The 144,179-nt window shown below is 42.1% G+C and overlaps 2 protein-coding genes, 1 long non-coding RNA gene and 1 pseudogene across 6 annotated transcripts; 3 read left to right on the top strand and 1 right to left on the bottom strand.

Annotated features, from left to right (window-relative positions):
• The first annotated feature begins 18,853 nt into the window (after positions 1 to 18,853).
• On the top strand, positions 18,854 to 36,497 carry smndc1 (survival motor neuron domain containing 1). Its single transcript, XM_072239844.1, has 6 exons — positions 18,854 to 19,007; positions 20,106 to 20,225; positions 32,891 to 33,033; positions 34,142 to 34,303; positions 34,422 to 34,575; positions 36,064 to 36,497. The coding sequence occupies exons 2-6, from the start codon at positions 20,106 to 20,108 to the stop codon at positions 36,199 to 36,201; spliced, it is 717 nt and encodes a 238-aa protein (XP_072095945.1). The 5' UTR covers positions 18,854 to 19,007; the 3' UTR covers positions 36,202 to 36,497.
• LOC140186023 (uncharacterized) lies at positions 22,753 to 30,106 on the top strand. The gene is made up of 3 exons (XR_011882763.1): positions 22,753 to 23,061; positions 26,041 to 26,095; positions 29,976 to 30,106. It is a non-coding gene; the product is annotated as an uncharacterized lncRNA (long non-coding RNA).
• A 1,056-nt stretch (positions 36,498 to 37,553) lies between the features above and the next one.
• Positions 37,554 to 88,106, bottom strand: mxi1 (max interactor 1, dimerization protein). Of its 4 annotated transcripts, none has more exons than XR_011882762.1 (7): positions 87,872 to 88,105; positions 87,514 to 87,601; positions 76,981 to 77,010; positions 45,458 to 45,572; positions 43,798 to 43,969; positions 42,887 to 43,123; positions 37,554 to 41,230 (listed from the first exon to the last, which is right to left on the bottom strand). XR_011882762.1 is itself a non-coding variant. In XM_072239846.1 (6 exons), the coding sequence occupies exons 1-6, from the start codon at positions 87,942 to 87,944 to the stop codon at positions 42,960 to 42,962; spliced, it is 639 nt and encodes a 212-aa protein (XP_072095947.1). In that variant the 5' UTR covers positions 87,945 to 88,106; the 3' UTR covers positions 41,239 to 42,959. The 4 variants fall into 4 exon arrangements, 2 of the variants coding, with proteins under 2 accessions (XP_072095947.1, XP_072095946.1); XR_011882761.1 differs by having other exon boundaries at positions 42,872 to 43,123; XM_072239846.1 differs by lacking the exon at positions 37,554 to 41,230 and having other exon boundaries at positions 41,239 to 43,120; positions 87,872 to 88,106.
• A 3,535-nt stretch (positions 88,107 to 91,641) lies between these two features.
• On the top strand, positions 91,642 to 92,673 carry LOC140185992 (craniofacial development protein 2-like; annotated as a pseudogene).
• Positions 92,674 to 144,179: the final 51,506 nt, after the last annotated feature.

A 144,179-nucleotide genomic window follows, 5' to 3' on the forward strand; every position in this document is an offset into this window, starting at 1 on the left:
CTTGCGGCACTCCACTAGTCACCGACCTCCAAGCAGAATACTTTCCTTCCACTACTACCCTCTGCTTTCTTCCTTTAAGCCAATCTTTTATCCAAACAGCCAAGGCTCCACTGATCCCATGTCTCATGACTTTCTGGATGAGTCTCTCGTGGGGGACCTTGTCAAATGCCTTGCTAAAATCCATGTAGACCACATCTACCACCTTACCCTCATCAATTTCTTTTGTTACCTCTTCAAAAAACCCAGTTAGGCTCATGAGGCACGACCTTCCCTTCACAAAGCCATGTTGATTATCTTTGAGTAGACTGTACTTCTCCAAATGCTAGTAGATCCTATTCTTAAGAATCCTTTCCAATAGTTTACAGTCCACCGATGTAAGACTTACTGGTCTATAGTCCCCAGGATTCTCCCTATTACCTTTTTTTAAACAAGAGAACTACATTTGCCATTCTCCAATCCTCTGGCCCTCTCCTGCAGCCAAAGAGGATTCAAAGATCATAGCTACTGCTCCAGCAATCTCTTCTCTCACTTCCCAGAGCAACCTGGGGTATATCATGTCCGGCCCTGGAGGCTTATCAATCTTGATGCTTTTAAGAAGATCCAACACTCCTTCTTCCTTAATCTCCACATTGTCCAGCACACAGGCCTGTTCTATTTTGACCTCACCCTGATTAAGGTCCTTTTCACTTGTGAATACTGAAGCAAAGTATTCATTTAGGACCTCCCCAACCTCCTCTGCCTCCAGGCACATGTTGCCCTCTTTATCCTTTAGCGGCTCCACCTTCACTCTTGGCATCCTTCTGTTCTTCACATACGCATAGAACGCCTTGGAGTTCTCCTTAATCCTACATGCCAATGCCTTCTCATGCCCCCCTCGAGCTTTCCTAGATCACTTCTTAAGCTCCTTACTGGCTACCCTATATTTCTCATGAGCCCCTCCTGCTTCTTATATCTAACATATGCTTCCTCCTTCCTCTTGACGAGTTGCCTCACATGTTTCGTCAGCCACTGTTCCCTTTTCCGACCATTTTTTCTTTGTCTCAGTGGGACAAACCTATCCTGAACCAGCACGTGATCCCTAAACTTCCTCCACATTACTTCTATGCTTTCACCCTTGAACATCTGTTTCCAATTTACTCTCGCTAGTTTCTGCCTCATCCCTTCATAGTTAGCCCTTCCCCAGTTAAGCACTTTCCCATTTTGTCTGTTTTTATCCTCTTCCATAGCTATGCTGAAGCTAAGGGAGTTGTGGTCACTCTCACCAAAATGCTCCCCCACCAAGAGTCCTGCCACCTGACCTCTTGGAAGAATAAAGAGGAAATTTACAAGGATGTTGCCGGGACTTGACCTGAGTTATTTATAGGTAAAGGTTCAATAGGTTTGGACTTTACTCCTTACAGCATAGAAGATTGAGAGGAGATTTGATAAAGGTATACAAAATTAAGAGTAGTATGATAGGGTAAGTGCAAGCAGGCTTTTTCCACTGAGGTTGGATGAGACTAGAACTAGAAGTCATGGGTTAGGACGATAAGAATTAGGCTATTCGGTCCATCAACTCTTGGAACATAGAACATAGAACAGTACAGCACAGTACAGGCCCTTCAGCCCACAATATTGTGCTGACCCTTAAACCCTGCCTCCCATATAACCCCCCCACCTTAAATTCTTCCATATACCTGTCCAGTAGTCTCTTAAATTTCACTAGTGTATCTGCCTCCACCACTGACTCAGGCAGTGCATTCCACGCACCAACCACTCTCTGAGTAAAAAACCTTCCTCTAATATCCCCCTTGAACTTCCCACCCCTTACCTTAAAGCCATGTCCTCTTGTATTGAGCAGCGGTGCCCTGGCTGTCCACTCTATCTATTCCTCTTAACATCTTGTATACCTCTATCATGTCTCCTCTCATCCTCCTTCTCTCCAGAGAGTAAAGCCCTAGCTCCCTTAATCTCTGATCATGATGCATACTCTCTAAACCAGGCAGCATCCTGGTAAATCTCCTCTGTACCCTTTCCGATGCTTCCACATCCTTCCTATAGTGTGGCAACCAGAACTGGACACAGAACTCCAAGCGTGGCCTAACCAGAGTTTTATAGAGCTGCATCATTACCCTGCTACTCTTAAACTCTACCCCTCAACTTATGAAAGCTAACACTCCATAAGCTTTCTTAACTACCCTATCTACCTGTGAGGCAACTTCCAGGGATCTGTGGACATGTACCCCCAGATCCCTCTGCTCCTCCACACTTCCAAGTATCCTGTCATTTACTTTGTACTCTGCCTTGGAGTTTGTCCTTCCAAAGTGTACCACCTCACACATCTCCAGGTTGAACTCCATCTGCCACTTCTCAGCCCACTTCTGCATCTTATCAATGTCTCTCTGCAATCTTCGACAATCCTCTACACTATCCACAACACCACCAACCTTTGCTTCGTTTGCAAACTTGCCAACCCACCCTTCTACCCCCCACATCCAGGTCGTTAATAAAAATCACGAAAAGTAGAGGTCCCAGAACCGATCCTTGTGGGACACCACTAGTCACAACCCTCTCTGCCTTCTGCATGCAAGCCAATTCTGAATCCACCTGGCCAAACTTCCCTGGATCCCATGCCTTCTGACTTTCTGAATAAGCCTACCGTGTGGAACCTTGTCAAATGCCTTACTAAAATTCATGTAGATCACATCCATTGCACTACCTTCATCTATATGCCTGGTCACCTCCTCAAAGAACTCTATCAGGCTTGTTAGACACGATCTGCCCTTCACAAAGCCATGCTGACTGTCACTGATCAGACCATGATTCTCTAAATGCCCACAGATCCTATTTCTAAGAATCTTTTCCAACAGCTTTCCCACCACAGACGTAAGGCTCATTGGTCTATAATTACCTGGACTATCCCTACTACCGTTTTTGAACAAAGGGACAACATTCACCTCCCTCCAATCCTCTGGTACCATCCCCGTGGACAACGAGGACATAAAGATCCTAGCCAGAGGCTCAGCAATCTCTTCCCTCGCCTCATGGAGCAGCCTGGGGAAGATTCCGTCAGGCCCCGGGGACTTATCCATCCTAATGTATTTTAACAACTCCAACACCTTCTCTCCCTTAATATCAACATGCTCCAGAACATCAACCTCACTCATATTGTCCTCACCATCATCAAGTTCCCGCTCATTGGTGAATACCGAACAGAAGTATTCATTGAGGACCTCGCTCACTTCCACAGCCTCCAAGCACATCTTCCCACCTTTATCTCTAATCGTCCTTCTTCACTCCTGTCATCCTTTTGTTCTTCACATAATTGAAGAATGCCTTGAGATTTTCCTTTACCCTACTCACCAGGGCCTTCTCATTCCCCCTTCTTGCTCTCCTCAGCCCCTTCTTAAGCTTCTTTCTTGCTACCCTATATTCCTCAATAGACCCATCTGATCCTTGCTTCCTAAACCTCATGTATGCTGCCTTCTTCCACCTGACTAGATTTTCCACCTCACTTGTCACCCATGGTTCCTTCACCCTACTATTCTTTACCTTCCTCACCAGGACAAATTTATCCCTAACATCCTGCAAGAGATCCCTAAACATCGACTACATGTCCATACACATGTCCGACTACTACACTTCCCTGCAAAAACATCATCCTAATTCATACTCGCAAGTTCTAGCCTTATAGCCTCATAATTTGCCCTTCCCCAATGAAAAATTTTCCTGTCCTCTCTGATTCTATCCTTTTCCATGATAATGCTGAAGGTCAGGGAGCGGTGGTCACTGTCCCCCAGATGCTCACCCACTGAGAGATCTGTGACCTGACCCGGTTCATTACCTAATACTAGGTCTAGTATGGCATTCCCCCTAGTCGGCCTGTCAACATACTGTGACAGGAATCTGTCCTGGACATACTTAACAAACTCTGCCCAGTCCAAACCCTCAGAACTAATCAAGTGCCAATCAATATTAGGGAAGTTAAAGTCACCCATGATAACAACCATGTTACTTTTGCATCTTTCCAAAATCTGCCTCCCAATCTGCTCCTCGGTGTCTCTGCTGCTACTAGGGGGCCTATAGAATACTCCCAATAGAGTAACTGCTCCCTTCCTGTTCCTGACTTCTACCCATACTGACTCAAAAGAGGATCCTGCTACATTACCCACCCTTTCCGTAGCTGTAATAGTATCCCTTCTTCGCCATTCCATCATGGCTGATTTATCGTAGAGGTCATGGGTTAAGGGTGAAAGGTGAAATCTTTAAGAGGGGCAAGAGGGGAAATTTCTTCATTCAGAGTGTGGAATGAGCCACCAGTGGAAAAGGAGTTTGTGGGTTTGAATTCACCATCTAAGAGAAAATTGGACAGGTTCATAGATGGGGTGGGGGTGGGTACAGAAGACTATGGTCTGGATGCAGGTTGATGGGACTAGGCAGATTAATGGTTCAGCAAGGACTAGATGGTCGAAGGGCCTGTTTTTTTCCTATAGTGTCCATGACCCTCTGACTCTGTAGGGTGAGGAGAGGGGAAAAGGAGAAGCTGACAGGTGATAGGTGACAAACACCAGAAAGTCTGCAGATGCTGGAAATCCAGAGCAACACACACAGAGTGCTGGAGGAACTCAGCAGCCAGGCGGCATCGAGAGAAAAGAGTACACAGTCAACATTTTGGACAGTGAACATCTCAATGGATGGGCAAGTGAGTGTAGTTAACCCTTTTGTTCAAGAGCCTAACGGTTGTAGGAGAGTAACTGTTCTTGAACCTGGTGGTGTGAGTCCTGAGGCTCCTGTAATAGGGGAGAGAATGGGGGAAGGAAATGAAGATTAGTATCCTCTGTACCTTCTTAATCAACTTATGATGAAGTTGGCGCTGGTGAAACACAGTAACCTCTTCTGCAAGCGTACAGTCACTGGAAAACAAGTTGAGGACCTCAGGGCAAGATTGCTGTGTCGTGTTTCCGTGTTCTGTGTTCCACGGTGATGTGGTGATATAAAGTCAGGATCAGACCTGAGAGTTTCTCAACACACCAAATGGACCACACCGGTCTGCTGATTTGGAGAAGGGGCAAAAGGTGGATGTCTGTGTTTCATGATAAATTCTTTGTGTGCTCAGACATAGTGATCTTCTTGCACTTTTGTTCCCCTGAACTGGAACATCTACCAATTAAATGCCGACCATTCTACTCACCAAGAAGAGTTCTTCTTTGTGATCCTGACCACACCGCCAAAGGCTGATGAAAAGCAGGCATGCACAGTACTGAGTGCCACCATCAGCAAACAAGAAACAGCGTAATCTGTTGTCTTTCAAATCATTGCCAGGGATTCAGTCAGGCTTGTTTGAAGAAATCTCTGGACAATTATCATCAACATATCACCTGTAGCACCAGGGGTCCCAACACACTCGACCACAGTAAGGATTTTCGACCATTCAATCCCTATACCACATTTTGGGAAACCTGACTATCTGACTGTCCTCCTTCTACCTGCATTTTTCCCCAGGGCTATAATTGCTCTGAACCAATCGATCAAATATCATCCATAAATTTGATATATTGCTACTTTAATACTGGTTTTATGGCTGTCATGCATCTGAGTTGTGCATTTGTACTGCTGGACATTGCTTGTACTGGCTGGTTACTTGATTTTATTTATTGTTTATTTATTTTATTTGTTATTGTATTTGAATACGAGAGTTGCAAACTCATTTTTGCTGTATCGGTGCATGACAAATTGTACTATGCAATGATAATAAAGAGATTTCATTTCACTTCATACAGTCAGAGGCTAAAGAGCAAGACTGCAGAAGAAAGGACAACAAAGAGGTGGGAACAGAGGACCTGAACAAATATACCATGGTTGTAAATGACTTTATAAAAACAGTCGTAGATGAGTGTGTCCCCACTAAATCATTTAGAGTTGTCCCCAACCAGAAGCCCCTGATGAACTATGAGATAGGCAATCTGCTGAGGACCAAATCAGGGGTATTCAGGTCTGGTGACCAAGTAAAATACAAGAGATCCAGTTACGATCATCAGAAAGCTTTCTCATGGGCGAGGTGGCAATTCCAAACCAAACTTGAAGCTCAACGGCTGTGGCAGGGCTTAAATGCCCCAAAGTAAAACCAAGCAGCAAGCGACAACAAGCTCCACTCCCAGATGAGCACAGTGGGTCTTATCCTCATTTTGACCATCAAATCATCGAGGCAGCTTGACAAACTCACAGCCCCCAAAGACCCTATGGTTTCAGTCTCCGAGGCCAACACGAGAGCATCCGTTAGGGAGAGCGAACCACAGAAATCATCCGATCTAGACAGGACACCTGGCTGAGGATTGAGTACCTGCAATGATCAGCTCTGCTACCCTCCTGCTTGAAGTAGGGTTCAATTACACCGATGCCTAAGAGGAACGTGGAAACCTCCCTCAAGGACTTTTGTTCAGTAGCACTGTGATGAAATGCTTTGAGAGGTTGGTGATGAAATATATCAACTCGTACCTGAGAAGTGACTTGGATCGGCTCCAATTTGCCCACTGTCACAACAGGTGAACAGTAGATGTCATTTCATCAGCTCTTCAACCCTGGAGCATCTGGACAGTAAAGATGCAAACATCTGGATGCTCCTCATTGACTGCAGCTCATCATTCAATACTGTCATCCCTTTAGAACTCATCAATAAGCTCCAAGACCTTGGCATCAATGCTTTCTTAATGGCTACGGCCTAGTCAAACACAGGTAAACACACACAATTGAGCACATCCACATGAAACACTGTTGCAGGAAAGCAGCATCCATCATCAGGGAAACCACCATCCAGGGCATGCTGTCTTCTCACTGCTGCCATCACGAAGGATGTACAGGAGCCTCAGGTGACACACCACCAAGTTCAGGAACAATTATTACACCTCAATTATCAGCTACTTGAACCAGAACTTTACTCAACTTCACTCACCCCATCACTGAACTGTTCCCACAACCTATGGACTTATTTTCAAGGACTCTTCATCTCATGTTCTCGATATTTATTATTATTAGTGGTAATATTTCACCTTTTCTTTTTTTGTATTTGCACAGATTGTTGTCTTTTGTACATTGTTTTCCGTCCTATTGGGTCTTTCATTGATTCAATTGTGTTTCTTATGAATGCCTGCAAGAAAATGAATCTCATGTGACATATATGTACTTCGATAATAAATTTACTTTGGAATTTGAACTTGCCAAGCTGTGTTTCCACTTTTAGTATCTTTGGATTTGTTCACTAAGGTTTCTCTTTTCATTGATATTCCTCAGAGTATTACCACCGTATCGTACATCCTGGCTTCAATAACCCACTCACCCTCTCAAAATGCATCACTGGTGAACTTACTCATAATTCTGCATCCATATTGTTAATGTAACAAACTGACACTAGAAATCCCAGCACCAGTCTTTGCACCAGTCACAGGCTACCAGTCTTACAAACTTCTATAGATGCACAGTGGAGGGTATCCCATCTGGTTGCATCGTGGCCTGGGATGGAAACTCCGATGTCCATAGAAAGTGATGGTTACAGGCCAGACCATCACAGACAAGGCTCTCCTCACCGTCGAGCACATTTATAATGAGTGGTGCAACAAAAATCAGCATCTATCATCAAGGAGCCCAGCGTTCAGCTCATGTTCTCACTGTGCCTTGGGTCCCACATCACCAGGTTCCTACATACGTCAGGCTCCTCAACCAGCTTAGGTAACTTCACTCAGCTCCGTTCCAAAATGATCTTACATCCAGGGCCCCTACACCTCCTCCCTCACTACCATTCAAGGCCCCAAACTGTCCTTCCAGGTGAGGTGACTCTTCACCTGTGAGTCTGTTGGGGTAGTGAGGGAGTTGGTGTTATTGTATCCGGTGCTCCCAGTATGGCCTCCTGTATATCAGTGAGACCCGACATAGATTGGGAGACCACTTTGCCGAGCACCTACACTCCGTCCGCCAGAACAAGCAGGATCTCCCAGTGGCCACCCATTTTAATTCCACTTCCCATTCCCATTCCAATATGTCCATCCATGGCCTCCCCTACTGTCATGATGAGAACACCTTCCTGAGTAGCACTGTCGTTCCAACGTGCTTCAAGGACACCACCATCGTCTCCGTGCCAAAGATGTCTTCAGTGTCCTGCCTCAATGACTACCGTCCCATTGCACTCATATCCATCATCATGAAGTGTTTCAAGAGGCTTGTCATGACGCACATCAAGACCCTGCTGCCCCCCTCACTGGACCCCCTGCAGTTCGCGTATCGTCCCAACTGCTCAACAGATGACGCCATCACCATCACCCTCCACCTGGCCCTAACCCACCTGGACAAAAAAGACACGTACACTCGAATGCTGTTCATAGACTTCAGTTCAGCATTCAACACAATCATTCCTCAGAATGGATTGGAAAGCTGAGCCTACTGGGCCTGATCAGCTCCCTCTTCAACTGGATCCTCTACTGTGCCTATTGTCTTGTTTATTATTTATTGTACTGCCCTGCACTGTTTTGTGCACTTTATGTAGTCCCGTGTAGGTCTGTAGTCTAGTGTAGTTTTAGTGTTGTCTTATGTAGTCTAGTGTCTCACTTAGTCTAATGTAGTTTTGTGTTGTTTCATGTAGCATCAGGGTCCTGGAGGAACATTGTTTTGTTTTTACTGTGTACTGTACCAACAGTTTATGGTCAAAATGACAATAAAAAGCGACATGACGACTTGATTTGACTTGATGAGGCCACACTCAGGTTGGAGGAACATCTTATATTCTGTTTGAGTAGCCTCCAACCTGATGTCATGAACATCAATTTCTCAAACAGTTATAGCACAGACCATAGAGCTAAGGCCAAAGACCATAGACCACAGACTGTAGAACACCATAGAGCATGGACCATAGAGCTCAGGCCAGAGACCATAGAGCACAGACCGTAGAGCTTGGGCCAGAGACCATAGAGCACAGACCGTAGAGCTTAGGCCAGAGACCATAGAGCACACACCGCAGAGCACCATGGAGCTTAGGCTAGAGACCACAGACCAGACATTGTACAGCATAGCCCATAGAGCTTTGGTCAGAGACTATAGACCACAGATCGTAGATCTTCAGCCAGAGACCTTAGACCACGGACCATAGCGTACAGACCGTAGAGCTTAGGCCAGAGAATATAGACCACAAACCGAAGAGCACAGTCCGTAGAGCTTAGGTCAGAGACCGTAGACCAGAGAACATAGAGCTTAGGCCAGATACCACAGACCACAGACTGCAGGGCACAGACCGTAGAGCTTGTGCCAGAGATCAGAGAGCACCGATTGTAGAGCTTAGGCCAGAAACTATAGACCACAGACCATACAGCACAGACCGGTAATGACCCCCAACCCCCACCCCACCTTCTCCATTTCCTGTCCCTTTTTCCCTCCCTCACCTTATCTCCTTGCCTGCTCATCGCATTTCTCTGGTGCTCCTCCCCCCTTTTCTTTTTCCCATGGCCTTCTGTCTCTTTCACCAATCAACTTCCCAGCTCTTTACTTCATCTCTCCCCCCTCCCGGTTTCACCTATCATCTGGTGCTTCTCTCTCCCCTCTCTCCACCTTGTAAATCTACCCCACAGCTTTTTTCTCCAGTCCTGCCGAAGGGTTTTAGCCCAAAATGTTGACTGTTTACTCTTTTCTCTGGAAGCTACCTGGCCTGCTGAGTTCCTCCAGCATTTTGTGTGTGTTACAACCTATAGACTTACTTTCAATTGCTCTATAACTCGTATATTTTTTATTATTTGCATGATTTGTCTTCATTTTCACATAGAGTAGGTTTTTTGTCAGACATTGTTTATGTGTAGTTTTTTGTAAATTCTATTGTATTTCTATATTTTTCTGTAACTACCCAGAAGAAAATGAATCTCAGTGTAGTAAAGGCACTTTAAAATAAATTCACTTTGAACTTTGACCATCACCTCCTGCCTTCTGTCACCAAGCCAACCTGGGATCCATTGTTCAGAAGCCAACAATATTAAGTGTTGAGTTTCTTTTCAGTTCCCTCTTATTCAGTGCTGTTATGACTGCACGTGTCAACATGTTGGACATAAACGACTCTTCATATTGGGCCACAAGAAAAGATGGCATAATTATGCTTCTGCATATCATTCTAACCTAAGTCTCTGTTCTTCATGCATTTCATGACTGGTTACTGCAGAGGAAGTAAAAATGTAAAACCACAATAAATTGTCTTGACACACATCAGCCAGCTGCGTTCTGAAATCATAATCTTCTTTACACAGAAGCAAGGACATGGCAAAGGAACAGAGATAAGTAGGAGCAATAATCTCACAAGATAGATTGTGAAAATTGCATACTCCTATTCTAAATAAAACTTCTCTTTTCAAGAGATTTTTGTAAACTCCTCCACCATTTAGAAAAATCTACTCCACCGTTAAAAAAACCACAACCACATCTAGTAATGGAAATTTGTCACTATGACAGATCTTTGTTACTTATTTTGTTAGTAATTCTTAAAATGATTACCTTTTTTTGATGAGGTGCTAAAAACTGTGGCAGTGAATTCCACAGCTTTGTCACCCTCTGACTAAAGAAATTCCTTCTCATCTCTGTTCTAAAAGGATGTCCTTCTATTCTGAGGCTGTGACCTTTGGGAATGATGATGGGTAATTGAGCAGCTAACAGTAAAGGAAGAAGATGCAAGAACATCTCTATCCTCAGAGATGCTCGGGCTCCACAGGAGTTCCAAAGAGGAGGCTGAAATATTTCAAAAATAAGAGTAAATGTCTAACTGCTTATAATACTCCAACTTTGGCCTCACCAGTGCCAAAGTTCACGACCATACACTTCCCAACACTGTGTTTCATTTGCCACTTTCTTGCCCTTTCTCCTAATCTGTCGTACTACAGACAACCTGCTTCCTCAACCCTACCTGCCCCTCCACCTATCTTTATATTGTCCACAAACTTAGCCACAAAGCCATCAATTCTGTCATCCAAATCATTGACATATAATGTAACAAGAATCGGTCCCAACACAGACCCCTGTGGAACACCTCTAGTCGCTGACAGCCAACCAGAGAAGGTCCCCTTTATTCCCACTCTTTGCCTGCTGATATCATCCAGATCATTGACATATAACATAAAAAGGAGTGGTCCCGACACAGACCCCTGTAGAACACCACTAGTCACTGGCAGCCTGTCAGGAAAGGCCCCCTTTATTCCCACTCTTTGCCTCCTACCAATTAGCCAATCCTCTATCCATGCTAGTACTGTTCCCATCATACCATGGGCTTGTTAAGCAGCCCCATGAGTGGCACTTTGTCAGAGGCCTTCTGAAAATCCAAGTAAACAACATCCACTGACTCTCCTTTGTCTATCCTGCCTGTTATTTCCTCAAAGAATTCCAACAGGTTTGTCAAGCAAGATTTTCCCTTAAAGAACCATGTCCTATTTTATCATGTAGTCCGAAACTTCAACATTAATAATGAACTTCAATATCTTCCCAGTCACTGAAGTCAGGTTAATTGGTCTATAATTTCCTTTCTCCTGCCTTCCTCTTAAAGTATGGAGTGACACTTGCAATTTTCCAGTCCTCTGGAACCATTCCAGAATCTAGTGATTCTTGAAAGGTCATTACTAATGCCTCTACAATCTCTTCAGCCAAAACTTTCAGAACTCTGGGGTGTAGTCCATCTGGTCCAGGTGACTCATCTGCCTTCACACCTTTCAGCTTCCCTAGTACCTTCTCTTTAATAATATCAACTTCTCTTTAAGATGATGCCACCGAAAGTGTGGTACAGCTAAATGGTAGTTAAAAAGCCAGGAAATTTGATTAAAACATCACTAAAAGCACCTTTTCTGTTAAATTATCGCTGGGTGATCGATGTAGAGGCAAGTCAGGGGATGAGCCAAGATGGAGTGTTGCCGAATCAATGCAGAAGGAGTGAGCCCTTCTGAGAGGAGATTCGATGCCTGCACAACTGGCCCGGGTGTGAGGCTGGATCACTCTGGGCACTGAGCTGGACCGCTCTGGGCGCTGAGCTGATCTGAGCCAAGAGAGTGGCTTCAGGCTGGGCGGCAAAATCTGGGCCTGGAGTGAGTTGCTCGGTTGTGTGGTCTAGGCCTCGAGCCCTTCGCAGAAGCCAGGACCCAGTGTGAGGTACGATCTGCTGCTTAGGCAATTTAAGAGGCAACCCTGATCAGAGGTGAGTGCCCACTTTGCTCCTCTCTCCTCGCTCCAGGGCACCGGAGCCTTTCGCTGTCCCATTGCTTGGGCAATTCAAATGTCGGCCCAGATAGAACGAAAAGACAGGATGTCAGGATGGAGGTGAGAGCTGATTTTACCTGCTCTCTGTGATAGTATCTCCATTCTCCATGGTGCTAAGGCTATGAAGACTGCTCCAGCTGCTGTGCTCCATGCCCGCCAATATGACGAACTGAGAAGCAAGGTTTCGGGCCTGCTCCGGGGTTCAGATCTCAGGATTCAATTTGGTTTGGATTTTGTTGTTCACTTCGATAGTTTGCATGATTTGTGTTTTTTGTCCTTTTTCTTGCGCATCGAGTATTGGTCTTATTATTTACTTCTTTCAATGGGGCTCTTTCAGGTTTCTTGCTTCGTGGCTGCCTGTAAGCGGACAAATCTCAAGGTTGTATAATTTATGCATCCCTTGTTAATAAAGGTACTCTGAATCTTGGCACTCACTTATGCCCCCAACACTCTCAAACTGCTGGCATAGTTCACTTCAGGATGAAAGGCGAAATATTGCTGGGGAATCTGAGGAACCATTTCATCACCCAAAGGATGGTGCAAATGTGAAATGAGTTTCCAGCCGAAGTGATGGATACAGGTTCAATTGCAAGATTTAAGAGAAGTTTGGATAAGTTCATGGATGGGAAGGATTTGCAGGCTATTGTCCATGTATTAGTCAGTGTGAATATGCAAAGTAGCATCAACTAGATGGGCTAAAGGTCCAGTTTTTGTACGGTCATGCTCCATGACTCTCAGACTCTACGATACAGTTTTTGTATGGTTGTGCTCCGTGTCCCTCAGACTCTATGATGCAGTTTTTGTACTGTCCTGCTCCGTGTCCCTCAGACTCTACGATGCAGTTTTTGTACTGTCCTGCTCCGTGACTCTCAGACCCCACGATACAGCTTTTGCAGTATCCTACTCCATGACTCTCAGACTCTACGATACAGTTTTTGTACTGTCCTGCTCCGTGACTCTCAGACTCTACGATACAGTTTTTGTACTGTCCTGCTCCGTGACTCTCAGACCCCACGATACAGCTTTTGCAGTATCCTACTCCATGACTCTATGATACAAGAAAGCCACTTGGCATTTTCTGCAATATCTCCAATGATGACCTGTAACTGTACTATTCAGGTATTGAGTAACCTTCAAATGCAAGAAAGTCTGCAAATGCTGGAAATCCAAAGCAGCACAAGCTTCTGGAGTAACTCTGCAGGTCAGGCAGCATCTATGGGAAAGAGTAAACAGTCTGTGTTTTTGGGCCAAGACCCTTCATCAGGACTGAGAGGAAAGGGGAAGATGCCAGAATAAAAATGTGGAGGAGGGGAAGAAGGCTGGTGTGTAGGTGATGGGTGAGGGGGGAATTTACTGGGAAGGAAAATCGATATTCATACTGTCAGGCTACCCAGACAGAATATACGGTGTTGCTCCTCCATCCTGAGGGTGGCCTGAACTTGGCACAACAGGAGGCCACGGACCAACATGTCAGAACAAGAATGGGAATGGGAATTAAGATGTTTGGCCACCGGGAATCTCCGCTTTTGGTGAATGGAGTGCAGTTTCTCAACAAAGTGGTCCCTCAATTTACGACAGGTCTCACCAATGTAGAGAAGGCCACACTGAGAGAACCAGACACAATAGACAACCCCAGCAGATTCGCAGGTGAAGTGTTGCCCAACATGGAAGGACAGTTCGGGACCGTGAATGAAGGTGAGGGAGGAGGTGAATGGGCAGGCTGTTGACAGGGATAAGTACTGGGACACAGATTAAAATCATGGAGGGAGCAATCCCTGTGAAAAGCTGTGGGGGAATGGTGGTAAAGATATTTTTAGTGGTGAAATCCTGTTAGATATGGCGGAAGTTGTGGTTGTTGAGTGCAGAGGCTGGGGTGGTAAGTGGGGCAAGAGGAATTCTATCACTGTTGAAGTTGTGGGAAGATGGGGACTGATGTTTGGGAACTGGAGGAGATGCAGGTGAGGACAGCATCACTAGTGGAGGGAGGGAAACCCTGTTCTTTGAAGGAGGATGTTCTGATGTTCTGGAAACATTGGCCACATCCTGGGAGCAGATGTGGCAGAGGCGAAGGAACGCAGAAAAGGAAATGGAATTTTTACAGGAGACAGGGTGGGAGGAGGTAGAGATATGATGAGTGTGAGAATCAGAAGATTTATAAAAGATGTCAGTTGACAGTTTGTCTCCAGAGATGGAGACAGAGAGATCGAGAAAGTGGAGGGAGACATCAGAAATGGACCAAGTGAATATAAGGTCAGGGTGGAAGTTAGAGACAGAGTTGATAAAATTGACGAGCACAGCATGGGTGCATGAAGCAACACCAATGTGGTTGTCAATGTAGTGGAGGAAAGCTTGAGGAGTATTACCAGGGAAGGCTTCGAACACGGACTGTTCTATGTAACCGACCAAGAAGCGGGTATAGCTGAGCTCCATATGGGTGCCCATGGCCACTCCGAGTCTGGAGAAAGTGAAAGGAGCTGAAGGAAAAATCTACCAGTTCTGCCAAATATAGGTGGGTGGTGGTGGAGAGGATTGGTTGATTCTTTTTTGAAGAAAGAAGCAGAGAGCTTTGAGGTTTTGTCGATTGGGATAGAAGTGTATAGGGTAAACATCCAAGTAAGTGCTATACCTTGCTGAAAGTGTGAAGAATTATTGTCAAAAGAAGCAATTGGATGTCATTTTCAGCATTTGAAAATTTTGGAATTTCCTATTAGGCCAGCCTGGACATTAACTTCACCACTGTAAGCAAGATGTGATGGTCAGGAGATAGCCAACTCAAAGAACAAGCAAATCACCATGGGAATGATAATCACAGCACATGAAATGGAAGAGCAATGCAGAAAGTAGCATCAACCACTGAATATAGTCCTTCTTAACCACAGAATCAGGTTTAATGTCATTGGTAGATGTCGTGAAATTTGTTTCTTTGCTGCAGCAAGTCATAATAAAGAAAACTATAAATTGCAATAAGAAGGGCTGAGGAGGATGAACTGTGATTGAATGGCAGACCAGACTCGACGGGCCAAATGGCCTAATTCTGCTCACATGTCTTATGGTCTTATATATTATTAATAAATAAGTAGTGCAAAGAGAGAGCAAAAGTATTGAGGTAGAGTATGTGTGTTTATTGTTAATTCAGAAGTCCGATGGAAGAGGGGAAGAAGCTGTTCTGAAAGCATTGAGGGTGTGTCTTCAGGATCCTGTACCTCCTCCTTGATGGTAGCAATGAGAAGGGGGCATATTCTCACTCCCTCACATAAACTTGGATGCATTGCCTCTGTAAAGCAGCCAACATAACCAAAGACCACAGCCACCCACACTGGTTATTCTCTTCTCCCCCACCTCCCTGTTCCATTGGACAGAAAATACAAAAGCCTGTAACTACGTTCCACCAGACTGAAGGACAGCTTCTATCCTGCCGGGTTAAGACTATAGAATGGCTTCCTAGTATGGTGAGATGGATTCAATCTACCCCGTCGTGTCCTTGCATCTTATTGTCTGCCTGAACTGAATTACTCTTTAAAGATTATTTTTATTTGTCAGATTTACATCAAAATATACAGGGAAATGCATCACTGGCCAACGTGATCTGAGTAAGTTCTGGGCCACTAGTGCCAACATAGCATACCCACAACTCACTAACCCTGACCTGCAGGTCTTTGGAATGTGCTGCACCAAGAGGAGAGCGACAGGGTCACAGTGAGAACATGCAAACTCCTTACAGTATTCTTTTATTTTGCTCAAAGGGCTGGAATTTCAATAATAAAAGATAAATAAGCTTTTCACTAACATTATCACATGTTAGTGCAGCCAATTCCAATCCCAAAATCATTCCCGATGGACTGTGGAACATCCTTGTTAAATCTGGCTAGCCACAGAAATCACAAACAAGAGAAAATCTGCAGATGCTGGAAATCCGAGCAACACACACAAAATGCTGGAGGAACTCAGCAGGCCAGGCAGCTTCTATGGAAAAGAGTGCAGTCAATGTTTCTGGTCAAAACTCCTCAGCAGGACTGGAGAATAAAAGCTGAGGAGTAGATTAAAAGGTGCAGGGGGGAGGGGATTGAGAAACACCAGGTGATAGGTGAAGGAACTCAGCAGGTCGGGCAGCATCAGTGGAAACAATGAGTCGACATTTCGGGCCGCAACCCTTCGTCAGGCCTGAAATGTCAACTCATCATTTCCACTGATGCTGTCTGACCTGCTGAGTTCCTCCAGCGTGCTGCGAGTGTTACTTTGATCCCAGCATCTGCAGATTACTTTGTGTTTCGGTGATAGGTGAAACCTGGAGGGGGAGGGATGAAGTCAAGAGCTGGGAGGTTGATTGGTAAAAGAGATGGAAGGCCATGGAGGTAAGAAAGAGACGAGAGGAGCACCAGAGGGAGGTGATGGGTGGGCAAGGAGATAAGGTGAGTGAGGGAAAAGGAGATGGGAAATGGTGAAGGGGGAGCATTACTGGAAGGTTGAGATCTCAATATTCATGCCATTACGTTGGAGGCTACCCAAATGGAATATAAGGTGTTCTTCCCCCAACTGAAATGTAGCCTCATCACGACAGTGGAGGAGGCCATGGATGGACATATCGGAATGGGAATGGGAAGTGGAGTTAAAACGGGTGGCCACTGGGAGATCCCGCTTGTTCTGGCGGACAGAGTGTAGGTGCTCGGCGAAGTGGTCTCCCAATCTACGTCATGTCTCACCAATATACAGGTGGCCACATCAGGAGCACTGAACACAGTATATCACTCCAACAGACTCACAGGTGAAGTGTCACCTCACCTGGAAGGACTGTTTGAGGCTCTGAATGGTAGTGAGAGGAGGGCAGGTGTAGCACTTGTTCAGCCCACAAGGATAAGTGCCAGGAGGGAGATCAGTGGGGAAGGACGAATGGACAAGGGAGTTGCATAGTGGAAAGCAGAAAGTTGGGGGGGGGGGAGGGAAAGATGTGTTTGGTGGTGGGATCCCGTTGGGGATGACGGAAGTTTCGACACCTCCCTCCCCTTTCTCAATCTCACTATCTCGATCTCCGGAGACAGCTCATCCACCAATGTCTATTGTAAACCAACAGACTCTCACAGCTACCTGGACTATACCTCGTCCCACGCTGCTACTTGTAAAAACACCATCCCTGCTCTCAATTCCTCCGTCTTCACCGCATCGGCTCTCAGGGTGAGACTTTTCATTCCAGAACGAAGGAGATGTCCTCCTTTTTCAAAGAAAGGGGCTTTCCTTCCTCCACCATCAACGCTGCCCTCAACTGCATCTCTTCCATTTCATGCACGTCTTCTCTTACCCCATCCTCCCACTACCCTACCAGGGAAAGGGTTCCTCTTGTCCTCACCTACCACCCCACTAGACTCCACGTCCAGCACATAATTCTCCAAAACTACCGCCATCTCCCACCACCAAACACATCTTTTCCACCCTCCACTTTCTGCTTTCTGCAGGGATTGCACCCTACGCGACACTCTTGTCCATTCGTCCCTCCCCACTGATCTCCCTCCTGGCACTTATCCTTGCGAGCAGAGCAAGTGCTACACCTGCCCCTACAACTCCTCCCTTACTGCTATCCAAGGCCAGAAACAGTCCTTCCAGGTGAGGTGACACTTCACCTCTGAGTCTGTTGGGGTCACATACTGTGATTGGTGCTCCCGGTGTGGCCTCCTGTATATGGGTGAGACCCGACGTAGAATGTGAGACCATTTTATCAAGCATCTACCCTCCGTCCACTAGAACAAGCAGGACCGTCCAGTGGCCACCCATTTTAATTCCACATCCCTTTCCAATATGTCCACCCATAGCCTCCTCCAATGCGGGGATAAGGCCACACTTAGGTTGGAGGAAAAACACCTTATATTCCGTTTGGGCAGCCTCCAACCTGATGGCATGAACATCGACTTCTCTAACTTCCAGTAATGACCATGACCACTCCTCTCTTTCACCATTTCCCATCCCCTTTTATCTCCTTCACCTTATCTCCTTGCCCACCCATCGCCTCCCTCTGGTGCTCCTCCCACCTTTTTCTTTTTTCCATTGGCCTTCTGTCTCTTTCATCAATCAACTTCCCAGCTCTTTACTTCATCCCTCCCCCTCCAGATTTCACCTATCACCTTGTGTTTCTGTTTCTCATCCCCCTACCTTTTAAATCTACTCCTCAGCTTATTTCCTGCTGAACGGTCTCAGCCTGAAGTGGCGACTGTACCTTTTTCCGCAGATGCTGCCTGGCCTGCTGAATTCCTTCAGCATTTTGTGTGAGTTAGCCACAGAAATCTGTTGCTTGTCACATGATGGCACGCAGCCCTTCAAGTTCAACTTTATTGGCATGATCGAATGGCATCACAGACTCGATGGGCCGAATGGCCTGAATCTGCTATAGATCCCAGGAAAATGCATTACAAACATGAGAAACATTAGTTAACAGAAACTTAAATTAACATGACATGTCATCATTCAACAAATGTTTGATCTTAACCAAACGCTCCTCAATCTCTATTTAAAGTGCTAATGCTCAAGTATTTTAAACATCAAGGTGATTGACAGGCTTGAGGCATCCCCTGACGTCACTGACTGGCTCCGGGATGCGGGAGGGTGTTGACGTCATTGAATTGTCGCGGGAGGTTGGAGCCCGAGACTTGGCGAAGCGGCCGCGGCGCGGTGTTGTGGTGAAAGTGAAACCGGGAAGGGGGCAGAAATCCGTCGGGGTCGGCTCGCCGTAACGAACAATCGCTCGTCGTTAAGAGTCTGAACTTCGGTCGCCTGGCGTCGGAAATGTGAGTGGAAGTGAGCCGGGGGAGAGAGGGAGGGAGGGGTGGGCAGGAGGCCGAGCACCCGCCGCCATCCCGGGCTGCCGGTGTGCTTGCGCAACAAGGCCTGTGTTCAGATCCACCTTCCCCGAGTGATTTACGCGGAGGAGGGCTGAGGCTGCGTGCACGCAGTGAGAGTGAGCCGGCCGGGCCTGTGTTGAGGCTCCGGAGCCAGACCGGTTTCCTTCCCAGCCTGTGAGGAGAGAAAACCGTCATCCAATGTCATTAATTGTGTAGTTACCCTAACTTATACTCGGTCTCTTCAGCACTGTTTTTATTTTTTCAAAGAGGATTCAATACTTTTACAAGGATACTCTGCTGTTGCCTGTATTCATTGTGTGAATTATTAATTAATCTCTATAAGCAGAATACTTTTTGTTTGCGGAGTGTAGAGATTTTGAAATAAAAAGGTACAGAAAGAATTAACGATTTCATTGTGTTACTGAAAAGCCTGGAACATAAAATGTATCATGCAGTATATGCAAAAATCCATTTTTCATTTAAGATCTATTGAAATTGAGCGAAAAGGCTGGTGAGTGTGTGGAGCATACTAATGGGACGACGCAGATTGCACTGACGTATTTGGGTATACAAGCACAAGGAGTAAAATGGTCTGCTAAGATGGGAATCGTTTGTCATTGACCTTAAAGGTCAAATGGTTGCCTTTTGCGCTTTTGAATTTCCCATGAACTGGCGGCACGGTAGCGTAGTGGTTAGTACAACGCTTTACAGTACCAGTTACCGGGGTTCAATTCCCACCACTGTCTATAAGCAGTTTGTACGTCTCGCCTTGACCTCGCGGGTTTTCTCCGACGGTCCAAACACCTAACGTTCCGTAGGGTAATAGGTCAGTGATTAGGCTACGGTTAAATTGAGGGATTGCTGGGCGAGTGGCTTGAAGGGCCTATTCTGCGCTGTGTCTCAATAATAAATAGAGTATTTTCAGTATTTAATATTGAATTGGTTTATCAGGTGAGTTTAAATTTCTGTATCAAGAATTGGTCACTCTTATTTGAGTCTTGGCAGGTTGATATTATTTTCCTAAATAACTAAATTATTTTCCAGATGTCAGATGAGCTGGCAAAGCAGCTGGCCAGTTACAAGGCTCAACTTCAGCAAGTAGAAGCTGCTTTATCTACTGATGCAGAAAATGAAGACCTCCTTAAATTACAAAAGGATCTGCAGGTTAGTGTTCTGCTTTATTTTGATATTCAAAATTTTCTGTGCACATCTCCATTTATGAAATAAACTATATGTTTTATTCATAGGGAAACACTGTAAAGGGATTGTAATAAAATTGTTAAAGTTCATCCATCAATCACAATTAATGAAAGCAAATTGGTGTAGCATATCTATTGGACTGGGTTGCTTTTGTGGGGTCAGTAACAAATTGTTTCCAGTTTATCACTGAGCAACTCTTGAACAAGTGGATAAAAAATAATTCAAATTACTTAACATAAGGAGAATGCTGACATTGCCAGTGTGTGTTTCTTCCATTGTTGGAGATAATAGGCAGAGTATGTAGCAGTTGCTAACATTGGTTTCAGTCATTGTTCTGTTTTGATTAAAGTAACCGCTTGAAATTAACAGTTCAGTAGCTGAGTCGAAACAAAGTAAAACTCTTAAGATCACTTCAATAAAACCACTTACATTTAATTTTTCAACAAAAAATAGGTTAAATCAAAGAAGAATCCTAAATCACCAAATATCTGACAATGTGATAGCTGTTTGGATGGATTAAAAGCAATAGGCTCAAGTATTTGCAGTTAATAGATACAGTTCTTGGTTTGAAAAATGTTAGTTAAAAATTAATGTATAAAAGTAAATAGGCTTGCGTAATTTGTGTGTTTCACTGCAAGTACTGCAAATACATTGCAAAAAAGCTTGTAAAATATTTCTAGGAAACACCGGAGTTAAATTGATTGTTGAATTGATAAACTGATTGACTTTGCGGGCCTTATTGGTCTGCTTTAGTATAAGGGGAATGGCTTTTTGTTGTAAGTGCCAAGACCTGAGAATTTGAGCAGATTTTTCAGTTTCAATTCCAGATTAGTTCTTCATTTATGAAGTACAACCATTAGTGCATAATGTTGTGCAGATGCATGGTGACAATTTGGCTGAAATAATCTGTTTGAAACCTGAGGGACCATAAATATGTTTAATCTTTGTGCTTTGATGCTGTCACCTAATGCCCTTTTTGCATGACACCTGCTCAAGTTTTTAAGGACCATTATCATCATCAAGTTTAATTGTGGGTCTGAGACTTGTGCCTTTCTGCAGTGTTTACTATTTGACAGATGTTGGTACAGGTTGGGTACCCCTTATCCAAAATCCAGAATTTTTTTGAGCACTGTCGTAATGTCACAAATGGAAAATTCCACAAGGTGCTGGAAAGGTTCCTAGGTGTTGCGCAGGTTTCTGTGCACCAGGCAGCTGTGAGAAGAGACCTCACATGTAATGAACAGAAGATAATGGAAGATCTCGATAGTGTATTGAGAGTGGATTTGTCAGTCGGAGTGAACGTATGCCGCTTAGTGGCATGCTGATCATAACAAACAAAGGTCTATCTTTAACATGACCAAACTGAAAATTGATGATTGTGAATGTTCAGCGGGCTGGTTGAAAGTGCTGATCATGATGCAGAGAAATTCATTGATGAGTTTCTGAGGAATAATGATCATCACCCTTAATGCAAGTCTGCAATGCTGATTGTTTTTATCCCTTACATAAAACCTAAAAAGTGAAATGCAAAGACAGTGTACTGTAACCTTTTAATGAAAACACGGCATTGTAGGGGAGACTGAAAGGCTCCATTGTTTGCTGTTCAGCAGCTGATTCAGGTACTTGCCATGCTGCTTTTGTTACCCTGCACACATTAGATTTTCAATATATTAATGGTGTGTGAAGGACTTTACTGTCAAGTACATATGTGTGATGCACAAGTGTAAGACAAAGGCTGCTTACCTCAAATACAGAGCTGGAGATGGTGGAGATGCCAATGTATATCATTACATCTTCCAAGATCCTAAACACTTCCATCTCCAAGCATTTTGGATAAGGGGTACTCAACCTGTATTATTAGAGAAAAGTTCTATCTTGTTCATTAGTAAGAAGTGGAGCTCAGGACTTAATAAAATTGAACAGTTTTAAATTCCTTTTATATTGCAATATGTGAAGACAGAATACCATTCAGAGTCAGAGCATGGACAATGAACCCTTCGACTCAACTGGTCTCTGCCCATCTGTCCTTTCCAAGAACCTGTCTCAACCACTTCCTCTGGCTGTTCATCCTGTATGTTGACCACCCTCTGGATGAAAAAAGTTGTCTCAAATTCCTACTAATTCTTAGCTTAAACCTATGTCCTCTAATTCTTGATTACCAACCCTGGCAAATAGACTGTTGAGCACATTGACCCTATTTATGCCTTTCGGGATTTTATATACCTCTAAGATCATCTCTCATTCTATACTCCAATGAAAAAAAGTGCCAAACTACTAAGCCCTTCTCTCTCCTAAACTTTGATTCCTTCATGTTTTAAAAAGAATTTTAAAGCACCTGTACAGATTTCTTCCATTTTTCACATATGGTTTGAACTTTGATAACATTGCCTTATGGTTTGAGAGAATGGTAAACTGCCTTTTTAAACTAATTGAAGTCATTCATTTCAGATTACTGGTAAGATAATAGTGTTGCTGTAGGATTGGACTTGTAGATAGGCAGTACAGTACATTACCATAAAAGCATGTTCAAAGTAAATTTATTATTCACAAACTACCCTGAGATTTGTTGTTTTTTTTGTGGGTATTCACAGTAAATACAGAGAAACTCAACAGAATTGATGAAAAGCTGCAGAAAACAAACAAGCAGTATGCAGTTGACAAGTGGTGCAAATACGAAAAAAAGGGAAAGAGCGATAAATATCGGGAGACAAATGAGAAAATCTGCAGATGCTGGAAATCTGAGCAACACACAAAATGCTGGAGGAACTCAGCAGGCCCGGCACCATCTATGGGGAAAAAAGTACAGTTGACGTCTTGAGCTAAAATCCTTTGATAGGATTGGAGGGAAAAAAAGCTGAGAAGTATATTTAAAAGGTGGGGGGAGGGGAGGGAGAAACACAAGGCAATAGGTGAAACTGGGAGGGTGGGGTGGGTTATGAAACAGAGCTGGGAAGTTGGTTGGTGTAGGAGACAGGAGGCCGTAGAAGAAAGAAAAAGGAGAGGGGGAGGAGCACCAAAGAGAGGCAATGGGTCGGCAGGGAGATAACAGAGGGAAATGGTGAAGGGCATTACTGGAAGTTTGAGAAATGGACGTTCGTGCCATCAGGTTGGAGGCTACCCAAACGGAATATAAGGTGTTGTGGCCTCATCATAATAGTGGAGGAGGCCATGAATGGACATATCGGAATGGGAAGCGGAATTAAAATGGGTGGCCACTTAGAGATCCCACTTTTTATGGCAGTGCTTGGCGAAGCGGTCTCCCAGTCTATGTCAAGTCTCGCCGATATACAGGAGACCACACTGGGAGCACCAGACACAGTTTATGACCCCAACAGACTCACGGGTGAAGTGTTGCCTCACTTGGAAAAACTGTTTGAGGCACTAAGTGATGGTGAGGGTGGAAGTATTGGGGCAGATGTAACACTTGTTCCATTTGCAAGGATAAGTACCAAGAGGGAGTTCAGTGGAGGGGGACAAATGGACAAGGGAGTCGCATAGGGAGCGATCCCTGCTGAAAGCAGAAAGTGGGAGGGGGGAGGGAAGATGTGCTTGCTGGTGGGATCCCATTGGAGTTGGCAGAAGTTTCGGAGAATTATGTGCTGGATGCGGAGGCTGGGTGGGTGGTAGGTGAGGACAAGGAACCCTATCCCTGGTAGGGTGACAGGAGGATGGGGTAAGAGCAGACGTGTGAAATGGAAGAGATGTGGTTGAGAGCAATGTTGATGGTGGAGGAAGGAAAGCCCTTTCTTTGAAAAAGGAGGGCTTCCTTTGTTCTGGAATGAAAAACCTCATCCTGAGAGCAGATGTATGGAGATGGAAGAATTGAGAGAAGGGAGGGGGATGGGATGAGGTACGGTGAGAGTCTGTTGGTTTGTAATAGACATCGGTGGATAAGCTGTATCCGGAGATAGAGACAGTAAGATAGAAAAGGAAGGGAGGTGTCATAAATGGAGTAGGTGAATTTGAGGGCAGGTTGGAAGTTGGAGGCAAAGAGGGTGAAGTTGATGAGTTCAGCACGGGTGCAGGAAGCAGAACTAATTCAGTTGTGGATGTAGTGTAGGGAAAATGAGGGGCGATCACCAGTGTGGGCTTGGAACATAGACTGTTCCATGTAGCTGACAAACAGGCACAGCTGGGACCCATGCAAGAGTCCGTGGCTACACCTTTTGTATGAAGGAAGTGGGAGTAGCCAAAGGAGAAATTATTTAGAGTGAGGACGTTCCACTAGGTGGAGGAGAGTGGTGGTGGAGGGGAACTGGTTGGGTCTGGTGTCCAGAAAAAATCACGGAGAACTTTGAGACATTCCTGGTGGAATATGGAGGTGTATAGGGACTGGACATCCATAGTAAAAATAAGATATGGCGGCCAAGGAACCTGAAATCCTTGAAAAGATCAAGAGAGTGTGAGGTGCCATGGATGTAGGTAGGAAGGGACTGAACTATGGGGGAATAAGACAACCAAGGTATGCAGATACGAATTCAGTGGGGCAGGAACAATCTGAAACAATGAGTCCACCTGGACAAGTGAGTTTGTGTATCTTGAGTAGGAGGTGGAAACGGGGGTGCAGGGTGTGGGAGTTAGGAGGTTGGTCGCAGTGGATGGGAGATCCCCAGAGTCAGTATGTCCACAGCATGAGTTGTAGAGTCCTTAAAGGTGGATTGTGGAATTAGTTCAGTGTTGGGGTGAATGGAGTTATCCCCTCTTTTTCAAGAGGTGGATGGTTGAATGGTAATAACTTTTTTTGAACCTGATGGTTTGGGACCTGAGACTCTTAACTCGTTTATAGCAGCAGTGAGAAGGGAACATGGCCTAGATACTCGATGAATGCTGCTTTCCTGCAACAGCTCCTTGCAATTGTGCTGTACTAGTCTAGGCTGTATCCACTACTTTCATGAAAAGGAAAGATGTTTTAACAACAATCCACCAGCTTTTTTATTTAATAATTTTTAAAAATAGCCAATAATTCTCAAACACTTTGTGAATTTGGAACTTGTATTTTTGGGATCTAGTCCATGCCTAAGGATTGATGAACTAATAATGTAACTACTGCTCAGGAATACTCTGTAGGAAGTAGATGACACTTATAAGTTTACGGCGAGGATTGTATGATGAGAGGAAAACAGGTAGCACATAAGTTGTAAGACACTAATTTATAGAGTTGGTTCAAGAAGTTAATTAATTTGCATGGAGCCACTCCATTTTTTGACTATCAGGTGTGTGGAATCAGAATTCCACAAAGTAACTATCAGCATGTTAAAAAGAGGTTCTCTCGTTAACTAGCTTGAATTACTCCTTTTCTATGTATCTTGCGCAGAATGTCTACAGATGCAGTCTAGAGGTTTATGTAACAGTTGCCCTGTGCCATAGGTCAGAATTTTTCATGCTGTGCGCCAATAAAAAGTGACTTCTCAGAATATCTTGACTGCAGATGTACATAGAATTGAGAATTCTATTCGCTGAGAATTCATTTCTCTGAGAATTGTTAAATTAGATCATGGATATGCCACACCCATTAATTGGATAACAATTGACGTTTTTAAGACTATTATTGGGCTCAGTTTCTAATATTGCTATAAGGATTTATCAGTTTCTTTCCCTTTTATCATGCACACCTCTTCCCCACTCCTTCCTCCACATGCTTAAAGTATTATTCATGAGGTATTAATCTATAAGCAAAATATCAGTTCTATTGCACTCTTGTCAAACCAAGCTACCATAATGACACTTCTAGGGGAAATCAGACTGTAGTACTTCTATATTTTACATCTTTTTTTCACAGTTGGTACACGCCATGTTTGATTTCAGGTGGAAATGGACTCTTCATCTTGTTCTGAGTAAGTATTAATCCTTGTCAACAGTTGCACATGGATTTACATAGTCTTGATTGCTTAAAATAGTTGAGATTTTATTTCCCACTAAAATAAATTGGTGCACATTTTTTCTAGTCTGCTCTCAAACTCTAAATGAATTATTCATTCTTGGGCATACCACAATGTACTTGAATCTGCATGCAATTGGATATATCTCAATTAACTCGCATACTTGTACTTTAAGCATCAATTAGCTATTTTGTTTCTGAGGTATGTGAGCAGGTAGCAGGAAGGTACAAAGTCCACGTGACAGTGTTTTGAAAATAAAGATGTATCTCAGCTATACCTCTTCCTACCCTATCCTGGTAAAATGCTTTTTCCTTTTCTCAGTCTCTGCCTCCTCCGCATCTGTTCCCACAATATGGCTTTCTATTCCAGGACATCTGAAATGTGCTCCTCCTTCAAAGGATGGGTTTTCCTTCCCTCTGCTGTTGATGCTGCCCTCACCCTCATCTCTTCCATTTCCTGTATATCCGTGCTGATCCCATCAGCCTTCACCTCTGACACTCTCCTTAACTTCTGCCATCTCCAAAGGGATCCTACCACTATACATATCTTTACCAGTCCCCTCTTCCAACCCCCTCCAGCTTTCTGCAGGATTGGGGATTGCTTCCTCAGCAATTCCATTGTCCATTCGTCACTCCCCAATAGTTTCCCTGCTACGCCTGCCCATACACCACTTCCTTCACCTTCAGTCAGGGCCCCGAACAGTCCTTCCAGAATAGGCAACACTTCACTTGCGAATCTGCTGGGATTGTCTATTGTGTCCAGTGTGGCTTCCTACTGTGATCTGTTGTAAAATACCGATTTCCGTTCAGACATGTTGATCCACGGCCGCCTCTTGTGCCAAGATGAGGCAACCTTCAGGGTGGAGGAGTAACACCTTGTATTCCATCTGGGTGACCTCCATCCCGATAGCATGAATATCGATTTGTCCTTCTGGTGAACAAACTTACCCATTCCCCACTTTGACCTTTCATTTCTCATCTGCATTACTTCCCTCTGGGTCCCCCCCCCCCCACCCCCCCTTCCTTTCTTCTGTTGTCCACTCTCCTCCAATCATATTCTTATTTACCAGCCTTTCCCACCGCCTGGCTTCACCTATTACCTCCCACCTAGTCCCCTTCCCCTCCCCCACCTTGTTATTCTGGCTTCTTGCCCCTTCCTTTCCAGTCCTGTGGTCTTGGCCCAAAACATCAACTATTTACCCTTTATCATAAATGCTGCCCTGCTGAGTTCCTCCAGCATTTTTTGTGTTGATTTACACGATTCTTCGGGTGAGAGCAAAGAGAAGTTGAGTAAAGAATATTTGGTACTTTACTAGTGAATAGACTTTGGATGCTACATGTTATGGGAATCGGGGATAATCCTGGAAACTAGACTGGTGAGTCTCATTTCTGTGGTGAAGTTACTGGAAACAATTCTTAGGGATAGAATTTATGAGCATCTGGAAAGCCATGGCCTAATTAGGGACAGCCAGCATGGCTTTGTGCGGGGCAAGTTGTGTCTTACTAACCTGTTTGAGTTTTTTTTTGGGGGGATGACATGGGTGAGCTGTGTTTGCTGGCAACTTGAATTTTAGTAAGGTATTTGACGAGGTCCGTCATGGAATGCTCATGCAGAAGGTTTCTATGCGTGGGATCCATAGTGAATTGGCCATTTGGATTCAGAACTGGCTTGCTCATAGAAGTCAGAAGGTAGTTCTCAAAGGACTTGTTCTAGCTGGAGTATGATTAGTGGTGGGACTTCTGTTTGTGATGTATATAAATGACCTGGATAAAAAAGTAGATGGGTGATTTAGTAAGTTTGCGGATGATATGATTGGTGGCATTGCAGACAGTGTAGAAGACTGGCAAAGAATCCAGTGGGATATAGACCAGTTGTAGATAAGTATGGAGAAATGGCAGATGACATTTAACCCAGTCGAAAGGGAAATGTTCAACATTGGTAGGTTAAATGGAAAGACCTTTAACAGTATTGATGAAGATGAGCGGAGGGATCTTGGGGTCCAAGTTCATTGCTCCCTTTTAGTGGCCACAGGTTGAGCGGCTTATGGCGTGTTTCACTTCAGTTGTGGCATTGAATTCAAAAGTCAGGAAGTTATGTTGCAGCAATATAGAAGTCTAGTTCGGCTTATCTGGAGCATTGAATACAGTTCTGGTTGCCTCATTATAAGTAGGATGCCATGGCTTTGGAGGGAATACAGAAGAGGTTTACCAGGATGCTGTCTGGAATATAGAAGGATGAACTGGGGTTGATCTTTTTGGGAGTAGCGAAGGCTAAGGGTTTATAAGATTGAGAGTCATAAGTAGTAGTCAGACAACACCTTTTCCCAAGGGTTGAGATATCTAATATTACAGGGGATAATTTCAAAGCAGATGTGAGAGGTAGGATTTTTAGACAATGATTGGTGATTTAGACAGATATATTAGGGAATTTTAAAGAAATGTTTAGATAGGCACATGAATATGAGGAAAATGGAAAGATTTGGTCGTTGTGTAGGCAGAAGGGATTAGTTGGCCATTTGATCACTAATTTAATTGGTCCAGCACAACATTGTGAACCAGGGGGCCTGTTCCTGTGCTGTATCAGCCATGAGAATAGCCATCAAGTGGCTCCAGCAGTGCTTGGAATACAGGACTGAAGAGATTGGCGATCGGATATCAGCAGTATTCATGTTCAGTACCACCTGGTCCCACGGAAAAACCCAAACCCGGAAATGGCTGGCTGCTAGGAGCTTGTGGAAGAGGAGCAAGATTTTATTTTTGACTCTATCTTTCTCTATGTTCTAAATTTGTAGATTTAAGCTTCATTAGACTTGATGCCATGAACAAAGGCATTGTTCTCATTTTTATGCATAGTGAGTGATGTGGGGAGTGTGGTTATGTTAAGGTGGCAAACAAGATGGTATCTAAACTAAGGTCCAGCATTAGAAAGATCTATGGAGAAAACAAATGTATTTATTGTAAAGATACCATTTTGGTTTATTCTCCACACAGATGGTAACTTACTGTCTTTAGCTTTTTCTAAATGCTGTATCGTAATATAGTCCTTTTTCCTGCCACAAGAAGGTGCTCTGGGGGAAAAGCTGATAAACATGTAGCTTTTTCTCAAGATGGGTTTGGCCCTAAGAAGTCCGGAGTGGAAGTTTGAGATGATAAGAACATTGGGCGGGAATTTGGAACTGACTAAAGAACAATAAAGCAGACTTGAGAGTCTGCTGTTGTGTTTTGTTTAATGGATTTGTTCTATATCATTCTATTGATTAATCTCGGGTGCATGGGTTAGATCTGGCTTCCAGTTTTGCAAAACGTCCAGCACTTTCCCCAAAGCTTCGAAGGGAAGCACATTCCTGTGGACCTTTGTGTTTTGATAGATAAAATACAGCCCTTCCATTTCATTGATCCTGGCACTGTTATAAAATATATCACTGATAAATACCCATATTTTATCCTTGGTTCTTAACCTTTCTCCATGCCTTCTGCCTTTGGTTATCCCCAACCTCTGGTTTTCCAGAAGAGATGGAAGATTAGAATAGCTGTGTCAGTAATAGAAAACGTACCTTGCCTTTGGTCTGTTTAGTAAATGATAGTGAATCTGAAGGGGAAATATTTCTGTCATTAGGGAAGGGGGTGCGATGAGTTAACTATCATAGCACTCCCTTTGCAAATTTATTCATGCCTGGACCCTGTAAAGCTTTGCATCATGCCCTGTTAGTGCCCTGGTCTTAGGTGGTTTTATGACAAACTTTACTGCACTTTCCCACCTTAAAGAGACTGTCTTTAAGAGTCCTGTGTCCTCCACAACTCCACCTCCATTTCGCTTTGGAAACTTGCTATTCCAGGTCTCCAACTCACCGGGGAGCTAATACCAGCATGAGAATAGCCATCAAGTGGCTCCAGCAGTGCTTGGAATACAGGACTGAAGAGATTGGCAATTGGATATCAGCAGTATTCATGTTCAGTACCACCTGGTTCCCTGGTAAGCTCGAACCCAGAAATGGCTGGCTGCTAGGAGCTTGTGGAAGAGGAGCAAGATTTTATTTTTGTTTCTTTATCTTTTTGTTTTAAGTGTGTTTCAAATGTGAATTCATCTTGTTTTCTTTAAGGTTACACTTTAAATTGTTTTCTTCCTTTAACTTGAGACACATGCAGCCTTTAATGGTATTTTGTAAATTGCCGTAAGTCAGGGGAATCATAATGCAGCAAACTACTTTCCTTTAAAGTTCAATTCAACAGATAAAGTAGGACAAGGAGCTACTGTCCTACTGTCATAACAAATATAAGCGATCTTCAGTTTCCAAAGTTGCCATAGTTGTTTCTTGAAACTGGAATATAGAATTTTATGCGTCTCAAAAGGAGACTTTCTGCCCCATAAAATCCACACTGGCCACAAAAGAAACATACAGTAGGCTTAGCTTTGTGGCTGTTGGTATCCTTGGAGGTTGTAGCATATAACTTATTGGCACATTTTAAATGTGAGTGTTTTGTGCAGCTTGCCTTAAATCACTGCTGTTCACAGCCAAAAGAAAGGGATTGTTCCATCTTGTTGCCCCCTCATTCTTTGATATATCTGAATTAAATTTCCCCTGACTTCCTGTATTTGAACAAAGTTACTCTAACCTAACAAATCCTTCTCATTCCCATGTAAACTCTTTGTAAATCATTGAACCCTCATGAATGCTGTCAGTTCCTAGAATTACAATTTTGAAGCTGTTAACATTTGCAAAATGAAAAAAGCCAAAGTACAACTGGTAGCGTTGAGTTTAGAGTAAGTGGGTAAACAAGGCAAATACGGATGATGGGGGGGGGGGGGGGGTGGAGTTCATGATATACCAAGGCTACTTTGTGAAGAGAATTTCAGAAAAAATATTAACTGACTTAGAGAGTTAAGGTGTGCTTGCCACTATGGCGTTTGGCTTCAAGCTGTTTACTAATTCACAGAATGTATATACAGGCAGTGAAGGGAGCAACATTTTTGATAGCAACACAAAAGTATGAGATTGAACAGTCAGTATATGTGGTTTGAGGGTGTGCTAGCTCTGCTAGCATCAGCTATTAGATGGGGTTCTAACTTGGGACTTGTTAATTTTCATGTGAACTTCATAATGCTGCTTCCCATGTGACACCCATTGTGTATTATTAACCATCAATCTCAAAGATCCCTCTTTTGCTTTGTTTTTTTTTAATGCTCTGTTGCTGACTAATGTAGGAATCCAGTTATTTTCTCCTGGTCTTCCATGTATTTGCCATTCTGCTTCTACATTTGATAGCTGTCCCAAAACTTTGTTTGCCACTTGGCTTGTTCAAAGTCCTATAAGCATGCCTTTCGATCTAGTTCAGCAATTATCAACCATAACTCATCACTCATCTGGTATCTGACACTTAAAGATCTGTATGATTTGTGAGGGATTATTTCATGGATGCAAGTTACTGGTTGTGAAGATTATCACCCAGATCTGTGACAGCTCATGTGTGCTGTTAATGTGACTAAACATTGTAATCTTAATGGCATGCTCATTATTTAGATTGTTTTCATATTTTTCATTTTTCAGTTGGTATTTCTTATGGAAGTGTAGCTGTACGTGGCAGTCTTCCTGCAAAGGGCTTTGAAATTAAAATGAATTGAGATATTTGCATTGAAGAACAAACAAGCCAGATATTGCTGCCGTCTTTGATCTAAATCTTATTAATACTCAATTTTTTAAATAGTTGGTGCTCTGTGTAAAGAAATATCATCTGGTGTGGCATTATGAGGGAAGGTGATTATGTTGCAAATCTAGATGCTTTGCTTTCATTCAACGGTAGATGATCTGACTTTGGGGTCTTGCTACAGCTTTACTGCCTATGCAAATCACATCAGAACTGCTTGGGGACTGGGGGGGAGTAGGGGTAGAACTATAGAGGAGGTCAGTGCTGAAAGTTGCAATGACTGAGCCTGTAGATGAGTATATTGGAAACGTTTTGGCAAGAGCTCATTGGTAGATATTTTGATGTATGCCTAGAAAGGATTCTAACAGTTGAGTTTGGTATGGGAGAGGACTTGATAAAATCAAAAGCTGGCAATAATTGCTTAAGAGTGAGAAATGTACAATTTTGTTATCACTTTGTGTGGCCATTGCTTTTAAGAGTTTGCTGACTTCCAACTGCGATAGCTTTCCATCTGGTGTTTCATCAATTAGGGGGTTGAAAGGAATTTAAGATTGAGTTGGGACTGCCCAGTTTAGATGTGACTGAAAATCAAAAGTTAAAACAGTAGATGCTGATTTAAAAACAACAGTCATTAATGTTTCAGGTCTGAGACTCTACATTAGAACTGGAAAAAGGGTAAATAGTTTTCATTAAAATTGGGTTGAAATGCAATCAAAGCAGTCTGACGCTGAATAAAGAGCAATTTTGAGATTTAAGTAACCAAAAAAAATGCTAACATACAATGTATTCATTTAGAAACTTTCACCTTTAACCTTTGAATTTCAGTGAGTGGTCATGTGAAAGCATAGGTTAACAATTACTGGTATACAAATGAAGATAACTTTAATCTTTGTTTCGTGAACAAGGCATAGCAAATGTAGCATAAAGAGCTTCAGTTATTTGGAAGCAATAAAATTGGTTTGTAACTTAACCATTTCTTTATGTTTCCTAATTTAACAAAGCATTGGCTAAACTAGCTTGGTGTTGACATTGTATCAAGCACGTGTGATGGCTTCCTAGTTTGCCAAAGGGAAGCACTAATTCCTATATTGGCTTAAATGTCTTACAGGAAGTCATAGAACTTACCAAGGACTTGCTATCAAATCAGCCTTCTGTTGCCACAGCCAATGCAGATAGCTCAGCAAACTCTGTGTCCAGCCATAAGTGGAAGACTGGTGACAAGTGTATGGCCATTTGGAATGAAGATGGACAGTAAGTGTAAAACTCTCTAACAGTACATCAATAGAACAGTAAAAAAAATGGTAAGAGATTCTTTTAAGATTTATTCTGTAGTTTGTCACTCAGGTCAATAATTTATCATACTGATAGCATTAAGGTTTTAATTCTGATTGTACCATAAGCTTGCCACAAGTGCTTACAAACATAATTTCTGGCAGCCATGTAAAATTAAAATACACTGTTTTATCCATGGTATCAAATTTAGCACTGAGGTGAGATTCAGCTATGTATCTGTGTAGTCACTGGGATTGCCTTTTCTATGTGGCATCACATGGTTCTGTAGCTACATCAGCCGAAATCTTGCTGGAGCCACCAACTATCCCTGATCTCTAGACTTCTCTGCCCCTCCTTTAAGGTATTTATGATCATACTTCTGATCAATTTCTGTAGTCTAGTGGCTTCTTTTGTGACTTGGTCTAATTGTGTCATTATTTCTTTAAAGTGCATTAAGCCCATTTGTCTTTAAAGGTGATGTAAAAATTTATTTCCTTGCCATGCCTGATGATTGGATGCCTCCATTACATTAGAGCTGACATTGATTCTTTCAGATTGCTGTAGATGCAGCTCATTGCAAGATTGGCTGATCCTTTTAGATTTTTACTTCAAATGCAGTCACCAATTAGAATGTCAAGTAGTTGCTTGCTCCTACATACAATTCTGACAAATTGTTCCCTTTAGAGTTACTGGATGACTTTTAAACCTGAAAAGGAGTTGTTTAGTAGACCTTTCAAATTCCCTCTGGAAACTTAAAACCATTCTGTCCATGTATCTTTATTGTTACATCAGATTGTGACACACTTTCCATACTCTGTATTCTCATTTAAAAGATGCACAGCAAAGTCACTGCTGATTTTCTCCTCATGATCCCTGAAGCATAATTATATTACTAAAACCACTTGATATTTAATTATTGACACCATACCTATATTAAATAAATTCACTTTATTGATGGGACTTTGAAAATGTCTTGGTCTTTAATAAATTACATTTGACTTGTAAAACATCAGTTAAAGTTGTAGACATTATAGGGTCTGTTTATCAAACCTCTACTCACATGCTTACAGCCCTAACTTCCTTGCAGATTGTATGAGGCGGAAATTGAAGAGATTGACCAGGAGAATGGTACGGCTGCCATCACCTTTACTGGATACGGTAATGCCGATGTGCTTCCTTTGGCCAACTTGAAACCTGTTGAAGAAGGAAATGATAGTGAAGAGCTGGGCGGCGACAAACCCAAATCAAAGTGAGTTCAGGCATTCAGATAAGTGTGTATTATTGTTGAAATTAAAACATACTTCTAGTTTTAAATGCATGGGAAATTCAGTACCATGTTAAGATATTTTGCTGTGGATTATTTGCAGGAAAGAAATGGTTGCCCAGCAGAGGGAGTACAAGAAGAAGAAAGCTTTGAAAAAGGCCCAGAGAATGAAGGAGCTTGAACAGGAACGAGAGGAACAAAAAGTAAAATGGCAGCAATTTAATAACAGAGCTTATTCTAAGAACAAAAAGGGACAGGTATGTATAAAGTATGCATACTTCTGAATGTCCTGCCTTTTTGTGCCATATTTTCTTTTCTCTTTGCCCCAGAAAGTTTAAAGGGAGCACAGGAAACAGCCAGTTGACAAACCATTGAGATTTACAAATAGAACAGTGGATTAAAGGATTTTTGTTACATGTTACTGCCAGTTTAGATTTGGTGCGTGTTTGTGTGTGGGCAGGGGATAGAGTTTATATTGGATGTGTGGTGATGGATGACATAAACTCGTCAAATTTTATCCATTTATCTATCTTACAAGCCTCTCTGAAACTTTGTACTTTGGGCTGTAGACTACCTAAAGAGTTTGGTTTTTAATATCAAACAGAAAATGCTGGAAACTGGGTGGGTCAGGCAGTAAATTTGGAAATAATTGATATTTCTGTTTTAGCTAAAAAGCAGGTGGTCACAATTCATCTCAACATTCTACACTATCCTTTAGAGTGCTAGATGAAAATTTGCTTCCAAATTCAGTGAATATTGTGATTTTCATAGTAAAGGTGCTGCATAAATGGCAATAGAAAACGGTTTCCCCTCTGTACTGTGAAATACAGGTTATAAAAAATGTTTTGACGCTGCCCCACCCAATCATGCTCAATGGCTTTGTGATATTATGGCCTGTTTAGACCTCAGATTAATTATTCACTTAATTGGGACATAAAGTTTCATAAGGTGTGGGGACCTTTGAATATTTTCATAACTCTTTAGGGTAAGTTTATCCTTTTTTTTTGTATGCTACAATCCCTTTCAGCTTTTTTGTAAGTTATATGGGTTTTTGTTCTGAATTACATTATACTTCTGGTAGTCGGCATTATACTTTTTTCCTATATATATTTATAGTTCTCTGGGGTTGAATGCTCTGATTAATTTTTTTTCCTTTATATGCATTAATGGTTGGCCTGGGTTTTTTTTTCTGTGGGAGGTTGGGGTGGATACTAATTTTACATAATTCTCCTGGGTGCTTTTTCTTATTGTTATGAATTACATATTGGATTTGTTTCGCACTGTATAAATCTGCATTTTGTTGGTTTTTTCCCTGTAGTTACACTGTAGAAATGCATAAAAATTAATTTAAAAAATGTTTCCTTCTAATACAATTTACCACTAAATGGTAATGCAATAACTTGCTGCTCAGTTGTGATATAGTACTGTAACAATACTACTTTTTTTGGTTATTATTTCAGACAATTCTCAACTGTTAAACTGTTAAAGATTTGCCTTGGGTGCCTACCAGGTGTCCAAGATCAATCTAAATGAAGTGCTAAAAGTTTAGTTTGAATTCATGTGTTATAGTGAAGATATGCCTATATTTATATTGCCATTTTAGCCTGATGTTCCCATTTTACCAGACCATGGTTAAATACAAAATAGAAATGATCAAAATTGAAACTATTGCCACCTAATTGCCAGTAAGTTTTTAAAACTGTTTGCAAGCAATTTGTATTAATTCACCCTTTATTGTTATAAAGGTAAAGAAAAGCATTTTTGCTTCACCGGAAAGCGTGACTGGAAAAGTTGGAGTTGGCACATGTGGTATAGCAGACAGACCGATGACTCAGTACCAAGACACATCCAAGTATAATGTGCGGCATCTTATGCCGCAGTAACTAGTATCTGTGTAAAATATTTGCAGAATAATTTTTTTTGTCAATGTTGTAATACATTAGTGCACTTTTAATAGCTTTTTTTGGCAACTTCATTTGGTGTATTGGCACAAAGTTATAGCTGTGTGATATTAGGTCTATATGAGAAAGTTAATGTGTATAGTTACCATCTATTACTGAGGCAGGTGGAGAATTTGATAATTCAATCTTCCTATTTGAGGAAGAATAATTTTTACAATTTTGCTTTTTTTGTAAGTATAATTGGGCAATTTTAACAAATAAAAATAATCTAAAATCTTTCTGGTGTTTTCTAATTTAAGATCTGTTTGAGTGGAACAAATTTTGAGTACCGTCATAATGTCTCCTATGCTGGTTTTTAAGTTTAACAATTGTACAACGTCTTCATTAAAGGAACAAATGGAAATTGCATCTTTGTACTCCCAGAACAATACTTACTATCAGAGTAGTGGTTTGTCTGAATGAAATTATTTCCCCATTGGTTATAGGTGCTATGATAGCAGAGGCTGCCTTTCATTAGAGGAATGATGTTTTATTATTGTAATTTTTGCCATTGAAAAATGGAAGGAATAAGTCTGTAATTCAAAAGTGGTAAGACATAAAGAGGTTTGATTTCAATTTTGGTATTGAGGCTGGGGTAGGCATGATTCTAATTCTAAGTTTATATGGCAACTGAATTTAACCTCATGACTGAGGTTTGAGTTCAGCTGCTGATTTTATGTGCAGAGAATAATCTGCATTTAACAATTAAGAGTGGTGGGGGAAAAGCTGGTATCTGCTTTGGAACTTCTCTTTTTGCTAGCAAGTTATTGGATAATTAATTGAGTGGTTTATATCATCACTGCCAAAATTTAAATACCCTTTAGATCACTTGAGTTTGCCATGATACAGAACAAACCTGTTGAAAGGTATTGTTGATTTCGTTGATTTGTTTAGCAAATTAAATCATGATGCTGTTTACAAGTAATGCCAATTTAAGTGAAAGTACCCAAGCAGTAGTTAAGTGTGGAGTGCATGTCTGTTCATCGAAACATTTTCCATTGATTCTGAAATGGTCAATGTTCTGTTTTTACAATTGCCATTTTACTTAATTCTCCATAATGGAATCGTGTCTGATCAGCTTTCCTACGCTGCAGAGAGGATTGTTGGATATCATTCAAATCTACACAAAAACTGACTGCAAATTTCCATATTCCTTGTTTCTTATGGCATTGAAAGGATACGGCCATTGAGACAATCAGGTCATAGCTATCCCATTTCCTCCATAATTTTCTGTTTCTCAACTCCACCCCCCCCCCCCCACAAGATTTCACCTCTCTCCAAAATTAAGTACAATTTCCAGTGAGGAAGTAACCTACAAAATTGGGAGTGACAATTGACCAATTCCAAGTTGAAAACATTGGTGAAACCACTGGATAATGTGCACAACTCAATTAATGAAATTCATTATTTCACAAAAAAGTTTTATTTTAAGCTTTATACAAGAGGTACACAAGAGCTTTCTCTACAAACAAGAGTAAGTTTAGGGAACAAGTGCGATGTTTGTTTCAACCAGCAGCAACTCTGTTTTTACAAGTTGTGTATTTGTGCTGTAAATGGACAACTTACCTTAAAACAATGTCCCCTTTTGTTTTCCCTTGCATCACCTTCTACTTCAGAATTGCTACAAGCCTTAATTTGTATACATTTGCAGCATGTGATTTAGGTGAGAAATTAATATCAGTAATTAACTGTTAAACCATACATAGCACCTATACTATAACAATAGTGCCATTTTGGTTTCTATCACAATGGATATTGCAGTATATTTAATACTGCTCATTTCATGTGATTTGAAAACACATCCTGTTACTATCCACTAACAGCTATTGCCATATGCTAAAATCTGGATTTGAGCACCCTTTCCTTCATTCATGGGAGAGTTTTGGATTAGGTTTTAAATATCCAGTTAGAATGCTGGGTTTTAGAATCAACCATGGCCAGATGCAAAGAGATGTAAATTAATGAATATATAGCAGAAGTGAATGGAGTGCAGGTGCTGTTGATTTCGGGTGAATTTCCTCCTGCTGGTATAAAAGCCAAAGTATTTTCTGGAGCTAATTTTAAAGATGAGCCTTAACAAATAATATCATATTAATGTAACTTAATGGGGTTAAAAGCCAGTGATGTGAGGTATATTTTATTTTACTTTTCATCTTTCTGAAGTAAGAGCCAAATTATATAAGTGCACAATAAATTCATGTTATAACCACTAAGATAAAAACTGTTCTAGATTATGGAAACCACAAAGCTCGAGTTGGTTCAGCGACAGATGCATGCCAAGATGTATGCAAGCATGTAAGCCAAGATGTGACCCAGTCAGTACAAATATGTAACAAAATTGAGGCAAAAAGATGTGTTTGACCTTGAGGGTGAGGTCAAAAATCATTGTAGTTATTCAAAGAGGAGGCAGTAGTTGATCTAGTTAACAAGAACAATTCTGCAGTAACTAAATATATGGTATTTTTTAAAAAATTGCAGTACATGGTATTTAAGTTCCCATGCTTCCACATACCTTGCTGTCCTATTTGACTTCATTGAAAATTCATTTAATCATTGAAAATTGAATTGATAAAATTGATTCAATTTCACACTAAGCCAGTCTTTGTCATGACAGACAAGATCAATTTGAGGATCTGAATTGTTTAACTAAGAATTCTTATATTTCAGTCAAATATGTACCATTTTGCTTTTAACTATCATAAAATGGCTCTGTGTTTAGATTTTTTTCCACCTCAACTGAGAATGCAAAATGGTTTATACTGACTGACTTGAATCCTATGCTTTTCCCTTGCAGCTTCTAGAGATTCTAAGTGCATTTCTGCTCAAGAATGTGTCAGAAAGACACCAATAAGTCAAATGATCATGTGTTACCAGTTGCTTTTAATAATCAACTAGATTTGTATATAGAAGGAAGAGTTAATAAAATCAGTATATTGAGCACTGGAGAAGCTCTGTATAACATTAGATACTTAAACAAAGCTACGTATCTTGATAAATAACTTGGACTGAATGAGCGAAGTTGTACCTGCATTAAGATGGGCATCTGCCATTGGGGTAATAAATTTGATCTCACCCCTAATACAGAATGAGACTAGTTTGGTTTACTACACCAGGCTAAATTCAGGACCAATTCTCAGTGTTAATGCTTTCAGACATTAAAGAACAAAAGTGTATGCCTTCATTGTTTCAGGCATTCTCTGCAAAAAAAATATAGCTCTACAGTAAAACCTGGAAGATATTTTGTAGAACAAAAAATGTTAAGGAAAATGCTATAATGTATTTTATGTACAGATTTCTTCAGTCATTGTAATTTGACAGCTGGCAGAAATTGAAAAAAGCTTACAGGTGAAATCCTCCTGGAAGGAGAGAAATATCTACTGAGATCCTTTACAATGATGTAATTGAGGGTCATACACATCAGCCCGGATAATACACCATTCATGTAATATTATAATATTAATTAGCACTACTACCAACCTACATGTGACATGAAGAGCATAATAAATTAAATATACTAAACTAAGACTGGCCTATTTTCAGTGAGTAGAAATGGTTTGTGTTTTTTTTTTATTTAATCATGCACAGGAAGCAGTTTGGTGGCAAATAGCATGGGATCTACATAGGCAAGCCTGCTGTAAAACTAGCAATACTATTTTATAGATAAATTTTGACATGTGAAAAGTTGTTCCAAAATAACCATCCAAAGTAAAATTGATCATGAATTATTGGCAATGAGTATGAAGACTGTGTTATCAATTGTGAATACTGAATTCCAATTGACACCAGTGGTTTCTTCTTCAGTTTAATTTTTTTTGACATAAACCGATGTTATTTTTTTCTGGCTATTGCTGCTTTAAGGTAAAGGCATCACACATCTTTGTACATTATATTCAAACTTCAACAGTGTCAGTGCTAAAAAAAATCCAGCAAATAAATACAAGGCTTTTTTTTGGAATTCTGCCTTTCATTAAGATTATGTGTTCTTAACTATAACTATGAACATTGATCTCTTTTCAGCAATATTAATTTGAGTGAATAACATTGCTGACAATCTTTTGTCTACTTACATATGATTCCTGTTCCTGCATCATTTCATGCACCAGCTGTTTGTGTGTACAGTTACTATCTAGTTGAGTGGTCTATTGAGGAACTGGACATATACATATTAAAATGTAACAGCTACACTGAGTGTTTTTTGACAAAGCACACTGCAGCATTATTGATTGCTCAACACCAAAACCAGAACTTTAGTGAGTCTACTAGGCATAACTAGATTATCTTCTAATAAGATTAAGCCACTACACAACTTGAATGCCAAGCAGGTAGTTCTAGACTTACTTAAAGATGATTATGACATAGGAAAGAATCACAATTTTAAAAGATTTGGTCATAAATGTCATCAGAATCAGGTGATATCTATAGGATATGTCTCATGGTGTAAACATGGAAGTTGCTGGTGAATATTAAGTGTTACTCTAGAATTGGTCATTCACATTCAATTAGTCACAGGATTTTGTAGCTGAGTGTCTTGGAAAAAGCTGCCTCTTGTTTTACATTCATGTTCTGCTCACTTCTCAGAAAAGAGGCAAAGCAGAAAAATAAGTGATTAGGCTATGAAATACATTGCAGAGCTGCCAAATTTGTGCATTATTCATATGAACTTGGTAACTAAGCTAAACAAGGCTGTTAAGTATATTAAATATATATTACCAAATAACAATTTCAAATTATGCAATTTTGAAATTCCCAAATAGCTAACACTGAATAGCACCAGAACCAAACTTTCCCTGTTTTAAATGTTAAGTTCAATGAAAACAGTAAATTTTCATTTTCTTCAAATGAAAGGCTTTTCATGGCCTTAGTCTAGAACTGAATGGAAAGCACATGCAATTAATACCTGCCTTTCGTACAATTTGATGCATTTCACCTTTGCTTTTGTAAATATTCTTATAAGCCCAGTCAAAACTGGAACCTATAAAAAAGGCAAACAAATGGTGACCAGAATTACTTAATGTACTAATTTTAAATTCCAAAAATTACCAGAAATAAGCACAGGAAAAATATAATTGATTTGTTACATAAATTTGGAATCATGTTGAAGCTCACAAACAAATGTTCATATTAACTCTTCCAATTACCTTAACTACTCCAAGGTCCTTGACCCAAAAAACTGAATAATGGCAGTTCAAAATTGATTATTGGAAGTGCCTTTTAATCAACTGAAAACATAATTCTACTTTTGAGGGTTAATTTTTTCCAAAACATTTACTGATTGATTTTAGAAAAGCATCTATCAAGCTCTGAACCTTTTCTCATCAACAACACATTTGTCAAATCATAGGTGTACTCCCCATGACATTTTGTCAAATTTTAATGGTTAAAACATTGTGCAACTTAACTGCAATATCCTGATATGCAATTTATCCAGCAGGCTATAGAGCAGTGATGGACTTTCAGGGGAAGGACATCTCGGAGATGAAATCAAGACTTGCACAAAATTTTCAAAACTAAGATTGAAATATCTCTGAATAAAAATTGTTAAGCTCAGCTACAGGCAAAAGTTAAATACAAATGCAGACAAGCCCTCTGCTTAATAGTCCCTAGTGGTTTTCAACTTGGTTGAACACTATGCAAGCCATAGTACTGAGTCTACTACTAATGTTTCTGTAGTTAACATCAACACTGGATTTAACCATAGTAACAATAAACTCTTTCTCTTCTCTATAAAAATACCATTAACTGTACTGTGGTGTGCACATACAGGAAAAGCTAAATCAAATACTAATGCTTATAGATTTCTATTCTTGCAAAGCTGATTATCAACTTCATTGGTAATGGGAGCTTCAAAATTGCTTCTGAAGGGGTTGAGGAGGTCAAGTAATCAGGCCATTCTAGAATGGAACTAAGGTTGAAGGAAGCAAAAGATTAAGATTGTACTTTTTTTAAGCTGCTCTGATACATGCAGGGACAAATAGATAACAGAGACACTAACTTCATGACAACACAATGCACACTTAGAAGGCACAACATCAGCACAAACAAAAACTGAAAAAAATGTCCCTATGATTTAACTTCATAAAACTTGGAGAATCCAAGAGGGCAAGATACACCTCTTGCATTTTTTAAACACACCAAATAAAATCAGCAATAAATTACCAACTTGGTAAAGTGTTTTTCCATTTCTATTTGGGGTAATTAATATTTTTTTTTACAGTAAATGGACTTTAAACAATTGGATTGGCGAGGTCTCCACAGAGGTAAAGTCTGTGGTTGTAAAGGAAACGAAGACCTCCAAGTGCAGGTTAGAAACAATCCATCAGAAAGCCAAGCTTACCAGCATTGTTCAAATTACATTGCAACTCTGGGCTACACATCAAGATGCCCTTCACCTTAAAAGTGCATTTTTTAAAAAAAAAAGGCTTGTATTTTCCAACTGAATTGACACTAATGAATTATCTGTGGATACATAAAGAAACCATCTAAATAGTGGTTGCTTTGTACCCACAATCCTATGCACTATGTGCTATTTCTTTCTTCAAAACAATGTAATTTATCTCAGTATTAGGTGAGTGCCTCGTGCATGAGTATTGTAGTACAAGCACATGTCCTTAACCTATTTTTTCCTCACAAAAGTCCAAAGCTGAAGTAGCTTGTCATATTGTGATCCCTCAGGCATATTTGCAGTAGCTTCAAGGTCTTCCTTAAATGGATGAGGACAGCTTTATACTGCTGCTGGAGTAACCTTCATCACTACCAACACTTTGGAGGCTGCTGTGGTCATCAAGGTCGCTGATGCTAGAAGTGCTAATATTGTCCACATCTCCATGGGAGAATTCTGTACTCTCAACATCCACTTCAATTTCTTCTAGAAATAAACAAAAGGCAGACCATTAGAAATGTGTCAGCTAATTATACCAAACAAAAAAATGCTTTACAATATTTTAAAATTACCTAATTTTATAGCTTATTAGTCTAAACTTTTCAATGCAGAATAACCCAAAATGTTATGGTCAAGGTGAAAAGTTTGTTGAACAAGAGTACTCTTTGTAATTCAAGCCCGATTTACCACTGCCTGCTATACATAAACTCATTTCTTGACAGCAGCACACTTGCAGTTAATGTTACTATATTATACCCCAAACCTACAAACATGCTTAAAATTAGTGACATGGACTTCACATGAAAAAAGATTAACACAAAGATTTAAGAACCTCTGCAGTTGTCCCCTTTTCAAACATGTATCAGATTAGATTCTGGAAGACCATGCCATCAGCAACAATGTTGGCACTAAATTAGTTGAACTGACAAATTCTCTGGTAGGAAACCAAGATGTTACAAGCCATTTCTAAGACACTGAATATCTTGTGAAGCACAAAATAAAGTCCAAAACACAAGTGACGGTACTGTAGGTTGATATACTAAAACATTGTTAATCATCTATTATATATTGAAATACTTATTTTAGGGAATTACAAACCACATGTATAGCATTATTCCAATCATCAATCAATAGCAAGTTGTGTGGACAACAGCATTTACCTCGTTCTGAATCTGAACGATCAGAGAAGACATTAGATCCTATGCTATCTATTCGTAGTCGTTCATTCTCTGGCAGACCCTGTAGCTGTTCCAATCTCCTCTTTAAAAAGCGATGCTCTCTTTCCAGGTGCTCAATCTGGTACATTGACTTCCTATCCAGCTCTTCAAGTTTCTGACACCGAAAAATACAAAATACAAAAAAAAATCAGTAATAAGCTTTTCAAAGTAAGCCAATCAAAGGAGTTAATTGCCAAGCTAAATACCACCTGTGGCATTTACTGAGCTGTCTTCAAGCAGATCTTAAAATTAGCACACGTACAATTACAAGAGAATTCCATTACTGTGATTAAGGGTACTTAATCAAACAAGTGTAAAAAATGAAAAGCAAGAAGTTTTTTTTCTAATAAATCTATTTATGATCTATCAAAATAACATTTCTAAATAATTCAATCAATTTATACTATAAATTATTAGTGTGGCCAAGACACAAAAAGCTTTAATTTCAATTTAAAATATTAATTACAGTATTAGGCAGAGGTCGAATATGCAAGCATAACAGTGCACCACCAAATAGAAAGAGCATGGAAATACAGCAAGTTAAAATTAAAGGTGCCTCATCTGAACATACATAGAATTCATAACAAGATAGATACATTGATGAAATAGAACTAAGTGGGTATGATCTGATAGCCATTAAAGAGTGACAAAGTCAACAGAATCAGGGTCTGGTTATTCAAGGATATTTCACATTTCCAATGGTAAGATGAAGTGAGATAGCTCTGTTAATAAAGAATAATGATGAGGAATGTGATTAGCTCAAAAGCTTAAAATGAATCAGTTCAGTAAGAAATAGTAAAGGTAGGAAGTCAGTGGTGGGAGTAGTATATAGTCCCCTAAGAGTAGTTGCACTATTGGGTAGAGGTTATGTAACATAACCTTTTTAAATAAAAATGGTACAATGATTACAGAGTATTATAATTATCATATAATTTGGACACATTAAACTGGCAGGTTGGCTTTGAGGATGAGATGATATAAGGATTTACTTGGCTATAGAGAACTGGAAAAATAGATTAACAAGTACAAAGATAGTTCAGTAGTAGCAGGCAATCAAACAATTGAAGTGGTTTTATGAAAAGGAAATGTTCTGCATAGGAGGCAGTTCCAATAATCACTAAATTGATTCCTGAGATGAAGGGGGCTGATGTGCGCAGATAGGCTGAGTAGGCTGGGTCTTTACCATTGAATTACAGAAGAAAGAAATAATCTTATCAAAACAAAAGATTTGTAAGAAAATTGAAAGTACTCAAAGATGTTTCTTCTATGTGAGATATCTAGCAGGGGCATATTTTCATAATAAAGGATTACCCATTACAGATGACAATGAGGTGGAATTTCTTTCCTCACAGAATTGTGAACATCTGGAATTCTCTATTCCAGAGAGCCTTTAAACATGGTTACTGAATACATCTATGCTAGGGACTGACAGACGTTCAAACTAGAAGAGGATTAATGGAAATGGGGCAGAAGCAAAAACTGGAACTGCCATGATCTTACTGGATGGCAGAGTGAGCTATTGTAACATTTCTAATGAAACTGAAGGTATTAACTATTTATTAACATATATGAAGAGCAATGTAGATGCAGTGTTTTGCTTTACCTTAATATGTGCTTTGGCTTTATTGAGTAAACCAAGAGTAGTGTGCCTGGTACACTCTGATCCCAGTGGTATAAGTTCCTTCAATCTTTCCAAGCAGAGACGAAGATGTGCTCGACTGTAATCAAAAATGTAGTATGTGTTCTTGCTTCAATACTCAATCCAATATACAACTAGTGGAAATTATTAACAATTAAATATTCAGCAATAATTTAAACAATTGACAAATACTCATTGGCATTAAGTGGTTAGCAAACTAGCCAAACTAATGATGTTTCTATATAATGTTAAGCGTCTACCTAATGATGATCGGAGGAAATTTTTAAATTTGGTTTTGGCTTTGCTACTAAGCTATTTGCCTTGATTTTCTATAGAATGGATAATACTATCTAATATTCTATAGGTTCTGAATGACCAGCGAGTCCAATACTGAAATTTGAGCAAAAATATTCTTCATTCCAATGTTGGAAACAAAATATTGCAATTAAACAATAAGACCTGGAATAGAGTAATACTGCGCCCAATTCTAGCACCATTAACCTGTAGCAGCATAAAACTTCCCTAAATGGCATTAGCAATAGTTGAACATTCAATATTCTCTCCAACTTTATTCTTTTCAGTGGATTTTTAAATGCCTTTTTCATTTATTCCAAACAAAGCAAGTTTTATTTTCCATGAAACCACATTATTTTACAGGACCAAACTTCACTCAGACTGTATTCTTTTCCAGGATGCTCCACAGCACTCTTCAAGTCACTGCTTACTCCATACATTATTTACATTTAAGTGAGCCATCTTTTCCATTTCTACTACTTTTGACTTGCAATGGCAGTCTGTTTACACCAAACACCTTTCTTGGTGGATGGGGCATACACATTGGATTAGCACAGAAAGTCATAAGGATCACGTCCAAGGAAGCATAAAATATATCATCATCCATGGCCTTATTCACCGTGAGTTTATAAACAGTCAGATTTTATCTACATTGCTTTGAGGGCCACATATTCTCAGGCTAAACTTTGCCTAACTATTCCTCACAAATGTGAAGATAAGAATCTTCAGATGCTGGATATCTGAAATGAAAACAAAGTGCCAAAAACAGTCAGTGATCAGGCAATTTCTGGTTTTATTTCAGGTAGATCAGCAGAGCTACTAGGACTTGATGTTTCAATCCCTATAGTAAGTCGGCACTCTCGATGTTGGCAGTGGGCTTGGAGTGGTGACAAGGAGGGTGGGTAGGTACGTCATCGGGCTCATCAGGTGGGTACCCTCCTTCTTTGATGTTTGGTTGATAAGCCCACGACGTCTCCAGAGGGCTCAACGGTGCTACCTGGCGTCCCAGATACACCCCCTTCAGTTCCATACCCTCCTGTCTTCATCTTGCTGCCCAATTGTTGTCTTTCCTTTTAATCCAAATCCAATTGCTGCTTTCTTCTGCTGTATTTGACAAGGACTTGATTGCTTGTTGGAGGGAGTGTCCCCTCACCCCCATCTTCTTCAATAGACTTAACTGCTAAAAGAAACACTTAGTTGTGTTTCTTTTTCCACAGATATTGCCTGGTCTTACTGAAATATGATTTTCCATGTCCTCAAATAAAGCCCACATTGGACTGAACTGCTTTGTATATGGGGATCAATATTTTTCTTGCTTATCATTTAAAAAACTGTTTTCGTATTCTTCATCTGAAAGTGAAGAATCTCTGATTGTTCCCTCTAAGACCAGGTTTCTTAATCTACATTCCTACTCAGGTATTTTATATCTACCTTAAAAGTTCACAATGCCCACCTAGTTTTGTATCACCGTGTCTTTTCTTCCAACTGAAGACCTGGCCTTGTATTGATCCTTGTGATATCCATGAACATCAATATAAAATGAGCTGTTTTTCCTGGTTTGATTGCTGTTATTTAACTAATCCTCCATTCACAATCTTCATTTTTCTCAGCTCTGTCAGGCCGTTTGTAGCAGACATGCATCTGTTCTCTATCTGTATTGTATTCTGTGTTTATGATGTAATTAGTCATTTGAGTGGTGGGGTAGTAAAAGCAAAGAGAATATGTTCTTATTTAGTTGCAGTTTGTAGCTTGGGGCTGATGGAGGTCATATTTTGCTGACCGCTCATTTACACTTAGCTTACACTTGCGTAAACTTAAGTTCAATCGCTTCAAGATTGTACTGCTAATAAAGGATCAGATAAGGGATTCGACTTTTGGAGCAATCATCAGAGCTGGGGGAGCATCATGCAAGTATAACAGATCTGCAGGGTTGCAGACAGCAGCAATTGCTTTGGTTTTGGCTTTAGTTTGGTTTGGCTGCACCTTTTATAGTTTTTTTGTAGTGCCTTAGCAAATGCATTTTGAAAATCAAAATATATTGAGGATATTACCCCAGTATGGTAGTAAGTGGATGTGATATATCTGACCCTTCTAAAATAAATGTTTCCCAATAACCAATAAAAGTGTCCTGTATGGACATCAAAAATTTTGCCTAAAGAAAGTGATCTTTTTCGTATAATAAAACATAGGGACCTCAGTTAGGAGCACTTGTTAAAGTTGTTGAAACGGAAGCCCTGCTAATTCTTTCTTACCTCTCCTAGCCCTTTGCCATTACCTATTCTCTCTCCTAGCCCTTTGCCATTACCTATTCTCTCTCCTAGCCCTTTGCCATTACCTATGCTCTCCCCTTCTCACCTCACTTCAGGGGTTAAAGCAGCCAATTCATAGAGGGCTTGATCGTCTTAATTTGTATATCTCAGCTAGTTACAGGATAAACTCAGAGCCATCAAGAAAAAGGTTCCATACTGAAGAGTTGCTGCAGATATAAGAACCAAAGAAGTTCTTTTTGGAATTTGCCAGTAATCTATTTTTTCACTATGATTCATCCAAGAGCTTTTAAGTCAATGAAAGAGAAAAGAGAACAAAATTAAAACTTCAACTCCTTGTTCCCTGTATTTGCAGAGTTTTTTTTTCAAAACAATGCAGTGCCTGTTCAGAATGTAGTTTTCCATTTTTACAGAATACATTAAACCAAAAGACATAGGAACAGAATTAGGCCATTCAGCCCATTGAGTCTGCTCTGCCATTTCATCATGGCTGATCCTGGATCCCATTCAACCCCATACAGCTCCCCTCTCACCATAACCCTCGATACCCTGACCAATCAGGAATCTATCAACTTCCACTTTGGATACACCCACGGACTTGGCCTCCACTGTAGCTTGTAGCAGAACATTCCACAGGTTCACTACTCTCTGGCTAAAGAAAATCCTCCTTACTTCTGTTCTAAAAGTGTCTTATAAAGCCTCAGTATTTTCTCCTTGTTTTTAATATTCTATTCTCCTTGAAATGAATGCCAACATTGCACTTGTCTTCTTTACCACAGACTCAACCTGTGAATTAACCTTCTGGGAGTCTTGCACGAGGACTCCTAAGTCCCTTTGCACCTCTGATGTTTGAATTTTGTCCCCATTTAGATAATAGTCTGAACTATTGTTCCTTTTACCCAAATGTATTATCATACAGTTTCCAACACTGTATTTCCTGCCACTTTTATGTCCAATTTGTCTGTCCTGCCACAATCGCGTTGCTTCCGCAACACTATCTACCCCCCAACCATTTTCATATCATTCACAAACTTTGCCACAAAGCCATCAATTCCATTATGTAAATTATTGACAAACAATGTGAAAAGTAACAGTCCCAATACTGACCCCTGAGAAACACCACTAGTCACTAGCATCCAACCAGAAAAAGCTCACTGTCTCCTGCCGGTCAGCCATTCCTCCATCCATGCCAGTATATTTCCTGTAACACCATAGGATGATAAAATCATGATAAAATGTTAAACAGCCTCAGATGAGGCACTTTATCAAATGCCTTCTGAAAATCTAAGTAAATGACACTCACTGCCTCTCCTTTGTCCACCATGCTTGTTACTTCCTCGAAGAATTCTAAGATTTGTGAGGCAAGATTTCCCTTTACAGAAACCATGATGACTGACTTGTTTTGTCATTAACCTCATGCTTAATAATAGACTCCAACACTTTCCCAACCACTGAGGTTAGGCCAACTGGCCTACAATTTTCTCTCTTCTTAAAAGGGTGGGAGTGACCATGCCAGAATCAAGTGATTTTTGAAAGATCATGACCAATGCATCCATTATCTCTTCAGCAACCTCTCTCAGGACTCTGGGATGTAGTCCATCTGGTCCAGGTGACTTAAGACCTTTGAGTTTGACTGGCATTTTTCCTTTGTAATAGCAATGGCATTCACTCCTGCTCCCTGATGCTCACGGACCTCTGGTATACAGCTATTCTAAAGACTGAAGCAAAGTACTCATTAAGTTCATCTGCCATTTCTTTGTCCCCCATTACTACTTAACCAGCGTCATTTTCCAGTGGTCCAATATCAATTTGCACCTCCCTTTTATTGTTTATATAACTGAAAAATATTTTAGCATCCTGTTTTGTATTATTGACTAGTTCGCCCTCATATTTCATCTTTTCCCTTGTAGCTTTTTTAGTTGCCCTTTGTAGGATTTTAAAAGCTTCCTAATCATCCAACTTCCCACTCACTTTTGCTACATTATATGCCCTTTCCTTGGCAATAATTTCCCTTGTCAACTACGGTTGCCCACCTCTACCATTTGAGAACAACAACTTCTGTGGGATACATCTATCCTGCACCATTTGAAATACTCACAGAACCTTCAGCCATCTCTGCACTGCTGTCATTTCCACCAGTACCCTCCTCCAATCCACCTGGGCAAGCTCCTCTTTTATGCCTCTATAATTCCCTTTAGTCCATTGCAATACTGATACATGTGACTTGTGCTTCTCCCTCCCATATTATGATCACTGCTTCCAGGGATTCCTTTACGTTCAGCTGACTAATAAAATCAGGGTATTACACAACACCCAATCTAAGATGGCCTTTCCCTTTGTAGATTTGAGCACAAGCTGCTCTAAAAAGCCATCTCGTAGGCATTCAACAAATGCCCTCTCTCGCGATTTTTCCAATCCCCTTGCATATTGAAGTCCCCCATTACAATTGTGCCATTACCCTTATTACATACCTGTTCCAGCTCACGCATCTCAATCCCACATCTTGGCTATTATTTAGAGGTGTGTGTGTATATGTGTGTGTGTTTTAAACCCTTGTAGTTTCTTAACTCCACCCACAAAAATTCTTTGACCCTATGTCACCTCTTTCTAAAGATATAATCCCATCTCTTACCAACAGAGCCACACCACTGCCTATGTCTTCCTGCCTTTCCTTTCGATACAAAGTATATCCTTTGAATTTAAACTCCCAACTCTGGCCTTCTTTCAGCCATGACTCAGTAATGCCCATTTTGCCATACTCTGTCTGTATGTATAAAACTACGAGAGAAAGTGTGGTCCTTGGTCAGAAGAGGCTTGAGTAGCTCCGACCAAGTCCATTGTAAGACATAACAATACAAAACTGTTCTGTTAAATGCTATTTTATGCTTTGATCAGATCTGCTCCTCTTTGATATGTGACACCATTTTAACTTGAGATGACTTTCAGAAAGTGCAGAATTAAATTCATTATGTAACTCCTGTATTTTACTCAGCTTGTTAACGCTTTCTAGCAGGTCAATTGCCAAACTGCATTAAGCTCCATACAAGATGGAATAGATTTAACAGTTTAAAACTTTAATTAAAAAGTACCATTAAGCAATGGTACATAATTATTTAAAAGTAATATCTGACTTCGGCAATACATTACATTAATCAAAAGAAATTTTTCCTTAAATTGTAATTGTGAAACAAAATATAACTTTGGATATGTGTGAACACCAGATATAATCTATAGTAAGAGATATTAAGGAATATTTAAAATATGGGATTATCTACTTGCTACTGAGCTCCATCAGGACCAGACTCCTGAAGAAATGCATCCTTGACCCTGGCTAATATTCCAGTACAGGTGTCCCCCGCTTTTCGAACGTTCGCTTTACGAAACCTCACTGTTAAAGACCTACATTAGTACCCTGTTTTTGCTTTCAGAAGGTGTTTTCACTGTTACGAAAAAAAATTCAGCGCGATAAAAATCAATGCACGCCCTGAGCAGCCGCTCTCCCCCGGATTCCAGACTGCTTTGCTTTACACGTGCCTGTAAGCAGCCATTTACAAGATGAGTTCTAAGGTATTGGAAAAGCCTGAAAGAGCTCGTAAGGGTGTTACACTTACAGTAAAACTAGACATAATTAAGCATTTCGATCGTGGTGAACGAAGTAAGGACAACGTGAGTTTGGCTTGTGGAAGCTGACGAACATGATGTTGAAGAGGTTTTGGCATCCCATCACCAAGAACTGACAGATGAAGAGCTGATGCAATTGGAAGAAAAAAAGGATAACAATCGAAACCGAATGAGTAATGATAAAGTACGATTTTAATTTTGAAAGGGTACGTCGGTTTAGGAGATATTTGCAGGATGGTTTGAGTCCTTATTAAAGAACTGTATGATAGAAAAATGCGCGAGGCTCAGCAATCAAGCAAGCCTTCCACATCAGGCACAGCAGATGACGAACCTTGACCTTCGACATCGAGGCGGGCAGAGATAGAAGAAGATGAGCTGCCTGCTCTAATGGAAACAGACGACGAGATGACACCCCAGTGTCCCACCACCCCAACCCCCAGGCCACAGACAGATACCAATTCGTGGAGAATGCAACAGTAGCCGGGAGGCACACAGCACATCTTTAAGAAAAAAGCCAAAATAAACATGCTAATTAATTAGGTGCCGCCGACACGTAATTGTCAGCCCAGATCAGAGACGACGCAATCGGAAATCGGCACTGATCTGGGCCGACAATTACATATCAGGCGGCACCTAATTAATTAGCTTGTTTATTTCAGCTTTTTACTTAAAGATGTGCTGTGTGCCTCCGGGCTACCGCTGCATTCCTGCATGCCTTGCGGCAATGTATCGCTCGGCGGCCTGGAGGGTGGGGGCCACTGCACCACCCAACCTGCGACAACTCAGTCTAACACACCATCATCAGTGTGCTCGGCAAGCTATCTTCCCGATTCCAGTAAGTGATACTACACTGTACGTACATTATTTCTACTTTACATAGGCTGTGTATTTTTACATGTTATTTGGTATGATTTGGCAGCTTCAGAGGTTAAAGGTTACTAGAGAGCTCTTGCGCTGTGTTTTTGCCAACAGCGCTTGCGTGAGATTTTCGCTATGGAGAACAGTTCAGTAATGATTGTGGAAAAGTATTTCTACTTTATATAGGCTGCGTATTTATCATATCATTCCTGCTTTTACTATATGTTACTGTTATTTTAGGTTTTATGTGTTATTTGGCATGATTTGGTAGGTTATTTTTGGGTCTGTGAACGCTCACAAAATTTTCCCATGTAAATAAATGGCAATTGCTTCTTCGCTTTACGACATTTCAGCTTACGAACCGTTTCATAGGAACACTCTACCTTCGGATGGCGGGGGAAACCTGTACTGGATCTGCTATTAAGGAGTGAGACAGAGCAGGTGACAGAAGTTTATGCAGGAGAACACCTTGCATCGAGTGATCACAATGCCATTAGTTTCAAAGTAAATATGCAAAAAGATTGCTCTGGTCCATGGTGTGAGATTTTAAATTGGAGAAAGGCCAATTTTGATAGTATCGGAAATGATTTGGCAAGTGTGGATTGGGACAGGCTGTTTTCTGGCAAGGTGTACTTGGTAAGCGGGAGGCCTACAAAAGCAAAATTTTGAGTGTACAAAACTTGTATGTGCCTGTCAGTATGAAAGGTAAAGATAACAAGTGTAGGAAACATTGGTTTTCAAGAGATGTTGAGGCCCTGGTTAAGAGAAAAAAGGAGGTGTCGGTAGTTAGGTAGGAACAAATTAGGTGCTTATGGAATATAAGAAATGCAAGAGGATACTTAAGAAAGAAATCAGGAGGGCTAAAAAAAAGACATGAAGTCGCTCTAACAGACAAGGTGATTCTACAAATAAGCCAAGAGCAAAAGGATTGCAAGGGACAAAATTAGTCCTCTGGAAGACCAGAATGGTGATTCATGTGTGAAGTCAAAATAGATGGGGAAATCATAAATAATTTTTTTTGCGTCTGTATTTACTCAGGAGACGGACACAGTCTATAGAAGTGAGGCTAAGCGGCATCAACTTTATAGGCCCTGCACAGATTACAGAGGATGAGGTTTTTGCGATCCTAAGGCAAATCAGAGTGGATAAATCCCCAGGGTTTGACAAGGTGCTCCCTCAGACTCTACAGGAGACAAGTGCAGAAATTGCCGGGGCCCTAGCAGAGATATTTAAATCATCCCCAGTGACAGAAGAGGTAGCAGAGGATTGGAAGATAGCCATGTTGTTCCGCTCTAAACATAAACCAGGAAATTATAGGCCGGTCAGTCTGTCATCAGTTGTGGGAAGGTTATTGGTAGGCATTCTAAGAGACTGAATATACAAGTATTTGGGTAGATGTGGGCTGATTAAAGATAGTCAGCATGGCTTTGTGCATGGTAGATCATGTCTAAGCAATCTTATAGAGTTTTTTGAGGCAGTTACCAGGAATGTTATGAAAGGAACACAACGGATGTTGTCTACATGGACTTTAGCAATGCATTTGACAAGGTTCAGTTGCTCAGCATTCAAGATGAGGTAGTAAATTTGATTGGACACTGGGTTTGTGGGAGAAGCCAGAAAGTGGCAGTAGATGGCTACCTCTCTGACTAGAGGCCTGTGACTAGGGGTGTGCTGCAGTGATTGGTGTTGTTCCTTTGTTGTGTCATCTATATCAATGATCCGGATGATAACGTTGTTAACTGAATCAGCAAATTCGTGGATTACACCAAGATTGGGGGTGTAGTGGACAGCAAGGAAGGCTATCATGGCTTGAAGAGGGATCTGCATCAGCTGGAAAAATGGGCTGAAAATGGCAGATGGAATTTAATGCAAACAGGTCGAGGTTTTGCACTTCGGTAAGACCAACCTGGGTAGGTCTTACACAGTGAACAGTAGGACACTGAGGAGTGTGGTAGAACAAAAGGTACAGGTACATATTTCATGGAAAGTGGCAACACATGCAGATAGGGTCATAAAGAAAGCTTTCGGAACACTGGCCTTCATAAATCAATGTATTGAGTACAGGAGATGGGATGTTACATTGAAGTTGTGAGACCTAATTTGGAGTATTGTGGGAAGTTTTGGTCACTTATCTATGGGGAAGATGTAAAGAAGGTTTAAAGAGTGCAGAGAAAATCTTTTAAGGATGTTGGCATGTCTGGAGTTATAAGGAATGACTGAATAGATTAGGACAGTATTGCTTAGAATGTAGAAGATTGAGGGGAGATTTGATAAAGATATACAAAATTATGAGGGGTATAGATGGGGTAAACACCAGAAGGCTTTTACCGAGATTGAATTCGACTACAAACAGAGGTCATGGGTTAATGATGAAAGGTGAAAAGTTTATAGGGAAGATTAGAGGAAACTTCTTCACTCAGAGGGTTGTGAGATTGTGGAATGAGATGCCAGAACAAGTGCTGAATGCGAGCCTGATGTCAGTGTTTAAGAGAAATTTCGACAGGTACAGGGATGTTAGGGGTATGGAGGGTTGTGGTCCCAGTGAGAGGTCGATGGGAGTAGGCAGTTTAAATGGTTTTGGCATGGACTAGATGGGCCAAAGGACCTGTTTCTGTACTGGACTTCCCTAGGACTCAGCAAGCATAGGGCCATTGGGCGAATGTAACCTGGTGTTCACGGGGCTTCAGCAACTCAGGTTTGATCCTCATTTCCTGTTCAGTCCGTACGGTCTCCCTGTGATCATAACGTTTCTGCCGGTTCTTAGTTTCCTCCCACATCGTAAAGATGTGCTAGTTGTTTGGCTAATTATTCCCAGTATAGTGAGCAATGAGAAAATTAGGGAGTTGTTAAAGAAAATGAGTAATAGGCAGGAGAAACAGCATTGATGGAATTGCTAAAAGAGCAGGCACTGACTTGGTAGGCTGAAAGACTTCAAATATTGCATTCAGAAATACAATACACAGATATTTCATTGTGGGAGCACAGTTTGTGGAGAGGGGAATTAAAATAAATACATTTTTCAGCTTATTATAGTCAAAGGTAGGACAAAAATTGTACAACAGAATATACATTTTTACAACACACAAGATGCAGTGAATTTCACCACTTTTAATTTTAACAAAAATTTGCAATGTTCTCATGCAAATTTTACCTTTAGGGATTTACTGCAAAAACACTTAAAAACGAAACAAAGAAAACTAAACATTGCTGAATTTAACTAAATTTAATTTAAAACATAGCATGAAGTAACTTATGCTATGGAGTGCCGAGATCTGCAATGAAGTGCTGGTTGATTCTTCACATTAGATGGATAAAACTGAAGGGAGTCACAACAGATACTTTAAAGCATCATGTGCAGAGGTTAGGAAGAGATGATTCTCTTTACAGGACAAGAGAGGAGTGAAACAAGGATAAAATATCATGCAATGTAGAACAGACTAGATACAAGAAATGAGAAGTACATTTAACTCACTTTGACATTAATAAATCAACAGCTTATTATTTCCTAGAGTCCTTAAATGTAGAAAAATATCTCAAATTGTCAAAGGGAAGATATTAGGAGTGATGATCAAAGAGCTTTTAAGAGTTTTGCTAAAGAAAGAGATAGGCATACAGAAGTTTAGAAAAAGAAATCTAAAGCAGCAGCTAAAGGCACAGCTGCCACTGATGGGAAACAACATGGGAGGAAGTTACTAAGACAGTTATTACCAAGAGCATGGAGGACACTAAATTCTTCTTTAAATACTAAAGCATAAAAATCAAATAGATCACCATACAAGAAACACACACAAAATACTGGTGGAACGCAGCAGGCCAGGCAGCATCTATAGGAAGAAGTACAGTCGACATTTCAGGCCCAGACCCTTCGTCAGGACTAACATACAAGAAGTTAGTCTGTATACCAAGACATTCTTGTCATACTTAAATTGCTATGAGCCATTTTATGCAGTTATTATATTGCACGAAAGGAATGGTAGTGTAATATTATCCTATTGAACTATTAATCCAGTAGCCTGAATGGATAGTTCTGAAGCATGAGTTTAAGTACCAAAAACACAATTATAAATTGTTAATTTAATACTGAAGCCTAATGTCAATAAAGGTATTCATAAAATTGTTGGACTTGTCTCCTTGCCACTAATTGTTTGCATCTGCCCCGTCATAGTAATGAAACAACCCTTATTAAAATCACAAACTGTAGTATTGAGTTGATCACTATGTACTTCTCCAAACGTGCAACCCCATTGTCCAGCTGGAGCTACTCCTCGTTTGATTTCATTTCTCCTTATTGAATTTTTCCAGGATCACCTGCAACATCTTCAGTTCCCATGCCAAAACTTTTTATTCCTCAAAAGATCTGTTCATGGCCCTCTTGGGAAAGGCCGAGGGCAACTGTTTTGGTTCCTGTCACAAACATGATTCCCTGGTTACCATTCCCATCCAAGGAAATGAGCTAGAGTCTTTACAGTGCTGCTGCTGTGTCCGACAGTTAAATTTTCATTTACTAATTTATGTCTGACTGAAATTGTCCATTTCCACTCCTGAAACAAATAACCCAGTTCTATTTCTGCTTAACCTTTTCTGCTGTCAAGATCCCATTTGTGAATCCTAGGTCCCTGGATTAAAATACTTTATCAATTTCTTACCTTTTACCTTACAAAACTGTTCACAATCAAACTGTTGCTGCCTATATCTAAACTCACTCCAAGTCTTATTTATATATCAGACTGTCTCATTACAACAATGCCTCAGCTTTAAAATCCATTTCGTCACTTTCAAGTATTTCCACCTCTGCAACTTCTTCCAGTTCCTAGATCTTTATGCGGCTCTTTCATTGTAACATTTCTCATATCCCTGATTTTAATTCCTCTGTCACTGGTAACTATCCTTTCAGCTCTAGAACTTTCTCACTAAAACTCCATATTTTTTCCTTAAGTTACTTCTTTAAACCTCTTTAATCGAGCATTTGTTCACCTGGTGTTCAGTGTCAAACCTAGTTAGTGCTGTTTCTAAGTCTTAGAATATTCTATTGTAGTAATCACAACCTTTCATTTTTAATGCTAATAGAATTAGTATGATAGATTAGTTTATGACATTCAACTGTAGCCGTAAATGCAGTGCTAGCATACGTCAGCTTTGACATATTGAACAGTTAATCGGACCTTTAACACCGCCTATTTAAAATATTGCTCTTATATAAAAAAAGGTTAATAATGATTGCACTATATATCGTGAAGTGGACTGCCCAAATTATTTTTTAAAAATCATTACATTCTATCATCTCCATCTCTTAAAAAAACCAGTGCCTTTTAATTTCTTGTGGAATGTCTTTAAGCTTTAGAAAGACCTTTTCCACCACATGCCAACTCCACTCCAGGTACTTCTGCTTTATTGTTTCACGTAGGTGAAAATATTCTAGTTCAGTTCCATGCATGGTTTTACAACAGCGGTCTTTTGTAACATCACATGTAAAACTTCTAAGTATCAAACTCAACATGCCAGACTCAAAAAGGTGAACTCAAACATGCTTCAGCTGGGAAAGATCAAACTTCACTTTTAAAGTGTAACTCTTGCTTCGGCTAGCAGCTAAATATAGGGGGTGATAGCCCCTGGGCCGGCCAAACTTAAGAACGTAAGGTTCGTCATCTGCTGTGGCTAATGAGGAAGGCTTGAAAAACAACAGTATGTTTGACTGCTTAGCCTCACGCATTTTTCTATCATACAGTTCTTTGTAAGCACTCAAACCATCTTGCAAATATGCCCTAAACCTACGTACCGCTTCAAAATTAAAGTCGTACTTTATCATTGCAGCGAAAATCTCACACAGTTGCTTCACATTCAGTTCCTGGACGACTTCACTTTCAGTCTGTTCGCTACTGCATTTGGTTTCAATTGTTATCCTTTCCTCTTCCAATTGCATCAGCTTTTCATCTATCAGTTCTTGGTCATGGGATGCCAAAACCTCTTCAACATCAACTTCGTCAACTTCCACAAGCCAAACTCACTTTGTCCTTACTTCGTTCACCACGATCAAAATACTTAATTATGTCTAGTTTTATGCTAAGTGTAACACCTTTATGAGCTCTTCTAGGCTCTTCTGATACCTTAGAACTCATCTTGCTAACAGACGCTCAAAATAAATCGACATAATGCACAGATGCTCTCAGGCACCTGTTTAAGCAATGCCGGCTAGAATGCAGCTCCGGGGGACAAGCTTGGCTGCTCAGGGCGCGCGCTGACTTTTTTCGTAACAGTGAAAACACCTTCTGTTCGTGACAACAGGTAACTAATGTAGGTCTTTCGTAACAGCGAGGTTTCGTAAAGCGAACGTTCGAAAAGTGGGGAACACCTGTATACACCACGTGGTATCTGCAGCTCAAACAGTATTCATTTCCATGGATGCTGCCTGACCTGCTGAGATCCTCCAGCATCTTGTGTGTGTTACTTTGGATTTCCAGCATCTTCAGCATGTTTAAAATATTTTGCTCTTCCCAGTAACACCAAATAAGATGAGCCTCAACCTAAACATCTGGGTGCTGCCTTCTTGGCTTCCCCAGATTCCGTACCAACAGATAATAAAAAATGGTGTGTACAGTATGACTTGTGGATTCTCCCAGTAATGCTAAAAATAATCAAGACAGTATCAGTATTGTTCTATAAAATTGCTCCATCTGAAAAAAATTATTTGAACAAAAGAATAACTGGCAAACAAACTTGGCAAACTTGGAAATACTACATTTCATTCTGGATTATGAGGAGAGGGGTTCAAGCACCAACCTTTGCAAAAGCACACTGGTAACGGGCTGCCAACTTGAGAGGATCCGTTAATTACATTTTAGTTAACAAATTCAATGAATGGAGGTCTAATGTGTCTTTATTCTTTATTGTAACAGAACACGTGGATTTGCAATTCGTTAATAAAACTGGACTATAAGGTTATATAAAATACAATAATACAACTGCAAACTAACTTGTAATGAAAAATGAATTGCTAAACTAAACAAGTAGCATGCAATCATAATTTTAATGCTAAACTAGAATATACTGAAAAATAAATACAAAATCACACTTATTAAGATACAGCATTGCAGAACGTTTAATATACTGATTTCATGGCCTCTGGAGAAACTCAATGCATGAAACTGACAGTATGTATTAAAAACTGTTGTTCTGACCCACCAAAAAACTCACTTTAAAATTTAAAAAAGGAAGTGATATATACTATGTAGATTGTTGTTTACACTGCAAAGGCCGCATCCCGTAAATAACTGTACAAAGAGAGCTGTTTAGTCATTCCTTTCTCCGTGCCTCATTTAGAATGAAGACTTCAAAATAACTTTGAGAACAACTGCAAACCTTTAAAATAATTACATTTTAAAATAAATAATTACCCTTAAAATCAAATACCATTACATTTTTCCTCCCTTTTTTACTCTTAACTTGTTATCCTGAATGTAGTAATTCAATCCAAGATATTGAAACTAGTAACATTCAAACACTTTGTCTATCTGATCTTCTTCTGAACACTTGCTTGATCTCTGTATGTTGATTTTATATCATATAATTGGGAAAATCACTGCTTAGGTGAACTGATATCACCTAAGAACTGAGTGGGTAGCAATCAGAAGTAGAAGCTTACAAACTCCATATATTTTCAACACTTGTCAATAACGCACATCTCTGGTAATGAAAATTCTTGCATTCCCATTATATTTCTGTTGGAAAAAAATCATGTTACGGTTCCATTCTACTGCAAGTTCAGATAATTACATTTTGTTCCAATAATCTTGGCCACCCCAACAATTTCTGTCTATTATAATTGCATTTGGCAGTATTAAAATAAACATCCTCAAAAGCTAACAGGCACCTATTTTGTTACATAAAATCGCAGCATTTTCATATAATTAATGTAACATTAGTCAAGGGCAGATATTTGCTTACTGCAGGTGGGTCTAAATACTGGAACTCCTTTTCTGATATCACAACAGTGATTCACATTGCCTTATTACCACCTTGTCAAGGGTATATGTTGGACTTCACAGTAATGACCAGAACCCAAAAATGAAAAAAATATAATTCTCAACCATGCTAGCAATCCAACAGAAGAAGCCATGATGCATTTCATTCTCATCTGAGCAGCCCAATCAAGTGCCCTCACCCTCCACACCACAATGTCAAATTCTTCAACAAAGCATCCTGTGGCAGCCTGTGTTTGAAAATAGGTATTACTGCTGTCATATGTTTATCACAATGTTTACTAATGTAGGCACAAGGCATCATCAATAGGAATTCATAAGGAAATCAAATATCAAGATACTCTTATCTAATTGATGAGAAGTGCTGTAGAACAAGGTTACTTCCAAATAACTCTATAAATCCTGGTCTTAGCTCTCACTTTATTGTCATTCATCTTATAAATTTAGAAACCAAGGTGGAGGACCAAAGCTTGTAAGTGAAACAAGGTTATGATGAATCAGGTAATAAGGTAAATATGATGCCAAGATTGAATTTTAAAAGCACTAAGACTGTGAAAGAAAGCCTGAGGGGCTTATAGACTTCATATATTTTGAGCCAGTTATTCAATTAGTATTACCAAATGTTCAAACAATGCAAATCCATATCCTGAACTAATATGCCTTCCTAACCCAAGAAAGATAACCATTGAACAAAAAAAAATATTTTATCTATTTGAATACAATGCTCACTAAAACCTGTAGCTTTCAGTTAGTGGCCAAGTCTAAGGAAATATTTCTTAGAGATAGCTGAGGTATTTGTACAGTTCCCATTCAGGGGTAGAAGCATAAGATTTCCTGCTCTGAAAAATTAACCACTAGTTTGGGCTGTGGGATAGGCTCATACAGAAAGATGCCAACTGGTCAGTATGAACAAGTTGGGCTGAATGGCTGTGATTCTATGATGATGACTAGTTTATTCTGGGAGCACTCCTAATATTCAGTCACCCTCCTAGAAGGGTCTAAGGATAGCAAATAGGCTAGAAAACAAAATCAAAGGTTCCACAAGGGAACTTCAGACAGATTCAAATGGAAATATCCCCAATTTTTCATTATCAACATGTAATCACACAACTTTGTATGGAAGTAATCATCTTGTTAAACTGCCCGTCAGGGTCAAAGCTTCCACTCCAGTTCTGTGGGTTCTGAAGTTCCTGATGAGCCCAATATGGGGTCCACAGACTCTGTCACAAGTGAAACAGAACAGCTTAATGTGGCAGGTGAATGGATAAGTACAGAAGGTAATATGCTTTTTCCACTTTCTTTGCTTAGGCTCTCCCAAGCTCATGACAACAACCCAAGGTACTCAGTACCATCCCAAATGCCCGTTTTCCATTTTAAATCACCATGGGCTAGGGATTAGGTGGAGTGTTGTACTTATTTTCTCAAGTAGGCTTTTGTTCTCTGTGCAGATAGATACTTTATTGATCCCAAAGAAAATTACAATGTTACAGTAGCATTACAAGTGCACTGATATACAAATATTAGAACAGAAGTAAGAAAGAATAAAAAGTAAGTTACCTCAAATAGTTAAACAGGAGGGAGCCACTACTTCCCCTGCTATAGGTTGACCCATTATAGAGGCCAATAGCTGAGAGCAAGAATGATCTCATATACCGCTCTTTGGAGCAGCGCAGTTGTCTTAGTCTGTTACTAAAATTGCTCCTCTGTTCAGCCAAGGTAGGATATAGAGGGTGAGAATCATTGTGCAGAATTACCAGGATTTTCCGTAGGGTCCTTTGTTCTACCACAGCCTCCAGTGTGTCCAGTTTGACTCCTATAACAGAGCCAGTCTCTCTAATCAGTTTATTGAGCCGGTTGGCATCACCCATGTGGATGCCATTGCCCCAGCACTCCACTATATAGAAAATTGTGCTGGCAACAACTGACTAGTAGAACATGTGAAGGAGAAGCCTGCCTACTCCAAAGAACCTCAGTCTCCTCAGAAGTAGAGGTGACTCTGGTCCTTCTTGTACCCAGTCTCTGTGTTGGTGCTCCACTCAAGTCTGTCATTCAGGTGCATCTCCAGCTACTTGTAGGTCCTCACCACATCCATGTCTCACCATCAATAGTAACAGGGAGCAATGCAGGATTAGTCTTCCTAAAGTCTATCACCATCTCCTTTGTTTTACTGATGTCGAGCTGCAGATGACTCAGCTTGCACCATTTGACAAAGTCCCCCACCAGGACCCTGGATTTACACACCCAACTATTGCTGAGTCTCAGAGAATTTCTGCAGATGACATGACTCAGTGTTGTACCTAAAGTCTGAGGTTTACAGGATAAACAGGAAGGGAACCAATACAGTCCTCCGTGGGTCCCCAATGCTGCTTATAGCCATGTCTGACGCACAGCTCTGAAGCTGCACAAACTGTGATCTGCCAGTCAGGTAGTCCATTATCCAGGATTCAATGGAAGTACTAACCTGCGTTCAACAGAACTTTTCCCGCAGCAATGACAGCTGTATGGTATTGACAGCACTTGAAAAAAATCAAAAAATATGATTCTCACAGTGCTGTCCTGCTTATGCAAATGGGAGTAGGCCCTGTTCAATTAGCTTCAGTACTGGAACTATTGGTCAGGGAAAGGACAATGATTTTAAATTGCACATTTTGTCAGAAATTTGGTGAGTTTTGAGGCGATAGCACTAATGCTTTGAGGTGTCTAACATAGGCAGTCCATGTCTCAGGCACATATTAGAGGCAAAATTTGCTGTTGTCCAGTAGTCTGTGAACTCAGTATTGGATCTGGGGTACCCATCTTCAAGTACTCTTTTCCTCATCTAGCCAAAGTTGGTGCTGGCACACTGAAGGCAATGGTGAATTTCATGATCAATAGCTGTTCTCACTAAAAGATGGCTCCCAAGGCAGGTGATAATGGGAGAGAAATATTGCATAGAAATCAAACTTAAAGACCTGTGAGCATTTCTAGACACAACAAGCAGACTAAAGCCCATAAGAAATTGTAGATACTCCTAAAGACTGAAAGATTAGATAAACTGAAAAGAATTTAGGTTTGTTAAAGCTGTTGAGGAGGGTTTAAACTAATTTGGCAAGTGAGTGGGAACCGGAGCGAAGTGACTCAAGATAGGAGTGATGGTAAAAAAGGCAAAGATAGTGTGCAGTCAGCCTGTCAGGAAGGGCAGGCAGATGAAAGAACAAAATTGCATCCAGCAGAGTGAGTATCAGTATATTAGGGATACAGAATCAAAAAGGGCATCAAGTGCAGTACTCACAGTGTTGTATCTCAATGCACAGTGTACAAGAAATAAGGTGACTGATCTTGTTGCATTATTACAGATTGTCAGGTATGATGTCGTGGCCATCACTGAATCGTGGCTAAAAGATGGTTGTAGTTGGGAGCTGAATGTCCAAAGTTGCACATTCTATGGGAGGGATAGGAAGGTAGGCAGATGGGGTGGCTTGGCTCTGCTGGTAAAGACTAGCATCAAATCAGTAGAAAGATGTGACATAGGATCAGAAGATGTTGATTCCTTGTGGGATGAATTCAGAACTGCACGTGTAAAAGGACCTTGATGGCATTATATACAGGCCCACCAAAAAATAGCTGAGATGTGGACCACAGATTACAATGGGAAATAGAAAAGGTGTGTCAAAGGGCAAGGCTATGACAGTCATTCATGGGAGATTTTTACATGCAGGTAGACTGGGAAAATCAGGTTGGTAATGGATCTCAAGAAAGTGAGTTTGTTGAATGCCTACGAGATGGCTTTTCAGAGCAGTTTGTTGTTGAACCTACTAGGGGATCAGCTATACTGGATTGGGTGTATTGTAATGAACTGGAGGCGATTATTGAGCTCAAGGTATAGGAACACTTAGGAGGCAATAATCACAATATGATTGAGTTCAACTTGAAATTTGATAGGGAGAAAGTAAAATCTGATGTGGCAGTATTTCAGTGGAGTAAAGGAAATTACAGTGGTATGAAAGAGGAGTTGGTCAAAGTAAAATGGAAGGAGATGCTGTCAGGGATGACAGCAGAGCAGCAATGGCATGAGTTTCTGGGAAAAATGAGGAAGGTGCAGGATAGATGTATTCCAAAAATGAAGAAATGCTCAAGTGGCAAAATAGTACAACCGTGGCTGATAAGGGATGTCAAAGCTAATGTAAAAGCAAAAAGGAGGGCATACAACAAAGCAAAAATTAGCAGGAAGATAGAGGATTGAGAAGCTTTTAAAACCCTACAGAGCATAACTAAAAGAATCATTAGGAGAGAAAAGATGAAATATAAAAGCAAGCTAGCAAACAATATCAAAACAGATAGTAAACGCTTTTTCAAGTATGTAAAAAAATAACAGATGAGAGTGGATACAGGAGCACTAGAAACTGAGGCCGCCGAAACAATAACGGGGACAAGGAGATGGCAGATGAACTAAATAAGTATTTTGCATCAGTCTTCACTGTGGAAGACATTAACGGTGTGACAGATGTTGAAGGGTGTGAAGGAACAAAAGTGAGTGAAATTACTATTGCAAGGGAGAAGGTACTCAAAAAGCGAGAGACCTAAGGGTACATAAGTCACCCAAACCAGATGAACTGCACCCTAGAATTCTGCTGAGGTAGAGGTAGAGAATGTGGAGGCAATAGTAATGATCTTTCAAAAATCATGGAAAATTGCAAATATTACTCTACTTTTTAAAAAAGGAGGAAGTCAGAAGAAAGGAAGTTATAGACCAGTTAGAAATTACTGACCTCAATGGTTGGAAAGATGTTGGAGTCAATTGTTACGAATAACGTTATAGAGTACTTGGTGACACAGGACAAGATAGGACAAAGGCTTTATTTCTTACATCCTTCACATACATGAGGAGTAAAAATCTTTACGTTATGTCTCCTCTAAATGTACAAACACAGTAATTAGTCATAGTGATGTTCTGCAAGGGTCGGTATTGGGACCACTTCTTTTTATGCTGTATATCAAGAATTTAGATGATGGAATAGATAGCTTTGTTGCCAAGTTTGCAAATGATACGAAGATTGGTGGAGGGGCAGGTAGCGTTAAGGAAACAGGTAGGCTGTTGAAGGACTTAGACAGATTAGGAGAATGGGCAAGAGAGTGGCAAATGAAATACAACGTTGGAAAATGCATGGCCATGCACTTCTTAGTAGAAATAAATGTGCAGACTATTTTCTAAATGGGAAGAAAAATCCAAATATCTGAAATGCAAAGGGATTTGGGAATCCTTGTGAAGAACACCCTAAAGGTTAACTTGCAGGTAGAGTCAGTGGTGAGGAAGGCAAATCCCAATGTTAGCATTCATTTCAAGAGGTCAAAAGCAAGGATGTCATGCTGAGGCTTTATACGGCACTAGTGAAGCCTCACCTCGAGTACTGTGAATAGTTTTGGTCTCCTCATCTAAAAAAAAAGCTGGCATTGGAGAGGGCTTAGAAGAGGTTCACAAGGATGATTCCAGGAATGAAGGGGTTATCATATGAGGAATGTTTGACTACTCTGGGTCTGTACTCACTGGAATTTAGAAGGATGAGAGGGAGATCTCACTGAAACCTTTTGCGTAGGTGTGGAAAGGATGTTTCTCATAGTGGAGAGTCTAGGACAAGAGGGCACAGCCTCAGATAGGGGAACATCCATTTAAATGAGAGATGTAGAGAAATTTCTTTAGCCAGAAGGTGGTGAATTTGTGAAATTTGTTGCCACAGCAGCTGTGGAAGCCAAGTCATTGGGTGTATTTAAGGCTGAGATTGACAAGTTCTTCATTGGACATGGGATCACAGGTTATGGGGAGAAGGCCAGGAAGTGGAACTGAGGAGAGGAAAAAAAGGATCAGCCATGATTGAATGGCAGAGCAGACTCAATGGGCCAAATGGCCTAATTTTGCTCCTATGTTTTATGGCTTATGGAATTGAAAAGGCTGTAAAATGAGCCAGCAAGCCATTGACAAAACCTGTTTATTCCCAAAATCAGCAGCCACTGCATTATAATCACAGAGCAAGATCAACTGAGACATGAACATTAATCAAGTTAGTAATGTGCTGTAGTGTTTGAATATCAACCCTTGGCATCACCTTTCGCTATCACTATAATCTCTTCCAGTTCCACAGCCATAATGTTTGCACAATGATAATTGTTATGTCAGACCGTTGAGTGACTACTCTATAGGACAGCTGTCCAATTTTTATCTCTTTTTTAATTATCCAGAAGGAGATCATTTGGCCCATTGGGTTTACATTAGCTGCAGAGGAGCAATATGGTTAGTCTGATTTCCCCTTTCCTCTCACCTTATTTTTCTACACCCTATTTTTCTACACCCTTGTATGTTATTCTCCTTCATTTATGCTGTCAATTCCTCCTTAACCTGATGCTAATGTACACTAACATCCAAGAAAAAAACTACAGAAGCCCTTTAACTACCTGCATATTAATGAGTTAAGGGAAGAACCACATAATCACTGAGTGCACATGCAAATTCAGCACAAACTGCAGTGAGGTTAGGATTGAACTCATGTCCTGCTCTGCCAGCATGTTGTTCATGTCAGGTATGTCTCAATAGGTTTAAAGTAAGACATTGCTGGGTTGCATGAGTTGGGCTCATTATTGTTAAGTCAAAGCCCATTTCAATAAAAGGTTTGCTATTTTTTATCATTTTTTTCCTGTTGGTATCATGCAATTGAATGGCCACAGAGGAGAGTACAAATCGACCAAGTTGTCATGAAGGTGACATAGGTCAGGCTAGGTAAGAATAATAGATTTCCTTCACTAAAGGGAATGAATGAACTAACTGTTTTCTTTACACAATAAGCTAGTAGTTTGGTAGCTGTCATTACTGATAGTGGTTCTAAGAGCATTGGCTCCAGATTATTTAACTAGTTAAATTTAATCTTCCCAATTTCTGCAAATCCGTGACTCCACTGGAGGCTAGAGACTGAAGACAGCCTGTCTTGGGTTGGAGGACTGTCCGCATGTATGGGTGTATGAAGGAGTAATGGGGCTGTTTTGATGTTGTTATTTTGTTGCTGTTGCTCTGTTGTTTTTGCTGCTGCTCTGTGAACATGGGGGGGTGGGGGCACGCCATGTTGACACTGTAATGTATGGTGACACTTGCAGGCTGCCCCCAGCACAAAAATGGCGGGGGGAGGGGAGGGAGAGGGAGAGGGAGACCGATGATCCTCTTGATGGTTTTCACTATCCTCTGTAGGGTCTTGTGGTCTAATGCCTTGCAGTTTCTACCACACAATGATGCAGACAGACAGCACAGTCTCGATGGTACTCCAGTATAAAGTTGTTAGAATGGGGGTGGGGAGCTTTGCATGCCTCAATCTCCTCAGAAAGTGTAGATGCTGCCGTGCCTTCTTGAATGGTGAAGTGGTGTTGTGGGTGCAGGTTATATCGTCCATTATGTGCACAGCAAGGAATTTTGTGATCTTTCCTTTCTCTACCACAGAGTCATCGATGTGCAATGGAGAGTGATCAACCTGTGCCTTCTTGAAGTCCACAGTCATCTCTTTTGTCTTCTCCATGTTGAGACTTAGGTTGTTGTTCTCACACCATTTGACAAGCCTCTCTACCTCCTCTCTATATAAGACTCATCATTGTTGCTGAGGAGGCCAACCACTGTTGTAGCATCACCGAACGTGAGGATGTGGTTTGAGCTGAATCCGCCACCACAGTTGAGAGTCAGCAGCATGAACAGCAGCGGACTGAGCACACCACCCTGGGGGCACCAGTGCTCAGCATGATGCAGCTTGAGATGTTGCTGTCAACTCAGACTGACTGGGGTTTTTCCACCAAGAAGTCCAAGATCCTGTTGCAGAGAGGGGTGTTGAGACCCACCGAGGACAGTTTATCCACCAGCATCTGAGGGACTTTATTGTTGTAAGTGCCATTATCCAGCATTCTTATGTCCAAAGTGATAATTATCTCAGAGCTTTGTGGGAATTGTGGAGCTGAGGGGTCCTGGTGATATCCAAACTGGGGACTGCTGAACAGGTTATTTGGAGAGGACATGCTTCATGATAGCAATGTCAGTGATGTATTTAATCACTTTGCTGATAGTTGAGAGTAAACTGTTAATGAGCCTGGGCAAATTTGTTCTTCTTTTGGTGAATATAACATTGCCTTCATAACTTCCTAGATCAATATCTAGATGAACTGTATGACATGTGCAGGATACCCCTAAGGTTAACCTCCAGGTTGAGTCGGTGGTGAAGAAGGAGAATGCAATGTTGGCATTCATTTCTAGGGGAATAGAGTATAGGAGCAGGGATGTGATGTTGAGGCTCTATAAGGCGCTGGTGAGACCTCACTTGGAGTACTGTGGGCAGTTTTGGTCTCCTTATTTAAGAAAGGATGTGCTGACGTTGGAGAGGGTACAAAGAAGATTCACTAGAATGATTCCGGGAATGAGAGGGTTAACATATGAGGAACATTTGTCCACTCTTGGACTGTACTCCTTGGAGTTTAGAAGAATGAGGGGGGAACCTCATAGAAACATTTTGAATGTTGAAAGGCATGGACAGAGTGGATGTGGCAAAGTTGTTTCCCATGATGGGGGAGTCTAGTATGAGAGGACATGACTTAAAGATTGAAGGGCGCCCATTCAGAACAGAGATGCGAAGAAATTTTTTTAGCCAGAGGGTGGTGAATCTATGGAATTTGTTGCCACGGGCGGCAGCGGAGGCCAAGTCATTGGGTGTATTTAAGGCAGAGATTGATAGGTATCTGAGTAGCCAGGGCATCAAAGGTTATGGTAAGAAGGCAGGGAGGTGGGACTAAATGGGAGAATGGATCAGCTCATGATAAAATGGCGGAGCAGACTCGATGGGCTGAATGGTCGACTTCTGCTCTTTTGTCTTATGGCCTTATGGACATCCTCAACCAGGAAGTTAATACAGAAGTTGCTCTCTTCTATGTGACCACCAGTACCCTCTGTATAGAAATTCTATTGGCAGCAGAGGTAATACTGTTCAAGTCAGCAGGTCCTTATCGCCAACTCTGGCAAGAAGAGATGGTATGATGCACACATACAAGAATATTCCATTGTACACCCAACCTGTGCAAAGCTTCACAATGGCCCTTCAAATGGCAGTTTGAGATCATGAGAATTTTCAACAAGTGCTAGTATTCAGCAGCAGCTCCTTCCACTTGTATGCAGGACTTCTGAAAAATTATCTGCTGCTGTGATGTAAAAATCTGTGAGACATACACACATCCTGTAGAAAACTGTTAATGAACCACTTCATCAATCACTTTCCAAAGAAATATTACCGCTTTCTCCAATTGGAAAAACTGATATGGGATTCCCCATAGACTGCTAATTGATAGAATGGTATCAATACAAATTAACCTCTCTACTATAGACTTCTCCATGTAGATATGTTGTGTAATTGAAGTACAAATCAGACCAAATGCATCTTGTCACCATAATAGTTATCTGATGAAGTGCTTAATGTTTATATAACCCAAGCTTGGGACAAAAAACATAGAAGTAGGAAAAGATCATGTGGCTCTTCAAAGATGCTCCAGCATTAAACTTGATCGTGACTAAATCAGCAACATTTCCACTTTCTCACTCAAATCCTCTATCTCTTGATTCTCCTGGTGTCTAAAAATCTATCAGTCTCTTATGACACTGCAGCCAATTGTGTCCAGCGAAGAATCAGGCGTCTCTTGAATCTGCACTTTCCTTTGTGCCAGGAGTCAAAATTTACCTTCCCTTCAACAGTATGCAACTACCTTCACTGAAAGTGTAGCAACTGCTTAAAAGGTCAGTTCGCTACAACTTACCCACAGCATTTCTGTAGTCTTGCAGGTCATATAACACACTCAAGTACTAAATGTTATGAGTTTTTGTCTCCCTCTACCACCCTATCAGACAACAATTTCCAGACCCCAACCACCCTCTGTGTGAGAAATATTTTCCTTTTCCTCACTTTAGTTCATCTACTAATTACTTTAAATACTCAACCCCGCTTCCTAATCCATCTTCCTACATATTTCCTATTTACCTAGCCTCTTCTGTTCCAAAGAAAATAATCCTAGCATCATAACTAACATTTTCCAATCCTGTACATCTCCTCTCCATGTTCTCCAGTGCAATCACATCTTTCCTGTACTGCGTCAATCAGACTTGCATATAGTACTCCTAACAATGTTGTAACTAATGTTATAGAATCACATAGAATTGTACAGCACAGAAATGGGCCTTTCAGCCCACTATGTCCATGCTAATCCTTATGCACATCTACACTAATCCCATTTATCTGCATATGGTTTGTGTGCTTTGTCCTTTTAAGCACCTGTCTAAATGTCAGTAAAATTAGTGAATACAGTATATCCAATTCCAGCACCTCCAATGGATTTTGACCAGATAATGTTTGTGGTACATTCTGCTGCCTTGAAATGCCTGTTAGTTTGTGATGTAGGTTTCAACAGCATATAGCAGGCCATTAAGTTACAAGATTTGTGCCAGGGCTGAGATGTGGAAATTCAAATACCCTTGTCATCAACTGACCAAAGGGTACGTTACAATATTGAAAGCTTTGGTGAAGTTTATAATCAATATCTGCCTTCACTAAGAGGATATAGAGTGTCTTCCAAGTTTTGCAGTGAGCATTTATTGTAGAGGCAGTGTGGTGCAGCAGGGGCAGGTTAATAGAAGACTTGGTCTTGCAGATGTTAAGTATAATATCTATCTTTTCAGTGCTTCATGTGCCTCCATCATATCTTGAAATTCATTATTTGAGCATGCACACATGGAAGAGCCATCAGCATACAATGTATTAATACCCGAGGTTTGGGTTTGGGTGACCTTGACTCCAAAATATAGTTGAAGAGCAGCTCATTAGTTATGAAGATAACTCATTAGGAGCCTTGTTGGAGATGAGGTACAACACTAAGGTGAGGAAGGTTGAGAAAACTGTTGGGGCAATGATATGGCTTTGTTTGATACAGGTCTTTGCTGATGAAAGGTTCTACTGCAGACTGATTGGTTAGTACCCAGGTTTGAAAGTAGGTTGGTGATGAACTTCTGTGGGAAGCTACATTTGTTCCACAGTTCTTCCTGACTTATAGTCAAAGGCTTCAGAGGTTTGAGAAACCATTTTAAGAGGACTAGATGGTAAATGCAAGGATGTAACACTGAGGTTTTATAAGGGCATTGGTCAGAAAGCACTTGGAGTATCGTGAACAGGTTTGGGCCACTTATCTAAGAAAAGATGAGCTAGTATGGAGAGGAGATTCACAAGAATGATCCCAGGAATGAAAGGGTTAATGTGTTTGGAGAGCTCAATGGCTCTGGGCCTGTACTTGCGGGAGTTCAGAAGAACAAGAGGGAGATCTCATTGAAACTAATCAAGTATTAAAAGACCTAGATAGAGTGGACATGAAGAGGATGTTTCCTATAGTGGGGAAGTCTAGGACCAGAGGACACAGCTTCAGAATAGAGGGATGTCCCTTTAAAATAGAGACGATGAGGAATTTATTTAGCCAGAGGGTGGTGAATCTGTGGAATTTGTTGCCACAGATTCTGTGGATGCTAAGTCATTGGATATATTTAAAGTGGAAGTTGATAGGTTCTTGATTAGTAAAGACATCAAGGATTACGAGGGATGGCAAAAGAATGGGACTGAGAGGGATAATATATTAGCCATGATGGAATGACGGAGCAGACCCAATGGGCTGAATGGCCTAATTCTGCTCCTCTGTCTTATGGTCAAAGACCCTGTATACCAGCTGGTGCTGCTCACTGCATTTTCCTTGGAGCTGCCATGTGACAAATTTCATTGTCATTGTGTCTCTTGATGGACAAAATGCACACTGTGTTTGGGAAGTAGAGCCTTGGAAACTAGGAGGTGATGATTGAGGAGAATCCGGGCAATAACTTTCCCTGTATCAGACAGTAGAGTAACCTCTCTGTTGTTACCACAATCATATTTGCCTCCTTGAAGATGCCATGCTTATGGCACCTCTGGTCCATGGTATATCTATGTCTTTCCAGATGTGTACATTGAGATAGTGGATTTCATCAAGTTTCAGGGCATCAGCAGAAATAGCATCTACTCCCATGGCTTTGCACTTGGGTTGAGAATACGGCTTTATCAATCAAGAGTGACAATAAGGCTGGCCTGAACAAGTTGCTATGGGTGAAGTCAAGGGCACTCTTGTCAAGGACAGAGTAGTAATTGAGTCAAGGTATTCTTTCATGTGGGTATTCATAGCATCTATCGTTATGAGTTCATTCCTGTTCTTTGCTTTCAGTATGGTGGAGCCCTAGGTGTTTGAACTGTAAATAGCCCTTACAGTGTTAAAGAACATGCTTTTCACAGAAACAAAGAGTAATACAGCCGGAAATAGGGTTGTATTACTCGATGCTAGTGAGTTCAGGAGCTGGTAACAGGAGTGAGGCAGTAAGCAAGGTCTCCAGCACCAGTACTTGCAAGAGAGCAGGGGAGCTACGTGAGGGAAAGGGGGAGGGGGAGGGGGAGGGGGGGGGAGGGAGAGGGAGAGAGGGGAGAGAGGATGGGGAGAGGGGGGAGAGAGAGAGGGTTAGAGAGAGAGGGGGAGAGAGGGGGGAGAGAAGGGGGAGAGAAGGGGGGAGAGAAGGGGGGAGAGAAGGGGGGAGAGAAGGGGGGAGAGAAGGGGATGCACAGCTGATTAGTTCCATAATTTTCCATCAAGGTAGCCAAAATTTGTTCAAAATAACCTTGTGATCATTCAACTATGGAGTATGGCAATAGCATAACAGAGGCTTGGTATAACAATTCTGAGGTCTGAGGAGTTCAAAATTTAGTTCATAATTTCAGGATGGGGAAGCCATTTGGTCTTAAAAACCCATATGGGGCACTAATGCTTTTCAGGAAAAGTAAATCTGTCATTAAATGATCTGGGCCGTAAGTGCCTCCAAATACTATCTATGAAGTTAACTCTAAAATGCTCACTGAAATGGCCTAGCAGGTCAGAATCAGAATCAGGTTTATTATCACTGGCACGTGACGTGAAATTTGTTGTTAACTTAGCAGCAGCAGTTCAATGCAATACATAATACAGAAGAGAAAAAAAAATAAAATAAAAATAAATCAATTACAGCATATATTGAATAGAACGTGCAAAAAACCAGAAATACTGTATATTAAAAAAGTGAAGTAGTGTCCAAAGGTTCAATGTCCACTTAGGAATCGGATGGCAGGAAGAAGCTGTTCCTGAATCACTGAGTGTGTGCCTTCAGGGTTCTGTATCTCCTACCTGATGGTAACAATGAGAAAAGGGCATGCCCTGGGTACTGAAGATCCTTAATAATGGACACTGCCTTTCTGAGACACTGCTCTCTGAAGATGTCCTGGGTACTTTGTAGGCTAGTACCCAAGATTTACAACACTCTGCAGCTTCTTTTGGTCCTGTGCAGTAGCACCCAATACCCCCATATGCAGCCTGTCAGAATACTCTCCATGATTCATCTATAGAAGTTTTTGAGTGTATTTATTGACATGCCAAATCTCTTCAAACTCCTAATAAAGTATAGCTGCTGTCTTGCCTTCTTTATAACTATATCGATATGTTGGGACCAGGTTAGATCCTCAGAGATCTTGACACCCAGGAACTTGAAACTGCTCACTCTCTCTACTTCTGATCCCTCTATGAGGATTGGTATGTGTTCTTTCGACTTACCCTTCCTGAAATCCACAATCAGCCCTTTCATCTTACTGACGTTAAGTGCCAGGTTGCTGCTGTGGCACCACTCCACTAGTTGGTATATCTCACTCCTGAACGTCCTCTCGTCACCACTTGACATTCTACCAACAATGGTTGTATCGTCAGCAAATTTATAGGTGGTATTTAAGCTGTGCCTAACCACACAGTCGTGGGTATATAGAGAGTAGAGCAGTGGGCTAAGCACACACCCCTGAGGTGCACCAGTGTTGATCGTCAGCGAGGAGAATATGTTATCACCAATCCACACCGATTGTGGTCTTCTGATTAGGAAGTCACTTAGCTTTACCATTATTGCTGTGATGAAACAATGAAAGAGCAAAACTGGTAGGAGAGACCCTTCCAAAACTGACCGTGCATTAAATTCAGCTATGGCAAAGTCATTTCCATCCCAAACCAACACGCCCAGAAACTGGTGTCTAAACTGGGAAGAATGTCTCACAGATTAGTCAAGCAACTATTTAGCATTATTGTACACACAGAACCCTACCTTACAGATATATGCCAGACTGCTTGGATACAATTTATTGAACAGGCAGGACAAACCCACCAGAGACTATTATACATAGGAACAGCTCAGGTCATTCAGCCCATCGAGGCTACTCCACCCTTCAATCACGGCTGATTTATTATCCCTCTCAGCCACATTTTTTTTTGCCTTCTCCCTGTAACCCTCGATGCCCTGCCTAATCAAGACATGGTAGCACAGTGGTAGCAGGCAAAAGGTATGCTGGGTGTCCTCTACATTAACTACAGATGGATCAAGCATTTATTTACTCCTCTTATTTACACCTACTATCTCCCCTCAGCTGATGAATTTCTGCTTCTCCAGTTGAGCAATGCTTAAAAGAAGCAATGAGAGTAGTAATGTCACAGAGTGTTTTGGTAGTAGCACCACTCATTGAGCCTATCAAGTCTTTAAGTACAAAACTGTAGTGGTTCATATAGCTGTAGTGAAAGAAACTATAAGAGAGGTAAACCCATTTGACTTTGACCTCACCACCACAATCTGTGACCTCATGGCCCACTGTATCCCTAACTCTATCATTCCTGTCAAGCCAATGAAGAATGCAAAAGGGGGAATGCAAAAAAAAAACAACAAACAAGCATTCCTAAATAAGGCACCAATGTAATAAACTACAATATAGGGCTATAGGTGTGCTAAATGGCAAAGTTCCATACAATAACTGAGTGAAGCCATCACAGGACAAATTGATGACAGTGGAAGTTTGCTTCAGAGGTCTCCAGGGTTCAATATTAAATGCTCCAACTTTAGGAATAATGAACTCACCAACCTTAGAGAACTCACTCTTCCTTCTTGGCCATATTCGAATTAGTCAATTCTGCCTGACATAATTTTGGTTCAGTTTTTCTCTTTCTAATTGCATAGTCTGAACTGCGAATTACGTCCCACAGCCCTGCAATTAGCAATACATTATTCATTCAAAAAAGTATAATTTGATTTGGCCACTAAACTGCTATATTTAACTATTAGTCTCAACCTATCAGAGATATTTCCTTTGTTTCAACCATCTGAGCTCCACTCTTTCTGCTGATAAGAACAAATTATTTTTTTTTGTTTTTCCTAGTTCTGAAGAGGAGTTCAGCACGAAAGCATTAACTGTTTCTCTTCCCAGAAATGATGGCCAGCTTGCTCAGTGCTTCTAGCATTTTTGCTTTTATTTAGTCACCAGTGCTTATTTGCTTTGTTGAGGACTATTCAGCTCCAGACCTCATGACCTAAGCAAATGTCATGTTAACATGATCAAGCAAACCTTGCAAGAACAAAAAACAGGGAAACTTCTGGTTTGAAGCAATATATTAGGCCATTGAATCATCACGTGTGCACCAAATTGTTGAATTCCAATGGCTAGATGAGAATATAAATCCTTGACATGAAGGAACAATGAACCAAGTATGACATCAAGTAGTTCTGGTATAACAAATCAATGGGCATCAAGAGCTAATACTCAAATTGGTAGTCGTTCTTTGCACCAATTTACAGAATTTCCAACAGAGAAAATTTTAACACTTAATAATATTACTAAATATGACTACAAAAGAAGCAAATAATGCAATCACTGCAAAAAGTTCACTAAAACAGCAAATTATTTTTCACTGATGGATAGTGAAAGAAGCTTAGATTCACAGTATAATGCAAGTAACAGATTTATTGAATGAAAATTTCCTCTTATGGTGCTTATATTGCTACTAGACAATTAAAACACACTTACTAAAATTTATTTTTTCCCCTGAGGTTTCCAGAACACTGCAATGTTCTGCACCGGTTTAGTTTTACCAATTCAATGAAAAGTTGGAGGACATGAATGGCTGCTCTAGAATAAATAACTTTTTTGCTTCTGGAATGATGTGACTGTGAAGGTTTTATTTCGACTTCATAAATGAGCTCGCCAGCAGTGCCTCAGTAACCTGACACCTTAGCAACAACACCAGCATGTGATCCAATCAGAGTTCAGCATGTCAGGAGAGAGAAAAAAAGAGACAAGTACTCTGCATTCAGATTCTCTTGTTCCAATAGGTCACACATCTACTTGCATTTTGGAAACATGTTGCTGATGTGTAAGAGAGGTTTATAGTTTTTCTTGAAGTTCAATCCCTGGTCAATTTGCTAACCACCTTCTTTATTATAAACATCAAAATCTTTGGTTCAGTTCTATAAGTAAAAAATAAGATTTTTACTCCAATTACCAGATGACGTGACTGAATGACATCCTATTTGTCAGTGACTTACCGGTTCTTTTCTAATTCATTGTGTGTAGATCTGCAAGACATAAATTTAGCAGTTACTTTAAAAGCTTTTGAACACATCATTTAGATCGTAAATTGTTATTTGAATTTAACTAATCTGATTTTACTGCTATTCCAACCATCTCCACTCCAAAAAAGATGTTGATTTGTGCATTTTGGTCATACAATTAAAAATTTAAATATCAACAGGACACATGGTTATCAGAGAAGTCACTACTGAGCCTCATCCTGTCTTCATCTATTTTTTATATACATACACAACTTTGCAGCATGAGACAGGAATTCCAATTGTTTTTACATCTATTCTTAAACCACAGATGCTAAGGACAAGCAGAGTGCGTGAGTTGAGCTCAATTCAACTTCCTCAGTACAATCCAAATCTGGGACTTTCTCAGAATCAGGTTTAACATCATCAGCATATGTCATGAAATTCATTGTTATGCAGCAGCAGTACATTGAAATACATAATAATAAAAGCTGTGAATTATAACAAATATAATAATAGATATGTATTAAAAAGTTATGTTAAATAAGTAGTGAAAAAAAAGTAGGGAGGTAGTGTTCATGGGTTTAATGTACATCCATAAATCTGATGACAGAGGGAAAGAAGCTATTCCTGAATCATTGAGTGTGTGCCTTCAGGCTCCTATACCTCCTCCCTGATGGTAGTAATGAGAAGAGGGCATGTCCTGGGTCTTGGAGGCTGGGGGCCCTTAATGATAGATGTACCTTTTTGAGGCATCGCTCTTTGAAGATACGCTAATACTGGGGAGCCTAGTGCCCATGGAGTTGACCAAGTTTACAAGTTTCTGCAACTTATTTTTATCCTGTGCAGTAACCTCCCCCCCAACCCCCACCAATACCAGAAGGTAATGCAGCCAGTTAGAATGCTCTCCACAGTACATCCGTAGAAGCCAACTTCATGCCCATGGTTAGGATCTAATGCAAATTATATCATTCATTTTTAAGAAGCATATAATTGACAAAATTGCTAAAAGTATCTGAACGCCAAACTCCCATACAGGAAAATTGTAGAAAAAAAACTCTTGGCTGGAGTGGGAGCGGCTTCGTATTGAAAACATTTTTGCATATGAATGTGAATTTAACATGATCATCCAAGGCGTTCTAGAACAATAACAAAAACAAGGCAACTCTAGTTCTATGTCATAACATTGTATCGCATGAAATGAAGGGCTGAATTTCAGGCAAAAGGTAAAGTACAACTTTTTCGGTATCAAAATAGAAACAAGAAAAGACCGCAGAATCCAGAATCTGCAGCAACACGCAAAACACTGGAGGAACTCAGCAAGTCAGTAGCTCTTTCCAAATGAAGATTCTCAGCTTGAAAGGTTGATTGCCTTTTTCCCTCTATATGATGCCTCCATCAGCTTGTGTGTTACCTCAACATCAAAGCAGGTTTTGATTGAATGTAACCTTAAACAACTCTGGTAAAAGTGAAGTTAATGGAACACAACTGCTTGGAGTCAGAACAATTTGATTTATACCGGGGAAAATGGTTTAACTACATAACACCTCATAGGCCTGATTTTATTCTCACAAATCAATGAATATGTTGTAAAACAAAATCACTCCCTACTTGTACATAGTTTTCTCCTTTTGCTTGTTCTTTCTTTCCTCTCTTTTCTATAAGTGAATACCTCAAATAAATATTATGTGGAGATTTGTGGCATATATGAGTATATGATATATATGTACAATATCTGAAATGCATCAATGGAAATGTTTGTTTGATGATGAACTTCAATAAAAAAAACTACAAAAAAAAAGAACTAGCACATAGGAGGATCCTCAAGATCACTCAATGTTGGGACATTCCCGCAAATTATCTTTAGGATAGCTTCCAAGATCAATTAAGTTCAACTCTTTCTTTAATGATTTTCTTTTTATCTTGAGGTTAGAACTGACAATTGCAGCCTGTTCAATTCCAATTCACCAATGCTTCTTTGACAGTGTCTCCTGAACTCAATCTCTATCACCTAAAAAGAGGAGGGTAATTGGTACATTGGAACAAAACCACCTGAAGGTCTATCCAAACTACACACTGGCCTGATTTGTTAACACTTGCCTCTTCCTCTAATGCTGCTGTGTCAAAATTCTGGAATTCCTTGCAATCTAAGGCGTGAGAGTACCTTCACCAAAAGGATTCTGATGGCTCAAGAAGGCAGCTGATAGCTATTTTTAAAGGACAATTATAGATTGTCATTAAATGCCGGCCCCATACGGAGCATAACCAGAGCAACAGGTCCATAGCAGAGACCATCTCATTGGCTTTTCACTCAACCCTGGAACATAGGGATAGCAAAGGTGCATACATCAGGATGCTGTTTATCAACTACAGCTCAGCATTCAATAGCATCATCCTCCCAAAATTAATCAATAAGCTCCAACACTTTGGTGTGCAAATGGGTCCTCAATTTCCTCATTTGTGGACCCCAGTCAGTTCAGATTGGCAACAACATTTCCCCCACAATCTCCATCAGCACAGGTGTACCACAAGTCTGTGTGCTTAGAGCCCTGCTCTGCTCACTTACACTTATGATTGTGTGACTAAGCACAACTCCAATGCCATATTCAAGTTTGCTGATGACACAACTGCCGTAGGCCAAATCAAAGGTGGTGATGGATCAGCATATCCATATATAGGAAACAAAATGAAAATCTGGCTGATTGGTACCACAACAACAACCTCTTACTCAATGTCAGCAAGACCAAAGAGCTGATTATTGACTGCAGGAGAAGGAAACTAGAGGTCCATGACCCAGTCTTCATTGGAGGATCAGAGGCAGAAAAGGTCAGCAACTTTAAATTCCTGTTATTATTTCAGAGGACATGTTCTGGGCCCAGCACACAAATACAATTACAAAGAAAGCATGGCAGAGCTTCCACTTCCTTAGGAGTTTGCATAAAATCAGTATGACATCAAAAACTTTGACAAACTTCTATGGATGTGTGGTGGAGTGCATCACAGCCTGGTATGGAAACATCAATCCCTTTGAATCGAAATCCTACAAAAAGTAGTGGACATAGCCCAGTCCATCACAGGTAAATAGACATCGGTGCAGGTGTAGGCCATTCAGCCCTTCGAGCCAGCACCATCATTCACTGTGATCGTGGCTGATCATCCACAATCAGTACCCTTTTCCTGCCTTCTCCCCATATCCCTTCACTCCGCTATCTTTAAGAGCTCTATCTAACTCTTTCTTGAAAGAATCCAGAGAACTGGCCTCCACTGCTTTCTGAGGCAGAGCATTCCACAGAACCACAACCCTCTGTGTGAAAAAGTTTTTCCTCAACTCCGTTCTAAATGGTCTACCCCTTATTCTTAAACTGTGGCCTCTGGTTCTGGACTCCCCCAACATTGGGAACATGTTTCCTGCCTCTAGTGTATCCAATCCCTTAATAATCTTATATGTTTCAATCAGAAAAGCACTCTCCACCATTGAGAACATCTATTGGAAGTGTTGTTGCAGGAATGCAGCATCCATCACCACAAGGACAGGTTCTCTTCTCATTGCTGTCAGCAGAAAGAAGTTACAAGAGCCTCAGAACTCCATGACAATAAGGAAAGTTACTGGCGTGGTTAGAACATCAGCTAATTGACAGGAAGCAGAGACTGGAAATAAAATGATCTGGTTGGTTGCCAGTGACTAGTGGGCTCCTCATTTAAGAAAATATGTGCTGGCATTGGAGAGGCTGCAGAGGGGGTTCACAAAAATGATTCTGGGAATGAAAGGGTTATCATATGAGGAACGTTTGATGGTTCTGGGTCTGTATTTGATGGAGTTCAGAAGGATGAGGGGGAAGATCTCATTGAAACCTTTCAGATGTTGAAAGGCCTAGACAGAGTAAATGTGGAAAGGAGGTTTTTCCATGGTGGGGGAGGCTAGGACAAGAGGGCACCGCCTCAGGATAGAGGGGGTCCATTTAAAACAGGGGTGTGGAGAAATTTCATTAACCAGAGGGTGGTGAATTTGTGGAATTTATTACCACAGGCAGCTGAGGAGGCCAGGTCACTAGGTGTATTCAAGGCAGAGCTTGATAGGTTCTTGATTAGATATGGCATCAAAGGTTATGGGGAGAAGGTCGGAGAGTAGGGCTGAGGAGGGGGAAAAATGGATCAGCCATGATTGTATGGTGGAGCAGTGTCAATGGGCCAAATAGCCTAAATCTTCTCTTATGTCTTATGGTCCAACTCACACCACCAGGTTCAAAAACAGTTATTACCCCTCAACCATCAGGCTCTTGAACCAAAGGGGATAACCTCACTCAACTTCATTTTCCCCTTTGAGATGTTTCCACAACCAAAGGACTCAGTTTCAGTGTCTCTTTATCTCATGTTCTTAATATGTATTATTGTTATTTCTTTCTTTTTGAATTTGCAGTTTGCTGACTTTTGCACACTGATTGAATGCTTAAGTTGGTGCAGTCTTTCACTGATTCTGTTAAGGTTATTATTCAATTATCAATTTATTGAGTATGCCTGCAAGAAAATGAATCTTAGCGTTGTATATAGTGACATATATGACCTTAGATAACAAATTTACTTTTAACTTTGAGTAAATAAAAATATCACTAGCTGTAGCAGGAGTCCAAGAGGTATGCAAAAAAACATACATATTTGTTCACGTTAGACAATGTAATCTTTTTTGATGCAGAGAAACTACAAAAAAGTTAGCTTACTAAAGTAACAAAAAATACATTGCATACAAGCAACAACCAATAAATATCCCAAACAGTTTCTCACTCCAAAAGTTGTCTTCACCCTATTGTTGGGGTATTCTTTTTCTAAGGCAGTCTCTCAAGGAGGATTAGCAGATGGCACACTCCTCCTGTTTACTCCTCTTCCAGAATGAGTGATCACAAGCAAGCATGTCCTCAAATTGGTGGTGATATTACATATTTTCAAGAACATCTTTGAACTATTTCCTCTGTCCAGTTGGTAATCTTTTGCCTTCATATTGCGTCCTTTTCAGGCCAGTGAAACAATGTGGCCAGTGCATCATAACCAACTAAATGTAAACAGGCTTTCAACAAAGCGGATGTTAGTCTGAGAGAGGACACTTTCGGATTATTTATCTACTTCCTTAGGAGTTTGCGGAGGTTTGCATGACATCTAAAACTTCAACAAAATATACAGATGTGTTGTGGAAAGTATATTGTCTGGCTGCATCACAGCCTGGTATGTAAACACCAATGCCCTTGAATGGAAAATCCGACAAAAATTATGTAGTGAATACGGCCCAGTCCATCATGGGTAAAACCCTCCCAATCATTGAGTATATCTACATGAAATGCTATCGCAGGGAAACAGCATCCATCACCAGGGACTCTCACCACCCAGGACACGCTCTCTCCTCGCTGCTGCCTTCAGGAAGGTGGTACAGGCGCCTCAGGACTCACACCATCAGGTTCAGGAACAGTTACTATCTCACAGCCATCAGGCTTCTGAGCCAAAGGGAATAACTACTCAACCCATCAATGAACTGGTGAATCTATGCCTGCAAGAAAAACTTTCAAGGACTCTTCATCTCACACTCTCAATATTTATTACTTCTTTATTTATTATTATTATTTCTTCTTTTTGTATTTGCACAGTGTGTTGTCTTCCGCACTCTGGTTGAATACCCTAGCTCAATGATTCTCTTATGGTTATTCCTCTGTAGACCTATTGAGTATGCCCACAAGAAAATGTATCAGAATCGCATACAGTGGCATACATGTACTTTGAACTCTGCTCTGCAGATGTTAAGTGTCTAGACTTTTGTCTACCCCCAGTTTACCATGATTTGTAGCTCAGTCTCCGAACCTGTGCAAATGCCATTGTCATATGCATAATGCAACTTCATGACCAAGGCTGGAGTAGCCTTTTGTCTGGAACGGAAACAATATAGATTGTAAAGCTTCTCACTGATTGCTTAAAAGTAGCTCCACTCCAGTGGGAAGCTTTTTGAAAATGAGGTACAGTGCTGAAGTAATAATAATTGAGCAAGTTAGGGCAGAAGCATAACCTTGCATGATGCCAGTCTGCACTGAGATTGGTTCTGTTATTAATCCATTGATTAAGATTACAGTTTACATGTCATAATGTAGTAAATACAAGATGGAGATAAATTTGGTAAGCTTATTTTACAGTTCCTCTTGAATGAAGGAGTTGGAGGATTTTCAGAGATTAAAAGATGATATTTAATGCTGTCCCTAGATTTTTTTTTTGAAGGTCATGCACAGTATGACTTTTACCTATAAACACCTATAATTCACTCTGTGGTTACACTATGACTACCATTTCAAGAGCAATCTCTGAACATAGCCAATGACCATACTTTATTTGCAGACTTTGGGAAAAAGATATGGAATATGGTCTTACAACTGTATCTGGATGTTAGTAATACACTTTTCAAGAGTTTTCAAAGCCCAGCCCTCTCATTTGACACTTTTTTAGAAAGTATTTAAAGCTAGCTCTGAGAACTCAGCAACATCTCACACATCCTAGCCTGCATAACTAGGTTCAATTGTTCTAATCTCAACAGGGTCATAGTGTAGGCATGAAACATGAAAACATCCTGGTGCGAACAGCTCAGAATTACACTAGTAAACATGCTTATCCAATAGGTATGTCCACTGAAATTCTTTTCATGCCCCAGATTAAATAAATGAATAATGGAAGTAAATTTATTAAATTTAACATCAAACACTAGTTGTTAATATGCTACAGCAGGATTTCAGTACAGAAAAGGCCATCTTACTTCATCCTCAGCTGCATGACAATAATTCAGATAAGCTAGGAGTTTCACTCACAGACCTCTCCTCAGCTCACTTTGTAGAAGGCCAAAGGTTAGTGTGAGAGAGTGACCTGCAATACAAGTGCCAGTTATTGCTGAACCTGGAGGAGCTCTCCTTCCAACTCATTAATTTTTCAGCAGCACCGGTGGTTTCTTTAACCACTACTTAGGCTGCTTAAACTAAACACAAAGCTTCATTTATTGCCACCTCATTTCAGTTTTCAGCTAGACCTCAACCAATTTAACAGCAGTCTAGTGGTACAGATCATGCACAAGCTGCTGTTTTACCAAATGAGTTGCAGGCATAGATTAACCACAATTTTGTTAAATGTATCCCAAAACACTCTGGTCTTTAAATGACCAGATGGGTAACAGCAAATTAGCTAATACAGTCCAATTCTACAGATGATTTATATATAGAAGTGATTTTTTAATATTCTTTGGCTTATTATCTTAGCAACCCATCAGCTGCATTTCATTTTAGAGTAAGAACAAAAGACAAAGGAATGAAAGTAGGCCTTTTAGCAACTTCAAGCACACTTTTCCATTCATCAAGATCAGAGCTCATAGATCATCACATCTAGGTTTTATGTTCCTACATCTCCTGATTCCTTAACTCCTTTAATATCCAGAAATCTCTTTCAAAGGACCTCAATGACCAAACTTTCAAGTCATCTGGTGAATTCCAAATATCCGCCAACTTCTGCTTGAAGATCTTTCTCCTCATTTTTGTACTATTAACAATAAAAAGCTCCTTGTATTTACATTAACTTCTACTTAAAATAATCAACACTAACCACAATAATAAAGTAACAAAATAAAAAAAAAGGGAAGACCAGAAGCTTAGTTATGTATACTTTAGGAGAGTTTTAAAATGACAAAGAGGTGGAGAAGAAAATAGCTTTAAGGGGAGAATTCCAGAACTCAGTCTATGGTAATCAAAGGTACAGCAGAAAATGGTTTAAAGGGAAGTTTATTCAGGTGTGTTGAGTCGAAAGAAATGACAGAATAAAAAGGAGTTGAGGCTGATCATAATAATGAGAATTTGTACTGGACACAATCACGGAAACCAATGTACAATACAAGTAAAAATATTATGAGCACGCTGGAAATCTGAAATAAATCAGTAAATATCCAGGAAGTCAGGCTGCATCTGTGGAAAAAGAAATGGAGTTAAAGTTACACACACAAAATGCTGGAGGAACTCAGGAAACCAGGCAGCATCTATGGAAGGGAATAAGCAGCTGAAGTTTTGGGAGAAGACTTTTTTTATCAGGACTGGAAAGGAAAGGGGTAAAAGTCAAAACAAGGTGGTGTGTGGGGGAGAGGGGAAGGAGTATAATCTGGCAGGTGACAGGTGAGGCCAGGGGAGGGGGAAGGTTGGTGAGTCAGGTAGGGGGGATAAGTAAGAACCTGGGAGGTGATAATTGGAAGAGGTAAAGTGATGAAGAAGAAAGAATCTAACAGGAGAGGAGAGTGGAACATGGTAAGAAAGGGAAGGAGAAGGGGAACCTGAAGGAGGTGACAAAATAATGAGAAGAGAAGAAAAAGGATGAGTGGGTAACCAGAATATAGAATTTAGAAAGAGAGAAGATGGTGGGGGGTAAAAATTACCAGAAGTTGGAGAAATCAATGTTCATATAATCAGGTTGGAGGTTACCCAGATGGAATACTGAGCTGTAGCACCTCCAACTTGAGATTGACCTCATCATGGCATTAGCAAAGACCATGGACAGACATGTCAGAATGGGAATGGGAAGCCAATTGAAATGGGTAGCCAATGGGAGATCCTCCCATTTATGAAGAACAAAGCAGTCCCCAATCTGCATCAGGTCTCACCAATATAGAGGAGGGTGCACCAGGAGTACCAGATACAATAGATGACCCCAACAGACTCGCAGGTGAAGTGTCATCTCACCTGGAAGAGTTAAAGTTTCAGCTCAAAGACCCTTTGTCAGAAGTGAGAAAAAGGTAAAGAGTTAGTTTTAAGTTGCATGGAGGATGGGAAAGGGATATAGAAGTCAAAGGAAATGTTTGTGGTAGGGTGGGCCTAGAGCTGCCCTGCCCAGGAGATAAGCTTAAAAATAAGTTAAATGGGGAAAAGTGTTAAAGGATTTAGTTTCTGCAATGTAGTCTCCTCTACATTGGAGATGCACTAGATTGTAAAATGTGCAAGTATATCACCCTTTCACTTGGGAGAACTGTTTGTTTCCCTAGGAAGGGGAAGTGTTGAAAGGATAGGTATTGCATCTTCTATAGTTGCTCAAGAAAGTATCATTGTCTTATTGATCCTTTCCCCAACTTTTCTCTCCTTCCCAGTTCTGAAAAAGGGTCTTCAAGCTGAAATGTTAACTCTGTTTGTCTTACTACAGATACTGTTTAATCTGCCGAGTGTTAGCAGCATTTCCTTTCAATATTCAATGCAGACCTTGGCTTAATATACTGCATGGCAGGTTATAGATGAAAAGATTATGGGTGCAAATTAAATACTGAGCAAATCTTAACAGGTACGTCTGGATCCACAAGGGATTCAAAAATCAGCCATGATCGTCGGCTCCTGCTTTTCACTGCTATCTGATGAAAATTGTGCTTAAAGATGTCTGGTAGGGAGCTGTCTTCTTCAGCTAGACTCTACCTTTGCAGAAATTAGCACATTCCCTGAGAGAAAGAGCAAGGTTTGAGAAGGGTGAGGTGGAAATTAAATCAAGTTCCTGTCTGGATACCACTTGATTATGAGACCCTTTACATTTCCATAAACACTTCATTTAGATTCAGCATGTTTTGGTGAATGAGGAAGGATTGTATGCTACTGTAATGCTGGAAGTAGGAGGGACTTGTCACCACAAACAATTTTAGCCTTACATGTCGTGACATGCACCGTTTGTATGAAACAGCGTATTGAAAAATAAAACCTCCAATTAAAAACACAGCTTATATTTAGTTGCAATAACTTTCAACTTAAGCACGTAATCAAACATTTTCTTATACTACAATGAGCAAATAGCCATAAAATCTCCTTCACAATTTTACAATTAGACGATCAAGAAACAGTCAACATAAAAGTTAGAGTAATTTAGACAAGTGAGCAGTCTAAATACTTTCCATGCAGAACACAAGGTTGAGAGAAAATTTTAAGGAATTGAATAATACTACACGATTTTTCTTAACCATCATTGCAAAGTGAAGCTTTTGATGTGCAAAAACAAACCAAGTGAAATAATTCAAGGCACTCCAAAATACTGAATGTACTTTGATTTCAACAGCAAATTCAGCATCGCAGAGAGTTGAAAATTTGAACCATTCTTCCATAATGCTTGTATTCGTTACTTCCGTGGCCCCTTTCAATTTGACATCAATGTGTGTTTTTAAAACTGTAAATCTGACAATCAGCTGATCACAGATGGCGCTCGAAGCTCCCTTTTCCCCATCCCCCATTAAAATATAATTAGCTTTGCATTTTCTTTTCCCTCCAACACTTTGCAAACACAATCAAAACCATTGCAGAGGAAAACCTAACATTTTACAAGTTGCTGCAGTCACAGGTTCGCCTGGGGTCTGCACTGTTTTAAATATATAATTTTAAAAGATGTAAAATGGCGGGTACAGTAACCACATAAACAACGCTCCCTTCAGTTTAATTTTGCCAAACGTTAATGCACTTATACCGAGAAACATCATATTTACAAATAAGTAAATGAACTCGGCATATTTTTTACCTATTGCTCGAATTCTTTTTGGTTTTCATTTTCCTCCTGGTCGCCTCGGCATCGCAGGGTAAGGACGATGCATATCCGTGCTCAGCTTCTGAAAGGAAAACAAACACAAGTTCACGTCGGTATATTTTTAACACATTTTAAAAAATGGTATTATTGTCGCAAATCATTTCCCAGGTTACACATTGCAAAGCAGGATGATAGTCGTCAGGATTCGCTGAGGTGTTTGCTGCTTCTTCTGTTGCGGTTGATGGCAGTTGGAACTCCTGGCCATTTGAATTTTTTAATGATACATAATAATTTATCCGATTTGTTTATTCGCAGTCCTGAAAAGTTCTTCTTTTATTTTTCTTTTGTTTACCTCGGTCTCTTCTCTCTAAAAACTCGGCCGCTTCTATCAGTCTCTGGATGTTGATTAATTGCACTGCGTTCATTATTTCGTTTATTTTAAATTTGGTCGTGTATATTTACAAGGTACAAAAATATTTTTGTATAAAAATGGGTGGATTTTTTAGAAAAACAAGGAAGTTCTTAACTAAAAATTAAAGATGTGATTTTTTTTAAAAAAAGGGGGGGGGGAAGCGAGCGATCTGCAAGCAGCCGACCCTCCTCCCTCCTCTCACTCTCTGTCAGTCCAAGTTTGTTTACCTCAGGAAATATCGAGGACGGCTCCGACCGAGCGGCCCCACTGCGCCTGCGTCCACCGCCGCTTTCGTCTCCCTCCCCTTCGCGACTGCCTGGACACAGTGCACACTGGGAAATGCAGTCCGCTGCTCTTCCTCTGCATGGCTCGAGGTGACACAAAAACTGCAATTCCCAGCAGGCAACGCACGACGTCGTCGTCGGTGGAAATTAGTTGGTCTTTTTGTTGGCGAGGCTTCTGCCGAGGGGGGGAGCTCAGCCGCGGATGACGTCAGGCAAGCGACCAATCACATTTCGGGAGCTATGTTTCATGTGAAAAGCACATGTTCGCGAACGCGCACGCCTGAAGTGTGCGTGGGCGTGCAGTGTGCCTTGTAACTTTGTGCAAAATTACAAGGAAATTGCAACTGCATGCAAAATTGGTCTCTCCCGCTAATATGCACTTATTAATATTGATAACGATGTTGAAATGATTTGGATGTTTCGCCTTTTGAGACCTATAAACAAACATCATTAGGAGGGATTTTTTTAATGCTCTTTCTCATCACCAATATTTTCTTCTCGGTGGTAGCTCCGAAGATTATTGGTGCCACTAAAAACTTGAACAATCATTTTTGTCTCATTTAAATTGGTTTTAGCCCAACTAAATTTATTTTATCAAAATATCCAAATGAACTTCAGTATAACCATATTTTATGCAGTGCGTAGCCGTAAATACTGGCCAGATTTGAGTAAAGATGTCGTACTGCAACGATACAGCGTCTTGGTCAGACTGCATCTGGAGTTTTGTTTTCTTACTAATCTTTGGGATGATTCTGTCATATGAAAAGACCCCAGTATAGAAGAATGAGAGGTGATATCAATGAAACATACAGAATTCCCAAAAGCATAGATACAGAGAGGATGTTTCCGCTACCTTAAGTTTCTTGAACCAGGGATAATGCTTTTAACACAAGGGGTAGGCTATTTAGAACACAGTACAGGCATTTTGGTCCACAATGTTGTGTCAATCTTTTAATCTACTCCAAGATTAATCTAATCATTCCATTCTACAGAGCCCTCCTGTATTCTGTCATCTGTGTGCCTAAGAGTCTCTTAAACCCCAAATGTCCCTACCACCACCCCGGTACAGTATTTCATACACCCACCAATCACTGATTTAAGATTGGAATGATAAATTTCTTCACTTAGTACATGATCAATCTTTGGAATTCTCTAATCTGAAAGGTTGCAAAGACTCAGTTATGGACTGCTTTCAAAACTAAGATGGCTAGATTAGTGGATAATAAAGGAATCAAGGGATCTGGGAACAGGGTAGAAAAACTGCTTTGAGGGAGAAGATGAGCATGATGATAATGAAGATAGGGTAGCCTCCAGAGACTGACTGTTCTATATCTATCTTCAAGTGCCAATATTCTTGCCACTGCTACAAAAGGTATGTACTATCTTCAGCAAAGATAATCATCCTGAGTCCCTTATGTCTGCTCAAGCCATATAGATAGTTGTTAAAGATATTGTGATGCAGACAAAATTCCTATATCAAACAGCACAAAAATAGCATAATCAGAAAAGCATCACACTGTTATACCATGTATGAGAGATGTGATGGATATCTACAAAAGAGCTCAGACAGTGATCTTGAAAGATATTTGTAGCCCGTAGGTGGGCTTGGCTTTTGAAATTCTTGCGATGGTGAAGAGAGAAACTAATCAATTTATTGTTAAAGTTTGAAAAGCAGTGATGTTATGAAACTTCTGAATGTCAAATCTACTTTTGAAAGAGTCTTTGATGCTGACTGTATCAAACTCAGTGGTTTCTTAAAAGCATGATTATTATTCCAAACTAATTCATGTTAGCCTTAGCCAAGATATCAAAAGAAACACAACTAAATGGACTTTTATGATGTGCAGAAAGAAAGAGTGATAGTTTCACCTCTAAAGCAGAATTTCATTTCAGATGCTGTTATCTATAACTTGTCTAATAAAGGAAATTGCAATTTCCCCATGATCATTCCTAATGCAAAACTAATGAAACATCTTGGAAGCTGGAGGTAAAGAAAATACATACATTGACATAGCATCTGTCATAAACTTGAGATGTCCCAAGTGATTTTAAAGCCAAGTGATACACTCATCGAGTGTGATCGTGATTGCAAAATAGGAAATGCAGCATCCTCTTTTGAGCAGAATGGATACACGTGTTGTTAAGGAAACTTGTTACACATTTTCATACAGGAAGTAAATTAATAAAATACAATGTATACTTAGTTTCTTAATTTTGTTGGAATTCCCTATTATAATCAGTAAATACAGATTTTACAATGAATGATATTAGTTTATATATTACTGTAATTGACAATTTTTATTAATAAAGATACCATTTTCTATTGAAGTTCTGAAGTATGTTCAGTGGAAGTTAGGGTATGGAGAAGGACAAGAGACACCAAAAGTAGAGAGGAACTCGATTTTGAAGCCAAAAAAAAGCAGATGCTGAAAATTGGAAATAAAACTGGAGAACACTTTCAGCAAGTCAAGTGGCATGAGATGCTTCAGAGTCAAAGTTTCAGATCAAGGAACCTTGTCAAAAATGGACAAGTATTATTATCGCCCACAGGGAAGTGGGGAGAATGAAAGCCATGTCTGTGACGGGGTGCAGATCAAAGCTATCAAGATATCAATTACTTTAAAAACCGCTGAATGGAACAGAAATAATAGAGGTTAACTGGGTAAAAAGTGCTGCTGCATTTGTGAAATTGTTGAACTCAATTCATGTCTGACAGTATATTAAATACCGTTCCTCAGGCTTACCTAGGACAGTGTTGGAAGAGGTCAGAGGGAGAGTGGGACAGACAGTGAAAGTGAAAGCTGCCTGGAGCCTCTGTGTTTCCTTGTAGACTGAACATGGCTGTTCTGCAACGTAATTGCTCAAGTTGGTGTTTGTCCATGGCAGAGCACTGGATTGAAAAGATTACAAATAAATTATTGCCTCATCTGGAAGGACTGATTGAGTCTGTGGGAAGGGAGAGGTTGCATGGGAAATAGCTGTGAGAATATAATTGTTGGTGAAGGTGGAAGAGTGTAAAGAGGAGGGGGAGAGAAGGTTTGTCCTGTGGTGGAATCCCGTTGGAGATGATGGAGGATATCTCAAAACTAGATGTGTTGGACTTGTCTTTCCCAGCTTTATAATATGAACATAGCCTAAGGACAGGGGTCAGGGCTTCAGAAGTGACTGTCAATTTTGAGACGAAGCTGAAGAAGCCGGTCATACAATGTGCCTATGTGGCCTTTTTTTTCCCACTGGATTTAAAGAATGCTCTTTAAAATGTTCTTAAGAAGTACAAATACAAGACATTTGAAAGCAGTGCACTCGTCTGGCCTATTGAATGGAAGCATATGTTTAAATGAACTCTTTGTGAGTCAATGGCCACCTACTGTCTGTGTGAGGAGTGGCACGCCGCACCGTCTTTCGTTTCGCACCTTGTAAGGCATTATGATGACAGACAACCCAACAAACCCTATACTTCCAGAGCTGGGAGTGCTCAGGAACTCTGCGGAACGCCCAGACCCTGGCCGAGACAGGCAGTATGAAGGTGCAACCTCAAACCCCACGGGGAGGGTTGAGTCCGACAAGGGGGCTGAGCGAACTGCGCCTCTTTTGTGTTGTAAGGTAAAAACGATCATCTCAACCTTCAACACAAACACCATCCGCCTCTTGCCTGGATGCACAGAGTTGGCATCACAGGCAAGCAGCTACGAGATCTCCATCCTGGGGATCCAAGAACACCGTCATGTATACCCTGACGAAGAGATAAGGTTCACAGAGGTAGAGGGGATGCAGCTCATCACCTCATCCGCATGGAGAGAGCTGACGATGATGTCAGCACAAGGTGGAGTAGGGCTGATGTTGAACAGCAAGGCAAAGGAGGCACTGAGGGGTGTAGTCTCAGTCAGTGACAGAATCCTTACTACAGAATTCGACGGAAACCCGGCAACCTCTGTCATCATCTGTTACTCCCTGCATGACTGCAGCGAGGAGAAGGAGGTGGAGGCCTTCTACAGTAAACTTCACGAAGCTGTCACTTCAATACTGGCATATAACTTCCTGGCTGTGCTCGGTGATTTTAATGCCCAGGTCAGACTGGAAGATGTTCCATACTCATACCAAGATTTTACCAACAGAAATGGATAATATCTAGTTGATTTCATCCAGGAACACAGTCTCATTGCCGCTAACACACAATTCAAGAAGCAAGCTGGTAAACTGTGGACATATGAAAACAGAGCCTCCATCTACAGGAAACAGCTCATCTACATCCTTGTAAGAACAAAATGGCGTAATTGTGCGATCAACACAGAAGCCTACAGCACCTTCAACTCGGTCAGTTCCGACCACAGAGTTGTATCAATGCAAGTGAGACTGAGCCTGTGGGAACCCACAGCCACAGGAACCAAGGAGAAGATAGACTGGAAGGCATTCTCCTCACAACCTGTTCTTCAAGCTCAGTACACAGTGGAGGTGTGAAATCGCTTCGGCCCAGTGGAAAGGGAGGAGGAAGAGACTGCCACCGACCGCTATCAACGGCTCATAGACGCACACACAGATGCAACAAAGAGTTTGTCTACAGTGAAGCGAATCAAGAAGAGTCGGATCTCGAGACATCCTGACGTCGTCGCAGCAAGAAATGTGGTCAATGCTTGTCATGCCGAACTTAGAAGGAGCGAAACAGAAGAGCTAAGAGACCAGTTCAAGACAGCAAAGAAGAATCTCTTTGCCACCTACGACCGACTGAAGGAAGAGGAACTAGCTGAGAGGATTAGAGAGGTAGAGGCTGCTAATGAAGACATGCAGCATGGAGAAGCATGGTGCCTAGTCAATGAGATCAGTAGACGGAAGAAGTCCCCATCAGGTCAAATAAGTGGTAAAACAACAGAGGACTGTGTCCTGACATGGTTTACCCACTTTAAAAACCTGCTGGGAAGCCCTCCAATGATCACAGAAGAAGTAGAGGACATACCCATGATACTAACGCAAGTCGACATCGATGATGGCCCATTCACCATTGAGGAACTGAAGAAAGCCAACTATGCACTCAAACAGGGCAGGAGCGCTGGACTAGATGGGATACCACCCCAGATGTCCTGAGGAACTGTGACCTGGACAACATCTTGCTGGACATATGTAATACAGCACTGATGAAAGGCAACAAACCAGAACAGTGGTCACTCTCAAACATTATCCCAGTCCCCAAGTCTGGATCCCTCACAAAGACAGATAACTACCGTGGTATCAGCTTGAGCTGCATCTTAGCAAAGTTATACAATCGGATGATCTTGAACAGGATTCGCACTACCATTGACCCTAAGCTAAGATTCAATCAGAATGGTTTTCAGCAGAAGCACATAACAAGAATGCAAATACTTGCTCTCCATAGGATCATCGAGGAAGTCAAGAAGTACAACCTACCAGCCGTGCTTACTTACATCGATTTTTGCAAAGCTTTTGACTACATTCACCGAGGTAAAATGCTGAAGATCCTGAAAGCTTACGGAGTGCCATACCATCTATTGAGAGCAATAGAGTCCAGCTATACCAAAACCATGGCGAAAGTTGTATCACCAGACGGAGAAACAGCAGTGTTCGAGGTCCTAGCTGGTGTGCTGCAAGGAGACACTCTGGCACCCTACATCTTTATAATCGTCCTTGATTACGCTCTGCGTCAAGCTACCAAAGATCATGACAAGCTTGGTTTTACCATAAAACCAGGACGAACCAAAAGGGTCAGACCAGTTACGCTCACAGATCTCGATTTTGCAGATGACGTAGTCCTGCTCTCTGACAAGATGGAGGAAGCACAGCAGCTAATGACAAAAGTGGAATTTCGAGTGCAGTAAAGTTGGACTTCACCTAAACGCTAAAAAGACGGAGTACATGGTGTTTAGCTGTGACGAAGGTACTCTCAAGACCGTGGAGAATGATACCATTAAGAAAGTCTTTGACTACAAGTACCTCGGGTCAAGAATGATGAGTTTGGAGAAGGACATAAAGATATGGAAGGGGCTGGCGACATGAAGGAAATCTGGAAGTCGAACCTGACCAGAGGGCTTAAAAAGAGGATTTTCATAGCAGTCATGGAGTCCATTCTCATGTACGGATGCGAGATGTGGACACTCACCAAGACGATGCAAAAGTCTTTAGATGGTTGCTACACACGAATGCTCCGGATGACTCTTGACGTGAGTTGGCAACAGCACATGACAAATGTCAAGCTCTCTAATGACCTTCCGATGCTCTCCACTAAAATCGAGTTGAGAAGACTGCAACTAGCAGGGCACTGTCTACGCCACCCTGAGCTACCTGCCAGCCTAGTCATCATATGGGAGCCCAAGCACGGGAGGATGAACCCTGGGCGCCCTCCCAAGACTATGGTCAACACGCTCCTAGAAGACAGCGGCGCGGCTAATGTAGATGAACTGAACACACTGATGAGGGAGAGGGAGAAGTGGAGAGTCCATCATCATGCCCGATGCCAGCCCCCCAGGCCTGAGTCGATGTAGTAGTAGTATATGTTTAAAAAGCAATTTCTATATAAAAGATTGCAAATACATGGTTACATTTCAACATTATTATAATGTAACACCAGTCACAACACTGCAATTGATCTCACAGTTTCTATGCAGAAGGGGGAGAAAAGGGCCTAGTACCTACTGCTAAAAGTTGTGTGGGTGAGGATTTTTCTGTTGTGAGGGTCACTAGTTGAGGCAGGCTGTCGAGATGTTTGCATGTATGGGTGGGTGGGAGAGATAGGAAACTTCGCTGTCGTTATTTTGTTGCTGTTGCTGCTGGTGTTGTTCTGTGGAATATTGTGGCCATGCTATGTTGGTCCAGATGTGGTAATCAGCACATCCTTGGGTGTGCTGGTTGTTAATATAAAGCATTTCACCGTATGTTTCACATATGATAAATGCATGAATCTGACAAGCAAACATTAACTGCCCTGCCTAACGGGCTGTAAAGATGATGGCAAGTTCTCTTCTTCAGCCGTAACTGTCCATGCGGTAAATTCCCAAAACTACACTGTTAGTAATGGTCAGTGGGCCACATCGAACATATGACCAGCACTGTGGCAGACTTCCCTCTAATGAAAATGTTTATAAAAAGTAATTTTCTACTTTCGTCATCGCTAGAACCAGTTTCCATGAACGTAATTACTAATAACTTTTTATTAATTTATGGCTCAATCAACGAAATTTAAATTCCATAGGTGGTATTTGAACTCATCTCTCGATAGGTAGCTCAGGTCACTTGGTTACCAGTTCCAGTAAGTTCATGGAGATACACAAACTCATGTTCTCCATATTATTTATTACTTATTTACAATTATTATTGTGTTCTTCTTTTTGTATTTACACAATTTGTCATCTTTTGCACATTGGTTGTTTATCAGTCTTTGTGTGTAGTTTTTATTCTATTGTGTTTCTTTGCATTTACTGTGAATGACTTTTGCATAGTAATGTAATTTTATAAATTGCACTGTACTGCCGTGGCTAAAAGTAAGAAATTTCCTGACACATGAGTGATGATAAACCTGATTCTGATATGGGTCTGTATTGTGGACTGAGAGTGGAAGGGTAAGGGAGAGGGAAGGGAGTGGGAAACCCCAGAGAGACATTCTGTAATGATCAATAAACCAATGGTGCCTGGTGTCTCAGGGCTGGGTGTGTCTGCACCCGCACCAACCTCTGACCCCCTCACTGCTTCTCTGCCACCTGTCCCACATCCCTCCCACGGTGCTCCACCCTCACAGTTCCCAACATCCCTTGCTCCCGCCAATTTACAAACTCACTCACTGTTCCACGTTGACAAATACAGTACTGTGTAAAAGTCCTAGGCAGCTTTGCTATATATATGTGCCTGCGATTTTTGCACAATATTGTTTGTACCTTGATAATAAAGTTATTCTGAACTTTGAACTCAAGAAACTGCAGATGCTGTAAACTAGAGCAAGACACAAACTTCAGGGGGAGCTTGAAGGGTCAGGCCACACCTATGGACAAGGACCTGCATTTGTAGTGGCTGCACACACACTGCCCAGCCCACTGAGTTCTTCTTGCTCTTTTGCTCTGGCAAATTCATAATTTGTATTGGGTCTAAATAGGGCCAAGCTCCGAATGATTTGTTAACACGCTATGGGAGAAGGCTTTATGAACATCCCCACCTCCTGAGTGCAGATGTGTTTGCATCACAATTTTACTTCAGTGGCCTGCTGGCGTTCTCCTGCCAGCCTCCCTGAATAAGTAATGCTCATTTGGATAAGGGAATGAGCATTGGCCAGCACCTGTGAGGACAACTGGACAAATCCAACTAACTGCACGCAAACAGTTTACACTCAGTCATCTCCAAAGACCTTCTAAACATGAGGTAAGAGTGCAAACCTTTGACCTCAAGGTGCCCTAGTAAAACCAGTCAATGGGTCTAAATCCTGGAACTTCCTGCCTAACACAGTGGGAGAAGGATTGCAGCAATGCCGGAAAGTAGTTCTCTAACACCTTCTCAAGTACAGTTAGGGAGGGGCAGCAAATGCTGGTCTTTCCAGCAATGACTACATCCCCAAGGATGAATATTTAAGATACATGTGGTTATGAACTAATAGATTTGATGATGTCATCCTCTTTTGAGTCTCAGTGTACAAGGAGGTAAAAGAAATCCAATCATTAATGGCACCTCATTTCTCTATGGCTCAGCCGATTACATAGACCTAACGACACAGTAGCGGAATTAGACCATTGAATCTGCTCGGCCATTTGATAACGATTGGTTTATTTTCTTTCAACCTCATCCTCCTGTGTTCTCCCCATAACCTTTGACATCTTTACTAGTCAAGAACCTATCCACCTCTGTTGAAGTATACCCAATGGCTTGGTCTCCACCATCCATGGCAATGAATTTCACAGATCCATCATCCTTTGGCTTAAGAAACTCCTTCTCATCTCTATTCTAAAGGGACACACATCAAAGCTGCTGGTGACCGCAGCAGGCCAGGCAGCATCTCTAGGAAGAGGTACAGTCGACGTTTCGGGCCGAGACCCTTCGTCAGGACTAACTGAAGGAAGAGTGAGTAAGGGATTTGAAAGTGGGAGGGGGAGGAGGAGATCCAAAATGATAGGAGAAGACAGGAGGGGGAGGGATGGAGCCAAGAGCTGGACAGGTGATTGGCAAAAGGGATACGAGAGGATCATGGGACAGGAGGCCCAGGGAGAAGGAAAAGTTGGAGGGGAACCCAGAGGATGGGCAAGGGGTATAGTCAGAGGGACAGAGGGAGAAAAAGGAGAGTGAGAGAAAGAATGTGTGTATAAAAATAAATAACAGATGGGGTACGAGGGGGAGGTGTGGCATTAGCAGAAATTTGAGAAGTCAGTGTTCATGCCATCAGGTTGGAGGCTGCCCAGACGGAATATAAGGTGTTGTTCCTCCAACCTGAGTGTGGTTTCATCTTTACAGTAGAGGAGGCCGTGGATAGACATATCAGAATGGGAATGGGATGTGGAATTAAAATGTGTGGTCACTGGGAGATCCTGCTTTCTCTGGCGGACAGAGCGTAGGTGTTCAGCAAAGCGGTCTCCCAGTCTGCGTCGGGTCTCGCCAATATATAAAAGGCCACATCGGGAGCACCGGACGCAGTATATCACCCCAGCCGACTCACAGGTGAAGTGTCGCCTCACCTGGAAGGACTGTTTGGGGCCCTGAATGGTGGTGAGGGAGGAAGTGTAAGGGTATGTGTAGCACTTGTTCCGCTTACAAGGATAAGTGCCAGGAGGGAGATCAGTGGGGAGGGTTGGGGGGGACGAACGGACAAGGGAGTCATGTAGGGAGCGATCCCTGTGGAAAGCAGAGGGGAGGGGAGGGAAAGATGTGCTTAGTGGTGGGATCCCATTGGAGGTGGCAGAAGTTACGGAGAATTATATGTTGGACCCGGAGGCTGGCGGGGTGGTAGATGAGGACAAGGGGAACCCTATTCCTAGTGGGATGGCGGGAGGATGGAGTGAGAGCAGATGTGCATGAAATGGGAGAGATGCATTTGAGAGCAGAGTTGATGGTGAGGCAACATTTCACCTGTGAGTCGACTGGGGTGATATGCAGCGTCCGGTGCTCCCAGTGCGGCCTTTTATATATTGGCGAGACCTGATGCAGACTGGGAGATCATTTCGCTCAACACCTACGCTCTGTCCGCCAGAGAAAGCAGGATCTCCCAGTGGCCACACATTTTAATTCCACATCCCATTCTCATTCTGATATGTCTATCCATGGCCTCCTCTACTGCCAAGATGAAGCCACACTTAGGTTGAAGGAACAACACCTTATATTCCATCTGGGTAGCCTCCAACCTGATGGCATGAACATAGACTTCTCTAACTTCCGTTAATGCCCCTCCTCCCCTTCACACCCCATCCTTTATTTATTTATTATATGTTTTTCCCTCTCTCTTTTTTCTCCCTCTGTCCCTCTCACTATAACTCCTTGCCTGCTCTCCACCTCCCTTCTCCCTTTCCCCAGGCTTCCCATCTCATGATCCTCTCCCTTCTCCAGCCTCGTATCTCTTTTGCCAATCAACTTTCCAGCTCCTAGATCTACCCCTCCCCTCCTGTCTTCTCCTATCATTTTGGATCTCCCCCTCCCCCTCCTACTTTCAAATCTCTTACTATCTCTTCTTTCAGTTAGTCCTGACGAAGGGTCCCGGCCCGAAACGTTGACTGTACCTCTTCCTATAGATGCTGCCTGGCCTGCTGCGTTCACCAGCATTTTGTGTGTGTGATGCCTGAATTTCCAGCATCTGCAAATTTCCTCGTGCCTGCATTTTCATTACCATTTACCAATCTCTGTCACTAATTACATTTAAAAATATATATGGTGTACATCTGGAGTCAGAGGTCATTAATAATGAGTGCCGCATGAGTAGGGGCCACAGAATGGAAAAGGATTTTTTGATCTACTGAGCCAGTCAGGCATCTATTTACATGAATGGCATGTAACCTCTCAACAACAACCCTCCCCATCCCCCCACCTCTCACATACACACCACCGGCAGCTTAGAGTGGCCAAATAACCTACCAAGCCTCATGTCTTTGGCAGGAAACCAAAGGATTCGGGGAAGATCCATGCAATCACAGCGAGAACATGCGAACTTCACACAGACAGCATCAGAGGTCAGGATCAAACCTGAATCTCCGGAGCCCTGAGGAAGCAACTCTGAAATAAAAGCAGAAGATGCTGGAGCTACTTCACAGGTATGCAGAGTTGCAGCATTTAATATACTTAGAGCATAATACTTCTGCTTCACTACATTATGGTTAAAATTTACTATGCTTCCATCAGGGCTCCTGGTCTTAACTTTGAATTTAAACAATACAGGTCTAACGTCTGTGGAATAAAAAATCCTCACATCTTTGTTAAACTTACGGTGTTATATCAACCCCACAAGAAGTTGTATGGGTCACTGATGGACATCACCAAGTTTCAAAAGAATGTGGTAAAGCGGTTGATTGGTATCTAAAACAGTCATGCCTCACAGAGTTGCTTTTTTTTATATAGAATGAAGGTTAGATATCTCCATGCCCAGAATTTATAGAAATAAGAGATGTTAAAGTTATGTGTCACAAACCAGCATTGGGTTCTGTTAACTCTCAATTAAGCTGTTGAATAGCAAAACCGAACACCACCAAAACCACTTCAGTCTGGCCTCCAGAGTATCACAAAATGTAAATCTTTCGAACTACCGTGCCTTTGAGAGTTTGTCTTCTGTTTTGAATGGAGAACTCATAGTGGGTGGAAGTTTGGGTTAGAAACAATATTTGTAAAAACAATTTGATTTTCTGTAAGTTTTATTTTGTATTGTTTCACTTACTTGAATTCTGGCAAAAATCAATTGTATTTTTATTTTTTTTTAAATGGTTTTAGTATTAGAACATTATCTAAAGCAACTTCTCAGATGCAGAAAAATAGTTTCAACTTGTTAATAACTGAGCAAGTTATAATCTTTCAAAATACAGCACAGTCATTTTGAAACTGATAATGCAAAATAAAAGACGTATTAGTAACGTGAAGCCCACATATTTATGCCCATGACTAAATGTTAACTCGGAACCCACTCGCTCTCCCCCAGTACATCTGGCAAACTTGGCTGTAACGACACCTTTTTCTCTATTGGAAATTGACTGTATTGAGAGAATCACAAAACATTAACCCTGTCAGTAACTGGGTCTGTTTTAATCATCTTTTGTGTTCGTCGCTAACTATAGGCAGTAAACTCTTCTGGCAAAGTTTTCCTATGGGCATCATATCGAAACGTTGCCAAAAAAGGTACAAAACCTTATTGTTTCGGCTTGCTGACCTCATGACATTGCACTAAAGTGTAATGTCCTGTTGAGGGAGAGATAAAAATGTTTTTTTTTTGAAGAAGGAACTCCCGTGCAGAATATAGAAACAAAGTGGTTGTTCACGCTGTATTGTTAATGCGGGCATGGAGTGGAGATTTGGGGCAGATTACGGCACTATACAGGCCCGGCTGGCTCTGCACCACTTGCCCCTGCTTCTCATAACACGTGGCGTTTAAGTATAATGATTGTTACATCGAAAAAGTACACCTGTCACCACAGATACCCCACCATAACGAAACTTTAACATTAAACGGCATCAAATGTATCCCAGTAACTTTATCAAGTCCCCCGGGTTACGAGGCTGCTGTTTATACAGAGCGCTCCTTAAATTGGTTAATTATACATGGGGTTGTCTGGGGAACATAGAACAGAAGGCTTTACGTTTATCTCACAGTCTTCCTACACATCGGAGAGATTAAAGAGAATGGAGAGGTTAGATTTCTCGTTGGATTCAAACCGATATTTTAATTCCTCTGTGAAAATTATCATTACGCTAATTAAATACCGCGACTAATGTAAGAATCTCTTATTATTCGAAGGTTAAAGGAAGTAACCGAGCGAAACGCAATTTCTGATTCGCTGCTCCGGCTATTTTCCACATTTGCATTCATTTTAATATATCATCTTCAAAAATTGTTGCCTTGTAGACTGGTCTGTGAATAGCCTGTAATCCCACTGCTTCAATTAAAATTAAAAACTATATTCTAGAACAGTGCAATGGAATATTGCCTAACGCTTTCAAAACTATATTTAATCTATCCCCTTGGGGAACACCTGCACAATGGGCTACTGACCTATATTAATGGTACTGAATCTTTCGGGTTGCGACAGAATAGGCGGCTCTGGTTTATCTATAAGTGCTTACAGTCCAGCTATATCCAAAAGTACAGAGTTTTGTTTGAACTCACGTGTAACTATTTCTACGTCCCTTTCAGACCGGCCGGCTACTGCCCCACACTTACTCTCGTTTTTTTGTTCGGTCCTTTCTATGTAATTCGCCGCTTTCAGGAGCATTTGAACATTCTGCAGGAAAGTGTCGATCTCTTCTGGGCTAAGGACGTTGGCGAGAGACAGCCGCGACATTGTTGCACGATCTCAGCCGAGTTACAGAAACGCTGAACATACGGACACAGGTAAGTGACAGGCAATTAGAAGTCTTCCATGGGCCTTCCGCGGTTTCCCATTCCTCTCTCCCATGTGAGGTTCAGCCTGACTGTGACTGATGCCGGCACTGAATAGAGTTATTCAGCATTCCTGCCTGATCCGACCCTCCAGACGCTTCCCTTTATTCCTGAGGGGGAAAGAAAAGACTTGGAGCCCGGCGCGCCACTCCGTGTCGTTTAAGCGCCTATGTCTAAAGCCAGACAGCATTACATGAATCCGAGGCACAGGCTGAGTTGAGGAATGAAACGTTAACTCACTCCACTTATACCCGAAGCTACCTTTCACCAAGAGAAATTTTAATCCTTAAAACAAAAAAAACATTTATTTAATTAAAGTGGAATTTTTAAAAAATCTTCGAATTTAGAGTATACTGTGTAAACAGATTTACGACCGTCACTTTAAATCACCCCAGTAAAATATAAATCAGGATCCGAGCTTAATTTATGCAGACTATTCACAGCCGGCGTAAACACATTCCTCAGCTATTGGAAGGATGTCAGTACGGCTGAAAGGGGGCAGAAACGATTCATCAGGATGCTGCTGGGAGTGAGGACTGGAGTTTAGAGGAGAGACGGGATAGACTGGGCGATTTCCCCGGAGCGTGGGACGCTGAGGAGTGAAAATCATGAACGGGAGAGGTGGAGTGACTGGTCACTGTCGGTCTTTCCAGTTTCAAATTAGAGGGGGCAGATGTAGGGCGAGGGGGCAACATTTCCACACGGAGGCTGGCGAGTTTGTGGAAGGAACTGCCAAACAAAGTGGTAGCAGTGAATACGATTACAACGTGTAGACCAGGGGTTCCAGGACCTCTTGCTGAACGGTGGTGGTCCATGGTATGAAAACGGTTGGGAACCACTGGTTATAAGAAGCAGAATTAGGCCATTTGGCCCATTAAGTCTGCTCTGCCACGCCATCATGGCTGATTTATTATCCCTCTATAATGCTATGGGAATGCCTTACAAGCATTTACAGAGTCATCAATAGGAAAAGCTTAGAGAAATATAAACACAAGTCAAGTGGGACTAGTTTGGGCAGGCATCTCCACTCTTCACTAACTACAACCCGTGATTATCCTGTCTCTTCACCATCCTTCCTCACCAGCAAGCTATCAGGGAACCCCACCACCCAGAACATCCTCTCTTCTTGCTGCTGTCTTCAGGAGGAAGATACAGGAGCCTCAGGACTCACACCACCATGTTCAGGAACAGTCATAGTCATAGTCATACTTTATTGATCCCGGGGGAAATTGGTTTACGTTACAGATGCACCATAAATAATAAATAGTAATAAAACCATAAATAGTTAAATAGTAATATGTAAATTATACCAGGAAATAAGTCCAGGACCAGCCTATTGGCTCAGGGTGTCTGACCCTCCAAGGGGAGGAGTTGTAAAGTTTGATGGCCGCAGGCAGGAATGACTTCCTATGATGCTCTGTGTTGCATCTTGGTGGAATGAGTCTCTGGCTGAATGTACTCCTGTGCCCAACCAGTACATTAGGAACAGTTATTACCTCTCAACCATCAGGCTCCCGAACCAAAGGGTTCACCTTCACTGGCCCCACCACTGAGCTGTTCCCACAACCTACTGACCCACTTTCACCTCATGTTCTGGATATTTCTTTCTTATTTATTTATTTATCACCTTCTTTTGTATTTGCAGTTTGTTGTCTTTTCACAGTGGTTGAACACTCAGTTGGTGTATTTTTTCATTGATTCCATTATAAGTTATTATTCTAGAATAGATTTATTGAGTTTTCCCGCAAGAAAATGAACCTCGGGGTTGTATATGGAGACATATTTGTACTTTGATAGTAAATTTACTTTGAACTTTGAAGCCTGCTGGCTTCTACTTGAACCCATGCAGAAGCACAAGTTTTTGCATTAGGAACTTACTGGAGTAGCGTGTTTGTCCTACTAGGTAGTGTAGCGGTTAGCATAATTCTATTACCATGCCAGTGACCCGGGTTCAATTCTGACACCGTCTGTAAGGCATTTGTACATTTTCCCTGTGGCCGTGTGGGTTTTCTCTGGGTGCACCAGTTTCCCCCCACGTTACAAAGGTGTGCGGGTTAAGGTTCGTGAGCAGTGGGCATGCCCTGTTGGCAGTGGAGCATGGTGACACTTAGGGGTTGCCCCCAGCACATCCTCAGACTAACACAAAACAACACATTTCACTGTATATTTTGATGTACGTGTGACAAGTAAAGCCAATTTTTCTATCTTTCTTTCTACTATGACCTTGGGGAAATTTAATTGCAAGTAAATAAATGAATCTGAAATTAGGGGTAGTGTGAACTACTGGATAATTGTAAAAATTCATTAGGTTCCTAATAAGCTTCAAAGAGAAGGAATCCGCTACCTTGATTATTCCGGCAAATTAAAGATCCAATTTTAATGGATTCCATTCAAGTAATTACAGACAGACAATATTGTCTGGTGGACAACTTACAAGGGCAAAGTTGAGTTTGTTGTCATGTGCACAAGTACGTTTATGCACATATACAGTGAAATGATTGAATGACAGAACTGTTTCAGTATGGTTCATCACACTGTCACTGTCCCTGTCCCCATCCCTGTCCCTGTCCCCTGTCCCCTGTCCCTCATCCCCGTTCCCTGTTCCTGTCCTGCCCCTGTCCCTGTCCCTGTTCCACGTCCCACGTCCCGCATCCCCCGTCCCCGGTCCCCCGTCCCCCGTCCCCCGTCCCCCATCCCCTTCCCTGTCCCTGTCCCTGTCACTGTCCCTATCCCCATCCCTGTCCCTCATCCCCGTTCCCTGTTCCTGTCCTGTCCCTGTCCCTGTTCCACGTCCCACGTCCCGCATCCCCCGTCCCCGGTCCCCCGTCCCCTTCCCTGTCCCTGTCCCTGTCACTGTCCCTGTCCCCATCCCTGTTCCCATCCCTGTCCCTGTCCCTGTCCCCTGTCTCTCATCCCCGTTCCCTGTCCCTGTCCCTGTTCCACGTCCCACGTCCCGCATCCCACGTCCCCGGTCCCCCGTCCCCCGTTCCCCGTCCCCTTCCCTGTTCCATGTCCCACGTCCCGAGTCCCACGTCCCGCATCCCCCGTACCTGGTCCCCCATCCCCCCGTCCCCTTCCCTGTTCCATGTCCCACGTCCCGAGTCCCACGTCCCGCATCCCCCGTACCTGGTCCCCCATCCCCCCGTCCCCTTCCCTGTTCCATGTCCCACGTCCCGAGTCCCACGTCCCGCATCCCCCGTACCTGGTCCCCCATCCCCCATTCCCTTCCCTGTCCTTGACCCTGTCCCTGCATCAGACATTATTTGGGCAGCCGGTGGCTCTGTTGCTGCCTGTGTGGAATCTGCATGTTCTCCCTGTGACCGTGTGGGTTTCCTTGTTTCATATCCCAGACACATGTAATGAGGGGTGAAAGTATTCAAACTGGCTCCTTCATGATCTGGTACAAAATTTCCCATGCACAAGAATGTATGAGAGTAGTGGGCTCAGCCCAGTAGATCAGGGCTCACACCTCCCCATGTCTACAGCAGATGCTGCCTCAAGCAGACAACATTCTTCATCAAAACTCCCCATCATCTGGGCCATGCCATCTACTCACAGCTACCATCAAGCAGGAGTTACAGAAGCCTGAAGTCCTAAACCAGCTGCTTCCCTTCAACCATTCAGTTCTTGAACCGACTGGCACAACCTAATCAGATTGTACATCAAAATCTTTCTTCAAAGACACCAGAGATGTTCTCCTTTCTCAAAGAACAGGCCTTCCTTTCCTCCACTATTGATGTTGCCCTCACCCGCATCTCCTCCACTTGCTGAACATCAGCGCTCACCCCATCTTTCAGCCACCTTAACAGGAATAGAGCTCCTCTTGTCCTCACCTACCACCCCATGGAGTTCTGCAGCCAACACATCGTTCTCCACGACTTCAGCCATCTTCAATGGGATCCTACCACCAAAAGCTTCTTTACTTCCCCCTCCACTCTCTGCTTTCTGCAGTGATTGCTCCATCTGCGATTCCCTCGTCCTGCCCATTAATCTCCTTCCTGGCAAATTTCCCTGCAGGTGACAGAAGTGCAACACCTGCCCATTCACCTTCTCCCTTACCTCCATTCAGGACCCCAAACACTCTTTCATGGTGAACAACACTTCACCTGCAGATCTGCTGGGGCCGTCTATTCTTTCCAGTGCTCCTCTATATTGGTGAGACCTGACGTGAGTTGGGGGACTGCATTGTCGAGCACCTCCTCTACATGTGCCAAAAGCAGAATTTCCCATTGGCAATCCATTTTAGTTCCTATTCCCATTCCTGTTCTGACATGAAGATCCATGGCCTCCTTTTTTGTCACAACGAGGCCTCCCTCAGGGTGGAGATGCAACACCTCAAATTTTGTCTGAATAGCCTCTAACCTGATGGCATGAACGTCGATTTCTCCTTCTAGTATTTTTTCCATCCCTTTCCCTCTTCTTCTATTCCCCATTCTGCCTCTTACTTCCTCTCCTCACCTGCCTATCACCTCCCCCAGTTCCTCTCGTTCTTCCCTTTCTCCCATGGTCCACTCTCCTCTCCTACCAGACACCTTCTTCTGCAGTCCTTTTCCTTTCCTACCCAGCCGGCTTCACCTATCACCTTATAGCTAGTCCTCCTTCCCTCCTCCCTTCCTTTTTATTCTGGCATATTCATCTTTCCTTTCTAGTTTAAGAGGCAGGTTCTTGGCCCAAAACGTTGCCTGTTTATTCATGCCTGACCTGCTGAGTTCCTCCAGAGTTTTGAGTCTGTTACAGTTTGTCTTAACAACTAGCAATCTAAGGATGTTCTGGTGCAGCTGCAGGAGTCACCTCACATTCCAGCGCTAACATAGTTTATGTAAATGTTCAGCAGAACAAGCCCATTTCCTCCCTCCCATTGTCCTTGGGCTTCGGCCTCTGCTGCATTTACCTACTGGCAGATGTCAGGTCTCTGACTTCCCCAGTGGACTCGCAGACTTGCAGATCCAGGCTTCGGCCTCAACTTCCAGACTTCCAATTGACCTTCAGGTTTTGATCTTCAAACTTCAAACTTGCTGATGACGGGACCTCAAACTCTGGACTGGCGGACTCACATACTTATGGGGCCACTAGCCCTTGTGTCTTGAGCCCGCATAGACCCCCGATTCTGGTGATCCCGCAAGGCCATCACTGATCTAGGGTTGGTGTGGGGAGGAGGCACCAACCTTTATCTTTCCTAACTTCCCTCTCTTTCTCCTACGAATGCTATGGCCACTTTGTACCGAACCATGACTACTTAGATCACTTTGGACTAAATTATGTTATATTAGTGTTTTTTTTTGTAAAAAAAAATGTTACTCTTATGAATACTGCTTAGATGCTTTTGTAACACATACAGAATGCTGGAGGAACTCAGCAGGCCAGGCAGCATCTATGGAAAAGTGTTCAGTTGCCCCTTGTCCATTCGACCCTCCCCACTGATCTCCCTCCTGGCATTTACCCTTGCAAGTGGAACGAGTGCTGCACCTGCCCCTACACCTCCTCCCTCACTACCATTCAGTGCCCCAAACAGTCCTTCTAGTTTATGGGGTCATATACTGTGTTCGGTGCTCCTGGTGTGGCCTCCTGTATATCGGTGAGACCCGACGTAGATTGGGAGACCACTTCGCTGAGCACCTACACTCCGTCCGTCAGAACAAGCAAGATCTCCCAGTGACCACCCATTTTAATTCCACTTCTCATTCCCATTCTGATATGTCTATCCATGGTCTCCTCCAATGTCACGATGAGGCCATACTCAGGTTGGAGGAGCAACACCTTATATTCTGGCTGGGTAGCCTCCAACCTGATGACATGAACATCAATTTCTTGAACTTCCGGTAATATACCCCCCCCCACTTCACCATTCCCCATTGTCTTTTCCCTCTCTCACCTTACATGCCCATCACCTCCCTCCAGTGCTCCTCCCCCTTCCCTTTCTTCCATGGTCTTCTATTCTCTCAGCTTCCCCATTCTCTAGCCGTCGATCTTTTTCACCAGTCAACTTTCCAGCTCTTTACTTCACCCTCCCCAACCTCTCCTCACTTTCTTACTCTGACTGCTTATCTTTTTTCTCCAGTCCTGCTGAAAGGTTTTGGCTTGAAACGTCGACTGTACTTTCTTCCCCACAGATGCTGCCTGGCCTGCTGAGTTCCTCCAGCATTTTGTGTGTGTTGCTTGGATTTCCAGCATCTCCTGATTCTCTTGTTCTAGCTGCTGTTGCAAGTGTTTTTGATTGCACTTGTGGGTATGACAATGACCTCCACTTTGACTTTGTGTCTTGCCCACTGTAAATTGCTGCTAGGGTGTAGGCGGGTGGCAGAACCTGGAGGAACTGGCGAGAGTGCAGGGAGAATTTTAAAAAATAGAGAAATGTTGGATTAGTGGCAAATGAATTGTTGATGGTCAGCAGAGTCTGTGGGCTGAAGGTCCTGTTTTTGTCCGGTGTAACTCTCATACTCAGGAGTATAGCTTTGTTCCTACAATCATCTACAGAGAGCCCACACAGATGGAAACAAAAAATAGAAATACCATGGATATTGACTAATCGGGGAGAAAGGGATGATATTGATTGACAGGAGGAAGTTGGAAGAATGAAGTGCTGTTCACCAAAATGAATGGGTGGAATGATATGCGTCTGATAAAGGAGAGGAAAGTGTGATATGTACTCGACCGGCGGGAGGGTTGTGTGGTGTACAGACAACTAGTGTGAGGGGTAGCTGAAATTTAAAAAAGACCAGCTTACTGCCAGATGACTCAGAGTTTATCACGAAGAGTCATTCAGCATGGAAACAGACATTTCAGCCTATCGAGTTTGAGCTAACGATCAAGCAGTCCTACACCATTAATCCTACACCAGGCTAGTTTCATTCCGATTTACATCCCAAAGATTCTACCACTCACCTATGTTCTAGGGGGAATTTATCGTGGACAATTAACCTAGAACGTCCATATATCTTTGGGATGTGGGAGGAATTCGGAGCATCTGGAACAAACCCAAATGTTCAAGCAGCTATCATACAAACTCCACAGAGACAGCACTGGAGCTGAGGATTGAACCACTGTAAAGCACGCTCTGACTTCAGCAGATGTTGGATCTGAGACATCAATGGATGGCCATTTTGTCTTCTTTTTGAACAAAATAGTTGCTAGCAAAATAATTACTTTTGGCTTCTGACTCAGAGGCCAACTGGGCCATTGCTGATATCAGTGATACTAAATGACATCTGTGGTTTCATTATGTTTACCCACACCTCCTTTTCACTTTGCAGGTTGCATGTTATTGTTATTTTAGCCCAGTGATACCAATTAGTTGTTCAGTTTATGTAACCCAACAAGCTAGAAAAACGAAATCTAGAATCCTAAAATGCCTTTGCTCAGAATATTTGTGTGTGGTGCAACGCATGTCTTTTTAAAGTCTGGTATGGTCTAATCCATCTATCCTGATTCACCCACTGTTCTTTGAAATAATCTTTTTCCTTGCTGGAGCCCTGGTGTTATGAAATAAGTATTTGTGAGAATTGATGGGGAAGAGAGGCGAAGTGGATGGCATTGTGAAGGAAGCTGGCCTGTATTTGCTTTGACTTCTTTTAATATTAAAGTGCAGCTGGCACCAGACATGGTTAGTTTCAGGTCTGGTAGCATTTAGCTGCTAACTGCAGAGCATTTTTCAGGTCACTGACCAGATAGTTAAATTGTCCACCCAAGACTAATTAGGAGCTAATATTTTTAGTTACTGGAAGCTTCACTAGACCACTAACTTCTCTCGTCCTCTTAATAATCATCTGAAATATCTCCTAGGTCATTTCAAGTTGAAAACAAAAACAGAAGGAAATAAATGACTCCTCTTTTTTAACGATTCTGTCAATTTTTCGACATACAAGTCAAGTTATAAATAATTTGTTTCTCAATTTGTATTGGCTGAAATACAGCGGACACCTTCCAAAAGTTTATGCAATCAATTAAGTGGTTCCAGTCTGACCAAGAAACATAGTCTGATTACATCAGAACGTATCACTAAACTTCAATACTACAAGTGCACAGAGCAATGTCATTACAAACAAATAGTACCATGTTTAAAATTACTGATACAGTATAAAATTATTTTGCTGCTCCTTATGAATCACAAATGTTTTTTGTCCTGAAGAAGGGTCTTGGCTTGAATCATCGACTGTTTATTTTTTTTTCCATAGATGCTGCCTGACCTGCTGAGTTCCTCTGGCAGTTAGTGTGTGCTGCTACAATTTTAGCATCATCTGACGTTCAGAATTTGCAGAAAGAAAGTAAAACAGGAAGCTGCAGAGTGTCTTTCAAGCATTCAAAGAAGTCCCAAAGTGCTTCCTCATCAATACATTTCTTTTGAGTGTAACCAATGCTGTTCTTCAGCAAATAGAATCATGGGCACCTACATCAATTTGGCCTTCAGCGCATTAAGTCCAAGCTGACCATCAAGCACTTATTTACATGGGCCCTACACTAATACAAGAGATCCTGCAGATGCTGGAAATCCAGAGCAACACACACAAAATACTGGAGGAACTCTGTAGAAAGGAATAAAAAGTAGACATTTTGGGCCGGCCTTTCTTCACTAATACTATACTAATTCCATTTCTAATTCTCCCCATGTTCCCATCAGCTGCCTCATTTCCACCACCCAGATGCACACTAGGCCACTTAACCAACCAGCCCACGTGTCTTTGGCATGTGGGAGGAAACTAGAGTACCTAGAGGAGACCTTGCAGAAGATCTACAATCTGCAAGGCCTCTTCTACAGCAGGGAAATAAATAGCGAAGCAATTTATTGCTAGACGTAAATTATTAAGCCATTTGACGGCCTGATCTTGCCTGGGATGCCAGGGTAAGTCTCTGTTCTCTTCAAATAGTAGCCTGGGTTCTTTTGTGTCCTCCTGAAAGCAGATAGTATCTTGGTGGCTCATCCATAGGATGCAGCTTTGGCTTTCTAAAATGGGTGGGGTTGAAGAAATTAGAAAATGAGTAAAAGAAGTCTGATGCTGATTCAGCTGAAGTGAGCTGGAAACAAGAGAGAAAAGGAGGCCAAAGTTCACCTCAGCTTTGTTAAATGAAGTTTATGCAAAGTGAAACTGGATAAATGGAAAGAAATAGTGTTGTTTCTAGCTGATGAAGATATATATAGATAGCTTCAGCAGTAGAGGAACAGGGGGTTCCATATCAGGAGCAGTGAGGTAAAATTGGAAATTTTTACAATTGTAGAATTGATAAATTGGTTTATTATTGTCACAGGTACCAAGGTACAGCGAGGAACTTGTTTTGTATGCCATCCATTGAGGTCAATTGATTACAACTGTGCATTGAGGTAAAAGAATAACAGAGTCTGAAAAAGGGAGGGAGGGAGGGAGGGGAATAAAGAATGTGCATGGTCTTTGATTACGTTAGCTGTTTTACTGAGGTAGTAAGAGGTGCTGATAGAGTTTGTGGAAGGGAAGCTGGTTCCTGTGACTCACTGAGCTATGTCCACAACTCTGCTGTTTCTTGCAGTCATAGGCAGCATTTATCATACCAAGCTGTGTTGGAGTGATAGAGAAGTACAGCACAGAAACAGGCCCTTTGGCCCATCTAGTCTATGCCAAAACCATTGCGAGGCCTACTCCCAACAACCTGCACTGGGACCATTGCCCACCCTACCCCTACTATCCATGTATCTATTCAAACTTCTCTTAAACATTGAAATTGAGATTGCATGGACCACTTGTGCTGACAGCTCATCCCACACTCTCAAGACCCTCTGAATGAAGTAGTTGCCCCTCATGTTACACTTTTCACCTTTCAGCCTTAACCGATGACCTCTGGCTGTAGTCCCACTCAACCTCAGTGGAAAAAGCCTGCTTGCATTAACCCTATCTATAACCCTAATAATCTTGAGAAACACACACAAAATGCTGGAGGAATTCAGCAGGCCAGGTAGCATCTACGGACAAATGTACTGTTGACATTTCAGCCCTACGTTTCAGTACTTATAAAAAATTTGCTGATCCAGTTAGCAACATTATCATCTAGGTTTTTGATATTGATGACAAACAACAACAGACCCAGCACTGATCCCTGCAGTACACCATCAGGCTCAGGCCTCCATTTAGAGAGGCAACCATCTCCTACCATTCTCTGGCTTCTCCCACAAAGCCAACGTCTAATCCAATTTACTACCTCATCCTGAATGCCGAGCAACTGAACCTTTCTGACCAGCCTCCCAGGCAGGACCTTGTCAAATGCATTGCTGAAGTCCATGTAGACAACATCCATTGCCTTGCCTTCATCCATTTTCTTGGTAACTTCCTCAAAAAACTCAATAAGGTTGGTTAGACATGACCTAGCATGCACGAAGCCATGCTGACTGTCCTTAAACAGTCCATGTCTATCCAAATACTTATATATCCGGTCCCTTAGAAAACATTCCAATAACTTTCCCACAATGAGACGGAAGAAAGTGAGGATAGGACACTGTCCACTGGAAAACTCCCTGATCAAGTCCCCATGCATTTTTTAAGTCCTAAGCGATAATATATAGCATAGACAGGGTTAGTGGATGTCAGTCCGGACACCAGTGTGAGATGGTGTAACAATGGAAGAGACTGTGTCACAAACTGAATACAATTTGCACATTTGTGATATGTGTGCAGATTTAAATTGAATGATTAATACCTGTATCAGTGATGTAATCATTAGTGCTTTTATTAGTAGTTTGGAGAGGATGTGGGGTTTGTCGGAAAAGAAAGACATCTCAAAGGAGTACCTCCTCTGCTTCCTCTTAGAAGAAATGAAGATTGGCAGAACGTCTCTCATTCTGTACAGGCAAGGAAATAACTTTTGAAATATAGTCGCTGTTATAAAGTAGGGAAGACATGCAGTAATGTGGTAATCAATAGATAGTACACTCAGTGGCCACTTTATTAGGTACAGCAGTACACTTGCTTGCCAATACAAATATCCAATCAGTCAATCATGTGGCAACAACTCAATTCATAAAAGCAGGCAGACATGGTCAAAAGGTTCAGTTGTTGTTCAGACCAAACATCAGAATGGAGAAGAGATGTGATCTAAGTGGCTTTGACTGTGGAATGATCGTTGATGCCAAGCGGGATGGTTTGAGTATCTCAGAAACTGCTGATTTCCTGGGATTTTCACACACAACAGTCTCTAGTGTGGCAGTGAGCAGCAATTCTGTGGGCAAAAATACCTTGGTAGCAAGAGAAGTCAGAGGAGAATAGCCAGACTAGTTCAAGCTGACAGGAACTCAAGTAAGCACGTGTTACAACAGTGATGGTCAGAGGAGCATCTCTGAATGCACAGCACATTGAACCTTGAAGCGGATGGGCGGCAGCAGCACCAGACAACATGGGCCTTCCACTCCTGTACTTAATGAAGTGGCTACTGAGTGTATATTTTAGTGATGATTGGCTAAAGGCTTGTATTAGACAAGATCTTTTTCCATCAATGAGGAAAAAAAGACAGGAACTTTAGGTTAATGTCCCAGCTAAAAGACTGCAACTTCAACAGTGCAACAATCCCTTAGCTCCGCATCAGAGCATTCGGAGAGGTTTTTTCTGCTGAAAGGCGGACTTGAACACACAGCCTTTCAATTTAAATGCAGCAGCACTGCCAGCTGAGACACAGCTGACCTCCCGGAAGTGTAACACCATAGTACTGAGAGGTTAATACAATACCACCTTGTTGAAGACTACAACAAGCAGAACACTAAAGAGACCAAGAGCACAATCTATCTACAGAATTCTCTGTTATATCTGTGGATTTTTGCAGCAACCAGTTTAGAAAACTGTGGGCTCAAGACCGACTTGTGAAATTTAGAAGCCGACATTTCACTGATAATTGTGAAAAGCATTATGAATAAATGGGCAGTGCAGGCAAAGTGCTGGACAGATTCAGCAAGTCAGGCGGCATCTATGGAGGGAAATAAACAGTCAATGTTTCAGGCAGAGGCCCTTCATCGGATCTAGAAAGAAAGGGGCAAGAAGCCAGCACAAGAAGATTGGGGAAGAGGGAAGGGAGAACAAGCTGGCAAGTGATAGGTGTGATGAGGTGAGGGGGAAGGTGGGTGGATGGAGGAGATTAGGGTGTGAAATCTCCAAATAATTATTACCAACAAATGACTTGTAATACCAGAGGTAACAAGACACTGGAGCACTGTTACACCTGAACAAGAACATTTATCGTGCTATTCCACGCCCACACTTCGGAAAGTCTGCCCACCTGGCTGTACTTCTACTCCATGAGTATAGGCAGAGACTGAAGACTGCAGCACCAGTAGTGAGGACCAAGAAGGTATGGACAAGGGAGGTGCGGGATCACTTACAGGAATGTTTTGAGTCGGTGGACTGGACTGTATTCAGAGATTCATCTTCGAGTCTGAGTAAGTACGCCACAGCTGTCACTGACTTCGTTAAAACCTGTGTGGATGAGTGTGTGCCTATGAAAACTAACTGTACATTCCCAAACCAAAAGCTGTGGATGAACCAGGAGGTTCACCGTCTGCTGAGGGTTTGAGCTGTGGCATTCAGCTCTGGCGACCCAGGTCTGTACAAGGAAAACAGGTATGACTTGCAAAGGGCTATCTCAAGAGCCAAGGAACAAGTTTGATCAGGGTTGGGTGAGTGTCAGCTCTGGCAGGGTTTGTAAGACATTACTTCCTACGAAGTGAAACCCAGTAGCATGAATGTCAGTGATGCTTCTCTCCCAGATGAGCTCAATGCCTTTTATGCTTGCTTTGAAAGGGAGAAGAAACAGGGGATCCCTGCAGCACCCGGTGATCCTGTGATCTCTGTCTTGGAGGCTGACGTCAGGCTGTCTTTAAAGTGGGGGGAGCTTTTGCAAGGTGACGGGCCCTGATGGAGTAACTGGTAGGGCTCTGTAAACTTGTACCAACCTACTGGCTTGAAATTCAAAGACCTTTTCAATATCTCATTTCTACAATCTGTGCGGATTGGAAATAATAACTCCACCTTGCTGACAATCAACACTGGGGCAGCTCAGGGTGTCTGCTTAACCCACCGCTCTACCCTCTATATACACATGACTGTGTGGCTCGGCATAGCTCAAATGCCATCTATAAATTTGCTGACAATACAACCATTGTTGGTAGAATCTCAGGTGGAGATGAGAGGGCGTACAGGAGCCAGATATACCAGCTAGCTGAGTGGTGTCGCAGCAACAACCTTGCACTCAGTGTCGGTAATTGTGGACTTCAGGAAGGGTAAGACAAGGGAACATGAACCAATTCTCATAGAGGGATCAGAAGTGGAGAGAGTGAGCAGTTTCAAGTTTCTGGGTGTCAATATCTCAGATGACTTAAAGTGGACCCAACATATCGATGCACTATAAAGAAGGCAAGACAGTGGCCATATTTCATTAGGAGTTTGAGGAAATTTGGTATGTGACCTAAAACACTTGCAAATTTCTACAGCTGTACCATGGAGAGCATTCTGACAGACTGCATCACCACCATCCAACGTCACAGGCTCAAAGTAAGCTGCAGAGTTGTAAAATTAGCCAGCTCCATCATGGCCACTGGCCTCTTTAGTACCCAGGGCATCTTCAAGGAGCGGTGTCTCAGAAGGCAGTGTCCATCAGCAAGGATCCGCTCACCCAGGCTATGCCCTCTTCTCACTGGAGGTACTGAAGCCTGAAGGCACACACTCAGTGATTCAGGAACAGCTTCTTCCCCTCTGCCATCCAATTCCTCAATGGACATTGAACCCATGAACACTACCTCACTACATTTTTTATTTCCTATTTTTTGCACTACTTATTTAATTTAACCATTATATATATATATAGTAAATCACAGTTTTCTTTTTTCTTTCTCTTATCATGTATTGCATTGTACTGCTACTACAAAGTTAATAAATTTCATGACAAATAAATTTCAAGTATATAAAGAGTAAAAGACAGGTGAGAGTAGATATAGGACCGATAGAAAATGATGCTGGAGAAATTGTAAGGAGATGGTGGAGGAACTGAACGAGTATTTTGCATCAGTCTACACTGAGGAAGACAGCAGTATACCAGACACTCAAGGGTGGCAGGGAAGAGAAGTGTGCGCAGTCACAATTACGACAGAGAAAGTACTCAGGAAGCTGAATAGGCTAAAGGTAGATAAATCTCCTGGACCAGATGGAATGCACCCTCGTGTTCTGAAGGAAGTAGCTGTGGAGATTGCGGAGGCATTAGCGATGATCTTTCAAAAGTCGATAGATTCTGGCATGGTTCCAAAAGACTGGAAGATTGCAAATGTCACTCCGCTATTTAAGAAGGGGGCAAGGAAGCAAAAAGGAAATTATAGACCTGATAGCCTGACATCCGTGGTTGGGAAGTTGTTGGAGTCGATTGTCAAGAATGAGGTTACAGAGTACCTGGAGGCATATGACAAGATAGGCAGAACTCAGCATGGATTCCTTAAAGGAAAATCCTGCCTGACAAACCTATTACAATTTTTTGAGGAAATTACCAGTAGGCTAGACAAGGGAGATGCAGTGGATGTTGTATATTTAGATTTTCAGAAGGCCTTTGACAAGGTGCCACACATGAGGCTGCTTAACAAGATAAGAGCCTATGGAATTACGGGAAAGTTACATGCGTGGATAGAGTGTTGGCTGATTGGCAGGAAACAGAGAGTGGGAATAAAGGGATCCTATTCTGGTTGGCTGCCGGGATCAGTGTTGGGGCCGCTTCTTTTTACATTGTACATCAACAATTTAGATTATGGAATAGATGACTATGTGGCTAAGTTTGCTGACGATACGAAGATAGGTAGTGCTGAGGAAACGGAGAGTCTGCAGAGAGACTTGGATAGATTGGAAGAATGGGCAGAGAAGTGGCAAATGAAGTACAATGTTGGAAAGTGTATGGTTATGCACTTTGGCAGAAAAAATAAACGGGCAGACTATTATTTAAATGGGGAAAGAATTCAAAGTTCTGAGATGCAACGGGACTTGGGAGTCCTCGTACAGGATACCCTTAAAGTTAACCTCCGGGTTGGGTCAGTAGTGAAGAAGGCGAATGCAATGTTGGCATTCATTTCTAGAGGAATAGAGTATAGGAGCAGGGATGTGATGTTGAGGCTCTATAAGGCGCTGGTGAGACCTCACTTGGAGTACTGTGGGCAGTTTTGGTCTCCTTATTTAAGAAAGGATGTGCTGATGTTGGAAAGGGTACAGAGAAGATTCACTAGAATGATTCTGGGAACGAGAGGGTTAACATATGAGGAACGTTTATCCGCTCTTGGACTGTCTTCCTTGGAGTTTAGAAGAATGAGGGGAGACCTCATAGAAACATTTCGAATGTTAAAAGGCATGGGCAGAGTGGATGTGGCAAAGTTGTTTCCCATGATGGGGGAATCTAGTACGAGAGGGCATGACTTAAGGATTGAAGGGCGCCCTTTCAGAACAGAAATGCGAAGAAATTTTTTTAGTCAGAGGGTTGTGAATCCATGGAATTTGTTGCCACGGGCAGCAGTGGAGGCCAAGTCATCGGGTGTATTTAAGGCAAAGATTGATAGGTATCTGAGTCGCCAGGGCATCAAAGGTTATAGTGAGAAGGCAGGGGAGTGGGACTAAATAGGAGAAAATGGATCAGCTCATGATAAAATGGCAGAGCAGACTCGATGGGCCGAATGGCTTACTTCTGCTCCTTTGTCTTATGGTCTTATGGTCTTATGGACATATGCCAGTGATATTAAACCTGATTCTGATTCCAAAATAAGAAGATGGGAGGTGATAGATAGGTAAAGGTAAATGGCTGAAGAAGAAGAAAGAATCTGATAAGAGGGGACAGTGGACGATGGAAGAAAGGAAAGGAGGAGGGGCACCAGAGGGAGGTGAGGAGGTGTAGAGTGGGGATCCAGCATGGGAAATAGAAAAAGAGAGAAGGGGAAGGGGAAGGTAAGAAATTACTGTCCCACCATGTTTAAATGTTACCATCTGGAATGCCCTTTATGTGCTCAAATCTACTGGACAGAGCTGTAAAGTTTCCAAGAATTGTGCAGATTTGCCATGACATCTAAAACTTTTTACAAATTTCTACGGATGTGTGGTGGAAAGTACTTTAACTGGCTGCATCACAGTCTGGTATGGAAACACCAATGCCCTTGAATGGAAAATCCTACAAAAAGTAGCGGGTATGGCCCAGTTCATCACGGAAAAGCCCTCCCACATTGAGCACATCTACATAAAGCACTGTGGCAGGAAATCAGCATCCATTATCAGGGACTCCCACCACACAGGACGGTCTCTTTTCTCGCTGCAGCCATCAGCAGGAAGGTTACAGGATCCTCAAGACTCACACCACCAGGTTCTGGAACAGTTACTATCCAACAACCATCAGACTCTTGAACCAAAGGGGCTAAGTTTATTCAACTTCACCTGCCCCATCATTGAAATGTTCCCACAGCCGACGGACTCACTTTTAACAGCTCTTCATCTCATGTTCTTGACATTTATTGCTTTTTGTGTCTTTTACCCACTGGTTGACCACCCACATCGGTGTGCTCTTTCATTGATTCTATTCTGGTTATAGTTCTGTTTTTTTCTCTCTCTCTCTCTCTCTCTCAGGCTATCCATCCCGTAGGATGATGATAGTTCCTTTCAGTCAGTTAGCGGGGTGGTACCCCACTCCTTAGAAAGGAACAGCGTGTGCATGAGTGGATTTTAGGTGAATGGGGGTGGCACTGGTCCGGACCCACCCTCTTGACATCCCCTCCTGGATCCAGCTGCATGGTGGGGTCCAAGACGGCTGGGGGAAGTTCTGTTGCAGTGAATGGCCAGACCAAGCTTCGATGCAAGGGATGCCCTTTCCGCGCTTCACGGCACATGTTTGCTAGATGGCCGTTGACCCTACGAGAGGGTTCATCCGCCCTTTGACAGGTCTTGTTTTTCATCCTGCAGGGTGTCTAGCCACCCTCCTCACCGGGCAAGCCTGGTGGGGGAGCTGGTTTAGTGGTCGACCACGCGACCATGCGACAGGTAGCACTGGGTTACATGGCACGAGTAGCACTCGGACGAATGACCTGACCAGTTCTGTTACAGATTTATTGAGTAATAATCAATAAATGAAATGAATCTCTGGGTTGTATATGGTGACAGAAATGTACTTTGATAATAAATTTACTTTGAACTTCGAACTTTATTGGTTATAATTTTATAATTGATAGAATATCTGTGCATTTTAATCACACAGAATTGAGGTGATTATTTATTGTTAGGTGCATATTCTTCATTTCAAGCAAGTTTGCTTAGATGCCATGTGAGAAAACATAAATCATTGTACAAGTTGTAATTTTCACCTTTGTCAAGGACTGAATCCATATTGACAGATTGTAGAGTGTGTCCATTGACAAGGCAATTAATTGCTCACTCCCGGAAAGGGGGTAAATACAGAAAGTTGTGGCAATATTTTGGAGGCAGTGTCTGGTGTTACGCAGAAGATATTTGTGCAGGAAGATAGAATAGTGCAATGGAGGCCCTTCAGCCCATCTTATCTGGACTAACCATGATGCCAATCTAACTAATCCCATCTATCTATACATTCAGGTTTAGATTCTAATTCAGATTCTTTCTGTTTATCACGTGTACATTGAAACCTACAGTGAGCTGTGTCATTTGTGTAACAACCTAAGGCTGTGCTGGGGGCAGGCCGCAAGTATCGCCCACATTTGAGCACCAACATAGCATGCCCACGACGTCTGGCAGAGCCACAGAATACAACAACAAGCGCCATTCCTTCCTGCCGACTCACATACAAAGTCTCCAACATCCCTGGCCTCCAGTGGATCCATCCATTCCCTGCCTGTCTCAGTTCTTCTGAAACAATGCTATCATTCCTGCTTCTGCACTTCCCTGGACAGCGCGTTCCAGGCACCATCTGTTTTTGGTGTTTTTAAAAAAAAATTGCCTTCTCCATCTCCTTTGAACTTTCTTCATCTCACCTTAAAGTGATGCCCTTTCGTATGTGACATTTCTGACCGGGGAAAAATACTCTACACTATCTCTGACTCTCAATTTTATACACTTCCGCTAGTTTGTCCTTCAGCCTCATACTCCCCAGCAAAAACAGTCAAAGTTTGTCTAAGTTTGCCCTGTAGCTAATAGCATCCAGTCCAGAAAAGCATCCTGGTGAACTTCTGCATATCCTTTCAGCAAGGGTGCCCTGTGTCTTCCCTGCGCTTGTACAAGAAATGAAAAGTTTTAAAAATAAAACATGCATTATTTATCTTTATACTTGAGAATGCAGGCCAGTGTGATAGCGTAGAGTTTAGTGTAAGCTGTTCACTTTCTGATGCTGTCTCTAAGCCACTCCTACGTTCTCCCTCTGGGTTTCAACCAGCTGCTCCACTTTCACCCATTTTCCAAAGGTGTTCAGGTTCTGCTTAGTAAGTTGTGGGTGTGCTAACTTGGTGCTGGAGGCACGGCGACATTTCTGGGCTGCCTTGCAGCACATCTCGGACTGTAGAGATCATTGGCACAAGCAGCACATTTTGCCGTATGTTTCGAAGTACATGTGACAAATGAAGTTACTCTCTCGTTACATGTGGACAAACACACTAGGGTCACTCTGTATGTTTGCACGGTTCTGTCCCCTATCTGTTTGTGCCCAAAATAAACTCTAATTCCACTTCACTACCCACAAACAGACCATTGATAACTTTGTATTTTGATTGAGACACAGTGTGGAATGGGCCCTTCCTGCCACCCTGCTACCCCCTAATTTAACCCTCACCTAATCATAGAAACATAGAAACATAGAAAATAGGTGCAGGAGTAGGCCATTCGGCCCTTCGAGCCTGCACCGCCATTTATTATGATCATGGCTGATCATCCAACTCAGAACCCCGCCCCAGCCTTCCCTCCATACCCCCTGATCCCCGTAGCCACAAGTGCCATATCTAACTCCCTCTTAAATATAGCCAATGAACTGGTCTCAACTGTTTCCTGTGGCAGAGAATTCCACAGATTCACCACTCTCTGTGTGAAGAAGTTTTTCCTAATCTCAGTCCTAAAAGGCTTCCGCTTTATCCTCAAACTGTGACCCCTCGTTCTGGACTTGCCCAACATCGGGAACAATCTTCCTGCATCTAGCCTGTCCAATCCCTTTAGGATTTTATACCTTTCAATCAGATCCCCCCTCAATCTTCTAAATTCCAACGAGTACAAGCCCAGTTCATCCAGTCTTTCTTCATATGAAAGTCCTGCCATCCCAGGAATCAATCTGGTGAACCTTCTTTGTACTCCCTCTATGGCAAGGATGTCTTTCCTCAGATTAGGGGACCAAAACTGCACACAATACTGCAGGTGTGGTCTCACCAAGGCCTTGTACAACTGCAGTAGTACCTCCCTGCTCCTGTACTCGAATCCTCTCGCTATAAATGCCAGCATACCATTCGCCTTTTTCACCGCCTGCTGTACCTGCATGCCCACTTTCAATGACTGGTGTATAATGACACCCAGATCTCGTTGCACCTCCCCTTTAACTAATCGGCCACCATTCAGATAATAATCTGTTTTCCTATTTTTGCCACCAAAGTGGATAACTTCACATTTATCCACATTAAATTGCATCTGCCATGAATTTGCCCATTCACCCAACCTATCCAAATCACTCTGCATCCTCTTAGCATCCTCCTCACAGCTAACACTGCCACCCAGCTTCGTGTCATCCGCAAACTTGGAGATGCTGCATTTAATTCCCTCATCCAAGTCATTAATATATATTGTAAACAACTGGGGTCCCAGCACTGAGCCTTGCGGTACCCCACTAGTCACTGCCTGCCATTCTGAAAAGGTCCCGTTTATTCCCACTCTTTGCTTCCTGTCTGCTAACCAATTCTCTATCCACATCAATACCTTACCCCCAATACCGTGTGCTTTAAGTTTGCACACTAATCTCCTGTGTGGGACCTTGTCAAAACCCTTTTGAAAATCCAAATATACCACATCCACTGGTTCTCCCCTATCCACTCTACTAGTTACATCCTCAAAAAATTCTATGAGATTCGTCAGACATGATTTTCCTTTCACAAACCATGCTGACTTTGTCCGATGATTTCACCGCTTTCCAAATGTGCTGTTATCACATCTTTGATAACTGACTCCAGCAGTTTCCCCACCACCGACGTTAGGCTAACCGGTCTATAATTCCCCGGTTTCTCTCTCCCTCCTTTTTTAAAAAGTGGGGTTACATTAGCCACCCTCCAATCCTCAGGAACTAGTCCAGAATCTAACGAGTTTTGAAAAATTATCACTAATGCATCCACTATTTCTTGGGCTACTTCCTTAAGCACTCTAGGATGCAGACCATCTGGCCCTGGGGATTTATCTGCCTTTAATCCCTTCAATTTACCTAACACCACTTCCCTACTAACATGTATTTCCCTTAGTTCCTCCATCTCACTGGACCCTCTGTCCCCTACTATTTCGGGAAGATTATTTATGTGCTCCTTAGTGAAGACAGAACCAAAGTAATTATTCAATTGGTCTGCCATGTCCTTGCTCCCCATAATCAATTCACCTGTTTCTGTCTGTAGGGGACCTACATTTGTCTTTACCAGTCTTTTCCTTTTTACATACCTATAAAAGCTTTTACAGTCAATTTTTATGTTCCCTGCCAGTTTTCTCTCATAATCTTTTTTCCCCTTCCTAATTAAGCCCTTTGTCCTCCTCTGCTGAACTCTGAATTTCTCCCAGTCCTCAGGTGAGCCACTTTCTCTGGCTAATTTGTATGCTTCTTGCTTCTTCTTTGGAATTGATACTATCCCTAATTTCTCTTGTCAGCCATGGGTGCACTACCTTCCTTGATTTATTCTTTTGCCAAACTGGGATGAACAATTGTTGTAGTTCATCCATGCAACCTTTAAATGCTTGCCATTGCATATCCACCGTCAATCCTTTAAGTGTCATTTGCCAGTCTATCTTAGCTAATTCACGTCCCATACCTTCAAAGTTACCCCTCTTTAAGTTCAGAACCTTTGTTTCTGAATTAACTATGTCACTCTCCATCTTAATGAAGAATTCCACCATATTATGGTCACTCTTACCCAAGGGGCCTCTCACGACAAGATTGCTAATTAACCCTTCCTCATTGCTCAAAACCCAGTCCAGAATAGCCTGCTCCCTAGTTGGTTCCTCGACATGTTGGTTCAAAAAACCATCCCGCATACATTCCAAGGAATCCTCTTCCTCAGCACCTTTACCAATTTGGTTCACCCAATCTACATGTAGATTGAAGTCACCCATTATAACTGCTGTTCCTTTATTGCACACATTTCTAATTTCCTGTTTAATACCATCTCCGACCTCACTACTACTGTTAGGTGGCCTGTACACAACTCCAACCAGTGTTTTCTGCCCCTTAGTGTTACGCAGCTCTACCCATATCGATTCCACATCTTCCCAGCTTATGTCCTTTCTTTCTATTGCGTTAATCTCTTCTTTAACCAGCAACGCCACCCCACCTCCCCTTCCTTCATGTCTATCCCTCCTGAATATTGAATATCCCTGAACGTTGAGCTCCCATCCTTGGTCACCCTGGAGCCATGTCTCTGTGATCCCAATTATATCATAATCATTAATAACAATCTGCACTTTCAATTCATCCACCTTATTACGAATGCTCCTTGCATTGACACACAAAGCCCTCAGGTGCTCTTTTACAACTCTCTTAGCCCTTATACAATTATGTTGAAAAGTGGCCCTTTTTAATGCTTGCCCTTGATTTGTCGGCCTGCCACTTTTACTTTTCTCCTTAGTACTTTTTGCTTCTACCCTCACTTTACACCCCTCTGTCTCTCTGTACTGGTTCCCATTCCCCTGTTGTGAACTAACCTCCTCACGCCTAGCCTCTTTAATTTGATTCCCAACCCCCAACCATTCTAGTTTAAAGTCACCTCAGTAGCCCTCGCTAATCTCCCTGCCAGGATATTGCTCCCCCTAGGATTCAAGTGTAACTCGTCCTTTTTGTACAGGTCACGCCTGCGCCAAAAGAGGTCCCAATGATCCAAAAACTTGAATCCCTGCCCCCTGCTCCAATCCCTCAGCCACGCATTTATCCTCCACCTCATCGCATTCCTACTCTCACTGGGGCAATTAACAATGACCAGTTAACTGGTACGCTCTTGGACTGTGTGAGGAAGCCCACAAACTCCTTACGGACAGCAGTGGGAACTGAACACAGTCACCTGTGCTGCAAAACGTTGCGCTAACCACTACTCTTCTGTGCTTGTACAACCTGACGGCTCTTTCCAGCCAGTGAGATGTTATTTGACATGCGGCTATTATAATACAGAGCTTTGTAATGTCTGCCCCATCATCAAGGTAAGTAGGTTTCTGTGTTTAAAGGCAGACACAGTGTCCCCCCCCCAAACTAAAATGTTTTACATGTTTTGAGGCCGAGGCATATTCTCATTCATTAAATTTGGAACACTTTGAAAAGATAGATAGATAGATAGATATACTTTATTGACCCCGAGGGAAATCTGGTTTCGTTACAGCCGCACCAACCAAGAATAGAGTGTAAATATAGCGATACAAAAACCACAAACAATCAAACAACAAAATGCAAACTATGCCAGATGGAAATAAGTCCAGGACCAGCCTATTGGCTCAGTCCCTCAGCTAATCTTTAACCAGGTTTGAATTCCTTTAAGAAATATTAAGCCTGAATGTTATGGACTTGCCTCCTGTTACTGCTCTGAAGTTTCGGTTCTGCTGCTGATTTGTGAAGTAACCACTGCTGATATGGAAATTGTAGCCGTGCAGATAATTCTGTATTGTTGCTGTTTTACTTTGTTTGACCTCAATGCACTGTGTGAGGAGCTGATCTGTGTGAACAATCTGCAAGGCAAACTCCTCACTGTATCTGGTACATGTGAGAATAATAAAACAACGCCAGAAGATACTGATAACTTCTGGTCAAACACCCAATCCCGTAACTGCTGCAGTCCGTGACTGGGAGCAGACCCAAGTGCAGGACATAGGCACAGAGAGCGGGTTAGGATTCTTACGTGGACCTGAACGTTGACCTGGAATCGGAGCCTGGACTTGGACTTGACTGGAACACGAAGCCTGGACTCAAACTTGGACACAGAGCCGGGGCTCAGGACTTGGACACAGACATGGGGATGACAGAAAATTCGTATCGCAGCTCGGAGCAGCAGCAAACAGCCAGCAATGCTCAGCCTGAAACGAGAACTAACAACGACAGTCCATTCGTATCTCGACTCCAGGCAGCACGTGAAGTGGCAAACGGCCGACAAAACTCAGCTGGGCGACAGGTTCTCGACTCGACCCAGGAACAGCGGATGACAGGCTCCCGACTCGACCCAGGAACAGTGGACGACAGGCTCTCGACTCGACCCAGGAACAGCAAACCACAGGCTCCCGACTCAACCCAGGAACAGCGGACGACAGGCTCTCGACTCAACCCAGGAACAGCAAACGACAGGCTCCCGTCTCGACCCAGGAACAGCGGACGACAGGCTCTCGACTCGACCCAAGAACTGCGGACGACAGGCTCTCGACTCGACCCAGGAACAGCGGACGACAGGCTCTCGACTCGACCCAGGAACTGCAGACGACAGGCTCTCGACTCGACCCAGGAACAGCGGACGACAGGCTCTCGACTCGACCCAGGAACAGCAAACGACAGGCTCCCGTCTCGACCCAGGAACAGCGGACGACAGGCTCTCGACTCGACCCAGGAACAGCAGACGACAGGCTCTCGACTCGACCCAGGAACAGCAGACGACAGGCTCCCGACTCGACCCAGGAACAGCAGACGACAGGCTCCCGACTCGACCCAGGAACAGCAGACGACAGGCTCCCGACTCGACCCAGGAACAGCAGACGACAGGCTCCCGACTCGACCCAGGAACAGCAGACGACAGGCTCCCGACTCGACCCAGGAACAGCAGACGACAGGCTCCCGACTCGACCCAGGAACAGCAGACGACAGGCTCCCGACTCGACCCAGGAACAGCGGACGACAGGCTCCCGACTCGACCCAGGAACAGCGGACGACAGGCTCCCGACTCGACCCAGGAACAGCGGACGACAGGCTCTCGACTCGACCCAGGAACAGCGGACGACAGGCTCTCGACTCGACCAGGAACAGCGGACGACAGGCTCTCGACTCGACCCAGGAACAGCGGACGACAGGCTCTCGACTCGACCCAGGAACAGCGGACGACAGGCTCTCGACTCGACCAGGAACAGCGGATGACGGGCTCTCGACTCGACTCATTCTCGGCAGCCCGGAACGAGCATAGCCGCATTGCTGAGGTGACAAACCAGCAGCGAGTAGATGTAAGCCAGAGTTTTTCTGCTGCCGGTTCGAATGAGGATCAGGTGCCCTAATCAAGGAGCCCAGTGGAACAGGGGAAAAGGAAATGAACTGAAATGAGGATTCAACGGACTGGACCATGACGGTAACAGGTAGAGAGCATCAGAAACTATGCTGCAGGAACTCAGCAAGTCAGGTAGCATCTGTGAGGGAAATGAACAGTCAATGTTGTGGGTTGACACCATAGAGTCATAGTAAAATACAGCACAAAAACAGGCTATTTAGCCCATCCAATCCCTGCCAGCCACTTAAACTGCCTACCCCCATCGACCTGCACTGGGACCAAAGTCTTCCATTCCCCTGCCATCCATGTACCTATTGATAAGACCATAGATATAGGAACAGAATTAGGCCATTTGGCCCATCGAGTCTGCTCCATCATTTCATCATGAATGATCCACTTTACCTCTCAGCTCCAATTTCCTGCCTTCTCCCCACATCCCTTCATGCCCTGATCAATCAATCCATTAACCTTTGCCTTAAATATGCATAATGACTTGGCCTCCACAGCCACCTGTGGCAACAAGTTCCCCAGATTCACCACTCTAAAGAAATTCCTCCTCATCTCCATTCTAAAAAGATGCTCCTCTAACCTGAGGCTGGTTCTCTGGTTCTAAGCTCCCCACCATAGGAAACGTCCTCTTCACATCTATTCTACTGAGTCCCTTTGGCATTCAATAGGTTTCAGTGAGGTCACCCGCCATTCTTCTCAATTCTAGTGAATAAAGGCCAAGAGCCATCAAACTCTCTTCATATGACAAGCCGTTCAATCCTGGAATCATTTTTGTGAACTTCCTTTGAACTGTCTCCAGTTTCAGCACATCTTTTCTAAGATAAGGGGCCCAAACCTGCTCACAATACTCGAAGTGAGGCCTCACCAGAGCTTTATAAAGCCCCAGCATTACATCCTTTTTTTTAGTCCTTTTGAAATTAATACTTACATCACATTTGATAAAGTGAAGCACAATAAGTTATTTGAAATATTACAGAAAAATCTAGGTCTGGATTCGAAAGACATTCACCTAATCAGAAACTGGGAACAAACTGCTGCTATAAGAATAGATGGAGAAGTGAGTCAGTTTACGAAAATCAAGAGAGGCGATAGACAAGGGTGTGTTTTCTCCCCTGATTTATTTAATGTGTACAGTGAAACAATATTACAAAAAATAAGAGACATCTTAGGAATCAAAGTTGGTGATAAAAACATCAATAATTTCAGATATGCAGATGACACTGTGTTAATTGCAAGTACGGAGGAAGAACTACAAAACTTAATTGATATAATTGTTGAAGAAAATGCAAAAATGGGTCTATCTATCAATTACAAAAAGACAGAATGTATGGTGATATCCAAAAAGAAGTAGAATCCTATCTGCAGGCTGAGAATAAACGGGGAAGGCATAAAATAAGTACAGAACTTTTGCTACTTAGGAAGCTGGGTGATATCAGATGGCAGGTGCGACGTGGACATCAAAAGAAGAATAGGGATGGCAAAAGACACCTTTACGAGAATGAAGAGTATACCGACCAATACTAAACTAGGCATGACAACCTGCCTCAGAGAGTACTGAAATGTTACATTTATCGAGTTATGTTATATGGCTCAGAATGTTTGACAATATCTAGTAACATGAGGAAACGAATTGTAGCAGTAGAGATGTGGTTTTTGAGGAGGATGCAAAGAATATCATGGACGAAACGAATATCTAACAAGAATGTCATGAACAGAGCAAGCACAAAAAGAGAAATAATGTATGAGATCATGAAAAGACAACGTAACTTCATTGGACATGTGATTAGGAAAGAGGAGTTAGAATGCACGGTAATTATGGGAAAGATAGAAGGGAAGAAAGCAAGGGGAAGACATAGACAAATGATGATGGAGACAGCAGCCAGAGAACTGGAAATAAATACCAATGAATTGATCCGCTTGACCCGAAACAGGAGTGTGTGGGCCATGGCAGTCAAAGCTCAAACTGGGCATGGCTCCTGGTGATGATGACATCACATTTGTCTTCCTCTCCACAGACACAACCTGCAAATTAACCTTTAGGAAATCCTCCACAAGGACTCCTGAGTCCCTTTGCACCTCAGATTTTTAAATTTTCTCTCCATTTAGAAAAAGGTCTACCCTTTTATTTCTTATACCAAAGTGCATGGCCATACACTTCCCAACCACTGTATTCCATCTGCCATTTCTTTACCCATTCTCCTAATCTGTCTAATTCATTCTGTAGCCTTTCTACTTCCTCAAAACAACATGCCCCTCCACCTATCTTCGTAATGGGGGCAAACTTTGCAGCAAAACCTTCAATTCCAAAATCCAAATCATTGGCACATAAAGTAAAAAGAATTGGTACCAACATAGACCGCTGTTGAACACCACTAGTCACTGGAAGACAACCAGGAAAGGCTCCCCTTGTTCCCACTCATTGCCTCCTGCCAATCAGCCACTTTTTATCCCTGCTAGAATCTTTCCTGGAATGCCATGGGCCCTTAGCTTGTTAAGCAGCCTCATGTATGGCACCTTGTCAAAGGCCTTCTGAAAATTCAAGTGCATGACATCCACCAATTCTCCTTTGTCTATCCTGCTTATTATTTCTTCAAAGAATTCCAACAGATTTGTCAAGCAAGATTTTCCCTTGAGGGAACTATGCTAACTATGCCCTACTTTAGCACGTGCCTTCAAGTACCCCAAAACCACATCCTTAAAAGTCGACTCCAATACCTTCCCAACCACTGAGATCAGACAAACTAGCCTGTAATTTCATTTCTTCTGCCTCTCACCCTTCTTGAAGAGTGGAGTGACATTTGCAATTTTCCAGTCTTCCAGAACTATTCCAGGATCTAGTGATTCTTGAAAGTTCTTTACTAATGTCTCCACAATCTCCTTAGCCACCTCTTTCAGAACCCTGGGGTGTACACCATCTGATCCAGGTACTTATCTACCTTCAGACCTTTCAGAACCTCTCTCTAGTACTGGTAATTTCACGACCCCTGACTCCACACTGCTAGCGTCTTCCAAAGTGAAGACTGATGCAAAATACTTATTCAGTTTGTCTCCCTTTACTAGCTCTCCAGCATTGTTTTCCAGTGGTCCAATATCTACTCTTGCCTCTCTTTTACACTTTATGCATCTGACGAAACTTTTTGTATCCTCTGTAATATTATTGGCTAGCTTACTTTCATATTTCAACTTTTCCTTAATGACTCTTTTTAGGCACCATCTGTTGGTTTTTAAAGGCTTCCTAATCCTCTAACTTCCCACTAATTTTTGCTCTGTTATATGCCCTCTATTTGGCTTTTATGTTGGTTTTGTTAGCCACGGTTGTGTCATCTTTCCTTTAGAATACTTATTCCTCTTTGGATGTATATATCCTGTGCCCTACGACTTGCTTCTAGAAATTCTAGCCATTGCTACTCTGTCATCATCCCTGCCCAGTGTTCTTTTCCAATCAATTCAGGCCAGCTCCTCTCTCATGCCTCTGTAATTTCCTTCACTCCACTGTAATACTGATACATCTGACTTTAACTTCTCAAATTTCAGGGTGAATTCGACCATATTCTGATCACTTGCCCCGAAGGCATCTTTTGCCTTAAGTTCTGTGATCAATTCTGGTTCATTGCACAACACCCAAGCCAGAATTGCTGATTCCCTAGTGGTCTCCATCGCAAACTGCTCTAAGACGCCATCTCACAAGCATTCTGGAAATTCCCCCTCTTGGAATCCAGCACCAGCCTGATTTTTCCAATCTACCTGCATTTGAAATCCTCCATGACTATTGTAAATTGCCGTTTTGGCATACACTTTCTATCTCCCATTGTAACTTGTAGACCATATCCTTACCATTGTTGGGGGTCAGTATATACAGTAATTCCCATCAGGGTCTTTTTACCCTTTCAGTTCCTTAGCTCTGTCTACAATGATTCATCACCTTCTGACCCTATGTCACCTCTTTCTAATGATTTGATTTCATAGTTTACCAACAGAGCCACCCCACCCCCTCTGTCCTTTCAATACCATGTGTATCCTTGGACATTAAGCTCCCAGCTATAATCTTCTTTCTGCCATGATTCAGTGATGCCTACAATATCATACCTGCCAATCTGCAATTGTGCTACTAGTTCATCTACCTTATTCTGATTAGGGTCTGATTAGGAACAGTCAACATGGATTTGTGCACGGAAGGTCATGTTTGACAAATCTTATTGAATTTTTTGATGAGGTTACTAAGAAAGTTGATGAGGGTAAAGCAGTGGATGTTGTCTATATGGACTTCAGTAAGACCTTTGACAAGGTTCCACACGGAAGGTTAGTTAGTTCAATTGTTAGGCATTAATATCCAAGTAGTAAAATGGATTCAGCAGTGGCTGGATGGGAGATGCCAGGGAGTAGTGGTGGATAACTGTGTGTCAGATTGGAGGACGGTGTGTAGCGGTGTGCCTCAGGGATCTGTACTGGGTCCAGTGTTGTTTGTCATATATATTAATGATCTGGATGATGGGGTGGTAAATTGGATTAGTAAGTATGCGGATGATACTAAGATAGGTGGCGTTGTGAATAATGAAGTAGGTTTTCAAAGCTTGCAGAGAGATTTAAGCCAGTTCGAGAAATGGGCTGAAAGATAGCAGATGGAGTTTAATGCTGAAAAATGTGAGGTGCTACATTTTGGTAGGACTAATCAAAATAGGACATACATGGTAAATGGTAGGGCATTGAAGAATGCTGTAGAACAGAGGAATCTAGGAATAATGGTGCATAGTTCCCTGAAGGTGGATAGGGTGGTGAAGAAAGCTTTTGGTATGCTGGCCTTTACTAATTAGAGCATTGAGTATAGGAGTTGGGATGTTATGTTGAAATTGTATAAGGCATTGGTAAGGCCAAATTTGAAGTATTGTGTACAGTTCTGGTCACCGAATTATAGGAAAGATGTCAATAAAATAGAGAGAGTACGGAGGAGGTTTACTAAAATGTTGCCTGGGTTTCATCTCCTAAGTTACAGAGAAAGGTTGAACAAGTTAGGTCTTTATTCTTTGGAGCGTAGAAGGTTGAGGGGGGACTTGATAGAGGTGTTTAAAATTATGAGAGGGATAGATAGAGTTGACGTGGATAGGCTTTTTCCATTGAGAATGGGGGAGATTCAAACAAGAGGACATGAGTTGAGAGTTAAAGGGCAAAAGTTTAGGGGTAACATGAGGTGGAACTTCTTTACTCGGAGAGTAGTAGCTGTGTGGAACGAGCTTCCAGCAGAAGTGGTTGAGGCAGGTTCGATGTTGTCGTTTAAAGTTAAATTGGATAGATATATGGACAGGAAGGGAATGGAGGGTTATGGGCTGAGTGCAGGTCGGTGGGACTAGGTGAGAGTAAGAGTTCGGCATGGACTAGAAGGGCCGAGATGGCCTGTTTCCGTGCTGTAATTGTTATATGGTTATATGGTTATATTCTGTATACTGTGCTCATTCAAATACAACACCTTCAGTCCTGTATTCACCCTTTTTGATCTTCCCTGCCTTTTACATTGCAACTCATCCTGCTGACTGCAATTTTGCCCTATCATCAGCCTCCCTTTGCTCACTATCTCACTACACATTGCCTCTATTTGTAAACCAACTAAGTCATCTTCAGTACTATCATTCCGGTTCCCATCCCTCTGCCAGATTAGTTTAAACACACCTGAGCAACTGTAACCAACCTGTCCAGAAGGAAATTGGACCCTCTCTGGCTCAAACATAACCTCTCCCTTTTGTATTGGTTGTACCTTCCCCACAAGAGATCCCAATGATCCATAAATTTGAAACCCTGCCCTGCACCAGTTCCTCAGCCACGCATTCACCTGCCAAATCATTCTCTTCTTTCTCTCACTGGCACAGGGTACAGGCAATATCTCAGAGATTACTATCCTGGAGATCCTGTTTCTCAGCTTTCTATATAGCTCCCTAAAATCTCTCTTCAGGACCTCCTCACAATATCTATCCAATTCATTGCTGCCAATATGTACCAAGACTTCTGGCTGCTCACCCTGACCCTTGAGAATATCATGGACTTGATCCCTGGCACCTCGGAGGCAATATGCCATCCAGGTGTCTGTATCACACCCACAGAATCTCGTCTCTGTTTCTCTGACTATGGAATCTCCTATCTGCACTGCCGTCCTCTTCACCTCTCTGCTCTTCTGAGCCACAGCACCAGACCCAGTGCCAGAGACCCGGTCACTGTGGCTTCTCCCTGATCGTCGTCGTGGTGGCTATCCCTCGAGGTCAAGGATGATGGTCTTCATTCCGTTGATCTATTTATGGGCTCTCCAGTGGCTTACGAGTCCAGTCTTGGCTTTGAAAGTTCTTCCGCATTCAGGACAGGTAGTTCCAGATGGCAGATCGGGCTTTGGTTGTTGCTGCCTCTCTTTCCATTTTCTTCTTTTTTCTTCTAATTCTGCACATCTGTTGGCTTCGAAACTTGCTGTTCCTTCTCAGGTGATGGCTTGCCGGAGTTTCCTGTCCTTGGCCTTGGTTTTCCAATTGTTGATGTCGATGTTACATTTCTTCAAGTTGGCTTTTAAGACGTCTTTGAATCTCTTCTGTTGTCCGCCTCTTTTACATTTGCCTTCTTTAAGTTGGGAGTAGAAGACTTGTTTCAGCAGACGTTCGTCTTTCATCCAAACAGCATGACCACTCCATCTTAGTTGGTTCTTGATGATGTAGGCTTCAATGCATGTTGTTTTTGCTTCATTTAGCACGCTGACGTAGGTTCTTCTATCTTCCCAGCAGATATTTAAGATGTTTAGAAGACAGTGTTGATGGAACTTTTCAAGTGCCTTCAGATGTCGTTGGTATGTTGTCCAGGTTTCTGATGCATAGGTCATCCCTGTCAATAGTATCTAAAGTTATGAGCTGATTATTGAGGGGAATGGCCACAGGTGTTCTCTGCACTGGCTGTGCATTTCCCATCCTTCTCCTGACAGTCACCCAGTTACCTGTCTCCTGCAATCTAGGGGTGACATGCCTTCCTGTAACTCCTGTCTATCACTTACTCAGTCTCTTACATGAGCCAAAGGTCATTAAGCTGCAGCTCCAGTTCCTTAACACATTCTCTCAGGAGCTGCAGCTCGGTGCACCTAGTGCAGGTGTAGTTATCCAGAATTCCCACATCTCAGACACAGAACAAACCACTGCCCCTGGAGCCATAACTGTGCCCTAACAGACAAGCAGTGAACAAATAAGACCCAAAAGGGAAACTTACCAGATACTTAGCCTTGCCCAAGCCTAATGAGCCAAAGCCACTCTAAACACTGGCACGCTCAAAAGAATGGCCGCTCGGCTTGCACTTGTGCTACTTTTATTGGCCCTGTCTAAAGAATCCCGCTCGGTGATTGGTTGCAGTGCAGCCCTGAGAAACTGCCGCGAAGCTCTGCGATTTAAACCTTGATAGCGAACCAGATTGAAAAGGCAGCTCTCTTTACGTAGTCCCACTTGGTGGTTAGTTGCAGTGCAATCCAAACATCTCTTAAATGTTCCACTCTCTCATTACCCTCTGAGTGAAGGCGTTTCCCCTCATGGTCCCCTTAAACTTCTCATCTTTCACCTTTAACCCATGACCTCTAGTTGTAGTCACCCCAACTTCAGAGAAAAAAGCCTGCTTGCATTTGCCCTATCTATACCCCTCATAATTTTGTATACCTCTATAAAAAAATCTCCTCTCAATCTTCTACATTCAAAGGAATAAAGTCCAAACCTATTCAAGCTGTGCTAAAACTCATGTCCTCCAGTCCCAGCAACATCTACTATATGTAATTTTTCTCTGCTCTCATCCAATATTATTTATTTCTTTCCTGTAGGCAGGTGACTGAAACTGCACTCAATACTCTAAATTAGGCCTCGCCAATGTCTTATACAACTTCAACATGGCACTGAATGAAGACAATGTCCCAAAATGTTAACTGTTCATTTTTCACCTGCAGTATTACATACATTTCTGGTCAGCCCAATGTAGGAAGGATGTTGAGGCTTTGGAGAGGGTGCAGAAGAGGTTCACCAGGATGCTGCCTGGTTTAGAGAGCATGTGATATAATGAGAGGCTGGGTTGTATTCTCTGGAGTGTCGGAGGCTGAAAGGAGATCTGATAGAGGTTTATAAGATTATGAGAGTCATAGACAGAGTCGGCAGGGAGTATCTGTTTCCCAGGGTTGAACTGTCTAATACCAGAGGGCGTGCATTGAAGGTGAGAGGGGGTAGGTTCAACGGGGATGTGAGGGGTAAGTTTTTTCACTCAGAGTGGTGAATGCCTGAAATGTGCTGCCGTATATGGTGATAGAGGCAAATACATTGGAGGCTTTTAAGAGACATTTAGATCGGCACGTGGATGTACGGAAGATGGAGGGATATGGACATGGTGTAGATAGGGATTAATGTTTGGTGGTTTTTGATTTGCTTTTTATCTAGTTCAGCACAATATTGTGGGCTGAATGGCCTGTTCCAGTGATATACTCGTCTATGTTCTGTGCTCCATTGTTGCTTCCTGACCCACTGAGTTCCTTCAGCATCTTTCTTTCCTGCTCCAGATTCCAGCATCTGCAGTCGCTTGTGTCACTAAACGGGAGAGAGCTCTATGCTTTGGTTCCTGATTGGTTCTGTTTCCAATTGGTCCCTGTGTGTTAGTTTCTAGTTAATTTTGTTTCTGCTCAGGCAATGCACATGCGTGAACTAAGAATCTAGAGACATATTTCGAAAAATTACCACAGTAGCTGTGGGATTTGCATTCAATTATAATTAAACCAGTTGTAATATAACGCTTACAAGAGTAATGGTGACCATGATATATTTTTGTTTATTAAGGGATTTGTTGCTGGTACGACAGGTCCACAGCAGATGTTTTATCACCGGCTCTTCCCTCAACTCTGGAACATCTGGACAGCGAAAGATACATACATCAGGATGCTCTTTATCGACTACAACTCAGCATTCAATTCCATCATCCCTTCAAAACTGATCAATAAGCATCAAGGCCTTGGGGTCAATACCTCCTTGTGCAATTGGATCCTCAAATTCCTCACTTGCGGACCCCAGTCAGTTTGGACTGACTACAACATCTCCTCCACAGTCACCATCAGCACAGGTGCACCACAAGGTTGTGTGCTCAGTCCCCTGCTCAACTCACTTTACACTTATGACTATGTGGCTAAGCACAGCTCCAATGCCGTATTCACGTTTGCTGATGACACCACTGTCATTGGCTGAATCAAAGGTGGTGATGAATCAGCATGTAGGAGGGAGACTGAAAATCTGACTGAGTGTTTCCATAACAACAACCTCTTACTCAATGTCAGCAAGGTTATTGACTTCAGGAGAAGGAAGCCAGAGGCCCAAGAGCCAGTCCTCATCAGAGGATCAGAGAAGGAGAGAGTCAGCAACTTTAAATACCTCAGTTATTATTTCAGCAGCCCAATCCTGGGCCCAGCATGCAAGCACAATTACAACGAAACCACAGCAGTACCTGTACTTCCTAAGAAATTTGTGAAGATTCAGCATGAAATCTAGAACTTTGACAAACTTCTATAGATGTACAGTGGAGAGTGCAACAGTCTGGTATGGAAACACCAATGTCCTTAAATGGAAAATCCTATAAAAGTAGTGGATGTGGCCCTGTCCATCATGAGTAAAACCCTCCCCACCAGCCATGCTCTCTTCTCACTGCTGCCATCAAGAGCTGCAGGACTCACACCACCAGGCCCAGGAACAGTTATTAGCCCTCAACCATCAGGCTCTTGAAACAGAGGGGATAACCTCATTCAACTTGCCCTATCATTGAAATGTTTCCACAGCCTATGGACTCACTTTTAAGGACTCTTCATCTCATGTTCTCAATATTTATTGCTTATTTATTATTATTATTATTTCTTTCTTTTTGTCTTTGTAGTTTGTTTTCCTTTGCACAATGGTTGAAAACCCAAGTTGGTGCAGTCCTTCATTGATTTGGTTATTGTTATTATTCTTTGGATTTGTTGAGTTTGCCCACTAGAAAATGAATCTCAGGGTTGTATGTGGTGACATATATGTACTTAGATAATAAATTTCCTTTGAGGTTTGAATCAGATGATTGGGTTAGTGCAGGAAATGGAAACTCAGGTATAAGAATACACATGGTCTCATTGAATAGTGGAGCAGATGCGGAGACTATATGACCTATTCCATCTTCTAGATGTACCGTTTCTTCAGCACCACAAAGCCTGGCTTTGCCAATGTCCCTGACACCTGATGAAATCAGGATAGAGTCACCGAAATGCACAGTACAGAATGCCAATCAATACCCAGACCCCTACTGATCAAAGTCCAGACAGTCAATGCACAGAAACGTCGACTGTACATCTTCCTAGAGATGCTGCCTGGCCTGCTGCGTTCACCAACAACTCTGATGTGTGTTTCTTGAATCTCCAGCATCTGCAGAATTCCTCATGAATACACAGAGCCCTACTGACCAAAGGCCAGACAATCAATACCCAGACCCCTACTGACCAAAGGCCAGACAATCAATACCCAGACCCCTACTGATCAAAGGCCAGGGAAAAGACTGCAGATGCTGGGATATGGAGCTAGAAACAATCTGTTGGAGGAACTCGGAGGGTCGAGCAACATAAGACCGTGAGACTATGAGGCAAAGGAGCAAAATTAGGCCATTTGGCCCATTGGGTCTTCTCTAACATTCAAATCATGGCTGATTTTTTTTTATCCCTGTCAACCTCATTCTCCTGCCTTCCCCTCGTAACCTTTGAGGCCCTGACTAATCAAGAACCTACTAACCTGCATTTTAAATATACCAATTGACTTTGACTGGAACTGATGACACTTGGGGCTGAAGCCCTACATCAAGACCAAGATCATCCTCCTTAAGGTCATTCCACTTCTCTGTTCTAAATCCACAGCCTTGCAGGTTATTGCTCTCATCCCCCACTACCTTGGGATCTCTCCCTCTCCTACTCCTTCCAGACTTCCCAAAATCAAAGTCCACTTATTATCAAAATGCCAACAGTGCGCTATTACCTTGAGATTCATTTTCCTGTAGGCACTTAGAGGAAAATGATGAAATATAGTAGAATTTATAAAAAAAAAACTCAATGTGAATATAGACTGACCAGCAGCTAAGGTGCCAAAGAAGATAAATGGTGCACATAAGAAAACTGAAACAACCCTCTCCATGTCTCTGTGGGGGAACCCCCCCCACCAAACTTTAATCAACTCCAATTCATGACCTGTAGTTATTGTCTTCTCCAAAAGTGAAATAAATCCTTGTTACATTTCTTATTATGCCCTCTTTTTGCACCATTTCTTTCTTTTGTCATTTATAGTAATTTTATGCCTTTGTTCGGTACTGCTGCAAAACAACAGATTTCACACTATACAAGGCAGTAGTAATGAACTTGATTGGATTCAGACAGGTCTGTTTCTCCCCAAGAATATTATTCTCCAATCCTGACAAAAGTTCTTGTCAATTGGCCCAGCTGCAGTGACATTTTATCGTCCTTGCTGTGTGGCGACCCATTATTACCCAGTATGATTAATCTGCATTAAGCTATGCTCCTTCCTATTATAATTAATAGTATATTTTATGTATTACATTGTACTGCTGGTGCAAAACAACAAATTTCACAAGATGTCTAGGAGGGAGGAGAAAATGGCAGTGCCTGCGGCCATTCCGAATGAATATCGTATGTGTTAACTAGGGGTCCGTGCACAATCCGGATTTGATGGAGACAGACGTGAGAAGCACGGGGGAACACCTGGAGAAACTTCTGAAATGCCCGCTTCGCTGCCACTGCTACTGTGCGATCGAAAATCTCCGGAAGGGAAGTCCCCAAATCCTCGGCTTTGCCTATTGCCTGTTGCCGGGGCCGGGGTTGAAGCGCTCGGCAGAGATGGTGCTTGGTGCTTGGTGTCGGAGAGCTGGTTGGAGGCTCGGAGTTTTTGGACGGACTCGGGGTTGGACTGTGGTCAGATGCTTCTAGGATGCTGCATCGGCAAGTTGGCGATGCTGGAGGTTTACCATCTGCGTGAGATGATGGGACTTTCGAGGGACTTTGAGACTTTTACTGTACCATGGTCTGTTCTTATCAAATTACGGTATTGCTTTGCACTGTTGTAACTATATGTTACAATTATGTGGTTTTTGTTAGTTTTTAAGTCAGTTTGTCATGTGTTTCTATGATATCATTCTGGAAAAACATTGTATATTTTTAATGCATGCATTACTAAATGACAATAAAAGAGGACTGCGTGTCCTCATAATCTAATCTAATGTCAGTGATAATGAACCTGATTCTGATTCTGTGCATTAGTTGATAAACGCATCTACCTTCCCTGATGGTGTTGAGAGGGATAATAGCTCAGGTATGAGTGGATTGCAGAGCAGACTCCATGGGTCAAATGGCCTACTCTGCTCCTTTGTATAATCTATAGCTACCTAAAGTAGTTAAGGTTCGCATGGTACACACCATTATCTAATGCATATGTATCTTGTGCTTTTATCAGTATAAATTTCATTTCCAATACCAATGACAATTTATCAGTGAACTTTGTTCAAGCATTGATCGTACACCTGGAAAATGTATTCAAGGTGCAGTCTCAGACCACAGGAGAGCTGATTAAACATTGGGAACAAAGAAAACATAGACATAGAAAACATAGAAAATAGGTGCAGGAGTAGGCCATTCGGCCCTTCGAGCCTGCACCGCCATTTATTATGATCATGGCTGATCATCCAACTCAGAACCCCGCCCCAGCCTTCCCTCCATACCCCCTGACCCCCGTAGCCACAAGGGCCATATCTAACTCCCTCTTAAATATAGCCAATGTACTGGCCTCAACTGTTTCCTGTGGCAGAGAATTCCACAGATTCACCACTCTCTGTGTGAAGAAGTTTTTCCTAATCTCGGTCCTAAAAGGCTTCGTCTTTATCCTCAAACTGTGACCCCTCGTTCTGGACTTCTCCAACATCGGGAACAATCTTCCTGCATCTAGCCTGTCCAATCCCTTTAGGATTTTATACGTTTCAATCAGATCCCCCCTCAATCTTCTAAATTCCAACGAGTACAAGCCCAGTTCATTCAGTCTTTCCTCATATGAAAGTCCTGCCATCCTAGGAATCAATCTGGTAAACCTTCTTTGTACTTCCTCTATGGCAAAGATGTCTTTCCTCAGATTAGGGGACCGAAACTGCACACAATACTCCAGGTGTGGTCTCACCAAGGCTTTGTACAACTGCAGTAGTACCTCCCTGCTCCTGTACTCGAATCCTCTTGCTATAAATGCCAGCATACCATTTGCCTTTTTCACCGCCTGCTGTACCTGCATGCCCACTTTCAATGACTGGTGTATAATGACACCCAGGTCTCGTTGCACCTCCCCTTTTCCTAATCGGCCACCATTCAGATAATAATCTGTTTTCCTATTTTTGCCACCAAAGTGGATAACTTCACATTTATCCACATTAAATTGCATCTGCCATGAATTTGCCCACTCACCCAACCTATCCAAGTCACCCTGCATCCTCTTAGCATCCTCCTCACAGCTAACACTGCCGCCCAGCTTCGTGTCATCCGCAAACTTGGAGATGCTGCATTTAATTCCCTCATCCAAGTCATTAATATATATTGTAAACAACTGGGGTCCCAGCACTGAGCCTTGCGGTACCCCACTAGTCACTGCCTGCCATTCTGAAAAGGTCCCGTTTATTCCCACTCTTTGCTTCCTGTCTGCTAACCAATTCTCTATCCACATCAATACCTTGCCCCCAATACCGTGTGCTTTAAGTTTGCACACTAATCTCCTGTGTGGGACCTTGTCAAAAGCCTTTTGAAAATCCAAATATACCACATCCACTGGTTCTCCCCTATCCACTCTACTAGTTACATCCTCAAAAAACCAGCGATGCTCGAATCTGAAATGTAAACAAAATGTTGGAAGAACTCTGCTGGTCATACAGCATCTGTGGGAAGTGAAGCCAGTTTTAGGTTCTGAAACGTTGACTGATTCTCATTCCACAGGTACTGCTTGAATGGCTGAGTTCTTCCAATACTTCTGTTTATGTTTCAGAATATTGGCTGCACTTTTACACAAAGGAGAATGAAATTAATTGTAGTTTTGCTATTTCAACTTCAATGTTCTGTACAGTCAGGAGCCTGTTCTTCATTGTTCATAGTTTGAGTAACCAACCCATTGGGGCCACATTTATTAAAGTAGAATGAAATATCTTTTCTTTTAAAGAAGTAACTCACACCACAAAAGTCCTTGGCATTCTGCATATACTCAACTCTAAGGCCACGGCCTAGGCTGACAGAGCCTCACATTTCACCTGAGGGCATGAACATCTATTTCTCTCACTTTGGCTAATTTTTCCTTCCCTCTTCTTCCATTTCCCACTATGGCTCACCTCTTAACTCTTCTCTCCTTCTCACCTGCCTATCATCTCTCCCGATGCCCCTCCTCCCTCCCTTTCTCCCATGGTCCACTCTGCTCTCCTATCAGGTTCCTTCTTCTCCAGCCCTTTAGCTTTTCTATCTGTCACCTCACCTCCTACCCCCCGCCCCATCCACCAGGCTTCACCAGTCACCACCCCGCTTGTACTCCTTTCCCCTCACCCCACCTTCATATTCTGGCTTCTTCCTCCTTCCCAACTAGTCCCGATGAAAGGCCTCAGCCCGAAACATTGGCCATTTATTGCTTTCCATAGATGGTGCCTGACCTGCTGAGTTCCTCCAGCGTTTTGTGAGGGTTACTCTGATTAAGAGTGCAAATGCTTACTCAGTTCAGAAGCAGAAGATCAAGCAACAAAGAAAATGATTTGCATTTTAAAGTAGTTTCTGCAATGCCTCGAAGTGATTTCTGTCCAGTCACTGTAACACGTTTGTACACAGCAGACTGCCATGTTCAGCTGTGTGACAATGACAGATTATCTGCTGTGGTCACATTGACTCAGCTATTTGCCAGCACACTGGTGAAGATGACAGAACTCCTCTTTATATCAGAGAAACATAGAAAACATACAGCACAAATCAGGCACTTCGGCCCACAATGCTGTGCCGAACATGTACCTACTTTAGAAATTATCTAGGGTTACCCATAGCCCTCTATTTTTCTAAGCTCCATGTACCTATCCATGAGTCTCTTAAAAGACCCTATTGTATCTGCTTCCACCACCGTCACCGGCAGCCCATTCCATGCACTCACCACTCTGAGTAAAAAAACTTACCCCTGACGTCTCCTCTGTACCTACTTCCAAGCACCTTAAAACAGTACCCTCTCGTGTTAGCCATTTCAGCCCTGGGAAAAAGCCTCTGACTGTCCACACGATCAATGCCTCTCATCATCTTATACACCTATATCGGGTCACCTCCATTCTTCCGCCGCTCCAAGGAGAAAGGGCTGAGTTCACTCAACCTATTCTCATAAGGCATGCTCCTCAATCCAGGCAACATCCTTGTAAATCTCCTCTGCACCCTTTCTATAGTTTCCACATCCTTCCTGTAGTGAGGTAACCAGAACCGAGAGGGTCTGACCAGGCTCCTATATAGCTGTCACATTACCTCTCAGCTCTTAAACTCAATCCCACGATTGATGAAGGCCAATACACCATATGCCTTCTTAACCACAGAGTCAACCTACGTAGCAGCTTTGAGTGTCCTATGGACTCAGACCCCAAGATCCCTTTGATCCTTCACACTGCCAAGAGTCTTACCATTAATGCTATATTCTGCCATCATATTTGACCTACCAAAATGAACCACCTCACACTTATCTGGGTTGAACTCCATTTGCCACTTCTAAGCCCAGTTTTGCATCCTATGAATGTCCAGCTGTAACCTCTGACAGCCCTCCACATTATCCACAACACCCCCAACCTTTGTGTCATCAGCAAATTTAGTAACCCACCCCTCCACTTCCTCATCCAGGTCATTTATAAAAATCATGAAGAGTAAGGGTCCTAGAACAGATCCTTGAGGCATACCACTGGTCACTAACCTCCATGCAGAATATGACCCGTCTACAACCACCTTCTGTGGGCAAGCCAGTTCTGGATCCACAAAGCAATGTCCCCTCGGATCCCATGCATCCTTACTTTCTCAATAAGCTTTTCATGGGGTACCTTGTCAAATGCCTTGCTGAAATCCATATACACTACATCTACTGCTCTACCTTCATCAACGTGTTTAGTCACATCCTCAAAAATTTCAGTCAGGCTCGTAAGGCACAACCTGCCATTGACAAAGCCATGCTGACTATTCCTAATCATGTTATGCCTCTCCAGATGTTCATAAATCCTGCCTCTCAGGATCTTCTCCATCAATTTACCAACCACTGAAGTAAGACTCACTGGTCTATTATTTCCTGGGCTATCCCTACTCCCTTTCTTGAATAAGGGAACAACATCTGCAACCCTCCAATCCTCCAGAACCTCCCCATCCCTATTAATGATGCAAAGATCATAGCCAGAGGCTCAGCAATCTCCTCCCTTGCCTCCCACAGTAGCCTAGGGTACATCTCGTCTGGTCCCGGAGACTTATCCAATTTGATTCTTTCCAAAAGCTCCAGCACATCCTCTTCCTTAATGTCTATATGCTCAAGCTTTTAAATCCACTGTAAATCCCTACAATCGCCAACATCCTTTTCCGTAATACTGAAGCAAAGTATTCATTTACATCTGCTATCTCCTCCGGTTCCATACACACTTTTCCACTGTCACACTTGATTGGTCCTATTCGCTCATGTCTTATCCTCTTGCTGTTCACATACTTATAGAATGCCTTGGGATTTTCTTTACTCATGGCAATTCTGGCTCTCCAAATTTCATTCTTAAGCTCCTTCCAGCTAGCCTCATAATCCTCTAGATCTGTATCGTTACCTAGTTTTTTGAACCTTTTGTGAGCTTTTCTTTTCTTCTTGACTAGATTTTCAACAGCCTTTGTACAGCATGGTTCCTGTACCCTACCATCCTTTCCCTGTCTCATTGGAACGTACCTATGCAGAATGCCACGCAAATATCCCCAAACATTGGCCACATTTCTGCCGTACATTTCCCTGAGAACATCTGTTCCCAATTTATGCTTCCAGGTTCCTGCCTGATAGCTTCATATTTCCTCTTACTCCAATTAAACACTTTCCTAACTTGTCTGTTCCTATCCCTCTCCAATGCTGAGGTAAAGGAGATAGAATTATGATCACTATCTCCAAAATGCTCTCCCACTGAGAGACCTGACACCTGACCAGGTTCATTTCCCAATACCAGATCAAGTACAGTCTCTCCTCTTGTAGGCTTATCTACATATTGTGTCAGGAAAGCTTCCTGAACACACCTAACAAACTCCACCCCATCTAAACTCCTTGCTCTTGGGAGATGCCAATCAATATTTGGGAAATTAAAATCTCCCACCATGACAATCCTTTTATTATTACACCTTTGCAGAATCTGTCTCCCTATCTACTCCTCGATGTCCCTGTTACTATTGGGTGGTCTATAAAAAACACCCAGTTGAGTTATTGACTCCTTCCTGTTTCTAACTTCCACCCACAGAGACTCCGTAGACAATCCCTCCATGACTTCCTCCTTTTCTGCAGCCGTGACACTATCTCTGATCAACAGTGCCACGCCCCACCTCTTTTGCCTCCCTCCCTGTCCTTTCTGAAACATCTAAAGCCTGGCACTCGAAGTAACCATTCCTGTCCCTGAGCCATCCAAGTCTCTGTAATGGCCACAACAACATAGCTCCAAGTACTGATCCACGCTCTAACTCATCCGCTTCTCCGCGGCAGTCCTACGTTGAGTTCAACACTGACTGGCAACTCCTGCAACGATGCTGATGTCAAACTGTATCGGTCTTAGCTGTTCCTTTAGATTCATCAGCTGCGTGGAGAGGGAGAGTCTGCTGCACGGGCAACAGTTCGCTCTCCATATCGTACTGACCTGGTTCGCATATCCAGACAGCCAGGATGCAGCATCTGTGATCAACCACAGCCAGTTATTGAATGCGACTGATATAATGCAATAAGTCCATGATAATCCTGCTAATATTTTAAA

Source organism: Mobula birostris, chromosome 21 (genome assembly GCF_030028105.1).
Source record: "Mobula birostris isolate sMobBir1 chromosome 21, sMobBir1.hap1, whole genome shotgun sequence".
NCBI lineage: Eukaryota > Metazoa > Chordata > Chondrichthyes > Myliobatiformes > Myliobatidae > Mobula > Mobula birostris.

Excerpts from the sequence above, each read along its gene's own strand:
- smndc1 (XM_072239844.1), top strand. The coding sequence starts at position 20,106 with ATGTCAGATGAGCTGGCAAAGCAGCTGGCCAGTTACAAGGCTCAACTT. Across the intron at positions 33,034-34,141 it reads ATTTGGAATGAAGATGGACA|ATTGTATGAGGCGGAAATTG; the intron begins GTAAGTGTAAAA and ends ACTTCCTTGCAG. Across the intron at positions 34,576-36,063 it reads CTAAGAACAAAAAGGGACAG|GTAAAGAAAAGCATTTTTGC; the intron begins GTATGTATAAAG and ends ATTGTTATAAAG.
- mxi1 (XM_072239845.1), bottom strand. The coding sequence starts at position 87,944 with ATGAACGCAGTGCAATTAATCAACATCCAGAGACTGATAGAAGCGGCC. Across the intron at positions 45,573-76,980 it reads AATGAATTAGAAAAGAACCG|TCGAGCACATCTTCGTCTCT; the intron begins GTAAGTCACTGA and ends TTTTGATTACAG. Across the intron at positions 43,124-43,797 it reads TCGTTCAGATTCAGAACGAG|AAGAAATTGAAGTGGATGTT; the intron begins GTAAATGCTGTT and ends GTTTATTTCTAG.